Source organism: Ictidomys tridecemlineatus, chromosome 12 (assembly GCF_052094955.1).
Source record: "Ictidomys tridecemlineatus isolate mIctTri1 chromosome 12, mIctTri1.hap1, whole genome shotgun sequence".
Taxonomy (NCBI): domain Eukaryota; kingdom Metazoa; phylum Chordata; class Mammalia; order Rodentia; family Sciuridae; genus Ictidomys; species Ictidomys tridecemlineatus.
In genome coordinates this window covers 46,957,622-47,101,800 of record NC_135488.1, presented here as the reverse complement: position 1 = coordinate 47,101,800, position 144,179 = coordinate 46,957,622, and the positions used below count along the sequence as shown (strand labels likewise).

General features: G+C 41.9%; 1 protein-coding gene across 4 annotated transcripts; it reads left to right on the top strand.

Annotated features, from left to right (window-relative positions):
- The first annotated feature begins 44,972 nt into the window (after positions 1-44,972).
- Positions 44,973-139,668, top strand: Uxs1 (UDP-glucuronate decarboxylase 1). Of its 4 annotated transcripts, XM_005339084.4 has the most exons (15): positions 44,976-45,166; positions 72,900-72,927; positions 74,552-74,600; positions 75,736-75,779; positions 81,950-82,010; positions 95,095-95,275; positions 105,100-105,204; positions 110,012-110,071; positions 112,989-113,110; positions 121,947-122,066; positions 130,517-130,560; positions 133,989-134,049; positions 135,105-135,162; positions 136,258-136,361; positions 138,840-139,668. In XM_005339084.4, exons 1-15 carry the CDS (start codon positions 45,070-45,072, stop codon positions 138,969-138,971), a joined length of 1,266 nt encoding a protein of 421 aa, XP_005339141.1. In that variant the 5' UTR covers positions 44,976-45,069; the 3' UTR covers positions 138,972-139,668. The 4 variants fall into 4 exon arrangements, with proteins under 4 accessions (XP_077885024.1, XP_005339141.1, XP_040126825.1 ...); XM_078028898.1 differs by lacking the exon at positions 136,258-136,361 and having other exon boundaries at positions 44,973-45,166; XM_040270891.2 differs by lacking the exons at positions 72,900-72,927; positions 74,552-74,600; positions 75,736-75,779; positions 81,950-82,010 and having other exon boundaries at positions 45,017-45,166.
- Positions 139,669-144,179: the final 4,511 nt, after the last annotated feature.

Sequence of the window (144,179 nt, the reverse complement as noted above, 5' to 3'; positions counted from 1 at the left end):
CTAATTGCTAGAGATGATGAACATTTTTTCATATATTGTTGATTGATTGTATATCATCTTCTGAGAAGTGTCTGTTCAGGTCCTTGGCGCATTTGTTGATTGGGTTATTTGTTTTTTCATTGTTTAGCTTTTTGAGTTCTTTATATACCTTAGAGATTAGTGCTCTATCTGATGTGTGAGGGGTGAAGATTTGCTCCCAGGATGTAGGCTCTCTGATCACCTCACAGATTGTTTCTTTTGCTGAGAAGAAACTTTTTAGTTTGAAACCATCCCATTTATTGATTCTTGGTTTTAATTCTTGCACTGTAGGAGTCTTATTAAGGAAGTTGGGGCCTAATCCTACATGATGGAGATTAGGGTCTACTTTTTCTTCTATTAGATGCAGAATCTCTGGTTTAGTTCCTAGGTCCTTGATCCATTTTGAGTTAAAGCTTTGTGCATGGTGAGAGATAAGGGTTTAATTTCATTTTGTTGCATATGGATTTCCAGTTTTCCCAGCACCATTTGTTGAAGTTTTTCTCCAATGCATGTTTTTGGCACCATTGTCTAATATAAGATAATTGTAATATTGTGGGTTTGTCTCTGTGTCCTCTAGTGTGTACCATTGATCTACCAGCCTATTTTGGTGCCAATACCATACTGTTACTATTGCTCAGTAGTATAGTTTAAGGTCTGGTATAGTGATACCACCTGCTTCACTCTTCCTGCTAAGGATTGCTTAGCTATTCTGGGTCTCTTATTTTTCCAGATGAATTTTACAATTGCTTTTTTCTATTTCTATGAGGGATGCCATTGGGATTTTGATTGGAATTGCATTAAATCTGTATAGTACTTTTGGTAGTATGGTCATTTTGATAATATTTATTCTGCCTATGCAAGAGCAACCTAGATCTTTCCATCTTCTAAGGTCTTCTTTGATTTCTCTCTTTAGGGTTCTGTAGTTCTCATTGTATAGATCTTTCACCTCTTTCATTAAGTTGATTCCCAAGTATCTTTTGTTGTTGTTGTTATTGTTGTTGAGGATATTGTGAATGGGGTAGTTTTCCTCATTTCCTTCTCAGAGAATTTGTCACTGATGTACAGAAATGCCTTTAATTTATAGGTGTTGATTTTATATCCTGCTACTTTGCTGAATTCATTTACTAGTTCTAGAAGTTTTCTGGTAGAGTTTTTGAGGTCTTCTAGGTATAGAATCATATCTTCAGCAATCCTAATTTAAGTTCTTCCTTTCCTCTATGTATCCCTTTGATTTCTTTCATCTAATTGCTCTGGCCAGTGTTTCAAGAACTATGTTGAATAGAAGTGGTGAAAGAGGGTTTCCCTGTCTTGTTCCAGTTTTTAGAGGGAATGCCTTCAATATTGGCCATTTAGAATGATGCTGGCCTCAGGTTTAGCATAGATAACATTTACAATGTTGAGATATGTTCCTGTTATCCCTAATTTTTCTAGTGTTTTGAACATAAAGGGATGCTGTATTTTGTCAAATGCTTTTTCTGCATCTATTGAGATGATCATATGATTCTTATCTTTAAGTCTATTGATGTGATTGATGAATTACATTTATTGATTTCCATATGTTGAACCAACCTTGCATCCCTAGGATGAATCACACTTGATCATGGTGCACAATCTTTTTGATCTTTCACTGCCTGTGTTTGTTCTCTTAGGTCTTCTTTGAGATCATAGAACATTATCCTGAAACCTTTCTCTGTAATTTTTCTGCTGTAGCTGTCAATTCTTCTAATGATGTGTTGTCTTGATTTGTTTGTGGCACTTCCTTCCCTTGTCTTTTCATGTTGCTCAAGTTTCTTTCTTTCCAGCTCTATGGGACTGGTGTGTTATTGTTTTAACCCTATAGATTTGTGGAGCTCTTGTATGGTTCCAAGGTCTCTCCTTTGTGGGGAAGGACAATGTTAACAGATCCCAATATCAACAATACCTCACCTATGTACAAATCATTGTTATTAAGACATTTATAGTTTAGTCTCAATGTCCAGAAATGTTGGGTTCAATTATTATTTAAAATATAATCAGTAGTTTCATAAATGGTTTACAGTTTATGGCAGCAGACAGTGAACTGGGGGTGGGGCATAGGACGATATGCTAAAGGAGAAAGGTGTGAGGGTATGGGGTTAATATAACTTAGGAAATTTGAAGGAGAACTCTAATGAAGAGGGTTAGTAGCAGGAGAATACACAGGAAGTAATTTAGGGTAGACATGTATGTGGGAGGACAGTAGAGTACACAAAAACAAACACACACATGTAATTAGAAAATTACAGGATGTAAAAAGAGTAAAATTTGGAGGGTGAAAGAAGAAGAAAGAGAAGAAAAAAGAGAAATAAATAGAAAAAAGAGAGAAGAAAATGGAAAAAAGGGGGTGGCTTATGCAATTGCTCTCTATTATATTATTCAGGTGACTCAGTTCTCAAAGTTCTGTTTCATGCAGAGTTCTTGGATTTATATATGTCAGGGTTGTGAGGGCCAGAGGATAGAAGGATAGAGGAGAAAGAAGAAGAAGAAAAAAAGACTTTTAGACTTCTGTTTCCTTCCTGCTTCTCTTCTCTTCCAGTAGTTGGAGTTATCTGTTTTAAGCTTGAGTCTCTGCCTCAGGGTGGTGTAGGTGACCCGGGTGAGAAGACTTGAGCCCCGCCCACTGCCTCCCTCTCCAGCCCGGAGCTACCCCATCCTGGTCTCTCTGTTTTGCTCCAGGCTTTAGACACCTCCCCTCTCTTGCTCATCAGGTCCCAAGTTCAAGACCTCTTGCCCTCAGGCTCCCACCAGGGTGGTGGTGCCCTGGTCCCAATGGCTCCTGTTCAACTGAGAGCTGTTTTTGTGTTGGGTAGTCACTGTGCCGGGTTTTTGCAGCTGGGAAGGCTGGGAGGAGGGGAAGTTGGAAACCAGGTACCTGTTCAGACAGAGATCCGTGCTGATGGGTTTTCCCAGATGGAACCGGTCTGCTTCCAGGGCTGGGGTGTCTGGTGAGGTGGGGGAGCTGGGATGGCCTTGTGCTGTGGCTGTACAGCAGGGGGGTGGCCTGCATGGAGCGGAGCGCAGTCTGGAGTTCTGCAGAGGTGCTGATTAGGTGATTCTGCTCCGGTACCTGAGAGCCACATGTGCACTAGAACTGCGGGCTTTGGGTCTGGAGTCTTACTGGAAAGCAGAGGCATGATTTCTGCATGGATGGCCGCAGCGCCGGTGGTTTCTGGAAAAAGCCGCTGCACAGGGATTCTCTCTTACACTCTGAGATGTTGTATTCCGCCTAGTTGAGGAGACCTTGTGGAGAAGCTGCCTGCCTGCTTTCTTGTTTTCATGCCACAGAGCAGCTAGAAAGAGTACCTCCTCGATTCCACCATCTTGGATCTGTCATGAGGTATGGCCTCGTGACAAATATTGATTGACTTTAGGAACAGAAACTAGACCCCAGGACCACCTTGCAGGTGGTATGTTCTCAGTGAGAAGCATTCTCACAGAGATGCCACAACTCAACTTTAGAATTCTGCAAATCTAAAAATCAAAGTCATCTGTATGTATTGGGAGACAGAGTATGTGGATCTGTTCTATAATCAGACACATACTTAGAGAGATGGTTGGTTAGCAGATAACCCTAAATTACCACAACCTTTCAGTCATCTTCATCTTAAACCAAGAGAGAAGGTTGCAATGTTCAATGTGTTAAAAATCTCAAACTACCAGGATAGACTTGAAGACCAGATTAGTATGTTTTTAAGCCTACAAGATAATCTTTGATCACTTTTTTTCTGAGACTTGCTGGCATAATAGCATAAACAGGGTAGTGAGGTTAAAAAGGAGAGGGCTATAACCCTTATCTGACTTTTAAGTAACAGACAACTACAGAGGCTACTAGTACTTTCCAAAAGAGTATATTGTTCACAGATTGGAAGATTCCATATTAGCTTTTTTGTGATTAAAAATAAGGCACTACATATTTTTCCTTTATTAATCACCTTAAGAGATGTATGTGTAAAGCCAAATGGAAAACACTGTATTAGTAAAATCATAATATTTGTATATGAGCACAGAAACATTAAAGAGGAGGGATTAAAGTGTACTGTATCAGAGTTCTTGTAATTTACCCCAAATAATTACTGTGGTCTGACTGTTTGTGTCCCCCTTGGAATTCACATGCTGAAATTTTAATGCCCACACTAATGGTACTGGGAAGTAGTGCCACGGCCTTTGGTCATGGTGATGAAGCTCTCCTAAATGGGATTAAGACATCAGTTAGAGTAATTGACACAAAAATAGAAAAACAAAAAGCAGTAAAGGTAGAGAAAATCTGAATAGCACTATCAACCACTTTAAGATTCCATATTATTAAAAAGTCACTTCTTCCTCAATTGGTTTACAGGTTCCACACCAACCCAATCAGTCTCCCAGAAGGCTATTTTATAGATACTGATAAGAGGATTCTAAAATTTACAAAGAAAAGCAAAGGAATCAAGATAGCCAAAACAATTTTTGTGGAACAAAAAAGAAATTCAGAGGACTCACATGATTTCAAGATTTACTCCAAAGCTTAAGTAATCAGGACACTGTGGCATTGTTGAAAGGATAGGAAGACAAACCAACGGTTTCATTTTTGCATATGGTTATCCAATTGTTCCAATATGATTTCTCCTTAGAATCACCCTTTTTATCTTTGTCACAAGCCATTTGACTACTTTAATTTCTTTGCCATTGATTGAATGCTCTCGAAAAGACAACCAGGTCAAGTTAGTTGAGTGTGGGTTAGGTCATCATTATCCCTACCCCACTTTCTGCCTACTTGTTCTCCCTGTTACCGAGAAAGGAGTCTTGACGTCCCTATTCATGTTATGGATTTGCCTGTTTTCCTTTCAGTTCTACCAGTTTTTGTTTCATGTATTTTGTAGCTCTATTGTTCAGTATATATGCCTTAGTATTACCAAGTATTCTTGAGAAATTCCAAAGTCCATTTTGTCTGATAATTAGTATAGCTGCCCCAGCATTCTATTGAATATTCACACCATGTATATTTTCAACCTTTTATTTTTAACCCCACTTACCTTTATATTTGAGTGAATCTCTTGTAAGCAGTATAAAACTTCAGACTTGATTTTCCAACCAACTTGATACTCACTGCCTTTTAATTGATATGTTTGCAGCATTCACATTTATTGTGAGTATTGATATGCTTGGATTAAAATTTGTTGTTTCTGGTTGCAAATTGAGCATCTTATTAGTCATTTACTGTTACTATTGTCTTATTATTCATACCTGGTTTTTTTCTTTGAAAATCATTTGTTAGCATTTAATGAACCTTCTTACATGTGGCTTCACATCGCCAAATACAGGCCCACAACATAGACCTTAATCTTTCTTCAGCTCCTGGGCTGAAGAATCAGACCTTCATAATGAGTCTATCTGGGGATTTTTCCTCTCCCCAGGACTTTCTAGTAGTCTGGTTGCACTCCATCAATGATACAAGCAGCTCCCAGTCTCACTTTTGGCAGTATTCACTAAGGTCTGCTCCCTGACCAAAGGCCACAATTTATCAAAGTTTACTGTAGGGCAGAGGCTGTGGTTCCTCTTGAAGTGGTAAGGCCTTATGCCAACTTTCCCAAAGGAACTGGGTGATATTTGCTGAAGTCGATCCTGTGGTGAGGCTCCAGCTCTGCCCTGGTCTCCCAGTGATTCTGGAGCTTGTCCATGCAGCTAAGGTTCATGTGGCCCCACAGGTTTCAAGTCTTCCTTGGTCTGGACAGCATGTTTGTAGCCAAGATGAACAAGCATAACTATTTTTTTAAAAAAACATTAGCGATTTCCCTAGAGCCTATAATCTACATCTTTAATTAATCAGTCTACCCTCAATCATATTCCATGTCTTTGCATGTCATGTGAAGACCTTAACACAATACTTCCCAACTCTTTTGTGCTATTGTTGTCCTATATTTTGCTTCTGTTTTACTCTACACAGCTGATTTTCTTTTAGAGATAGTAAAAGTGAGAAAAAAATATTTTACCTTTATTTATTCCATTTCCTGTATCCTTTATCTTATTGTGTGGATCCAAGTTTCTGTCTGGTATCCCATTTCTTCTTGCTTTAATATTCTTTTTTTAAAAATATTTATTTATTTTAGTTCTCGGCGGCCAAACACAACATCTTTGTTGGTATGTGGTGCTGAGGATCGAACCCGGGCTGCACGCATGCCAAGCAAGCGTGCCACCGCTTGAGCCACATCCCCAGCCCACTTTAATATTCTTACAGTGTAAATCTGCTGACAATGTGTTCTCAATTTTTGCCTGATCGTCTTCATTCTCCTTGATTTCAAAAGATATTTTCTTTTTATGCACTAATCTGGGTTGATACTTGGTTTTTTTTTTCCGTTTAAGCATGTTAAGATGTCTTGTGGCTCCCATAATGTCTAACAAGAAGTTTACTATGTTAACGTATCTTTTTTTCTCTGCTTCTCTTCAGAACCTTTTCTTTGTCTTGTCAGAAATTTAAATATGATGAACCTAGATATATAGGTTTCTTTGATGGATTAATTGTTGGTTTTATTGTTGTGTTGGTTGGTTGGTTCCTGTTTGATTTAGTTTTCTGTTCTATTTATCTTGCTTAGTGTTCTCAGTTTTTGACAATGTGATTGTTTATCAATCATTAATTTTGAAAAATCTCTGTAATTGCTTTTTTATTAAATATTTCTTTGCCCCTTTCTTCCATTTCTCCTCCTGGAATTCCAATAAATACACATGAGACCAGATATTGTCCCACAGCTCTTAGATCCTCTGTCCTGTTCTTTTACTCTGTTTCCCACTTGCACTCCAATCTCTGCAGTTTCTATTTATCTTCAAGTCCTCTGATTCTTTCTTTGGCTGTGTTGAATCTGATGATAATTTTGTGAAAGGTGCTCATCTAAGCAGGTCAAGTCTAAGCATGACTAACAGTCACAACTCGACTATGTCAGCACCTATGGTAGTGGAAGTAGTGGAATAGTCACAACATGACTATTCTGTCACTGCCACTCCCTCCCAGGAGGGGGACTAAGTGGTTTGACCCCCACTACCCAAGGTGTGACCCCCTGCATGTGTATCATCCTTCTATACCCATGACCTCACCCCATAGGGCTTGCAGGAAGGAGAATTAGTAAACTATGTTTATGTACCTGCTGTGAGCTGGGCTATGAATGATGAACTGCCTCAATCTAACCTAAAAAGCCTGTTGTCTACTTCCAGCACCCATGGAGTGGTGGAAGCTCTTCCTAACAAGGAGAGATATATATTTTTCTATCATCTGTCTTCTACCAGAACATAAGCTGGAAAAGGACTTTTATAAAAGTTATGTTTGTGACTTACTCTGTGTAAAGCATCCTACTAAACAACACCAAAGAAGTGACAGATTGAGTGTCTGCCTCAAAGTGCTGTGATTCTGTGGGGAAAAAAGGAAGAACTCAAATCTCAAACCACAGAGACCCAAAGAATCACTCATTATTGTGAATTCCTTAAATGTAATACTATATTTATGTCATCCTCAATATTATCTTTGAATCCAACATAGTTCCTTGTGCATAATGGATACATAATAGTTCCATCAACAGATGTTTGTTAAATGGATGTATACAGTGTTCCCTGTACTTTGACCTTTGGATGAACCATATAAAATCGTACATATTGGGCCATCTTTAATTCTCAAAAACTAATTTTATGTCGCTCAACCTAATATAAGCCCCTAATAATTATTTATATATTCCTTCTTGAAAGAATTTCAGGAAGAGAGTTACAAATGCTGAATTAAAAGGATAAATGTGAGTACTCAAGACTGGAAACTCAAGACCTGATTTTCTTTTTCAATTTACTCCTCAGAAACTTTTTTTGGTCAAAATATCTTTGACTCTTAGATTTCACGTGTGTTCTGAAGGTTGTAGGGGAAAAAGCGACATAAAATACAAACTAGAAAAGTGTATAGAGTCATAAGAAGCCATAAAATGATCCTTTATCTTGACTTCTTCCACAGCCAATGGGGAATTAGTCATCATGATCCGACGGCGATGAGATAAAAATCGCCAGAGCCTGTGGAAGGTAGTCTGCAGTATGTATCAAAATATTAAGCATGCATACAACTGCAGGGTGTATCCTATGAGACGTTTGCCGCAAACACAACACAGAGATAACCTCACAAAGATGTTCACTGAGTGTGACAAATAGAAATCCCAGTGATATTATATACAACTGGAGACATGAAAAATTGTGCTCTCTATGTGTAATAAGAATTGTGATGCATTGCGCTGTCATATATAAATAAAAAGAAAAAAGAAATTCCAGTGATACATTTTCAAAATGCAATATTTAGTCTTAAATGTAAACTTACTTGGGATATAAGAAAAGCAGCTAGAGAGGTCAGCACAGTGGAAAGTCACAAGCAGTTAACAGCAGAGTGTGAAAAGGCACAAGCCCTTGACAAACAGGACATGAAAGGGAAGGAGTCAGCCTGGTGCCCTCACCCCAAGAAGGCTTTCCCACCACAAGAGAAAAAAGAACAACTAAAGGTACACTTCTTCCAATAACCCAGGAAGATGCTCTGAAACCTAGGTGACATTCAGGAACACCATACACCCCATAGCACACAGCCCATGAGGAACTGGGGAGGGACCTTGCACAGGAATAAAATGCTGATCGTAACCACTGTGGGTGTGCCTGCTCACCCAGATACCTGGTCTGGCAAGACTGTCAGTAAAAAGTCTCACTTTTGCTGCACCTCGTGTCTCTTAGTCCATTCTTTGGGTGTGGACAGGTGAGCATGTTTCTCACACTCAAAATATAGAGACAGACTACATGCTTTTCAATGTGGCAACAGATTGTATTACAGCCACATAACAGAACATTATGGGAAGCTAAAAATAGCGAAGGCAATACCTATAATCATGAAAGTATACCCAAGATACACACTGAATGATCTAATTCATATGATTTCTTTTTTTACAGAAAAAATATTTTTAATTTGCTCTAATCAGTTATACATGACAGCAGAATGCTCTCTGATTCATTGTGCACAGATGGAGCACAATTTTTCACTTCTCTGGTTGTACACAAAGTAGGATCACACCTGATTTCTTTAATATTTTATAAGTGAGATATCTGTGTGTTTGTAAATGGAATAATACCCATCGAACTGCTAATAGTGGTTAACTCTGAGGAAGGAAGTTAACAGAACGCAAGTGTGTGTGTGTGTGTGTGTGTGTGTGTGTGTGTGTATGTGAGTGTTAAGTGTGTTTGGGTATAGAAGCAAAAGGATCTGACTTACCCAGGTTCAATGAGGAGAACAGTAGCCATCTTAGGCATCCAGGGTCTAAAGCATTTAAAACAAAATCAGGAGCTTCATGACTTTTGTAAGAGCTGGGGGAGTGGATGCCAGGAGAGCCAAACGTCGAGCCAACAGCAGCAGGTGCTGGAGTTCCCCCACACCCACAATGGTGGCCGTTCCCAGAACAGCTGCAAACTGCTGCATCCATGCAGCTGGAATTTGTAGGAAAATCCTCACCTGCCTCCTCTGACCCCAACGACTTCCCCAAAGCGATGACCTCTGGTAGGCTTTGCCTTCCACATCTGTAAGTTTTCCTCTTTGACTGATTCTCACCTGCGTGGGGAAAGTGTCCCCAATACAGAGAGTGTGAGCGTGAGTGCCAACCCGACCACAAGCGATCTGGGACGGGACCTGTGCGTTTTCACCATATAGATATTGACACGGTGGAGGGAGGGAGCATCTTATCCAGAGTTCATACCATCCCCCATGTTGAAAGCCCACCTGAGGGAAAATGCTTCTAACACAACTACTGAAATCGTGGCCACTGTTCCTGTTAATCAGCACCTTTTATGATTTTTGTTTCGTTAGAACAGAAATGTATTCCAGCAAGTTGGTGGCATCTATTCACATGAATCACTGAAAGGCTGCTGGCATTGTAAATGGCAATGTAAATGCCTACCAGAGTGATTGATGAAGCAAGGGAAGGCAGAACACTTCACCATTTTTATTCAAAGTAAGAAATGCACCAGAGGCTTATCCTCAGGATCATTTACCATATATGTCGTTTTGCAACATACCTCTTTGGGCCACCTAAATTTCATGACCGTGATGTGAATGCATTTATTGCCTACCATGGCCACTTTACCCTTTCTTCATATATATGTTAGTTGTAGACAGACACTATGCCTTTATTTCATTTATTTACTTTTATATGGTGCTGAGGATAGAACCTGGTACCTCACACTTGCTGGGTGAGCACTCTACCACTGAGCTACAGCCCCAGCCCACTTCTCCCTTTCTTTGTAGCAAAACCCCAGGTTTGCTCGCACACTCATTAAATGATGTTTACCCAAGTCAAAGCTGGGAACCCTATATCAGGTATCGGTTTAGGGGTGACCAAATAAGCCTGGAGGGGAAGTGGCTAGGGAGCCTCCTGGAAGAGTTTCCTCATTCAAGTTCATGAAAAGGGTGCCCCTCCTCCCAGCCAGACCTTGTCCTACCTGCATAGGATGCTGCCTGTTTCCAGCTGCTGTCATCTTGAAGCCATGCTGGAAAGCAACCCTAGGACAGAGGTCAGTCTCAGCAGAGCACAGAGAAAGGACATAGACACCCGGTACCTAATAACATCAGGGACTCACTGCTATGCTCCACCCTTTCTCTGGACTTCCAGGGATTGTGACACTCAGTGTTCCTTGCGTTAAGTCACTGATTCTGTGATTACTTGCATCTGAAACCATCTTGCCTGATAACAGCTGCTGTTAATTCAATTCCTTAATTATGGCCCCAGGTGACCTTTGTAATAAAATGTCCTGGTGGAGGGGGGATTGTGCTGCATTAAACCCAGGATCAGCCATTATTCCAGCCCTTCACTTCCATATTCCAATGTCTGTTCCTTTATGAAATAAAGGTGCTAGCCAATATTTCCATTCTGTTATGATGTTCCTGATTTGAATCCTCAATGAAATTAAATGAAAGCTAGTAATAAAATCAGGTTCAGAAGGAGATAGGAGAGGAGAATCAACGAGGTCTGTAAGAAACTGCATAATCACAGTGCACACGTCTATGCTGCAATAAGGTGTCTAAGCTCTGACTGTATCAAACTGAAAAGGATAGTACTGTTTGAAAAGTTGAACATATTTTACTGGGAAAGTACTAAATTTTCCCCTTGTTTTTGTGCTTTCACACTAATAGGCTAGTTTACTAGTTAATATGTGAGAATGTTTTTCATTAAAGAAAAAGACTAAAAAAGATGTCTTAAGGTAAAACCTTTTGGCCACAATGCTGTCCATGATAATTTGCATATAGTAGGTGCTTAGTAAATGCATGAATAAATTAATGAAACCACCAGCTGTCTGATATAGAGCTTTGACAGCGATAAGACAAGACTATTACTTCTCAAGCACCATCACCCATTATTTGGAGATCCAGTTCAAGGCTAGTGACTCACCTTTGACACTTGGTAACTGCACCATCTTGGGGACTGAACATTTCCAACAAGCTCCCATTTCCTGATCTGTACAATGAAGTTAACAGCAAATGCTCTTGCAGAGGGTTATTACGATGATTAAATAAGCTAATGTCTGCTCCCAGCCCCCAATACACACACACACACACACACACACACTGGAAATAACCAGGGTTCTATCCCCAGAGAGCAGGTTCCTTGTGGACTGCAGAAATGTGGCTCTTGTGTCCTCTCTGTTCCCAATGTGCCTCTACCCCTGACAGGAGGAGCTGTCAGTGGTAACCAAGCCAGAGCCCTGCTCCCTAGGGTGCCCACACCTATGCCAAGAGGACGCCCAGCCAGGAAGAGCAACATGAGGGGAGTAACCGGAGCCCTCCCAAGGCAGCATCTGTCTAATGTGACACCAAGGTATTTCCACCTGGGAAGTCAACTTGAACAATTTAAAGGTATTTAGAGACTTACAAGTTAATAACCTACAGATTATCAACCCGACCCTTCAGTCATCTGGAGATCAAAGAGCATTATTTTCAGCTGATCTTCCCTCTCACTGAAATTTTGAAACGTGTTTTCCAGGGCGCCCAACCCCAAAAGACTACAGAGGAAGCCCTAGAGCTGGGGAACATCCAGCGGTTCTCAGAGACACCAGGACACCTGTGAGAAATGCAGATTCTCAAGGGCTGCACATGAGACACTCTAGGGGCTGGGACAGCCGTCTGTCTTTCACAAACCCTCCAGGGGGTCCAATGTGCATCCCTGCTTAAGAACCTCCGTGACCGTAGATGGGCTCCGACTCAAAGAATTAGCTTTTTCTAATATCAAAAAAGACTGAAAAAACAAAGCCATGCATATGTCTGCTGAAATCAATCTGTAAACACCCAAACTCTCTTACAAGGTAACAGAAATAAAACCTTCCTTCTATTCAAACTCCCCTGGGTACAAGTACTTGGGGACTTAGTTTGACAGTGAACCCTCTGCAATGACACCCTAAGCATTTAGGTTAATTGATAATAAGAACAAACATGGATCCTTGTTTATGTCTTAGACTGTATACTTACACCTTCTATTATCTCATTGAATCCTCACAACAACCTAGACTATTAGTACTATTATTATTATCATCTCATAGTTGTAGAACCTTAAAATTACACACTGGCTACATAATAAGCTATTATCTTAGTTCTTTTTTGTTGTTGTTATTGTCATGACAAAATACTTGAGGATGGGTACTTTAAAAAGTAAACAGGTTTATTTAACTCACAATCTGGCAGGCCAAAAACCTGCCAGAGGGTTGTTACGATGATTAAATAAGCTAATGTCTGCTCCCAGCCCCCAATACACACACACACACACACACACACACACACACACACACACACACACTGGAAATAACCAGGGTTCTATGCCCAGAGAGCAGGTTCCTTGTGGACTGCAGGAATGTGGCTCTTGTTTCCTCTCTGTTCCCAATGTGTCCCATCTGTTCAGCCTCTGGTTAAGGCCACCATGGCTACATCACAACCTGGTTTAGAAGCAGAAAGGAAAATGGTCAAGTGCATAAGGAACCAAATGTAGGGCCTGGTCTCACTTTAAAACAACTCCCTCTGGTAAGAACTGCATGGGGTTCCTTGGAAACCGCACTAATCCCTTCCAAAGACATTCATCCAGTGCCCTAACCGCCTTCCACTAGGCCCCACCTCTAAAAGGTTCCCTTATCTGCCACATGGCCACCCTGGGGACCAAGCTCCCAGCACATGAACATTTGGGGACCATACTCCAACCGTAAGCCTCAGCAGCTGGTTTCCAAACCTCCGTCGTCTGGTTTCGGGGCTCCATCCTCTCATCACCACACCCGACAGCTCCCACATTCAGCAGTTACCTGTTGAACACCTACGGCCATGGAGCAGGAGGTGAGAGAAGAGTAGAAACGGGAGGAGCTGCCCTCCCCAAGGAAGAATCAACAACGGAAAGAGGGAAGGGGTGGGAGAGCGGCTCTCGGATGCAAGTGCCACAGCAGAGTGCAAGCACCGTAGAGGACGGGGAAGACTTCCAGAGTGCTCCAGTGACCCAGGAGAAGGAGGACACCGGCCAGGGGGAGAAGAGAGGACAAGTGGGAGTCTGGGGTGGCAGCAGCCGGCAGGCTCCATGTGGGGCCCCCAGCTAGCAAGATGGGCATTGGGTGTGCAGAGCAGAAAACGTGAATGGAAGACACGAAAGCCTCACTCCAAAAGGCTGGAAGGACCCTGAGTTCCCCAGGAAACAGTTTGGAATTCTCTTGGTAGGCCACAGTGGGTCTCTTAAAAGCACCCCAAGTGGGTGAAAGCCCCCTAATTGGTTCCCGTCTCCTAAGAGAGATTCAGGGAGGATTGGACAGGGAGAAGAAGTAATGCTGAAGCAAACCTTCCTTTAAGGGTTCAGCAAAGGAAAAGCCATCAATATTTATATATAAAAGACTATTTGTCCTTCCAAATGAGTGTATCCTCATGAATGAAAGAATGAATGCAAACAATAGTGCCAAGAGTTACAGAAAGGTCAAGGAACGTGAAAACGAAAAGCAGATCTTAGATTTAGAGGTGGAAAAAACAGAGTGTGACTCGTCCCAGTTCCCACCCATTTCTTGGAACAGGCTTGCATGGCTGTGTTTTATAAGCACTAATGACTAGTGCTTATAAAATGCCCAAGTATGATTTGAAAAGCGGAGTACACTCCCTCGACACTTCAGACTCAGGAAAGAAACTGCGGAACACACAGTGCGACAGTCCTTTTATCCCTTTAGGTGCCTTTGTAATAAAAAGACATTTGTCTCATAAAATAGTCTCAAGCTACTGTTCTAAAATTTGTTGTTCAAGTTCAGAATATCTGGCTTGATTAGAAAATAGAGAGAGGATGGATGAACCAAACATTATGACTTCCTGGATGCTCTTTTGGTTGAAAAAATATGTGACTGTGGCAAGATGTGGTAACAGAAGGAAAACGTCTGCTGGAGTCCGGTAGCAGGATGAACACCTGGGCCTCCAGAAGGATTGGAGCCAGGGACAGAAACAGGGTTGAGGAGTTAGCTCCATCTCTTTGAGGCTGGAAGTTCAATCCTGGCTACTCACCCAAGTCCACTGCATTCCCACCCTCTTAAAACTGCCAGCCCTATTTTGGTACTGAATGTCCCAAAGATGGCTCAGAGATCACATCTATTTCCACTTTGAGTGGCTAATAGAGAATATTTAAGAGAATGACTGCTATAACAGAGTATTGCATACAGAGTGTCTCAGAACAACAAAAACAGCCGGGCAGGGTGGTGCACACCTGCAAACACGATGGCTCTGGAGGCTGATGCAGGAGGATTGTGAGTTCAGAGCCAGCCTCAACAAATTATCAAGGCCCTAAGCAACTTCGTTAGACCCTGTCTTTAATAAAACATAAAAAAAGAAAAAGGGCTGGGGACTTTGCTCAGTGGTCAAGCAACCTGGGTTCAATTCTGGGTACCCTCCCCTTCGCCCTCAAAAACCCCCGTAAATTTATTTCTCACAGTTTTAGAGCCTGCAAGTTCCTGATCAAGGTGCCAGCAGGTTAGATATGGTCCGTAGGTGGCCATTTCCTGATTCATGGTTGTCATCTTCTTGCTGGGTCCCTATGGTAGAAGGAGCAGGGAAGGAATACTCTGGGATCTCTTTTATAAGAGGAGCATCATATTCACGAGGGCTCATGCTCGTGACGTAATAATCTCCAAAGGCCTCGTCTAATAACATCACAATGGGGATTAGGTTTCACCATATGTATTTCGGGGGACATAAACGTTTATTCTACGGTAGAGAAAAACCTAGCATTTCTGTAGGGCAGTCACAAATTTAAGAGAGAAAAATCCGGATAGCCCAGCTTGTGTCAGAAGATCAAGTAAGTACACCCTAAAAGCTCTGGCTCAAGAGTTGATCCTGCAAATCCAGTGGCAATAGGTGGGCCCTGCTCAAGGCCCAGGTTAGGCCGATTGCCCCATAATTGTCCACAACAGGTATGTTCCTGACAAGCTGTGTGCATGCCACATCTTACTACAATGAGTCTATTCAAAATGCATTTAAATAACTAACACTTATATAGCAATGCTGAGGTTAAAGATCTATTTCCACACGTTATTCAAGTTCAGGCCCACAATGATCCCCATGAGGCACGTGGTATAATCTCTGTTGTGAAGATGAGAAAACCGAAGCTCTCAGAGGATGGATGGATGAATGACAGATGGTGACAAAAGTAATCCTCCTCAGTAGCAGCAAGCATCACAGGAGCACTAAGTACCAGTTGCTCAAGGAAGGACACAGGCTTTGATGTCAGTGGCTATCTCCATACACATGAAAAGATGAGTAGCAAAACCAGATCCAACATGATGGAACTAAAACAACCAGACAGGAAGTCAGGGCTGCAGGAGATCAAGGAAGGAGAAACTAGGGGCTAAGTCAGGCCATTCCAAGAAGACGGGACTCCAGTAGCCTTTAAATGATATATGAGACATAGATCAACTGCCAGACTCAAGAGAACTACCTTCAGATGAAATCTTGAGCCACATCTCTTGATCCGACCCAGCATGTGAATCATCTCTTTATCCAGCGTTTACATGGTGTATACACTACCAACCTGTTAGTTGCTTAGTAACCATCTTGTTTATCAGATCAGCTGTTACTGTATTGCAGTACCTGTATTCAAATAATCCTTATATAGCAACCTAATGCTGTGTCCCAACGCCTGTCATCTCACTTCATCTCATCATGTAGGCATTGAATCATCTCCCATCATTCCAAGAAGAGGAAGGCTGAGTGTAGGACAATGAGATATTTTGAGGGAGACTACCCTCATACAACTTTTATGACAGTATATTGTTGTCTTTTATTACTCATTGTTATTAATCTCTGCCTAATATATATATATATAAAATATATATATACAATATATATATATTATATATATATATATATATATATATATATATACATACTGAACTTTATCAGCAGCATGCACGTATAAGAAAAAACACATTATATATAAGGGTTTAGGACTCTGTGTAATTTTAGGCATCCTCTTGGGGGGGTCTTACAATGTATTCTCCATGAATGAGGGTGACTAAAGTTTATAATACACACATATACATTTAACATATCTATCGTGAACATATACGTGTAAGACTTTCTATGTTTATGTATTCATACACATACACAAATTTGGGAGAGGACAGAGAGAACATAGAAGTCATCATTTAGTCAAAAAGTCCTTAGTGAATGTGTTTTTCCATATAAGTGAATTTTTTAGCCAACTTAAGTACCAAAATATTTTTAGTTAAAGCCATTTTTCATGGAAATATTTCTAAAATGAGATAATCCCTGTAAAGCACGAAGCACAGACCCTGGCACATGGCACTCAATAAATGTTAATGAAATGTATTATGTAAGTCCCTGCATTAGGAATCAGAGGAAATAGAGTATAATTTAACTTCTCTTGATGGCCCAAGGTCATCATAAACATTAATTATTTAATGGAGCTGTAAGCACAGGAACATCTTGGGAATGACTAGGGATTGTGGGGCTGCTTGTCCCTGCATAAAACAGCCCCAAATGTGAGGCATGGCTAATGCTGGGATGGTAGTCAGCTGAGCTCCTCCCTCCCTGGCTGTCAGTGTGCCTGCCTGGCCATCATTAACTATATGATTACATAACCTCTCTGTATTTCACCCCCAGCTTCCTACCACTAATTGTCTATGAGCTGAGTCTCTGCACCCTGTGGATCTTAGAACTATATTCTGACAAATGCATTCAATTTCTCTAAGCCTTAGTTTCCTATTGTCCAGAAAATCTTGAAGCTTCCAGCTTTAAAATCAATAAGTCTATTAAAGAGTTCAGTAACATTCAAAGTGAAAGCAGGGGTCTCCAGCGATTTGGGGCTTGGGGTTCCATTTGGCGTATTTCTGGTAGTATCCTAAGGAACTGAACATTGATCAACTCCCTGGTAATTAAAAACTTAAAATATTATTAGATTTTCAAAGCAAAGAAAATAGCAGCAAAAATCAGGGCTCTATTAGAGTCATGCTATAGTGATGGTGTTGCTTTATAATAGATCCAGGACTGTTTGCAATCAAATAAGACTTGGGTACATTCTTCTTCTATCAATGGGCCTGGGCCTTCCCCATGAGAAGATAAATTCATGGGGGGATAGGGGGAGCTCAGATGCAGAGGATTTGGAGCAAAAGGGTCCAAGTTCTGATTAACTATATGATTACATAACCTCTCTGTATTTCAGTTTCTCTATTTGTTTTTTTTTATTGGTTGTTCACAACATTACAAAGCTCTTGACATATCATATTTCATACATTAGATTGAAGTGGGTTATGAACTCCCAATTTTACCCCAAATGCAGATTTCTCTATTTGTACATCTGGGACCACAATACTTGCCTCATAGGATTGTTGTAAGGATTAAATACAAGAATATCTATATTAGTTTTCTGGGTCTGCCATAACAAAGTACCACATACTGGGTTACTTAAATATGACATTTATTTTCTTACAGTTCTGGAGGCTGGAAGTCCAAGGTCAACGTATCAGTAGGTTTGGTTTCTCCCGTGGCCCGTCAGCATGCAGAAGGCCATCTGTGCTTGCACTGTCTTTTCTCTGCATGAGCGAGTATCTCCTTGTGTGTCCAAATTCCCCGTTTATTAAAAAAAGACATTAGTCTGATGGAATCAATTCCTGCCCATAATGGACTAATTTTAACTTAATTACCTCTTTATAGGACCTATCTCCTAATATAGTTACTATCTGAGGGATTGGAGATTACAGCTTCAACATATGAATTTGGGGGAAATACCACTTGGCCCTCAACACTACCCATGAAAATACTTTGAACATGCCTTATACATGGGAGATATGGCTGCTGTATACCTGGGGCACAGAGACACCTTGACAAATGTGACGATAATGGATGTGCAGTGGCTCACAGAGAACAAGCCAGGGTGATCTGCCCACCCAAACTGGAAGCACTGAGATGGTCATTTTACACTGGACAGCTGGCCATCCAGCTGTGTCCTTTTAGCAGTGATTTCTTGTGTATCTGCCGTGTGCCAGGCACTGAACGAGGCAATCTGAGGGTTTCAGGGTCTCACCTGGTAGGATCTGCTTCTCCGTAACTGAGTCGGGATATGCAGCAAAGTCCTCCTGTGGCTCATCCTCATCCTAAGCACATGCTATACACCGTGCATGGGGTGCTGGGCGCCTTCATAGACATACGCCTCCACTTAGGGGTGCTCAGGAATAGAGAGAACTAAAGTTACAGAACTAAGAATCAGGTACACACATATCAATGGGAGAGGCTTCTCTTAGAGACTGCTCAAGGTTTAGGGGATGTTGTGGTTTGGATTCGTGGCGTTTCTCAAAAGCTCATTCATGACACAATGAAAGAATGTTGAGAGGTGAAATGATTGTGAGAGTTATAACCTAATGAGTGGACTTAAATGGACTAACTGCAGGCAGGTAGGGTGTAGTTAGAGGAAGCAGGTCACTGGAGGTGTGAGTTGGTGTTTATCTTTGGTCCCTGGTGAGTGGAGCTCTCTTTGCTCCCTGGCCCTGGTGTCCTGAGCTGCCTTCCACCATGATGTTCTGCCTCGCCTTGAGCCCAGAGCTGTGGAGTTGATCAACACAGACCTGAAACCATGAACCAAAATAAACTTTCCCTCCTCTAAGTTGTTCTCATGTTTTGGTTACAGCAATGAAAACTAACACACAGAGATAATTTGAGGTTTTGTTACATAGACTGTCACAGTTCAATCAATGAGGCCAGCGTAAGAGCAATCACAAAGGTTGGAAAGATACAATAAACAAATAAGAATACTTAGAAACTGATTGCTATATTGTGTCTTATTCTGTGAGTCCAAGGGATCCGGAATAAAATATTCACAAAGAAGAGTGTAAGTCTACCTCTAAGGAAGACATAGCCGTGTTCTTCTCCGTAAACGGTAACCCTCTTGCCTCAGACCTAACCCTCGCCTCCGACTGAAATTGCCTTTGTGATTTTTCTACGCAAGAGTAAGATAAGATTAGCCCAAATTTCAACTACTGTTAGGAATACTAAACTCATTGTATCATCTCATACTTGGAACTATATATTTGGTTTCAAGAAATGTTCACGGCACTAGGTAAAATTGAAGTGTTTGTTGACTTCTTACGGGTTTGGTTTATGAATGTGGTCCTTAGACCACCAGAAAAGCATTTCTGCAGTTTCTATGCTCTCATGAAATATGCTTAAGACAGGGTTGTCTACACATCTAACTAGAAGTTTGGGTGCTGATTGGTGGAATTTTTTCACAACAATGCCCACATACCTTAGAGCCTATGGTGTTTATGAGAGGATGTGGGAGGTGCTGATAGTCCATCAAGACATAATGTGGTTGTGTCTGCTGCAGGAACCAGACACAAAGTGGAAGAAACAGAAACTTTCATAAGAGCTTTTAACACTGAATTCCGATTCATTGTTAAAACATGGGAAGACAAGCTAGGTGTGGTGGCACATGCCTATAATCCCCGCAACTCAGGAGACTAAGACAGGAGGATCACAAGTTTGAGGCCGTCCTGGGCAACTTAGAGAGAAACTTTCTCAAAATGAAAATTCAAAAGGACTGGATATGTAGCTTAGTGGTAAAGTGCCGCTGGGTTTAATCCTCAGTATACCCCCCATAGACACACACACACACACACACACACACACACACACACACACACACAGTTCACTAATGAAAGTGCTGGACTTTAGAAAAATCTTAGTAAGTAATAAAAGTCTGATCAATATCTACGGAACTGAACCAAGATGTAACTATATTTTTAACTGGCTAAATTATCTTATGACAACTGGAATATGATATATATATGTAAAGTGTATATATATTTTTTTTTAATTGAAAATCACATACTTCAATACTCCTCTCTAAACGTCCTGATAGATTTATTATTTATTTGGAAGAGTTAGTCTGATAAAATTCCTTATACAAAAATGGATTAAGTTGAAATACATGTTTCAACTTAATTTCTTAAGAGGGTTACCGTTTACAGAGAAGAACACGGCTATGTCTTCATTAGAGGTAGACCTACACTCTTCTTTGTGAATATTTTATTCCGGATCCCTTGGACTCACAGAATAAGACACAATATAGCACATAAACTTAATTAAAAATAATTCTGTATTTTTTCCACTCTTTATAGATAGGTAGATAGTTTGGTTGATTGGTTGGTTGGTTGGTTATTTGGTTAACTCTAAGTAAATCTTCAGAAGTGAACCCAACACTCCCCACTAGGACCCACCCCCCAACACTTCTGCTTTGGGGACAACCTTCAATGCGCATTTTATTGGAGACAAACATTCAAACCATAGCATTCACATAAAAACGTAGCTATTAAATATCAAAACAAAAATCTCATAGAAGACATTTACATTAAATCTAGGGTCAAAGCACCCCTCTGAGCCTCAAAATACAAATGAATAGGGACATAGTATCATCCAGAGCCACAAGACACACTCAGGATTGTCGGCGGCCACGTAGGGGAAAACAGACGGAGGCCAAGTGAACTCCTCCAGGTATTCAGGGACTTCCGTGGTGACTTCCAGACGAGAAGTGTTTTTTGAGTAAACAGTTTTTGATTAAAATGTCTGGAATTATTTGCTTTTGTCCTGGCCCTTTAGCATGCAGGGCTGCTGTTGTTGTTATCTTATAGGAATCCTAGGAAATCAAAGCACCTTCTTCCCTTATGCTTTCAGCCAGATCGTGCCCTACAATTTTTTAAACTCAAAACTCACCTCCCAAGGAAAGCTTTTTATATTTGACCCTTCCAGATTAGTCACTTCCCCAGGATGGCTCAGGATGACCTGCCTCCAGTTCTCATATGCCTCATTCCCACTGAATTAATCTCTTCTTGCCAAGATTTTGTGCTTTTCCAGTTGAACCTGCTCAATAGGCTGAGACATTCCCAAAGAGAAGGTTTTTCCCCCTCCAGGGTCACCCGCTGTGTCTGTGACACATGAATCCAGGTGATGTGTGACACAGCTGAAAGACAATGCAGATGCAGTCTCTGTGTGATTTCTGACTGCCCATCAAAGTGCCACATCGTGATTTAAAACGATGAGACCATCACTAAAGAAAACCAAAGTCTGGCTAATTAATCCTGAGGAGAGTATTGCACTGTGCACAGTAAATTTTCCAACAGCTTTTCTTTTTTGAAATAGAGCTTTCAGCGCTTTTTAATTTCAAAAACAAAATTATTTCTAGGTGAGCCAACATTCTGAGCACATTTTCAGTAGCCCATTCTGAATGTAATTGGTACCTTGGCTACAGGAGAGAGGCGAGCAGGATATTATGCAAACCTGCTTGACCAAGCACATTTTACAAGGCTGTCCTCCCACGTGAAGGGAAATATATAATACTGATTTGCCATTTAGGTACTAATTAAAGTGCCTAGCTAATGAGCCATCTTTTCCAAAAGGCTACAAAGCCTTCTTTCTATCTCAAATAGGTTTCACCTCCCTTCCCAGGAAAGGAAGAGGAGAGTACCAAAGATGTGCCATTCATACTTTTTTTGCAAGTCTTTTGAGTATTCACTCTTAAAATTGTCTGGTGTCACTATGTAGCCATGTAATTAGAGTGCTTAAAAATTAATTGGACGTCTAATAATGAGCAGATTGATAGTAGATCAAGGTGACTATTTAAAAGAAAAGGAGTCTGCCTCTCAATTTGGTGATAACAATGATCTTCAGAGGCAGACTGTGCACGGCGCTGCTGCACATCTGACGGCTGCTTTTGTCTCCACTGATGGAAAGTTAATTACTCAACACACCCAGAGAAATCAGGGTCTTTAATGGCTAATGCAAGCTTCACAAAAATAACAAATTGAAATGGCGATCTGCCTGTATAATGCACTTCCCTGGAGTCAGATGGTCAATAAGTATTTATTGAGCAGCCGCCACTATAATTGGGGTGCACATTAAAAACCAGAATTTATTACCCACTCATCAGAAATCTCACTTTACTGGGGAGGCACTGTTACCAGTTAGATAGACAAATCATAGTTCATGCTTCCCATGACACAAAAGAACACTTTAAGGAAAAACCGCGGGACATTTCTATTTGTTTGGTGCTCTTCACTAACAAATAGTCGCTCAGCACACAGGTCTTTCTTTGTACGTTCCTCTTGCAGTCCTGAAGAAGCTCAAAACTTAACACTTCAAAAATTACAAGTCACGCCACAGAGATCTCCTCCTGAACTGAGTTTTGATCTTTTGCCAGTGAAACCCTCTGTTCTGATGCTATGGTGAAGCCCAGCGAGCTGGGCTGGGGAGGTGTTGATGAGAAAAGCTTCTCTGTGACGTCTGCTGTCACTTTCCAGGTCCCTGAGTCCACCCCTCCAAGTCCCTTTGGCTTATCCATGAAAGCAAACACCACCAGGAAATGGAGGCAAGACCCCAGCACGCTCTCTCATACCACCTAGGGTCATTCACAGAATTGGCCTTCTCCGGCCCAGGATCGCAGGCTCTGTCACCAGCATCTCCTTTATTCCTGTGACGGAGACCACCCCCTGGAGTTCGTGTCGGGCTTGTGCGGGTCTCAGCTACACCACAGGCTCTGGGCTCCAGGCAGTCCTCTGGACATTTGCTCTCTCTCCACTGTCTCCAGGGAAACAGGTTGCTTTCACCATCCACGCCCAGCCCCAGCCCCAGCCCCACAACAATGGATTCATGAGCAGTAGCGGGGAGGAGAGGTCAGGGGTCGCACCCCTGAATATACTCCTCAACACAGTCCCCTCTTCAACAATTTCCCAAAGATAATATAGTGGTCTCTATCCCCAGGCTCTGCATCCACGGATTCAACAGACCACAGGTAAAAGATATTCAGGGGAAAAATTTTATTGGTACTGAACGTACACAGACAATATTTTGTCACAATTTCCTAAATAATAGAGTATAGCAGCTATTTGCATATATTTACATTATATTCGATATTGTAAGTAATCTAGAATTCATTTACTATTCATTTACTCTATACGGATACTGTATATGGGAGGATGTAGATTCTATGAAAATACTACACCTTTTGTTTTTTTAACTGGGAATTGAACCTAAGGACACATTACCACTGAACTACATCCCCAGCTCCTTTTTTTTTTTTTTGAGACAAAGTCTCGCTAAGGTGCTGAATTGGCCTCAAACCTACTCAAACTTACAATCTTCCTGCCCTCATCTCCTGAGTCACAGGGATTACAGGTATGCACAACTATGCCCAGGCTACACTAGTTTTTATAAGGAACGTCCTTGAATTTGGGTGACTACAGAGGTCCTGGAACTCATTCCCCAAGGGTACCAAAGGTCGACCGTATGCTGGTTGTTAATTCATCCTCTTACCAGCTGTCAAGGCCACAGTGAGAAGATGCTAGAGGAAGATGCATAACCCATTAATCTGGTTCATGTGTGGTCAGACAGGAAGGAGCACAGAGAGGCAATTAGTGATCCCCAATCCTCCTCCCATGTCAGTCCCTGATCTTAGATCCAAGACAGGCCTCTCTACTTTCTGTTTTTTCCTCCAATTCTTCCTGCAGACGTCTGCAGGGGTGCCATATGGTAGACACACAGACATCTAACCTATATGTTTATCTTATAAACCTGATCATCTCCCTCTGCTTCTATGAGCAATAACTGACCATTACTCCCAAGTATGAGAATACTACTCAAAGGGCAGCCACAGGCAGGAAGCAGGTGTCCAATTCTCTCTTTCCAAAGGCCAGGGTATATGTGGCCTGATGAATCAAGATTTCTTCTCAAAGCAAAAAACATTTATTGCCACCTGCTAGGAATCAGATCCTTAAGCTCCGTGCTTTCAATATCTGCTCAGTGCTATGGTTGGAATGTGTCCCTCCAAATTCACATGCTGGAGACTTATCTCCGTATTTTAATGGCATTTGGAGGTGTGGGGAGACAATCAGTATGAGCCAAGGTCATGAGCATGGAAGCTGAAATTATGGTATTAGTGATTTTATAAGGAGAAAAACACCTGTACTAGCATTTCTGCTATTTTACCATGTGCTGCCCTCTGCCATGTTATGATGCAGCAAGAAGGCCCTCACAAGATGCTCGTGCCATGCATGCTCTTGGACTTCCTAGTGTCTAGAGCCATAAGACAAATAAACCTCTTTTATTTAGAAATCATCCAGTCTAAGGTATTTTGTTATAGCAACAGAAAATAGTCTAAGATATTTGGAATCTTTTGTTTGTTTTGTAGACAGTTTGGGTATAGAAACTCTCAGGGATGTAAATATAGATTTGATCAAATGTCCATTTCTAATATTCAATTTATTGATTTAGCTACAATATGACTTCTAAAACATATTCACCAACATATGAAGAAATCTTAATTTTTACATTCTTTTGTTTCCTTGGTTTTATATTAACTCTTCATGTGAACATTTGACATAAGTATCTTTATTATTCCTCAACCCAAATATGAGCCTCTAACACATTTTTCTAGAGCGCATCATTTTCAATTCTGTACTAATGTGAGATTATAGCTAATTTTGAATTACTATATTACACTTCCAATGGAAAGATGAGGCCAAATCTAAAGTATTCGTTCCCATAATTAACTGGGATGTTGAGTTTTTCATTCATCTTACATGTGATCTTCATAATTTGAATAATTACTCCTTTCTAAATTGATCTTTTAAAAGTTCCTGTAAAATGGTTTTCAATAGTTACAACTTGAGGACACAATGTCATATTAATTATTAAACTTTTGACAAATGTCTCTCCTTCTTTTTTTTTTTTTTAATGAGTGACTTCTTAGGTAACCTCTACAAGCAACCAAAGCTGACTTTCTTAAGGTTCTTTCAGATAAATTGTTGTTCAAAATAATGTAATTATGATAACATTCCACAGTATGAATTTTGTAATGACTTAATTATAAGGTGGCTCTTTTTAAAAAGTACACTTCAGGGAAGAAAATCACTTTCCTTCCTAAGGGAAATATGGCATAGTGTCTTGTTTAATCATTGCAATAGCAATCAAACTACATTATAGAAGTTAAATTTTATAATTTAATAGAATAAATCCTAGTGATTGCTAGGCACTTAAGAGCTATTTTTGGTCCAAAGAACTAGCATAATATCTAATATTATTGAGCATTTATAATGGACCCAGAACTTTTCTAAGTATTTTACATGTATTAACTCATTTAATCCATAAACTATGATTAAGATAGAGGAAGCTGAGGAACTAGGTAATTTGTTCTGATCTGAAGCCAAGTAGACATCAGACTCCATATTTCTTATTCATAAAGGCTAGACAACTCGTGGGGAGATAAATTTGTTTTTTTCTAATAATGACTAAAATTTCAATGGTTCTTAGCCCTGATTGCACATTATAATCATCAAGTGATCTCTGGGCTCTAACCAAGACCAACTCAATCAGATCTCTAGAGTGTAGTTTTTTTTTGTTGCTGTTGTTTTATTTTTTAATGCCTGCCCCATGGGATTTTGATGGGCTGCCAATCTGAAAATCCTCCCTCTAGAATGATAATTCTCAAGTTAATGCACAAAGGAGTTACTCAGCAGGTTGCACACCCAAATCAAGTAAGTTCCCCTTAATGGACAATTTGAGGGATTTAAGTTATTCTGCCAATATAAAATTTGTCCTAAATCTCTGGCTTTAGAACCCAGCCATGGTATTTGGAAGAGGTTGAGAGCAATGGCTTTGAAATTGGATGTGCTGGATTGTAGCACTGCTTCTTATCAGCTGCCTGACTTTCACAAAAGTGAAAGAACTCACCTCACCCTGCTTATCTGCAAAACTTGGATATTTTCATTATTCTGGCATAATTGAAGGAAAGATCAAATAAAGTCATGTGTAGGTCACAGCATAGCTCCAAAATTGAGCATCTACAATAAATAATTCTAAATAAAATCTTTATAAACCATGATCACCATCATCATTATCAACAACACCATCATCAGTTCCTTTAACTGAAGCAAGTGGAAAAGGCCAGATCAAGGAATAGGGTAACCATCCGAGTGGAAGAGACACCAGGAGGCAATCCCAGGGAGCTGGAGCCATTGGCTATAGGAACAAAATAGGTCACAGCTTCTCTCATGAAATAACCAGGGGGTCTCCATGGTTAAGTTTTCTCTATTACACAAATTGGCTCTTTTGATTTGTGGAGTCATTTTAACCATACCAATAACTGTTTCTTTCTGCTTATTTATTTACTAGTTCTAATCAGTTATACATGACAGTAGAAAGCTCTTTGATTCATTGTACACAAATGGAGCAAAATTTTTCACTTCTCTGGTTGTGCATGAAGTAGAGTCACACCATTTGTGCAATCATACATATACCTAGAATAATGATGTTCTCATTCCACCATTTTTCCTACCTCTTTGCCCCCTCCTCCACTCCCCTTTGTCCCATCCAAAGTTCTTCCACTTATCCCATGCCCCTCCATATGGATTAGCATCCACTTATCAGAGAAAACATTCAGCCCCTGTTTTGGGTTTTTTTTTTTTTGACATTGGCTTATTTCACTTAGCATGATATTCTCCAACTCCATCCATTTACCTGCAAATGCTTTTAATGCTGAGTAATATTCCATTGTGTATATATACCACAGTTTCTTTATCCATTCATCTATTGAAGGACATCTGTGTTGCTTCACAGTTTAGCAATTGTGAATTGTGCTGCTATAAACATTGAAATGGCTGCACTACTATAGTATGCTGTTTTTAAGTCTTTAGGGTATAGAATAGGAGTGGGATAGCTGGGTCAAATGGTGGTCCCATTAAGAGTTTTCTAAGGAATCTCCTGCTGCTTTCCAGATTGGTTGCACCAATTTGCAGTCCCACCAGCAATATATTAGTGTGCCTTTTCCCCCCACATCCTGGCCAACACTTCTTGTTGCTTGTATTCTTGACAATTGACCTTCAGATTGGAGTAAAATGAAATGTTAGAGTAGTTTTGATTTGCATTTCTCTAATTACTAGAGATGTTGAGCATTTTTTCATATATTTGTTGATCGATTGTATTTCTTCTTCTGAGAAGTGTCTGTTCAGCTCCTTAGCCCATTTATTGACTGGGTTGTTTGGGGTTTTGGGTGTTAAGTTTTTTGAGCTTTTTATATATCCTGGAAAAGAGTCCTCTTTCAGATGTGCATGTGGCAAAAATTTGCTCCCAAAATGTAGGCTCTCTCTTCACCTCATTGATTGTTTCTTTTGCTGAGAAGAAGCTTTTTAGTTTGAATCCATCCCATTTATTGATTCTTGATTTTATTTCTTGCACTTTAGGAGTCTTGTTAAGGAAATGGGGGCCTAATCCAACATGATGAAGATTTGGGCCTACTTTTTTCCTCTATTAGGCACAGGGTCTCTGGTCTAATTCCTAAGTCCTTGATCCACTTTGAGAAGAGTTTTGTGCATGGTGAGAGATAGGGGTTTAGTTTCATTTTGCTGCATATGGATTTCCAGTTTTCCCAGCATTTTTTGGGGAAAGCATTTTTTGAAGAGGCTATCTTTTCTCCAATGTGTGTTTTTGGTGCCTTCATCTAGTATGAGATAACTGTATTTATGTGGGTTTGTCTCTGTGTTTTCTATTTTGTAACATTGGACCAAGGACTGTTTCTTACTTGCATTATTTACCACCCAAAAAATTTTTCACTGAATACCTACAATGATCAAGGCAGCATGAGAAATCAGAAATAAAAAGGAAGGTGGCCTCCTGCACACCAATACTGTCTGCTAGGAGAGATAACATATGGATGTAATAATGACAATCAAGCTTCTCTGTGGATGCAACTGGAAGAACTAGAAATAAAACACTGAGAGAATTCAAAGCAGAAAGGCATGACTTTTAGCCAGGGGGTCAGGAACACTTTCATGGAAGAAGTGGCATTTGAGCTAGACATGGTAGATAATGAGGGATTTCGAAGGGGAAAGAAAAGAACAGAGAATTAAACTCAGAGAATCAAGGAAGTCCTTTCTGAGAGGGACTCTTAAGATTATTGGTTCTGTTTGATTAGTGTTGGGTTAATGAGAGAAGTAGTGAGGAAAGGCAGATAAAGCGCCCAGATGTTTCACACTTGGCCTCTTTGCTTTAGATCCACCGCCCATCACTCCCCTCTTCTGTTCAGTAGCACCCACCGCAGCTGTCTGCATTTCCAACTCTAGATCCTGCTGGCCTACAATGAGGTTTGTCCATGGGAGGGGGCCAAGGTGTGAGACCCAAATCAATAAGAAAGAGACACCAGGTGTGTCTACAACCCTCTCGCCACCTGTAGCCACCTCTACCGCATCTCCAGCCCCCAGGAGGCAGGAGCCTGGTCCTCCAGGATCCACCTGTGACGCCAGCCCTGTGCGGTGGTTAGCACTGGCTCCTCTCTTTGTTCCTCCACACAAGGAGCAGTAGTGACTTTCTGCTCTTATCAAGCACTCACCAGCATGACAAGTTCACTATATAAAAGTGCTTGGTATTCTCTGGATTAAACGTTTTCAGTTACTGGGTTCTTTGGACCCTGATAAAGTCAAATGTTTATGTAACAAACAATAAATAAATATCAATAAATCCCCTAAAGTTTTTAAGAACAAGAGTTATATGATGGGAGTCTTGTTTTGGAAAACAAGTCTGTCAGAATGGAAATAGTGGCCAAATCTAAAACCTTCTTTCCGTCCTTTCTATGGCAGGAGTATCTCGGTGTGGCCTCAAATTCTTGTTATTGTTCACATAGGAGACTCATGATTTGTTTCCATCCCCCCAAAATTACAAGATGTGGTTTCTTCAGATGTTGCTTCTGGACCATTTCTCTCCATTCTCCCTTTCTGAAATGCGTTCAGTCATATGTTGGGTCTTCTCATTCTTTATTTCACGTGTTTTACCTTCCATTTCATATTTGACATACATTTGTGACACTTTTTATAATCTCAGCTATAGCTCCCAAATCAAAATCTAATATTATTTTAAATTAGAATCACGTGTGTGTGTACATGTGTATATATATATATATCTTTCCCCAAAACATCTATGTCAGGAAGGAGGCTATCATGACATTGACATCATGTATAACAAAGTTCTCATCTGCCTTTCCAACAGTATTAAGCTAATAACATGTTCCCAGCAATAATTTCCCCTAATTCTTTGAAAGAACTTCTCCCAAAGGAGTGAAATGAAAAAATTTCATTCATTGATGGGGTCTGTTCAATCTCAGCATCACACCCCTGGACTGCAGGAATGGCGCGTAGCCCAGGCCAATCCAATCATGGTTCCTAATCCTATTCGTCACAGTAATTGGTTTATGAATAGGATCAGTTCTTCACTTGGTTAATTTTTCATTTTTTCTAAGTAGAATTAGTGGTTAAAGTTCTCTTTCTTCTTGGGAAAGGGCTGGCAAACTTTTTCTTTAAAGAATCAGGTAGGAAATGCATAGATTTTGCTGGCCAAGGGGCAGAATTGAGAATATGATAAAGATACCTTGAAGAGAGAAAACATATTTCTACACCTTTTTATTCAAAGATCAAAATATAAAAGATGAATACTCTTTTGTAGTACAGGTTTGTTAATGAGACCAATAGAATTGGGGGGAGGATTTTGCTTATTTTGTAATCAAATGATCAACATCAATTGCAAATGTTCATCTACTAATGCTGATTTGTAATAAAATGTTACGTATTTTGTCACTGGAAATGAAAATAAAGTCGGAGAACCTTGGTTCTGAGGCAGGTTCTCAGGCCTCTAACATGACACAGTGCCTGTCTTTGAGGCATTGTCTTCTGAGTTCTGATGGAACTAAGTTTTTTCACACAGACAGGTACAGCAAAATATGGATATAAATCCATGAGCATATGAATTTTCTTAGAATATTCATTGCTTGGGAGGCATTTGTAGAATACCATTGACTTCTTGTATTGAAATGTGCTGTTTAGTACGACATTACATCACAGAGTGATCATTTCCACTGAAGGTCAGGTGGAAACTCCTCATCCACACAGTAAAGAATATTTTGAAATATGGAAATTTCTTTTTCACTTGTATTGAGTTCTGATAAACTCTGTTAGAACTGCACCTTGAATTCACAGAATGTATCTGCTGCAAATTTGTGGGAGAAACAAATATACCCTTTCTCACTTTAAGTATGACAGTGTGAAATGCATGTGAAGGATTCGTTGTTATTGAATGATTTTACCACAGCTTAAGTTTTGTGTGGATGTTTTGTTTTACCTTACAATTTTTGGAAGAGTTCATTAGGAAACATTATCAAGTCTGTGGCAGAAGCTAATTTCCAAAGCTATTCAATGTCTGTTAATAGGTTTAAGTGAAGTTCTTTTTGTTCAGAAATTTAATGTCAGTCCTGAACTCCAAAAATTGCAATCAAATGTTCCCATTGGTAATCCATTGAAGTTGTTGTAGGAACAAATGAGGCAAGGCACCGAAGACAGTAGGAAACAGTTTTATTTGGCTGCAGCCAGGTTCAGAGGGCACAGCTTTTGCTGTAATCGATCAATCCCCTGAACCCCGAGTTCAGGGATTTTCAGAGTTTTATACCCAGCACGTAAGGGGAGGGGCTCAGAAGTTCACAGTCTGCAGAAGTTCACATAAAAGCAGCTTTTTCTTTCACTGTTTTGGGCAAGTTAACCCTTCAAGGACAACACCTGAGAAGGGGGGAGCTTCTTCTCCCCTTTCTTTCCTCCCCATGCCAGCTGTTACCATGGAGCCCATTTGTAACTTATCTTAAAAATGTAGACATCTCTGTGAAGCCCAGCTCAAGGCCAGAGGCCTTGTTTGCACATTTCTAAAAACTAGTATACTGGATATGTTTGTGAAAACTAGTAAGGGGATGTCCAGCACCCGGAGTGCTGGTATCTTCTCGGCCAGTGGCCAAGTAAAACAGGGCAACACGAAAATAGGAAGTTTATCTACATTGGACTCTTTTGCAGAGACTCTTTTGATGACAGTCCTAAATCAGCCATGGTGAAGATTTCTGGAGAAGCCCAATTAACACTGTTCTGTGGAGAAAGGGGGTGCCACTTCAAATTGATGTATGGTGGGGCAAGCAGGTATATTGTAGGGGTGAAGGGAAATTTCCACTCTGCTCTCTGAATGCTTGCTGGGATAAAATGCCAAAGATAGATTAAATAGGAGAAAGACATATAAACTCTTAGCATGGAAAAAGGAAAAGCCAAAGGAGTGGGATTGTTCACAGCTCAATATGACTCAGAAGCTTAAATACCCCATTTTTATAAAGGAGGGGGAGAGTAGGATATGTTAGGTAAAGAGTAAGTGATTTTTAGGGAAATTCAATGACCTGGGGCAAAGTCTTTTTGGTTAACAGAACACACTATGGAACTGAAATAAAGGACGAGGGTATGTGACAAAAGTCTGTCCATCCGTGCCAACAGACTTCAATTTTTCCTCCTATGGTATAAGTTCAGTTAGTGAAAGCTCAGCAAAAGGACAAGAGATAATTGCCTCTTCCCTGGCAGATTCAGACTCTAGGCAGATGTGGACACTCTGCTGGAAACCTCTCCCTGACTGGAAGGGGAGAAATAAAGCCAGAGGACCCTTGGTTCGGAGGCAGGTTCTCGGGCCTCTCAACATGTCACAGTGGCCGTCTTTGAGGCACTGCTTTCTGGGTTCCCATGGAACTCAGCTTCTCCTGACAGAACTCTGGGAACTGGCTGTGGTTAGCCCCACAGGGTCGACCAGGTCCACTTCTTCTAAGAGTAGTTCATGACACAGAACCTACTGTTTTCCACTTGTAACTGCTGAAAAATAATACAGTGAGGAGCCATAGGCTTTAAACACCTTGTACGTTCACACGCTTTGTAAATTTGTTGAAACCAAGTTGTTTTCCTCCTCCACAGATATTTTTTTTTTACCACCGTCAGACTGTCTTAGCAGATTCCGCTTCAGGATGTAGCAAAAGAGTGTTTTTTTTCCAACCCCGCTGACAACATTCTCATGGTTCTTCCATGCAGATGATTTAAAGGGGTTAATTATCCAATTACTTCCACTTTACCACTGTTACAGTGTGGATCTGGAATATCTCCCAAAGATTTGTGTGTTGAAGGCTTGGTCCCCAAGGTAGCCATGTTCAGAAGTGGGGCTTTTAGAAGGTGACGGGATCAGGAGGGGGCTGAGCTGACTAATGGATCAATCCATTCATAATTTGTGGCATTATGGTGGGAGGGCGGGCAGAAACCTTAGGAGGAGGGCCCTAGCTGAAGAGAGTGGATCCTTGGGGATGTGTCCTCGGGAAATAAATATTTTCCCTGGCTCCTTCCTCTCTCTCTGCTTCTTTGCTTCCGTGAGGTGAGCAGCTTTGCTGACACACCCTTCAGACATAACACACTGCTTTACCCATCCCATAGTCCGGAGCCAGCCAACCATGGACTGAAATCTCAGGAACTGTGGACCAAATGTAAATCTTTCCTCCTCTGTTTTTCTCAGGCATTTTGTCACAGTGACAAAAAACTGAATAACACTACTAATGTTCTGCATAAACTACAACAGCTTAAGCAGTATCTGTATCTTTTGATGATTCTTCAAGGATTGGCTCTTGAAGAAAACCACATTTGCCTTGTTTTTAAGTGACTTGCTGTTGTTCCAAACATCCCACTGTGTAGGGAAGCCAATTCTTACCAAAAGACTAAAAATTTTCAGTAAGTTTATCATCTCTGGACATGTCTTTGGATATTGTAATAAGATATGATTTTATTAATTACTGTGGATAAATAACTTAAAAATAAGCCATTTGGAAACTTACTTTGCTGTCTCATTTTCATTTTTGTGAAGAACTTCTGCTTAACATTCTTGTTTTAAATGATTTTTCTAATTTTTTTTCACCTTCCTGGTGAACCGGGAATATTGCTGATTGCTTAATCTAATAATGTCAACCTATGTCGTATTCATTTAGCACAGCTACAGTGTCATTGAATAATGAACAACAATGGTTTGCTCTCTAATCCAATAAAATAATACAAATTTCTTCTATTTCTCAAAAGTGTGACATCCAAAGTCCACTGATCTTTTTACTGTGATATAAAGAATATTCACTGGTAATAGAAAGTAAAATGCCATGGCATTGTGATCTCTGTGGCAACTGAAATACTGTTGAGTTACAATGGTGTCACTGGTATTTGAGTGTGTTCGGCAACAGGGCAAAATGACCAGAGTGTTACATATAGTCTGTCACAACTACTCGTCTCTACCTTTGTAGTACGAAGAAAGGAACCAAATACACAAATGTGGCTATGTTCTCATAAGACAGATGGGCACAGAAGTGTGAAATCTCTCTCTATATAATTTTCATGTCAAAAATATTATTCTCCGTATGATTTTTTAATCACTTAAAATGCAAAACTATTCTTGGATTGTAGGACATACAAGACTAGGAGTCCCACAAACTAGCTTGTTGACTCCTGAATGGTAGTCATGGGACTCCCTGAGACATGTTTCCCTCCTTTGAGGGATAAATACCTCTCTATCTAGCATGAGAGGGAATTATGCCAATGCCCAAAGAGAAGCAGAGATGTGTATCTGAGAGAGGGAGCAGGGATGGGGAGCAGAAGAGGGAGGGAGTGTGGAGGTGGGGAGAGTGATTGTGCTCCCAGTCTAGGTAGGTCTGAGTCCTGACTACCCAGTTTCTATTGTCCTTCCTTGATTTTATTAATTGTCCCGGCACCCTTCTTTCTCAGTGGCAAATCAGGTTGATTTTGTCATTTGCAACTGCAAATTTCCTAAAAAAACAACTGAATTTATCAACTGCCAGTTTCCTGAGACCGTGTTTCTCATATGCTAAGAGGAACTTAGCAGCATCACACCGAGGGCTCCATTATAGAATCGGATGAAAAACTGATTAAAGGCTGAGGAGAGTCTGTGACATTTCTCTTAGCGATGACATCCTTCTTGCACCTACTACTAAATCACAACCGGTATTTTTGCAGTACCTGCTGTTTGTGACAGTCCTTATCAAGTGATGTGACACATTAAAACAAGTATTTCCTTCTTTACCAGCCACGGCAGTTGTCAGCATGCCTTAACAGTGCATTTACTATATGATGTTTTTGTTTCTGAAAACAGGAAAAAAAAAACAAGGAGAGAATTTTTAGGACAGTTCAGAGTTAACTGAACTACTTGTGAAGGAGGTTACTGAAATCAACCAATTCCACTAATTGTTAGAGCTGTCATTGCTCTCAATCCAACATTAATCTCACAGGTTTGAAAAGACACACTTTGCCACTATATATTTATTAAGAGTAGGTTATTCTGAATTAAAACCCCAATAAAGCCAACACAAATGACTGTAATAATGATTAATGTTTATCGAGTGTCCATTAGGCAACAGGGCCTGCACCACTTTACATAAAATATCCCTAGCTCTCTGAAAGTCATGTGTTATTCAACACATCTGCAGATAGATGTAGGCTCTGGGAGGCTAAGTAACTTGTCCAGAGCCATATCAGTTGCAAGCTCAGAGATGGAATCTGCAGTCATCTGACCTCAAGTATTAAACATTGTTCCATTTTCTCCCTGTCTTGCAGTGTGGCTGCTAGCCACCCTTGGTAGGGGAATGCATAGGTCTTTGTTACATGAACATTAGTCTGAATTAGTAAAGAAGTCTAAAATGTTTTCTCATGCCAAAATGACTATGAACATCCTTTTTCATGGCAACAGAAGACACAAAATATGGTGATTTAAAAAATACTTGAATGTGGCAGGCTATCCCCAGTGCAGTTAGGTTTCTCAGCTGTGGCATTAGATGCATTCACATTGTTGTGCACATCACCATCAGAATTTTTTCATCATTCCAAATTGAAATTATATATTCATGAAACACTAATTCTCCATGCACCTTCCCCCAGCTCCCTACAACCACCATTCTACTTTCTGTTGCTATGAACTTGATGTCTGCTTATTGCTCATACATGTAGAATCATACAGTACTTGTCCTTTGGTAACAGGCTTTATTTCACTTCTATATAATGTTTTTAAGGTATCCATGTTGTAGCCTGGGCCAAATTTTTAGGCTGGTTAATATTCATTGTATGTTTATACCACATTTTCTTTACCCATTCAACAGTTGATGGACACTTGGGTAATATCCCTTTATTTATGTTTATAAATTCACTTAGGAATAGCTCTTCTGAAGTTCTTCTTTTCCATTGTACATTTCTCCCCAAGCAAGCTCAGCATTCAGGAATAGCTGCTTTTCACATGGGAAGGAAGAAGGCCCTGAATTTTCTTGACCTGCTATCTCATTGATGCATTTGCTTCCCCTTAAAGCAGTGTATTAAACCAAGCTCATGGGTCTTTACGATGAACCAAACGATAACCATTTTCAGTGAACGTTCTGCCCTGTCTCCTTCCCTACTCTGTTTTATGTCCGTATATTGCTTTGTCCCATCTCCCATTTATGATGGAGATTCCCGACCATCATGGAATCCTGGCTTTGGTTTTTATTTTTAATTTAAAACTAATGGTCATGTTGCATATGAAGTATGCCAATCAAGGAACTGACTTCTGCACATATGTCCAAATGAACGTTGTCCTTTAAAATTATCACCTTCTCAAAATGCCTGTGGATTTGTCTTTCCAGGCATTTTACGTGTTTTGGTAGTTTTGTGGTGATTACCTCTTTCCCTTTTTGACTCAATTCAGTCACATCCTACCTTCTGCTGACTGTCCTTGACTGTTTTTTTGTGTGTTTTTTTGACAGTGAAATGGAAGTAGAGGACAAGAGAAAGGACTCTACTTTGTGTAGGTTTTTGTATGCATCATTGCCTGTCAGGAAGTGCCTAAGTCCGTCAGGACTGTGTAGGGAAACCCCAATCAGAATAAGTCTAACTGTTACAGTTTCATAGTTCCCAATGCATACAGAGAAGTCATTTTCTTTCTATCTTCTCTTTTACCTTCTCACTCCACACCATTCCCACTTCTGGCTGTATATACATACAGCGGTATAGGTTGTGCATTGACAAAAGGCACAATATCATAGAAACATACATAGATATTTACTATGACAATTTCCTGCAGATGGAAGTAGAGTGTATTGAATAGAAGAGCCATTTTTTCTTTCCTATCAAAATGTCATATAAAGCCTTTCAAAAATCCTGCTTCTAAAGATCCTATGTGTGTATGCACTTGCTCCCATATCTTAAGACGTCATAAGTTCTGAGAAGTATGACTTGGTAGTGGCTGATACCTAATCCACAATTAATTAATTAATACACTACTATCTATTTCATAGTGCTCTGAGCAAAGCTCAGATGGGTTTTGTTATTGTTGTTGTTTTGTTTTGTTTTTGCTTTTTGTTGTTATTATGTGTGTGTTGTACTGGGGTTAAGCCCAGGGTGCTTTATCAATAAACTACTTCCCCAACTCTTTTTAACCTTGACTCAGGGTCTTGCTAAGCTGCTGAGAGGCTCACCAAATTGCTAAGTCTAGCCTTGAGCTTGTGATCTTTCTGCCTTTGCCTCCTGAGTCATTAACATTATAGGTATGTGCCACCATGACCATCCCAAGTTGGTTTTGGGGACTCATGTTAACGGGTTTTAACCCTCCTTTGACTATTTTAGTCCATAATACAAGACTGGCCTTAGATTAGCTATGGCCAAAATTTGCCTCCAAAATTCGATGTGAAGACTTTTGATCAAAATTATTTCTTCCGTTGGTAGTTGTCAGCACTTAAAATTCAATGTTATGGTTTGGAAATGAGGTGTCCCCTAAGCTCTGCAGGAATGTTCAGAGGTAGAGGGACTGGATTGTGAGAGCTGTCACCTAATCAGTCCATCCTAGTTTTCGAATGGACTGACTGGTAACTGTAGGTGGAGGCGGTGTGTCGCTGGGGACATGGCCTGGAGAGATTGTTCTTCCTGTGGCCCCAAGCCCCCCACTTCTTGCTCTTTGTTTTCTCCCTCGTGAGTTGAGTACCTTCCCTCCACTGGGTCCTTTTTCCATGATGTGCTGCCTCATCTTGGGCCTAGAGCCATGGAGTTGGCCATCTATGGCCTGAGACTCTAAAACCATGAGCCCCCAATAAATTTTCCTCATCTAAGTTGTTCTTGTTGGGTATTTTTGTCACGGTGAAGCAAAAGCTTACTAAAACATTCATCATAAAATTTCTGGATTAGACAGACCTTTAGATGAAATCAGAAATACCAAAAACAGTCATAGTCCTCCGGTCCTGACCCTCCTTGCCTCAACCATGCAGGCATTACCAACATCACAACACTTTCCCACCATCTATATGATGGAGATTTTCCCACCTCTGAGCTTCAGGTAGCCTCTATGTTTCTAAAGAAAATGGCATGCATTTGAAATTTATTTGTCTACTTTGGATTCTAGTCCAGGAGTCTCATTAAAATGCAAACACTAGAAAGGAAAAGTACCTTTATTGTTCATTGAATAATACCTCCAACTGTCGCCCCAGCATGAAATATGAGAATCCTATTTGATTAATCTTTGCCCCTTTTGATCTCTACAATCAACCAGAACTTCTAGTGTTCTGCTTCTGAAATAACTCTCCAATTTATTTCCATGCCCTTTCCACCATGGCTAGGAGCTTATTCCTGCTCCTGTCCACCTGCCCTGTTGGACCAGCTTTCTATGCCAGGGTCCTGTCCTATCCTGCCTTGCCCTGTCCAACAACTTGCCTGCACAGTGGGAGTTTGGGACCTGTGATTGATAGTCGTACCCCACTATCATAGAAGACCAGACTCTTATCCTGATAAATCTTATGACCCTATTTTAAGGTTGACAAGCAAGGACTTTTTAGGGAGGAAGCTAGATATGCTTAGAAAGACGCTTTAGTTCGAAAGTTAGGTGAGAACAATAAGTTACTTGGGAATGGACTAAACAAGGAGAGACAAACTGACCCACAGAAATAAACAGGAATTTCAGGATTGGGATGGGATGGGAGGTTGGGGGAGGAGCAGAGAAGAAAGGAGAGGAAAGGTCTGTGTGTGTATGTAGGAAGAGGGATGGAAACCTGCACAGATGCCATTCCAAGTGGTGATGTAGCCAAACACTCAGGTGACACTGGTATGCATGTGTACTAGAACTGGACAATCTGGTAAATGGATGGCAGATGGTAGGAGCCAGGTTTCTCACCACTGAAATGAGAAGTTGTGGGTATGCAAGGAGAAGGCCAGAATGATGCCTGTGGCAATAGAACTGTATTAGAAACAGCAGCAAGAATTCCTGTGTATAGATACAAATGGTTACCTATAGAAATATCTATCGAGATGTGTATCGATGTATGTTTGTACACACATAGATATTACTCTGCTCTATTAGCCAACAAGGCCAAGAAGCAATGACACCCCGTAGTGCCAGCACACCTCACTTCAGATCATGGTTGTTAATAGCACTTTCCAGAAAAATGGAACCAGGGATTCTTAGAGAAATGGCTGGTTCCAGGACTGGGGCAGAAAATATATAAGATAAGCTTGGAGTATTTTATAGTACTAAAAAATAAAAGAATACCCAAAAACAAAGAAAAGGAAAAAAGAAAAAAAATCCCACAATGATTAGCAGTTTTTCAAAGGGAAAAGGAGCCAACTGAAAAAACTCCCAATAAGAAAAGCTGAAACAATCTGAACCGAATAATAAATATATTACTATATATTAACTTGAAAGTATAAAATAAATATTCATGAGTTCATATTGACACAAATGACTAATTAATAAAGGGAGAGAAGAACTAAACCCCTGGGCGGTAGAATTCCAAGTAATTTATGCACATTTCTCCCCCATGAGGACAGCATCCCTCCCTACCCTACAGACGTGGGTTGCAGAGTGAGTGTCCCTCCAAAGAGCACAGCAGGGAAGAAGGGAGAGTGACTGCAGTGGAGAAACCTAAACTGGGTCAAGGTCACTTCAAGGGCAACATCAAAATCACAGATCATGTTGATAATGTGAACCCTGGATAGGAAGTGATGAAAATCCCATAAATGCAAGATGTTGATAATAGAGGAAAGAGAGAGCGGGGTATATGGCAACTCTCTGTACCATCTTTTCAATGTTTATGTAAATATAAAATTGTTCTTAAAAATCAATTTTAATGACAGCAACTCGGGAGAAGCCCTGGCCCAAGCCTTCTTTATCAAATTCCCTAGAGGAAGATATATTAGGTCTAGTCAGGAAAATTATTCTAAGTACTTCACATAGAAAAATTAATATAAGGATTTGGTTCCAAAGATGTTCACAGGGTCAACAAAACCAAAAGAAAGAGGAGGTATTAGGGGGAGCAAAACAGAAAGAAGCAATCTCCAGAAACCTAAAGCTGCAAAGGTTTGTGAGCTGGCAGCTCTAATCAACCCAGAAGAGAGGCCTTGATTATGGGGAGTGGATCTCTGAGAGGAAGCTGCCTCCCACGGGGCTGCGAGTCCAGAATCACCCCACCCTTTCTGCAAATGCCAGCAAAGGCCTGCAGCCACTAGCATCAGACAGAAGCATCTCTCTTCTACCCACTGATCTTCCACCAAAGCATCCTGTTGGCAGAACCTAACAGGAAGCCAGAAGACACCGTGTGCACCTCCTGAGCCTCAGCAGAGCTCAGAACATGGTACAAAAGAGCAGGTGGATGCCAAGAGATACTGGTGAATAGTTAGCAAACAAAGTAACCCTTGACAGGTCATGAATGATTCCTAGTTGGTAATTAACACACAAGGTCTTTCAGGATCTTACCTTTTTAACTTTTTTTTTTTTAATACCTTTGCTTCTTGTTCTCTGTTCCTCTACCCAAAGGTGCCCATCATTCCTTATGGAGCCTTTCCTTCCCAGGCTATTTCCTGAGGATGTCTATGCCCAAATATGATACATCCGAATCCTACACATCCTTTCAAATTCAGCTCAAATAGCTCCTGCTCTGCAAAGCTTTCCCTCACTCACTGTTCTCACCTGGAAGCAAACATGTGATATATATTTTTTAAAAGTAAACACTGCCCATTTTCACAGTATGAATACTTTCACAAGAATGTTGCTAACAGCAAGTGCTTGTGAGCCTGTACCACCTGGTCTCTGCATGACAAGTGACATTCTACAGCCTGGAAGCATGTTTCCTTCTTGCAAAGTTCCTTAGCCATTTATTCAGCTCTATCCCAGAGTGAGCACTCAACACATCCCACCATTGAGGGAGATGTAGAAGGGTGTAGGCAGCCAGGGCAAGGTGGCCAGTAAGGAAGTCGGGGGGCAGGGCCAGACCAAAGGAGCATGGAGAGAGTCTTTCAATGAGGTCACCTTCTTGGGTGATGAAAGTGCTTGTGTATACAAGCAGGAGACCCAATCAGACAGATACTTCCATACTGTATTCCTAAGCAGGGGATCCAACAGAAAAACTAGAATAGATACGTGGATAGGAACAGGAGCACCATGGATCAACAATCAGGAGAGGGTAGATCAGGAGAGGAGACAAGGAAAGAAGGAAATTCCAGCGACCAGAAAAAGGCCCCTTCTCTTTAAAGAAGTCTGTGACTGTCACTTTGGCAATATGCCTCTCTCATTGAAAGGTCCTCACACAGGGAAAGCTGTGGCTTAGAGCCCAGCCCTGAAATCCCAGCTACGTGAATGGTAACAAACTAGACACTCACCAGTTGCTTAGAGGCTCAGTTTCTCCACCTAATAAAGGCAGCAGCAAAGTAAATTAAAACAGCCATTAAGAAAAATAGTATGGGGGCTGGGGATGTGGCTCAGGCGGTAGCGCGCTCGCCTGGCATGCGGGCGGCCCGGGTTCGATCCTCAGCACTACATACCAACAAAGATGTTGTGTCCGCCGAAAACTAAAAAGTAATTATTACAATTCTCTCTCTCTCTCTCTCTCTCTCTCTCTCTCTCTCTCTCTCTCTAAAAGAGAAAGAAAGAAAGAAAGAAAGAAAAAGAAAAAAGAAAAATAGTGTGGAGATTCCTCAAAAAATTAAACAGAACTATCACATGATCCAGCAATTCCAATTTTGGTATATGCCCCAAAGGATTAAAAGCAGGGTCTTGAAGAGATATTTATATAAATTTGTCTTCAAGACCCATACTCTTGGCAGTATTATTTGCAGTAGTCAAAAGATAGAAGCAACACAAGTATCCAGTGACACATGAATAGGTAAGGAAATTGTGGTGTTTACATACAATAAAATCTATTATTTCTTTAAAAGAAAGCACACCATTTGGCACAATGTAGATAAACATGGAAGATACTAAGAGTGAAATAAGCCAGGCACAAACGGACAAACACTGCATGATACTCAGTAATCTAAAAAGGTTGAACCCATACCAGTAGAGAGGAAAATTGTGATTACCAGGTGCTGAGGGGTACAGGATTTGGGGGCTGGGAATTCAAAGGATAGAAAATTTCACTAAGACAGGAGGAGTAAATTCAAGAGATCCATTATACAACACAGTGACTCTACTTAGTAACAATATACTGTAAAGTTGAAAATTGTTGAGTAGACTTTACATGTTCTCATTACAAAATTAAGTATGCAGGGTACAAGAGATGTTAATTTGCTTGTTTTAGCCATTCTATATTTCATCCTGTATTCCATGAGTATATGCAATTTTTATTTATTAATTTAAAATTTAATTTAACAAAGAATGCTACTGATGAACCCAGCCTAATTCCATCTTAAGATTGGGATTCATCTCATCACAAAGTCATGAAAAGTTCATTTCTGTTTTACTATAAAATACTAAGATTTCTATTTGGTCTGACCATAATTTGATGTTTTAAAATTTTGTTTGAAATTCCTGCCCATGCTCTGAACTCACCCATGCCTGGCTCTCCTTGACCAGATAACAACCCTCCATAAAACCTTAGCAGTCCCTTATAAATTCTGATATTGGAATCTCAATTTACTCCCTACCTTGAAATGTTAAGCTACGTAGATCATTAACTTTCTATCTACCTTTGTATTTTGCTTGCCAGAAGCCTGATAGCTATAAGTTCCCAAGACACCCCTCTTTGTAACTTTTTGTGCTATAAAAACTTTTTTCCCAGTGAGCTGTCCCTGTTCTCTAGACAGGCTTCCGGTGAGACAGTCACTGGCCAGCTCTCTTGTGTACACAATACAGGCTTGCTTTAATTTGACTTAAAATTGGAGTTGGTGGTCTTTTCTTTGCATGGGTTCAACAGCTACTATCTAAAAAAGGATAGTGGCAACAAAGAAACTCTGTCCCATAGAGAGTCACAAGAATTAAATGTGATAAATTGCAAAAGTTCCGGATGTAATAGTCCCTGGAACATTGTTGAAGTTCAATGAATGTTAGTTTTTCTCTTTTCCTTTGATTTTTAACACTTCAGAAGAAGAGCCATATTATGATTTATTTTTTAATTAGCATGAGTGTGAAGAGCACTGCCTTTTAACTAGTAATTGCTTTAAAATATTGTTGTTAACAGATCCATGGGAAGAATGGAGGGGGTTGACAGCAAGGGCAACGTGGGGGTAGGGATGTGAACCCAGAATCTGTTCCAGAATGTGGAGGGCTAGGATGAGACAGGGAAGCTCAGGGGTATCGATGGGGTGCTGTCTAAAGCCAAGGAGAGCTTGGAGGGTCTCTTTGGCAGCTCTTTCCTCAGGCCTTCTGATCTTACCGGGGCCACACTTACTACTGCTTATGCCTGAACTCTGGCTGAGTTCCTGGGGATACCAACAGTCTTTCAGATGGCAATGACAACAGCAGCTACTTTAGTAGCAGCCCGTAATGGGATTTCCACAGGATTCATCCAAGGAGGCAGAAGTTGGTAATAGTGTCTGACAGCATGAAAAACACTCAACTAGGAAGGTTGGATTTAAAGAGTTTTGTGCAGAAATAAAATGTATTTCAGTTTCTGGTCTACCTGAACTAATACATACCTATAAATTAAACCCCACTTACAAACTATATGCTTAAAATTTGCTAGAACCTTCAGTCTAATTTTTCTGGCAGGACAGGTGTCAACAAAGTCTTTTCTCCCATCTCTGCTCCTTTGTTTTAATATAAAACCCACCAGATCATTGAATGGGAGGTGATCAGGACCACTACCTATTCTAGATACTCCTCTTTTCAAAAACCGTAGATCTAACAAACCCCAGATGTCCAGTGATGAGGAAAGGAAGATTCACAGACAAAAAGTAATTTGTTCCAAAAAGGTCTGCTCTGGGACCTGATCACCCTGGGAGCCAGGCCTCTGGCTCCCATGCCAAGTGTTTCTTCACCTGGCAGCCTCCTTGGACACCTCAGACACAGGGAACTGGGCTTCTTGCAAGGAGGCAGCATGGATAATAGCAGGGTGGTTCTGCCCTCATGGGAATTTGCTCAGCTTCTTTCCTCAATCCAGTGATTCTCAACAGTTCATGGGGAGGGATCCAAAGGGGAAATGTTGCATCAGAATCCCAGAAGGACAGGATTTGTGCTCGGCAGTTTGAATGACGGGCCACATTACTGCTTTGATTTATTGCTAGTTGGGCTATTTATTTTTGTTGGAGTTTTCTAATAAAGTCAAAGGAGGTTATTCAAGGGCTGAGTAGAGCAAAATGGTCCGGAGGTTGCAGGAGGTCAGAGCTGTAGCGGTCATCTGGCAGAAACTTCTCCCTGTGGTCAAAGATTAGCCGCTCCCCATTACCTTGGGAGCTTGGTGCCACACAGGCCTGTGCAACTGTCTTTTCTTCTTTACCACCCAGCTCTCTGTGAATCTGACCATGAACTTCTGATTACAGTGGACCCTTTGACTCACCATGTTTATGGTCCCCCTCACAATAAATGCTTATCAAAGACATGACTTCAGGTCCTCATGAAATCCCTGCAGCACAGCTATTCACCCCATAAGTACACGGAACAGACAAACTCAACAAAAAGGGGGGGATGAAACTCACACGAGGAAATATCTCATTTTCCCCTCTTCCCGATTCATCCTAAATCTATGTGATCAGCATGACTTTTTAATGATCATTTGTTTTTAAAAGAAGGACATCCCGGTTGCAATAACAGAAAATGCGCTGTGGTCTCTGGAGGGAACCTCCTGGAGGGAACCCGTCGTTTCCGCTGCCCTGATCCCAAGTCGAGAAGCTCGCAGAGCAGCCCAGAGAGCCCTTCAGTCCACTTCCCGAGAAGCATTCAAAGAACTTCGAGGACACGCCAAATACGTGTTTCCTTTCCTGTCAACCCTCCAGGGCCCACGGCGTGCCACCCGCTGGGCTGGTTCGCAAACTCGGAGCCCGCGGTCGAGCCTGGAGTCCGGAAGACACACCTTTCTGACTGCGAGCCTTGCACACCTCGGCTCCAGCCTGCCCCGGAGCCGGGAGCAAACACGCCAAGATGCGCATGCGCCGCGCCCTCCCTCAGATACGTTCTTCGAAAACCCGGGCGCGAGCCTCGGCCACTGCGCCTGCGGGGAGAGGAGCCGTAGGGGCGGGGCAGCGGGGGTGGAGCCGGAGGCGGGGGCGGGGCGACGCGTGCGCCGGGGTCCTGCGGACAGGAAACCGGGGCGTGGGGGCGGGGCCGCGCGGGCCGAGGGGGCGGTTCTTCCCCGGCGGCCGCCGCCGCGCATTGTGTAGCAGGCGGCCCCCGCGCGGCAGCGTCCAGGACCCGCGCGGCTCCTGGGGATGGTGAGGAGCCAGGCGCTGGTGCGCCTCGTGTCTGCCGTCAACCGCAGGACCATGAAGCTGCTGCTGGGCGTCGCCTTGCTCGCCTACGTCGCCTGTGAGTACGCGGCGCGGTGGCCTGAGGACCCCATTCATTCCCCGGCTCCGCGGCGGGGACCCGGTGCTGCGGCCCGGCGGCGGGCGGTGTGGGGCCCCGGGTGGCTCTGCATCGGTGTCCCTCCCTGCCCCGGGAGCTATGGCTCTACCCTTTTGCACTTGAGCAGCAGAGCAGCCGGCCAACTTGGGCGCAGACCCCTGGACGCCCAGGCCCAGGCGAGGAGACCCGGAGGCCGAGTGGAAGGGCCTTGGCCCCGGTCTCGGTGACCACGGGCTCCGCGCGGCGGAGATGCCACCGTCCTCCGCCGGCCCCGCGGCCCCGCACTGGGTAGCACGGGGCTCGGCGGCGGCACTGCTGTCCACGTCGCCCTGGGAGCCGGTGAGGGTCCCGGCCGGCGACGCCAGAGGGTGCCGCGCGGGGACACCCTTCGGGACGCCCGCGGCCGCGCTGCGGTGGGGGTTCGTGTAGGATAAAAATACTGTGGCCATTGGCAGAGTCCCCGCTCGACTGTTGGCTCCACAGGAAAATTACTCAGCATTTAACTCCGGGGGAGCCAAGGGTTGCCAGCCCCTGCGACCGCGCCCAGGTGTCCCAGCGCAGAGGCACCGGGTTGCCAGGTGTCCCCCCGCGCGACTTCAGCCTGGCCCAGCAGGGAGCCCCACACGAGAGAGCTGGCGGGGCGTTCCCACAGTTTTGGCTTGTGAGGTTCTGCTTTCCGCCTTCACTCGCATTCTACTGCCTGGAGAGAGGACAGGAGGACCAATTTGCAGACAGGTGGTGGGTCCTCTGCTTAAGAGAAGCAGAAGCTGCTATTTATTTATTTATTTATTTAAAGATCTATTTGGTGGGAAAAATTTGCTGCTATTAATACTTTACCAAGTACTGAAATTTGACTAAAAATAGCTCCCAACGTGAGGTCCGTTTGAATCATAGCATCCAGACAGTTACATAAATGAAAATACTCGCTAACTGGTTGAGTTACTTAGATCTGATTCCCAAGTGACTGGGTACTCCGGAAAATGGCTTCAGCTGATAGGAAGGCAAGTGTGAGACCCATCCTGTCTGCTACAGCCCATCTGCTCCGGGAGGTGGGGTCCGGAAACTCAAGCAGGGCTCCTGGTTGCTAGGAGAAGTTTCAGGGATGGGTATGAGATGTGAGTGGTTTTGCAAGGAAGTAAGAACTAGCCTGAAGTGTGCATGCTCAGTATTGAGAAAGAAATCTGAGACCCAAGAGAAAGAGACCACTTACGATTGAATTATTATTAGTGATACAATAACATGACAATAATAATACCTAAGTTTGTTTAGTGCTTAACTGTATATGCACGGGTATGATTCTTAGGACCATTGTCTCAATTATCTTAACAACCCAAGGAAGTAAGTACTATGATTGTTCCCATTATAGGGGTGAGAAAATTAAGTTCAAGAGAGATTAGGAAATACATGATCACACAAATGCAGACTATGGAGAGCAAAGGTTTGAGCCCTCAAATGACACTGGGGCCATTGGACTGCAGATTTCAATGTTGATTTGGAGGTCAGAGGGGAATATTTTGTGCTTCACTTTTAAAGTTAGACCTGAGAGTTTAGAATTAATAAGTCAGGGAATTTATGGAGCCATAGAAAATTTTTCACCATTCACTTGTTCAGCAAATCTTACCTAGTCTTTATTCTTGTCTCTTGCTGAACTTGGTACCAGGGTACACTAGGGAGTGCAAAAACATCCAGTCTGCCAAGATAACACTGAATCTAGACCCAGTAGCTTAACAGCAATGATCTCATACTTTCTGAGTATGAATCAGAAGAATCAGAAGAATCATCTAGAAGGTGTTGCTTTTTTTTTTATAAATATTTTTTAGTTTAGTTGTCAATGAACCTTTATTTTATTTATATATGGTGCTAAGAATTGAACCCAGTGCCTCACACGTGTTAGGAAAGCACTTTTCCACTGAACTACAAACCCAGCCCTTGTTTTGTGTTTTTTTTTTTTTTTAAACACAGATTGCTGTCTCATATCTAAAGATTCAGATTCAGTAGGCCTAGGATGTGTCCTGAAAATTTTGCATTTTTAATAGTTTCTTTGTGATTCTCTTGCTATGGAATAGGGAACCCCCATTTGCCAAGAAAGAAATGGGCATGAATCAGACAATAATCGAAAGGAAAGTTATATGAAGGAAAATTGCAAACTGATGTGAATGAAGGAAAGGAATGCATGAGAGCTTGTGAAGGGACTCCTGAATGATAGCATTAGGAGTTTTTGACTATGCATCAGAATCACCTAGAGTTTGGTTTTTCTTGTTTTGTTTTTTAAACACAGATTGCTGCCTCCTATGTGAAGTTTAAGGTTCCCTGGGGAATTGAGGTGTGAGCAGACAATGACAAATCTGTAGGTGTTCATGAGAAAGTATAGAAAGTATATGTTCCAGAAGAAACAGTTATGTGCAGAGTCCTGTGGCAGCCAAGAGCAGGGAATATTGTACTAATGCAAAGAAGAGTAGTGTCATTGGAGTGTGGAATTATAGCCCAGTGATGAAGTTTTTGAGGCAGATCAGGGTCAGAGTAGATAGACCTGGAGGCCTCAGTCCAGCTCACGAATTGGGTGGTCATTTTAGCCAGGATTTTAAGACTGGGATGGAGGCAATGTTAATAATGAATGATGATGGTAAATGAGAGCAGCTTTGCCAAGGAAAAATGTTACAGGGCTTCTCTGCTTGATAGTGTTTGAGGATTCTAAAGATGTAGACTGGTTGCAATGACTCCTGTGATTTCTGTGTTTCTCCTTGTTAATTGCTGTCCTATTATGAATAAAATCTCAACTCTGTTTAAAAAAAGAAGAAAAGCGTATACATTCTCCTAATTATACATACCTTCACTGCGAGTCTGCCTTTTAGAAACTTCCTCTCTGTTCCTCAAGCTCAAGTTCTGTGAATCTTTCTCCTTTTAATTCTCTCCCAGCCTTTGTTGCTCACTGTTACCTAGAGTCTCCCTTCTTGCTGTCGTATAACTTCTGCACCAGCTAGTGGGTGAGTGTGTGAGAGAGACCATAGGCCGACTTACATTTCACTTGAATTCTTTTCCATGCACATGTTCTTTTCTCAATGAAATCCCTAATCCTTGAGGGCAGAGATTGAGTCATCTTCATTTCAGCCTGTATAGCATTTAAGGCAGTGCCGTTAATGCATCAGAAGACTTCAGTAACTACAGAATGGATTGAATCAAAATTTATACCAACCTACTAGGAAGCTGCTAGGTGTAGATCCAGCTTAAGTTATCTTTAGGGATTTTTGTTTGTTTATTTTAAACACATATGTAGTTTAAAAAGTCAGATGAATCTCTAGAAGGTTTGCAGTCATATATCCTTGGCAGGCTTTGTTTAGGTTTAACAACCTCCCTGCTCCTGTTTCCGCCTACCCAGAAATAAGCCCTTCGAGTCTACCTAGCTCATTATTTGATTATTTTCATATTTATCATTGTTTTGCTGAATCAGGCTTTCTGATTTTTCAGTCATAGATAAAACATACCTGTGACTTTGTTCTTTGGGAGATGATTGAGATCAAACTTTAGTATTTATGTATGACTATTCACAGTGAAATGCTATTCACAGTGAATCATGGTGTATATTTCTTTTTACTCTCTCTAGAGCTAATTGGCTGTTTTGGCCTTGTTTTCAATATGCTTCACTTTCTGCATACTATAACTGATCAAACTCCACATATTTTTCCAGTTGTCCACGCCTTTGCCCAGGAGGTTTATAATTTTTAAGCATCAGAACATCCCTTCATTGGCACACCTTTTAGAAGGAGCTGATCACTAGCATCAGGAGGTAGATTTTGGCATTTTTTTCTTCCTTTTTTTTTTTTAGTTGTAAAATACCTTTATTTATTTATTTTTATGTGGTGCTGAGATCAAACCCAGTGCCTCACACATACTAGGCAAGCGCTCTACCACTGAGCCATAACCCCACCCAAGGTGGTAAGTTTTGAAGCTTTATGCATGTGTCTTTTCTGCCATCGTACTTGATGGATTGATAATGTAGAATTCCAGAAAAAAAGTCCCTTCAGGATTTTAAGGTATTGTTGCATTACTTTCTGGCTTCTAATACTGTTGAGGATTTTTGAGTCAGTCCTTCTTTTTGGAGATTGTGGGCTCTGTGTGCTCCAGGTAGTCAGGACTCGATACCCATTTCCAGCCTACGGCCCCTGCTTTTGATAGCACTGCCTTCCTCACCCTTCGTGCTCCAGGGCCTCGTGTAGTCGCTATGCCCAGAAGCTGAACACACCTGCCTCACCTCTCCTCTGGGCCCTTCATGGTGCTGTGGATGCAGGTAGCTGATTTTGGTTTTCTTTCCCTCTGGTCTGGTAAATAACAGTATTCAGGTGATGGTACTCAGTTAAGAGAATAGCTTCTCCTTTGCTTCAGTCCACTGAAATAACCTAAAGAATAAATCTTGTGGGCTAGGGTTGTGGCTCAGGGGTAGAGTGCTTGCCTAGCACAAGTGAAGCACTGGGTTTGATCCTCAGCATCATATAAAAAATTAAATAAATAAAGATACTGTGTCCATCTACAACTAAAAAAAAAAAAAAATTTAAAGAATAAATCTTGTTTTCAGCCTCTGAGGGTTCCCTGGCAGCTGATTGCTGCAGCATAACAAAGCCTGCCCTGACTGATACATTCCTAATGTTGAGAAATGTGAAGGTAGGCCTGGGTATATCTTATCTAGCATACTAGACATTTTTGAGCCCTTGCAATTGATAAACACATATTCAGTACTGAGACTATTCTTAAAGTATTTGGTTATTTTCTTCCCTGCCCCCATTTCTTCTTTGGAACTACTTATATTGATTGGCTTTCTGTTGCTGTGACAAAATACCTGAGAAAATCAACTTTCAAGGAGGAAAAGCTTGTTTTGATTCATGGCTTCACTGGCTTCATTCTGTGGTTTGCTTGTCCCTGTGGCTTTGGACCTGTAGTGGTATAGTGTATCATGTGCATGATGGGAAAGGCTCACCTCATTGTGACCAGAAAGCAAAGAGACAGGAAGGGACTGAGGTCCCCATATCTGCTGCAAGGGCATGTCCCAGTAAAGTTACTTACTTCCACTAGATTCTACCTCCTGAGAGTTCTACCACTCCAGTAGTGCCATAGGCTAGTGACCACACCTTTAGCACAAGGGCTTTTGGGGGACTCTCCAGATCTGCAAACTACAGCACTACCATATTCTGATATAGAATTGCTTAGACCAGGTTTTTATTTCTAAGTTTTATTATCTTAAAGTGTAGCTCTACTTTCTTAAATCATCCTCATCTTTGTATTTATTTGTATTCTTCCAGGTTTTTTTAAATTTTATTTTTTGCTATTGTTTATCACTTAGAATCATTCTCTTCTGTTCTCTGAATTTAAAAAAAAAATGTGGTCCTTGCTTCATAGTTGTATTCTCCTAATGATAGTTTTATTTGCTGACTTTTTTCTGAATAGTTTCTCTCCTCCAGGTTGCTTTCTCCCTTCCTGAGTATCCTCAGATTGTCTTTCATGTTTTAAAGGGGGAGGCCCATAGAGATGATGACTGTGAGCTTCGCCATTTCTTGTTGAAGCCTTCCGATCTCAGTGCTGTAGTTCCTCCTGGGGTGTCGTGACCAGACTCTCCCCAGCCTCTGCTGGATGGGGCGGCCTGGCTGTCCACATCCTGAAGCTCAGTGGGGAGAGGACTGCAGGCCTGTGCAGCACCCTCCTTATCCCAATTGGACTGGGGCTCCTGGATCCAGAAAGTGTTGGTCTTCTGTCAGGGCAGGACCTAGACCTGGAAGTTTGTCCTACTTCTTAGATTTATTTGAAAGTCATGCTCCTTGTCTGAGCTGCCTTCTCATCTCATGCAGATGTGTCAGGCTACACCAGTTCTTGCCCCTTTGTGGGTGTGAATTAGCTGTTCCCGTTGCTCACTTGGGTCCTGTCTTCTCCTTTGCCCTTATCCATGTTCTTTCCACCCTCCAGCAACATTTGGGGGCTAGCTTTCCTTCTTCCTGTTCACAGATTTATTCCTTAAACAATAACAAAAAAATTAAAGGAAAAAGAAAGTTGTGACATTCTGTAGAGTTAAGGAGCCATTATCTTTTCACCTTCAGCTCTCGAAAGCTGGACTTGTGACATCCAGTAAAATTCTTGAACTTTTTGGTGTATCATGGGGTTTTTATTGTAATGACATCTTAGTTGGGTATCTTTCTTTCCTGTCACTGTTATTCTGCTGAAAAGAAAAGACATAAAACCCCCAAATCATATAACGTTGTGTTTATGAACACAGATTGCAGACTTCTTTGTGGTTGGGATGTGTGTTACTATATGATTTTGTCCTTTATATATATATATCCCTCACCCACGTGACCAGAGGCCACTGTCACAAATTCACTCAAGAAACATTTCCTGGCTGGTTGCCGTGGAAGATAAGCAGTGAGTGAGACATTGTCATGATGCCAGCAGACTCTAGGGAGAAAATGGCTAAAAACAAACTGCATCAGTGACGTGTCCAGTCTCACCTGAGTGTGAGAATCAGCCTGGGTTTGTTGGTTGCAGGTTCCTGGAACCCTCCTCACACCTCTTCCATAGCAGCCTAGTGGTTGCATGTGAAACTTGGAAATGTTTTGATCCTTCAACATTTGAGTTTGGAAAATTTCATACCTATTTTCTGCCCTTTCTTTATTTTACTTTATTATTTTTTTTTTAGTTGTAGATGTACACGTACGTTTATTTTATTTATTTTTCTGTGGTGCTAAGGATCGAACCCAGTGCCTCATACTTGGTAGGCAAGTGCCGAACAACTGAGCCACAACCCCAGCCCTCTGCCCTTTCTTTTGAAAAAGAATTTAGTGAAAACCCAGACACCCTCCACCTAGATTCACCAGTTGTTTACATTTGCTACATTTGCTTTTTCTCTCTCGCTCTTTTCATATATGTATTTCATGTGTACTTTTTTGGTTGAAATGATTGAAAGTTAGAGTCATAACACTTTAAAGATTTTAACATATGAACCTGAAGAATAAAGGCAGTCTTCATTACCATTATAGCACCCTAAAAATCAACATAAATAATATCATCTAAAATATAGTCCATATTTCCTCCATTTATAGCATAAAAATCTTTTGTAGCCTTTCTGTGTTTTGTTTCATATTTATCATTTCAAATCTAGTGTCCAGTCGAGATTTACATATTGCATTTCATTTGGTTGCTATGTATCTTAAGTTTCTTCAGCTATAATATTATTTTTTTTCCTCCAGAACATTTACTTAAAAAAACAAAAACAAACCCAATTCAGTTGTCCTAAAAATATCCTGCATTCTATATTTATCTGATTGTTTCCTTGTGATTAAATTTGGCTAAATATTTTTAATAATAATGAACATTGCATCATGGGACGTGCAGTGTTGTGGTGTTGTTTTATAAAACTACTGTTCACAGTGCTTAATTTGAGGCCCTGGAGGGGGTGGCCTTCATGTTGCTTCCGTGTGTGTGTGTGTGTGTGTGTGTGTGTGTGTGTGTTTGTGTTTGTGTTTACTGGGAATTGAAGCCGGGGCTCACTACTACTGAGCTATATCCCCAGCCTAGCCCTCTTTTAGTTTGACACAGACTCTTGCTAGGTTGCCCTGGCTGACCTTGAATTTAAGTCCTTCTGCTTCATTGTCCCTAATAGCAGGGATTACAGGTGTGCACCACCACGCCCAGCTACATTGCTTCATTTTAAAGGTCTATTTTCTCAGTACTTAGTCGGCATGGTGATTCTTCAGACTATGTGTGTATCTTCTCCAGTTAGTGCCTTCTACATCCATTGACAGTCCTTGCCTGGACCACTTTTTATATCGGACATTGCAACTGGTGATTTTCAAATCCTTTGACGTTTACTGTCATTCTTCTGGAAAGAACTTTCTTTCCCTCCTTTTCCTCTCACTTTCTATATTAGTTTCTTGTGGTTGCCATGGTTCATCCCAAACCTGGGGCTTTAGAACAAGAGATATTTGTTCTCACCGTTCTAGAGTCAGAGTCCAGTCAAAGCTGGCAGGACTGCATGTACTCCCTGTAAGGCTCTCTATGGCTCCAGGTGATCCTTCCATTGTGCCTACATCACTTCAGTCCCTGTCCCTGTGTAGTTCACATGGCCTCCTCATCCTCCCTCTATGAGATCTTTACAAATTCCAGTAGAAACCAGGCTTGGAATTTTGAATTTGGATCTCTCCTAGGCTATTGATATGCAGTTCCATCCTTTTTTTGTGAGGTTGGGCAGTGGCAGAGAGCCCGGCTCCCAGTCAGCCCCTTAGACTCCTGCAGCATGCAATGTGACTGATTAGCATGTGCCAGAAATAAGTTGGATCAAATGCATTTTCAGTTTATGATCATCTATCATGATGTAACACCACTAGAAGTTGAGGAGCACTTGTAGTTTCAGAATCACTTCATCAATGTCACTGTCAATAACAAACTTAAGAAAATTTAGGATTTCTTTGTCATTCTTTTTGTCCTTAGGCTACATTGCTTTAAGGAGATGCAGTTAGATATTGTGTCCCAAAGTTAACTGAAATGTTCTTTCTATGCCTGATACAAGTTAGGTTCATTTTTGGTTTTTGTTTGAGTTCAGTTTTAGAGTTTGCTTTGTTGTTTCTCATTGTTTAAAATATGTAAACCGTTGGTTCAAAAGTTAATACTCAGATGTCTCTCACTGCAGTCTCTTGCCTCCCTGCTTCTTTTCTTTGTTTTAAACAACCCATATTTTACTTTGCAAATGTAGGCATGAATCTGTATCTGTGCATCTTTTATCCAGAAGAAAATAGTGTGCTGTATAGACAATTTTGCATCTCTTTTTTTTCCTGCTCATTATGTCCTGGAAAGAACTGAGTATGAAGTTGTAGACATCGCCTTCCTTCTTTTCTCACCTGGATCAAAATCCTGTGAGTGTGGACTGAATTTTACTGGACAAGTCTTCTAAGAAAGGACATTCAAGTATTTCCAAACATTTTGCTATGATAAATACTGTTACGGTAGTGACTTCTGCTCAGGCTCCCATCAACCATGTTTAAGATCCTCTTTTTTCCTCCCTCCCCAACCAAATGTGGTGACAAATTTTACATTTTCACATGTGTGAAAAATAGTATCCCTTGTGTTTTGATTTGTGTTTTTCTTACTGTGAATGAACTTAATCATCTTTTTAAATATTTAAGGGTTATTAGTAGATCTTCTTTTCTGAACTGCTCATATTTTTGTCCATTTTTCTTTTGAGTCTTTGGTCTTAATTTTTAAGAACTCTTTACACTGGGGATGTGAAGTGTTCATTGTGATGTCAATTGCAATGATTTTCTTAAGCCTGGTGTGGTCAAATATTAGAAAAAAAAAGTTTGGTCTTGTTGTCTTCTGTATTCATGAAAGGTGCCCATTTTGATCACTCCTATGTTAAAGCAAATGAGGTGCCTTGGCCTGAGGCTCTAGACAGCCCCAGGATGGGGTTGGTCATTACAGTGATTACATGATCAGAAGGTTGGAACATCAGCTTCAATACCAAACTCCAGGGAAGGGTGTGTAGTGCTGAAGACTGAGCTCTTAAAACCTGAACAGTAAGTTTTGAGGAACTTCCGGTTTGGATGAACCTGCTGGAAGATTCATGCCCAGAGAGGGCCTGAAAGCTCTGCACCCTTCCTCCAGCCTCCTCCTGGGCTTCTCTCCCGTCATCCTAGGCATGACATCCATTGAGTTTTCTCCAGAGTTGTAGTCTTTATTTTAAAAACCTAATAATTATAAATAAAGTGTTTTCTTAAATCCTGTGAATTATTCTAGCAAATTTTTGAACCCAAGAATGATGAGAATTCCTGATTTGCATCTGGTTGGTCAGAAGTGCATGAAGCCTGGGACTGGTAGTTGGCCATAGTGGGGGCTGTGCTATGGGATGGAGCCCTTAGCTTGAGCCTGCACTCCCTATGGTTGATATCAGAATTGAATCAGATTGTGGGTGTGGGAAAAGCCCACACATTTGGTAAAAGGAGTGTTCTGTGGTAGAAGCAGGACTTAGGACCTGGAATCTTCATTTTCAACAATTTTCCTATTTCCCCATGTAGTTCGTAAGAACTGGTCAAAGTAAATTGCCAAATACTGTGACAGAAAGGAGATCCTGAACTTTGAAGGAAGGGGATACTCTTGAGGCAGCTGGCATTGAGTGGGCATTTTGTGGCTCAATAGGGATTGGACAATGGAGTTGACAGTGAAGGGGAGTCTAGGGCAGGCAGCAGGATGCAAAGAACAGGAATCCTTGGGGCCTATGAAGTACAATGTGAAGTCTGACTCAATGCTTGATTGAGTGAGGTGAATAAATATTCAGTGAGAATGTAGGTGTGAGAAAGGAAAGTCTGATGAACATACATACCTAAGAATTAGGGCAGGCCAAAATATAATGAATTGTACACTTGGGGGGTGTCCCATTTGACTTGAATATTATGCTTTCCTCTGTACATTGATCTGTTTGAGCTATGCTGGTGACTTTTAGCTCTGGCATATGATGCTGCTGTAGAGGTCAGTGCTGTGGTCTGAAGGTTTTTGTTCCCATCCAGATTCATATGTTCAAATCCTCATCCTCGAGGTGATGGATCAGGAAGATGGGGCATTGCGAGGTGTCAAGTCAAAGTGTGGGGCCCCTAGGAATGGGACTAGTACCCCAAGAGCTCCTTGCTCCTTCTATCCTGTGAGGACCAAGCAAGAAGGTGTCATCTATAGGACACCTGATCTGCTGCTGCCTTGTTTTTGGACTTCCCTCCTCCAGAGCTAGGAGAAATAAACTTCGGTTGTGTATCAGCCACACAGTCTATAGTATTTTGTTACAGAGGCCTAAACCAAGAAGTCGAGAGCATGTCTATTGTGAAGATGCAGGACTTTCATGAAGAGGTGTTCATTCATCGGTGAAGCCAGTTCCCCAGTTCTCCCTGCATATTGAACCCACATGCATGCCTCCTTCAAGTGTCTTTTCTTGCTTTATATATTGCAGATGTGATGATTTGTAGTATCACCTGAGGAAAAAAATGCTCAGGTTTAGCTCTTTTCTGGAAAGGGTGGTTCACTTGTCGTGATTGAGCTGCCCAGTAACTTGGGGTGAGCCATCTGCCTTGCTGGGGCTTCTAGGTTTTCTTAGGCCTTGCAAGCAAGAAAAACTTTTAAAAAATACTATGCAGAACTGAAAGAATTTATGTAAAGACGTGATAGCTCTGACTGACTGCCACATGGGGAAAGAAGACACATGGGTCTTATAAAGTACCCTGTGAGAGGAAGGAACCCCAGGCAGGAAGCACGGGGCAGCCACTGAAGGGGAGTGGTTCTGACAGGGCCCATTCTTTAAAAGGGTGAGGAGTGAAATTAATCTGTCAGTTTCTTTTGACTTCCTGACTAAACTTTATTTAGAGTTGTTCTAACCAAGATAAATAACTGAAGTAAAGCAGCAACAAAAACAAAAAAACATTTGAACTTCTTCAAAGTAGTCTGTTTTCAGAGGGAGTCTAAATGTGCTAAAAAAATGAAAATCATTTTCAGGGTGGTGAAATCTTAGAGTGTTATCCATGGTGTCTTTGAATGTTTTTGTAGCAGTTTCAGAAGTTGGAAACAAAGCATGCTGGTTCTAAGTTGACTACATACTGCAGTACGTAGTGCCTGGCTTTCACTTATTTGTTTAAAGGTATCTACAGGCAGCTGGGTTATATCAGCAGCAGGAGATTAGAGGTGTAATAAATAAAAGAATCTGAATAATCTCATCCAGGGAGCCAGTGGTAGTTCTTGTGGAAATGTTGTGGGATGTGGATAAAGGATCCTCATGGTGGGACTCTCAGCAATTCTCCTAAGGGGACAAATCAGAATCTTTCTTCCTCTTAGTTTCTTTTGCTGTTGTTTAGAATTTGACTAGAATTCATCTTAATTACCTAAAAGACAGAAATTTCTCTCCCTAGTTTTCAGTGCAGTGATACTCCCCCACCCGCTCCAGGCCTTTTCTGTCCTCCTTAGATTGACTTCCCTTGCCTGTGTCCCTAACCCCAACCCCCCCCCCCTTGTAGATCATGAATGCTGCTCTGTCCTTGGGCAGAGGAATGACCTGCTGCAGTCACCTTGATGTCCTGCAGTGAGGAGTTGCAGGGGGTGCCTTCTGCATTTTTTAGTTGGGAAGACTGAGGCACAGCACATTTAAATCCCTGCCCCAGGTCTCAGTCTGACTGCAGTGATTTTGTGATGGCATAGAGGGACCTGAAGGAACCCCAAGGCTGTTCCTATCCCATTTGTTGCATGGATTAGGCTTTTTCTTTTAATTGTGGCAAAATGCACACAATATAAAATTTACAATTTTAATAACTTTTTTAAAACTGGGAATCGAACTCAGGACCTTGCTCATGCTAAGCATGTACTTTATTACTAACCCTATACCCCAGTCTTTATTTTAACCACTTTTTAAATGTATGGTTCCGTAGTGCCAAGTACATTCACACTGTTTTACAACCAATCTCCAGAACTATTTTACCTTCCCCAGCTGGTGGGCTGCTGATACTTCTCTCCCCTAGCCCAGGCAACCATTTTACTTTCTATGAATTCACCACTGTAGGGACCTCATATTAATATTAGTGGAATTATGCATATTTGTTCCTTTTGTGGCTGGCTTATTTCACTTAGCATAATGTCTTCAGAGTTCCTCCATGTTGTGGTATGTATCAGAATTTTCTTCTTAAGGCTAACTAATGTTCCACTGTATGTACATACCGCGTTTCTACTCACTCATCTGACCATGGATTTTTGAGTTACTTCCACCTTTCACTATTGAGAATAATGCTGCATGGGTGCACAAATACCTCTTCAAGACCCTGCTCTCAGTTCTGTTGGGTACAAACTCAGAAGTGGAATTACTGCAGCACATGGTAATTCTGTGTTTAATTTTCTGAATTAACTGTCATACTGTTTTACACAGCACCTGCCCACCTGCCTCCCACCTCCTTTGTATCTCTCTACCCTTATGTGCCCTCCATTCTCTCTCTTACCTGTAACCCACTCACCTCTTCAGTCTCCTCACTCCCCACTCACACCTCTTCTCTTCTCCACTTACCCCCTCACTCTTAGTCTCACTCTGTCCCTTTTTTCTCTCTGATTTGCATTCATACTTGTAGACTCTGCCTTCGCCCTCCCTGCACCCTTTTACTTTCACCAGCAGTCCAAATCCTTGCCAACATGTGTTATCTTTATTTTATTGTGTTATGATAGTAGCCATCCTAATGGGTATGAGGTAGGCATATAAACTTTTCATGAGACATGTCTTGAAAGAAATGTTACTTTGAGGCAGTCCCCAGTGGAGTGCTTACAAGGTGGTGGGGGGGTGGAAGAAATATAGACATCTGTATCCTTGGGTTCAACCAGGCATGGATCGAAGATGTTAAAATGATTATATCTGTACTGAAAATGCACAGGCTTTTTTCTTGTCATTAGTTTCTAAACAAGAATAAATAAATGCTGTTTACCTAGCACTTACATTGTACTAGGTGTGATAAGTTCCAGAGAACGGCAGAATGTGAATAGGTTCTGTGCAAATACTGAGCCAATTTACAAAAGGGACTTGATACTTGGAGATTTTGCTATGGAGGAGGAGTGTCAGTTGGGAACTAATCCCCCGCAGATACCAAGGGGAAACTGGGTTTTGGTGGATCAAGATTGAAGATGTTTCCTGCCTTGTCCTTTTCCTGGTGAGTGGTCCAGTAGCCTCTTGTTCCCTTCTCCCTCCTTCCCTATAGCACTAAGGTGGCTAATGGTGACACGGTGTAGTGGTCACAGGTCTGCCATTTTGTCTGGATTGAAAGCCCAAAACCTCAGTTTCCCCAGTTTAGGTGATGGGAACATTCCTCTGACTGAGCCCTGCTGGTCTTTTAGGCTGCAGTGTACTGTGTCTGCAAGAGCTTCATGCAACTATCCCACGTGCTTATGCCTGGCACTGCCCTGCCATGCCCCACTGTCACTGACTCCCCCAGAGCTCTCCCAAGGCACCTGCCTACCTCCCTCCCACCTCCTTCGTATCTCTTACCCTTATGTGCCCTCCATTCTCTCTGTTACCTGTAACCCACTCACCTCTTCAGTCTCCCCACTCACACCCCCTTCTCTTCTCCACTTACCCCCTTACTCTTAGTCTCACTCTGTCCCTTTTTTCTAACTCTCTGATTTCTACATACTTGTAGACTCTCCCTTCGTCCTCTGAGAACCTGGCGATAGGCAGGCAGGACACATTAGGCTGACCTTCAGGAACAGCATGTCACAAGGTCTGACCATGTGGATGACCACACCACCATGGAGAATAAGCCTAGAGCACCATCTCAGTTGGAGTGCAGAATGCCTGCCAGCAGTCACGCCCATGGTCTCAGGTCATGCCCCTGAGCACTGTGGGTAGAAGGTAGACCTCCTAGATCCCTCCCCTTTTTCTTTCCCTCTCTGCCACTTTTGAATACAAAATGAAAAGGCTGACCTCAACTATCATTAAACATTTTAAAGCTCCATTTTTAAAAATTACAAAATAATGTGCAAATAGGAAACTAAGGTGCTTGCTCAGCGTGGAAAGACTAGATTGAAGTGCAAAGAAGATTTTTAAAATCACAGTAGTCATAATCTGTATATATTAAAATGTCTTTCAACTCCAAAATAGTGCATTTCTTTATTTAGGCAGATCTTTCTCTTTGATACTCAGGAAGGTTTTGTAATTTCTTTCATGTAAGTTTGTACCTTTTTGTGTGATGTTTATTTCCATCAACCTTTTGCATGAGTGTTCTACTTAAAGATTCAGTATCAGTTACTAAGAAAACTTCAGTAGTAGGCAACAAAATTATGTCCCAAGCCATAATCTGTTTTTTAAGCAAATTTCTCCTTCACCTTTTATTCTCATCTTTAATGTATCTACATTTTTCCATCTTATTCAAAAATATAGTGTTATTTTTAAATGAAATGAATACAACTTTACATGTCAGGTCATATGGGCGCATTCTGGCTGTGGTTCCAGGGTAGGTGGTAACCCATTCCTCTCTTAGTGATACAAAGTTGTGATGTGAGGTCTGACTTGACTTTTTCCTCCTGACTGGCACGCCCTGTGCCCCCTCAGAATAGATTCATCAATGGTTATTCTTAGACTTGGCAGTTGTATTCAGGAGAAGCCAGTGGAGGAGGAGAAGGCCGCATTTGCAGTAGGACCTGCGTGGGCAGCAGTTTTCTGCAGGGCTGTCACTGACTTGGCAGCTGGTGCTTGAATGGGTCCCTCTGCACAGGCTTGGCATGCACCCACATGCTGCCCTCTCATTGGGAAGTGAATGCTCAGGGGGACAAGAACAGGGTGCATTTCGGTATGTACCTTGAAAAATGAGGTTTCTGATGCCACTAGAGCTTTGCTGGGGAAGGTGAAGCTCTACTTAACTGTCATGACTCTTCTTGCAGCCCTTCTTGTCTGATGCTGGGTGGGGGAAGCTTCTTCCTTCTTCGCTTTTTCTTTAATGATTCTATTTCCATCAAAAATCTGAAGATATATTCACTTGGTAGCTTCAAGGAGGTCTGTTTCATTTTCTATTGTTTAGAGAAATATTGCTACATTTCCCTAGGTTGACCTTACATCTGGTTTTAAGTAGGAAAAAAAAAAAAAGCAAAAGAAACAATGTGGCAACATTTCTTTTACCACATCAGGCACCTATTGGTAATTTGAGAAGTCTAGGGGAGGGTAGAAAGGAGAGTTCTTAGTTGCTTAACCTGTAGCTCTTTGCAGAATTAGAGTACAGCTTTGCTTTTCTGATTTGAGAAGTGGAACTGGCTGGGTTTTTGTTTGTTTGTTTGTTTTGGGATTTTTTTTAACTCTTTTTTCCTCCCCAGATTTGATGCTGTCCTGTGGTATTCAGATGGAGATTTTTTAAAAAATATTTGTTTATATTTTTCTATAGTGATACCATAAGCTAGAACCTTGAGTGGTGTGTATGAATGAAACTTGTTTATAGACTTATTGTTGTCCTGTGCCATGGCAGAAAAAAACATGATTTTTCTCAGGTAAAGATTTATGGACAGAATGAATCATTCCAGCTCCAAGAATTAGTCATGTAATTGTTATTAATGCATGTTACACAGGAAGCTTGCTTTCTATGGGGTTGTTGCTGCCAAGTACTAAGTTGAGTTGAGTGACTTGGGAACCAGGACACTTAGTGGTTAAGTCATTTACAGTTTGTTTAGACAGCGAGGTGCAAGAGTTATTGAGATTGTGTGTGTGTGTGTGTGTGTGTGTATGTGTGTGTGCGCACGTGGGTGTGCTGGGCATTGGAACCCAAGCCTCCTACTTGCTAGGCAGGTGCTCTCCCACAGAACTGCAACCCCAGGCTTGAAGGAAGTCTTTCAGTGAGAGAGCTACCTCATTCATCTGAATGGTTGCACCGAGTTTAGGTAGGTTTAGGTTATATGGTATCTCCTGTAGATGAAAAGAGGTCTCCACACAGATAAGGCTTTCAGTTGAGAGAGTATTCTTCCTTCAAATTTATTCTTACAGTTTTCCTCAGTGAGGACAGAACTCAGTATTTAGAGCTTTCAAGTTTTACCTTAAAGCCAGCCTGTCTTGAGGTTGTAAGGTCAGTTGTGTTAAAGTTGCTTCCTTATTGCAGTTTCCACTCTCTCTAATGTTTAATGTGCAGAGTAACAGACAGAATGGTTAGAACTGGGACCCTGGCCTCTTTATGAAGGCAAATATGTTCTTTTCCCAGAGTACTCACATCGTTGAGGTTCTCTGGAGGTGAGGAAGGGTGCATCTTTCCTAGATATACGGTCTGTTTTTGGTTCAATGGGGCAGCAGCCATGCCCGGGGTGGGGCATGTCAGCATTTCCCCAGCACTACAGATTTGACTCCCTCCATGCAAAGCGAAGCCTCTGTCTTGAGGGGTGCCAGTGCACTTGGTAGGGAATGCTTTGGGTGGCTTGATTTAGGATGGATCTGAAAAGAGGACTAAAGACCCAGCTCTGTTGTTCCAGTTCTGGTTATGTTTCACTGCTGAACCAACCACTTCTAAATTCCGTGTTTAAAATCTGCTCTGTTGTATTATGCTCATTGGGTCAGAAGCTTGAAGGTGGGGTGGCTCTTTGTGTTTGCAGATGTCTAGATCCTCCATTGGGACGAATCAGCCAGCCAGGACGGAGGATCACCTGTACATGATCTCTTTACTGCCCCAAGAACAGACTTGCTAAGTACTGGCTGTTAGAGTGTCCATCTGGCACCTGGCCACATTTGGTGTGGTCAGACTTTTTCCATGTTGACCGAGGGCACTAAGATAGAGTGTCCCAGCGAATGAGACAGCAACCACAGCTCCTGGCTTTCTATGACAGCTTTGAGAGTCACCATGTCATCTCTGATCTTCCCTGTGGTCCAGGCAGCACAAGCCCACGGGATTCAAAGGGACAACACAGAGACCTCATCCCGTGGAAAGTGTGTCAGCTAATTTTTGAACAGGTTTTGAAAGCACCATGTTTGAGGCTCCTCTGTAAAAAACAAGATGACACTGCAGAGCTTTGTAGGAACACTTGCAGATAGACCAAGTTACAGGTAGGTGAGGCACTGTGGTGCTGTTAAACACCCTCTGGAGAGCTCAAGGGGAACAGTAAACAGTCCCGCAGCACAGTGCACAGCAGCATTGTTCTGGAACGTTGTCTACTGATCTTACTCACTTTAAATGTGCTCAAGGTACCATCTGTTGGTACAGGGTTTCTATTTCTCTAATTAAAGTGTTCTTGCCCTGAGCAGTGGAGGTTAGAGTCAGTATTCGTTCTCCTGAAATGCGAGTGTCTACCATCTGGAATAGCTTTGTTGCCCACCTAAGGATTTTAAGAAGATTAGTATCACTCCACTTTAGTTTGAGCACATGCCGTGTGGCATCAGAGGTTGGGGCTTAGCTTAGAGGACAAGTGTGGAAATGAACAAGGTACTTTTCTTCCATGCAGGTGGGGGCAGCTCTGGAGCCCTCAACAGATCACACAGGACTGGGGATGAGGCCTCACTCATGGAAGGGTGGCATGAGGGTGGGGGGTCCGTGGCTCTCATGCCTTGAGCAAGTCACGGGACATCTGTCGGCCACTGGCTGTGAAATGGCACAAAGCTGTGACACGGCCTTGTAGTTAGACCTCTAGCCCTGTGTGGAGCAGGTGTGTGGTGAGCCTCAGAGATGCTGGCACTGTAGATGCTCGCCTTGGTGTTGTCACCAGATCCCCCAGACGGCAGGTAGCAGTCACTGTCACATTCCCTTCTGGGTTCCAGGCCTCGGTTTCTCTGTGCCTGTTGACACTTTGTGGATCCCTGTAGGGTGCCTCCCGCTGAGCTTGTCTTATTCCAGACCATGATCCCTGCCCTTTCCAACTCTGCCCTCCTGTTCCATCTCCTGACTTCAGAGTCCTCGCCCCTGAGCCTCTGTCCCCTCAGTCCACCTCTTCCCTGGTTTCTGCTGCTCCCAGCTATGCTGAGATACAGGCTGGAGCATCTTACTGGCCTTCATCACACTCTGAACATTTGTGCCTGCTCCTCCTAACTGGAGCCCAGCTTTCTTGGAATAAAATAAAACATGGTGGTGCCCATATTTGGTTCATTAGAGTCTCCAGGGAAGCCGCATGAGAAAATTCTGGCTCATCTTGATGTTGAAGCCTCTCCTACCATTTCCCCTTGTACCCTCTTTCTCCAGGAGCAGGTCCTGAGCCTAGAAGTCCTCCCACCCACCTGTGTGTTTACTCCCCACCACCAACCCCCATGGTCTTCACAGTTCAGTGACCTGCCTCCTCCCTGCTCCTAGGAGTCTGCTGACTGCAGCCATTACTTCTCTGTATTTTATGTAGGTGGCTGATAGCTGTTTTCTCCTCAAGAACACAGAGTCCTATGGACCACAGGCCAGGTCCAACCACTGCTAGTTTTTGTGGGACCTAGGAACTGAGAAAGTTTTAATAATTTTTAAGTGGTTTAAAAAATGTTAAAAAGAATAATATCTCATGGCTCTTGGAAATTACATGAAATTGAAATTTCTGTGTCCTTGATGTGGTCTGGGAACACTGCTATGATTTTCCAAAATTATCAGTGTCTGTGGTCACCCTACAGAGACAGAGTTAAGCAGTTGAGATAGGGATCATGTGTGCTTTTAAAACCTTAAATATTATTATCCAGCCCTTTATTTTAAAAAAGAGTTTGGACTCTTGCTTGGTGCAGCTATTAATCATTTGAGGGAGCTATTTATTCACTCATTCATTCATTTATTCTTTCAGCAAATGTTTAATGAGTATGTATTATGTTCATCTGTCTTGGTGTTCTAGAAAATAGTGCTATATGAAAGTTAGAAGATCGTTGCTACTTTGGAGCTTAATATTTTATTGGGGAAAGGGAATTAGCAATAACTTGAGATCACAGATAAATAGATATACAGGTTGAGCATCCCATCTGAAAATGAGAAATCTGAAATGTGCCAAAATCTTGAACTTTCTTGGTACCAACATGACACTTGGTTATCCTGAACCCACTATTTTTCACTGTATGAATGCTGTGTTGTGTTTTTACTGTCAAGTCTGTAAGTGTAAGAAAACGATTGCTCATCAGCAGCCTGTGTATTTAGACTTAGAAATGATGGAGGTGCCACACAACCCTGTCCTCCCTCTGTGGGTGACTGAAATAGTGGCACCTTAGCTTCCTAAGGATTCAGCGTGCAGAAGTTTTGTTTCATGCACAAACTTATTGAAATGTTGTGTAAAATTACCTTCAGGTTGGTTGCTAAGGTAGATCTGAAACATAAATGAATCTCATGTATAGATTTGAGTCCCATCCCCAAGATTTCCAATTATTTGCACATTCTCTAAGTATTTGCACATATTCCAAAATCTGTACATTTCCAGTCTCAAACATTTATGCAGCCTGTACAGATGTATAGAGAAAGAGCAGGCTGAATGGGGATGGGGTGTGGAGTGGGTGGCCGTGGGGGTGTTCTCACTGATAGAACCCCAGAAGACCTTTTTTGACTAGATAACTTCTGAGTTGAGACCTGGATGAGCCGAGAGACAGGCAGAGGAGGCAGTTGAGAGAAGTACAAATTCCCTGAGGCCGGGTGAGGGGAGCAGGCTCAACAAGTGGGAGTAATTACAAGGGCTGAGCAGCTTGAGCCTGGAAGTGGGCAGTAAGTGAGGTGTTGGAGTGGCTGCTTCCAGATTGCTAGGGATGAGTGTCGCCCAGGGCACTTAAAAACTGGATCTGCCAGAGCCCTCTGCAGAGGTTGGTTCAGTAGGTCTAAGTAAGTACACCCTGGGCAGGGCCTGGTAGACCATGCGAAGCTTTGGTTTTGCTGGTTGAGTTGGAGATCAGATCCCCACTATTCCATTCCAGTCCCATTCTGAGCCAGCATCAGTCTGGAGAGCCTTTAAATGCTGAGGGGCAGCCTGGATTAGGAACCTTGGCTGTCCCACTTCACACATATCTTGGCTCCCAGCAGGGGCTCATTAAATAAATTTCTGCCTTTTTAAGGACACCTGCATTTATGCCTCTTGACCACCCTCTCTGTTACTTTCTATTTGAGGGGAATGCCATCTCTCTCCGTTCATCCAGTAACCTGGCAAGTTCCCCTGCTTCCAGCTGGTGGTGGCTGCTCACCCTTTCACTGAAGGACATTCACAGCATCACACCTCCACACCCCTTCCAAATGTGAAGGAGGCAGGGTTTTCCTCCTGGAGTTTCAGGCACGGAGTTTATTGAATCAGTGGCTTGTGGGTTGTTACAGGGCTGGGGCATGCTGGGAACCCAGGGCAGAGACCTCCCTTTCCCTTCAAACCCTGATTCTTATGATCAGTTCAGAAAGATTTCATTCACGTCACTCAGAGTAAGAAGCATGAGTTTATTGAAGGGATAGAAAAAGAGAAAGGGGACACTCTCCAGGGAGAGAGTGGGTCCTCAGAGAGGAAAGGGACAGTGTGCCTGTCCTGCACTCTGGTTTTATTGGGGATCCCAGAGAAGTTTCCAGAGAGTCCTGCCCAAGTCCACCTCTTGACTTTTGACTGAGGAGGATGACATCAGACTGTCATACAACTTTGGTCACTTTGTCCATGATGACTGGTTCTCATTGGATTCTAAACCATAAATTCTCACAGATTTTATGGTTCGGAGGAATTGTCCTTATCTCCCTGAGTTTTAGAATTTGTTGTATGAAAAGGGAGACAGAAGTTTCCCCCTTCAGGGTGACTTGGGTTCCCCTTATCAACATTATTTTGGGCTTGCATTTCTCTTGGAGATAACAGTAGCTGGCTGAGGAATGTTACGTAACCACTTATGCCAGACACGGCTACAGTAATTGCTCCTTGGAAAAGAGTGCATGTGGGAGGGTGAGCATTGCACATCCCTTTTATAGAATTCTTCTTTTAAGCTCCACATTTGCATCTGTCTGTCCCCTGTCAGGATGAGCGAGGAAGTTAGGAAAGATCATGAAAAGAAGGCAGAGCCTTCACGGACGGAGTCCCTCTGTGGTCTGTGCTGTCTAAAAATCAGTCAGTTGACTTAAGTGCCCAGCATGCTGGTTTATGGGATGGGTTGTTGTGTGAGAACATGCCTCAGCCAGAGCACGGTTTCCCTAAGCCACACTTAGTGTAAAAGTACATAACACTTTCTGGCTTAAAAAATGACCAGAATGCCTAACAAAAACATCCTGAAACATCTCACAGCATTTTTTTAAATAGGTATATTCTATTTTTAAGTTGTTGATGGACCTTTATTTTATTTATTTACTTATAGGTGAGAATCGAACCAGTACCTCATATGTGCCAGGCAAGTGCTCTACCACTGAGCTACAACTCCATCCCCCATCTTTCAGCCTTTTAAAATGGACAGGTGTTAAATGGAAACGGTCACTGTGTCCAGTCCAGCCTTGTGAAGGTTCTTCAACAGGGCAAGGGAAATGGCTTACCCCAGACCTGGATTCCCAGAGAGGAGTCTGAGCCTTCAGTGGCCTTATTCCAGAACTCTGATTCATCCCCATTCTAAAACAAATGTACCTCTTAAAATTTGAAGCTTTTGTGACTTTGAATTGGTGGTTTATAATTTGTTTTGAGTCTTGAACTCATCAGAGGACTTTTGAAAGCTGTGAACGCGTGATTTTGCAACTTTTTCAAAAGTTTTTCTCCCCTTCCTCAAAGTTCCTTTCTGCTCTCCAGTGAGAAGCAGGCACAGCTTTAGAAAAATTTTCAGAAATCCATGTAGACCACAGACTTCAAATTGAGAAATCATGTTCTAAAGGGATTTTTCTCACAATAGCTGATTAATATTTAAGAAACCCAAGTTAGACTAAGAGAGACTACAAAGGTGTTATGTTAGCATTTTAATTTTGTCCTGTGTTGGAAAAGGATGCTCGTTTCTAATTATACATGTAAAGATAACTCAGGTGTTTGCCCCAATGAAATTGTATAAGATTTTCTTGAAGCAAATTTTCCTGGACACCACAAAGTTTATATACAAACATAATAAGAACTGTGAAAACCAGGTTCTTTATTTGTATTTCTGTGGCAAGGGCCTTACCACTAACCTTCAGCCCTGGTGTCAAGAATTGTGAAAATCGATGTGCCTTAATTTGCATGTGTAGTATTTTTTAAATTTATATTAAAATTAAAATCAATTATAATATCTGGAAATCTATGCAAGGAAATTTGGATTTAAGCCCTTTATCAATAACAGTCAGTAATTATCTCTCTTTTTTTAAAGCCACATATTGCTTAATGATGGGGACATGTTCTGAGAAGTGTATCATTAGATGGTTTTTGTCTTTATTTGACCATCATAGCATGTACTTATAGAAATCTGGATGGGGTTACTCAGTCACTCCATGTAACCTTTTGAAGCAGTCAAGAGACTTGGTAAACATGAGATGGATGAGGCTGTTGCCATTGTAAGAAACATACGATAGTAATAAATAAACCAGAAACTTAGTTGTTTGTCACTGTGAAATATGTTCTGTACATAATTGTATGTGCTGTACTTAGATGTGTCTGTCAGTGCAGTAGGTGTGTTAACACCAGCATTACCAAAAAAAGGTCAGGAATGCCTAGAGTACAACATTACAATGGCCTTGATGTCACTGGGCGATAGAACCTTTCAGCTCCATTATAATTTTACAGGACCACCTTTGGTATGTGCTATCTGCCGTTGACCACGGTGTTGCAGTGCAACCCTTGACTGTACTTACTTTTCATGATGTTGACTCCTGGTATTATGTGTCATGGATTCAGTTCATTTCAGCTTAGTTCAGATATTTATATTTATGGAGTATATTTCCTAGCAATTCTCAGCTGTCCCTCTGAGACACTATAAGGTGGGTCAAAATAACTCAAACAGATTGCAAAGTTCTACAAGCAAGATTAATTTTTTACCATGTTTAACTTTTAAAGTCTGTGATGAGCTACTTAAAACCACCAGAGCCAGGCTCTGGAAGTACAGGAAACTGCTGTGTCTTCCCTCAGACCAAGTGCACTGTGTCAGGAGGTTTTGTCCTGCCTGTGTGTGTCTCTCTTCTCTTATCTGTGCTGGGTGCGAGTTCCTTTCTGCCCTCCAGTGAGAAGCAGGCACAGCTTTTGATCATTTAAAAAGAGGTCCAAAACCCTTGACATGAAAATATTGTAAAAACAAATTGGTTATAACACTCTTGAAAGTACACAATAATAAGCAGAAAATAAATATTTGTAAGAAAAGGAACAAAATTCTGTGACATACACAACTAATTTTAGTGCTTGAATGGCATGTGCCTGGTGTTGCAAATGTGAGTGAGAAAATACCTCATCTTGAAGAGGGACCTCCTGCAAACCACCAGTTAGAGCAAATGGAAAGTGGGCAGTGTGGTGACAGGGGCCATGAGTGTCACTACGCAGGAGGTGAGAGTAAGGATGCTTTCCTGAGGTGGAGTGCTCCGAAGAGCTTGGCAGTGCTTGGTGGTGGCTGCTTCTGGCCCAGACATCATCTGCAGAAGAGCCAAGAGGGCTGAGAGTGGCGAGTGGCTTAGGGAGGGCAGAGAGTGGGCTGCTGTGAGGTCTGATGGGGGAGGAGCGGAAGAACAGCCAGGAAGGAGGGAGTACCTCCAGATGGGAGCTGCAGAAACAGATCTAGGCCTTATTCATTTACCATTTATAAAGGTTGGTAAAGCTGGGGCCTCCGTTGCTTCCTGGAGAGTCGGGGCTAAGAGGACCAGTGGGACAGGAAAGAGGGCTCAGGGAATAGGTGTCTGGGAGGGGAGGCAGCTTTTGATTCTCTGAATGGGACTAAGTGGTGATAGGACTGAGGATGTCTGAGAAACCTACATTTTAAACTGATTTGAGCAAAGGTTGAAAGAGCCATAGAATGATTTGAAAAGTCATCAAAAGGTGCCACCCACCCAGAAGGCACATTAAAGAATGATTTTTCCTTGTATACACAGTGCCATAGCATAGCCAGAAAAGGCCTCTCCTAGTCTGTTTGGATAAGGAGCTTAATCCTAAAGCCAGAATGAGTCCATTTATTTGAAATGTACCCATTTATTTAAGAAAAAGTCCCTGTGAGTTGACAACAGGTGCCTCCCCTGTGATCTCTGTGGGCTCTGTCAGGTGGTGACAGTGCCTTGTGCCTGAGGTGAGCACTGACCTAGGTGTTCTCAGGGGTCTAGGAGGAGACAGAACAGGGTAACAGGTGCATGGAGATTAGCAAAAAATCTCTCCCCTCCTTTTTTAAAAGCAAGGCAAATTCCTAAATCCAAGAAGAAACAAACGATTTCTCATGTCAGCATTTAAACTCAGTTTTTTGAGAATCTCTGTTTTCCAGGGTATTTTAACAGTGCAGGTGAGGCTGTGTTAAAGGGTCGGTCGCCAGCCAGTGATGTTGTTGGGAGGTGAGTCCTCATTCCTGGGGGAGGGATGCTTGGTCATTGGGGATATTAGGACCCCACCCCTTTCCTCTCTCCTTGGCTTCCTGTTGGCCATGAGGTGAACAGCTTTGCCAAGTGCTTCCTGCCACGGTGTCCTTCCTTACCACAGGCCCAAAGAAGCAGAGTCAAGCGACCACGGACTGAAACTATGAACCAGAATAAACCTTTTCTCCTCTTAAGTTGTTTATCTCAGGCATTTTATTAGAATAATGGGAAACTTACTAACATACTGAATACATATATTTTCATCATATATATTCATGCTGTCATAAGAGCATTAATATGTGTAGAGGCTCAGAAAATGATACCCCAAAGTATAGTGCTTTGGTATGCTGTGCCAAGTGTTTTGAATACTGGACATTGGAAGGCCTTAGAAGCAGACTTAAAACCAAGATCTCTCTGCCCTCCTATCTCTTGCTTCCACAGAACCAAGTCATAGAAACCAGAATTCCTCTTCTCCAGGACAAGCCATAGAAACTAGAGTCCTTTTTCCCCAAAGTCAGCCATAGAGTCTAAAAATAGTCCTCTCACCTTCCCAGACTTTTCTATCTCAGAACTAGCCACTAAGAGAGTCTCTGATCTACCTTGTCTAATAGTAGGTCATCAGACCTCCATTTCAGAAGGGGTCCTGCTGCATTCCCAGGAAGAAGGAATCCCGCACAGAGGGGCCAAGAAGAATCTGGCCAGACAGGCCTTGCTGGACTCCCTGGCATCATCACTGTTAGCCACACCCTTTGTCCAGTCACATCTTTGCAGAGTTGTTTCTGCTTCCTTCAACTGAAGCATAAAATAGACATTTCCCTTTATGTCTTTGGGTCTCTATTTTGAAGGCTTTCATGTCTTATAAAACTGTGGTTAAATATGCATGTTTTGCTTTTCTCTGTGAACCTGTTATAAGAGTGTTGGCTGAGACCCTGTGATGGGCCGGAAAGGGATCAGCCCCTTCCCCTACACAGGTTACCATATCGTCACATATGCTTACCCTTTCAGGTTGCCTTGAATGACTCTACTGTAATTTGTATAGGAGGTTCCAGTTGTAGGACTTTGGGATTTATTCCTTTTTTTGTGTGGGTAAGTTTATATTTTTGTGAAGATGACTTTCCTGCTTCTATACTTATTTCCTGAAAATAGTACATCATCCAAAAAATACTTTTTTAATGAATAATAAATCTAGTATAGCTTTTTAATTTTCTCCCAGTTCTTCTTTACCACTTGTTTAGTTATTTATTGCTATGTTTTCTATTAATAGTTCCTCCTCTGAAGAAAGATGTGCTTTTATGGAATCAATTGCATTCCCCTCTTGACAATGGGAATTTCTTATTGGGGATGACTTTGAACACTGAATTCTATTCAGTAAACATTTACTAACCCATACTAAGTACCAGAGATGGTAATGTGACAGTGCCTAGGGTTATTAGATACTAGTCTCAAGGCCTTCCCAGATGCAAACACTCCCCATCCCTCTGGCATTTGGATTTGCCCTCTATTCAGCTCCTGCACCTGGAATCATCTAAGAGTACCAGGTACGTTGTAGGCATGCAGTATCTGGTCAGAGACCAAATTGGAATGCATATAAAGTATTAAGACAGGGCTGGGATTGTGGCTCAGTGGTAGAGTGCTCGCCTTGCATGGGCGGGACCCGGGTTCGATCCTCAGCACCACATAAAAATAAAGGCATTGTGTTGTGTCCATCTACACCTAAAAAATAAATATTTTTTTAAAAAAGTATTAAGACAGACCATGTATGTATTCATGGCAAAAAGTGTCTATGAAATAATGTTCTGCTCACTAATTTAAGATGATTTCTTATGGTCTAGTATGGTTCAGTATCCCTTATTTCAAATAATTAGGACCAGCACTGTTTCATATTTGGGATTTTGAGGGATGTTATTTTGGATATTTGCATATACATAATGGAATGGGACCCAGCTCCAAACATGAAATTCATGGTTCCCTAGACATGTAACCTGAAGGTAATTTTATGTAGTATCTCATGATTTTGTGGATAAAACAATATTTCATGGTAATGCAATTTCCCACTTGTGTCATATCAGGGCTCAAAAAGTTATAATTTGTGGACATTTCAGGTTTTGTATTTTCAGATTCAGAATGCTCCTTCGTATTTTATTTATTTTTTAAATTTTATTTATTTATTTATTTATTTAGTTAGTTAGTTCTAGATGGACACAGTATCTTTTTTTGTGTTTTAAAATCGTCCAAGGTCCGGTTTCACTGTTGGGTCTGAAGACATGGGGTGTCTGTAGCCAATGGCAGAGACCTGCAGAGAAGTCATTGAATGAGATGGATTAAGTGCTGAGAAATGTTGGCCACCTAGTGGTGGTCAGCCTCAACTGCAGGCCATTATTTAGCTTCTGTGGTTTGTTTTCCTTAATGTTTAAAGGGAGAGTTTGGATTGAACGCTGGGTTCTCGTTGAGGCACACAGTTCTTTAATTTTTGTGACTGACTCTTCCAGTCATACTGGACAGACTGTCATTCAAAACACATGCACCTTTGAACTCTAAATGCCAAAACTGTGAACCTGGGAGCAGGGATGAATAGGATCGTTTTTTTCTATTTTGCAGGACTCAATTTTTCTGAAAACAAAGTGTACATTTATTGTCTGTATGAGCTTTAGTCCAGATTCTCAGTGGTTAAAAATTAAAATTTTGGGGCTTGGGTTGTGGCTCAGTGGTAGAGTGCTTGCCTAGCACATGTAAAAAAAAAAAAATTAAATTAAAATTTTGTTAGTTGGAATACCAGAATGTTGCAAACTTAAATATTGACTTTTTCTCTCTCTCTCTCACAGCTGTTTGGGGCAACTTTGTTAATATGAGGTAATTGTTTTTAATTACTTGGGCATTGTGGTTGGGTTTTATAGACACATTTTAGTAGTTACCTACATCCTTTTGTTTTCATGGGTTAGTCGAATAATTTTAGTGAAACTGAGTATTTTGCTAATTACACATTTGGGCTGTTTCTTTTCTGCTGTGGATATTTTCAAGGAACACAGCTGATTTGAATGTTACCCAGGGAAATTCCATGTAAACAATGGTCAGCTCCTCTCTTCACCTCTTCACTGGCCCTTCTTCTGTAGGTAATATAGGTGTGACCCTAACTTTTGCACTACTGAAGTATAAACTGTATTTCTGGGTGGCAAGAGCATGGACACAGGGGCAAAGCCTTTGAGAAAGGATTTGTTCCAGGGAAATGATAGTCTTTTGGTCCCAGAGCAAACTACAACTTGTTGTAACCCTTATCCAAAATACTGGGGACCAGAATATTTGGATTTTGAATTTTTTTCATTGGAATACACACACATACACACAGAGAGAGAGAGATTCACACACATATATGTACACGATAGAATAGGATGAAGGCAATGGAAAACTATTCTTTAATTTTAAACCTGATCTTAGTTGTTATTTTTTTGTGTGTGTGACCTATCACATGAAGTTAGGTGTAGAATTTCCCACTTGTGTTATGTTATCTTGTCAGCTCTCAAATAATTTTAGATTTTGGAGTATTTTGGATTTTATGCTTTTAAATCTTCAGATTAGGGATGTTTAGCTGACACTAGATGTGGATGCTGAGACCACCTGTCAATCCCAGGGTTAGGCTTGAGGAACACTCTGACTTGAGTATGCATTATTTGTACCAGTTAACAGAGCAGGAGGGACACTTGCAAAATCCTTTTGTTAATTATCTCTACAAAATTAAAAAATAGCCCTTTTTAAAAAGTCAGCAAAAAAGTAATGAGTATTCACTGTGAAGCAAATTTGGCACCATTAATACAGATTTCCATTTAAAGAAAAATTGCTTCACTTTGTTATTCCATGGTGTTAAGAAATGTAAGAATGACACGTTTGTGTTGGTGAAGCTGGCACCAGAAGGTCAGTCCTGCTGCACAAGGATACAAGGGTAGAAGGTTACTGGGCCCCCAGCAGGCTTTTCATGTGGAGTTGGTTTTGCAAGGTGGGTGGGGCCATGTTGGTCTGATTCCTACCTCTGAGTTGTGTGTTTCCTGACAAAGGCTGCTGTGTGTGGCTAGGTGGGGTGCTCAGATCCCATTTAAAGGAGCTTTGTTTTTACTTGGAGAAATTCCATTTTGTGTTAAATCCCTGAGAAAGCCCTGCAGAAAAGCATATACTCTTATAGACATGGCTTCATGCTTCTAATTTAAAATCCCATGTTGTAATGCAGAGATGGAATTAGTTTGGTTTGATACAAACAACCAGTTGGTTAAAACGGAGAATGTTTGCATGTGTACTTAAGATTTCCTCCTCCTGGTGTCCTACTTTCCCTTGGCACGCCCCCTGTCGGAAGGAGTCGGCACAGATCACTGTGTCAGGGAGGATAGGGCTGCAGCCTTGGGTTTGTTGTGGCAATTTGTGCAGAAACAAATCTTGAAGTCACAAGTTCTTTCAACTGATTTCAGTGTTGTAACTTTCTGCTCAACAGGTCTATCCAGGAAAATGGTGAATTAAAAATTGAAAGCAAGATTGAAGAGGTTGGTTTCTTTTCCAAATTTTCTTTTGTCTTAACAATATATTTGTCAGTTTCACTTCCTTTGCTTATTCTGAGCTCTTTATTTTGGCAGCTTTATGTCATTCAGTGATTTTGAAATTATCTCTCAAACAATCATTCACTTCTTTAAGATACAATGTCTCTGTCACCATTTGCCCATTTTTATAAAGGTCTGGCATATTAAAACAAATTTTGCCCTGAAGGAAAAATACATTTAAGACTTTTATGTGGCTTCAGATGACCCTTTCTTAGAGGAAGGGAAGTGATAACCTGTGAGAGGTGGAGGCAAATGCCAACACCCAGTCCCTGAGCAGATGCTCAGAGGAAAGCTACCCCAAACCAAGTGCAAGGACTTGAGAAATAAAAACAGCATCCATATGCACAGATTGGTGATCACACACCCACCTAGCTGAAGGCAAGCACCCCTACTTGATCATATGCTTTCTAGTTTAAGACAATTGCCTATAACAGGTAAGTAAATAGAGATACTGCTGGACTATTACAGCATGGGCTGTGGAAGGGGCTAGAGAGTTGTCCACTTTGGATTTGAAGCCAGATGCCAGTGTCCTGGGGAAGCCGTTGGAATGCTCTTTTTGCCTGAGCTCCTGGTGGATGGTGACTCGCAGTCTGCGATTTATTTGCAAGAGCTGATAACACAAATATAATCACAAAAACAAAATGTTAGGATTGTGGGGGCCACACTTGGGGGATTCTTTGGTTCCTGAAAAGATGGAAAGTGTTGATCTGCTCGTTTTTATGAACCTGAAACACCTTTCACATTCTTCCTAGTAAGGTAGGTGAGTACAGAGGTCGATTTGCTCAGATGAAGGCCTATGGAGTTAGTGCCAACACAGAGTTTATCTGCTTGATTAAGTTTATCACACTTAATGGCTGGCTTTTGTTACTTCTCAAACCACTCCCTCTGGCATTCTTGATTTATCTTTTGATTCTAGCATTGTGACTCGAGTGGTTTATTTTAATTTCAAACTGGAAGTGAATTTGTAGATGGAATTAAAATCTATTTTGCACTATTTCATGCTTGTATGAATCATCAGAATGGAGTGAGAATAGTGGAAGACTGCTTTTGTTTTAAATCTGATTTTGGTTGATTTTTCTAGATTGTTGAACCACTCAGAGAGAAAATCAGAGATTTGGAGAAAAGGTAAGAGCACTTTTTGTTTTGACTTGAGGAAAATGCTTATATCTTAGTTACATGACAGGAAAGGTCAATATCAAATACAAGTTTTTCTCAGTTGAACTTATATATGAAACTTTTATAATAAGAAAGATGTTAGGCATCCTCAAGAGAAATCTGTTTCCATAAGAACATAAGTTTTTACTTTAAAATCTAAATGCAGGCCTAGGTATACAGCTTACTTGGTAGAGTGCTTGCCTTGCATTACAATGCCCTAGGTTTGATCCCCAGCACCACATACACACACAAAAATTAAATGCAGTTTTTAAACTATTTTTTCCACCTTTTGTCTTTAAGGACCTTTTCTAATGAAAGCCCCAGATACTCTCCATTAAGAAAGATTTATGCCGCAGTCTGGCTGCAGACTAAGGGGGGGGGCGGTGACCGTGAAGGTGAGAATAACTTGTGTGCGTTGATACAGCAGGAGTAGGAGCCGTTTATTGTAGGACAACAGAGCTATTTATACATTTTGCACAGCTTATCTTAATTAGCTGTTCTAGATACATCAGTCAACCAATAAGGAGTCTCCACACTTAATGGCTCGCTTTTGTTACTTCTCAAACTACTCCCTCTGGCATTTTGCCAGGCACCATCCAGACTTGTTTACGAACTCTAACATTCCCCTGGCAAAATACCAGGTGTTATTTTGACTTGTTTACAGACCTTAACAGATTTATATCTATTTAATTCATTTTAAATTTATTTTTCCAGAGGTCTTCCTGATGTGCAACCACAAATACTAAGCTAACAATTCTAAAATCACTTTGCTTTGCATAAACTACAGCAACTTAACTAAATTACAACATAAAGCTTTTTTGGTTTTGCTTCCATTTGAGTGTGATATTCCAGCAGTCAGCACATGAGAAGAAGAAAGGATCTGGGTGTGCTGAAGTCCTTGCTCTAACCCTGTGAATTCCTGGATTCTGTAGATTTATGACAAGTTGAAGCCAAATAAGCTTTCACCTCCTTTGCATTTCTGCAAGGTGGTCAGATGGCTTCTGACATGTGTTCATTAGTCCAACAGTTCCAACCCAAGAGAGCTACCTGGAGAGTGTACATCAAAGCACCGGGTGATCACACTTAAGAAACTGGACACGGAGCCAGTTATTTGTCAGGTTTAGTCATGTATCTGCTTTTGCCACCAGAGTACATCAGGAGATTTGCAGAATTTAGTCCAGGTGAAGTGGCTGGGAGAGAAAGCTTGAATAGTATGGCAAAGATTTCATTTGAATTAGATTTTGGCAAAATATCCTTCTCATCCCTTAATCTTCGGGCTTTCCCTCTTGAATGTGTGAAGCTGTTATGCCTGTGTCCTCTGTCCATCACCGGCATTTCCAGTTGATGAAGTCTTAAGCACTGGTGCTTTTTCCTTGGGTGTACATATGTGAAGGCATTATGTGATAGTTGAGAAATTTTAAAAAGAAAATGGAAAATTAATTAAAGTTATATAATTTTTTTCTTTCCTTGGGATGAGTTGGTGATTCATGTCAGCATCCTATACCAACCTCAGAACAAAAAGGAAGAAGTGAAGAGTAGTTTTTCTTTGGTTTCCATTAAGTGATCAAAGAGAAGTAGGGATCAAGAATTTTCATCAAATGTGTTCATTCATTTTCGTTATTTTCTTCTTATCCTCTTATCCTGAGCAGTCAGGCAAACTATTTTCAACTCTTACTGAGGTAGAGGTGTTTTTTAACAAATTCCCTTAGGAATGTAAAGCAGAATGAATGAATCAGAAGCAGAATGAAGTATGAAACAAATAATTCATCTTTTCTTAGTCCCCAGTTAATTATTTATTATTTGGGCTTTAAATTTTCCTTTCCAAAATTTTGTGCTGAAATTCTATTGCATGTATCAATTTCATTGGATGGGAGCCAGAAATTCTCCCTTCAATAAGTCTGCATAATTTCAAAGTATTTTCTTTTTTCAGTACTGGGGATTGAATCCAGGCATGCTGAACCACTGAGCTACATCCCCAGCCCTTTTTATTTATTTATTTTTAATTTTGAGACAAATTCGCACTAAGTTGTTTAGGGCCTTGCTAAGTTGCTGAGGCTGGCCTCAAACTTTTGATCCTCCTTCCTCAGCCTTCTAAGCTGCTGGGATTACAGGTACACACCACCATGCCTGGCTACTTTGAGAGATTTTAATTGAAGATTTTTTTTTTTAAATAAAATGTAAGAAATATTGCACTAAATTTTTTTTTTGGTTCAAGAAAAAGTCTGTCTACTGGTCTTTTTCTTGAGACAAAAACATTCATTTATTTTTGAGGAAAATAAGCTATTGATAGTTTACAGATAACATCTCTTAAAATCTGAGAATCCATGATTTCTTTTGATATTTTTGTGATGCTTTTTGTGCCTTTGAACCAGAAAAAGAAGTATAAGTCCAAACTCAATCTTAAGGATTTGCCAGTAATATATTCTTGTCACACTGGGAGAACTGTCTCTAATTAGGGACGGAGAGTAAACATTTGCCTCTTGGATCTGCTTTTTGGTTTCTCATCTAAAACGATTTTGTTTTTCAAGTTCGTGAGCAAGTCAAATGATAAAAAAGAAAAAGCCCGAGTTTTGTTTCAGTTGAAAAGCCAAGTGCAGATGTGATTGAAAAGGTTTGTGCTTATTAATGGATTTCTGTCTAGTTTTATTTTTCCTGACTGCAATAAGGATCAAACGGCCACCTCGATACTGGCAGTACATGAATGCTTCTGGAGCCAGGCACTGAGGTGCACGCCTGCAATCCCAGTGACTTAGGAGGCTGAGGATCACAGTTTGACATTACCCTCAGTAACTTAGCAAGGCCCTATCTCAAAATAAAAATTAAAAAGAGCTGTGATATGGTAAGAGCACTCCTGGGTTCAATCCCTAGTACCAAAAAGAATATGTACACTCAGAAAAATGAGAAATTATACCCATTTGATTCAAATGTATGCTATGTCAAGATCATTGTATTGTCATGTGCAACTAATAAAAAAATGAAAAAAAAAAGAATAGGGACTTCATTTAAAAAAAAAAAGAATATATCTAGAAATGTTTTCTTGAAACGCTTGTCACTTCGAGCAGAGTGGCCTCTAAGAAGTAAGGATATTTTTCAAGGTTGAAGTTATATTTATAGAGAGATAGGAGGACAGTGCCATTGCAGAAGCCTGAGTAAGTGGGTTATACATGTTCCTTATCACATTCCCACTTAATGATTTGATTATACATTTGTCCCTTGGTGTCCATAGGGGATTAGTTCCAGGGCCTCCCTGTGGATATTAAAAATCACAGATGCCTTATATAAAATGGTGCAGTATTTGCATAGAACTTACAGAATGCCCTCGTTTATACTTTAAATCCTCTCTAGATAATTTATAATGCCTATTTAGTGTCAGTGGCATGCAAGTAGTTGTTATACTGTATTGTTTAAAGACTAATGACAAAAAAAATAAGCCTATATATGTTCAGTAGATACACTTGTAAAATATTTTTTGATCCATAATTGAATTCATGAATGTTAAACCTGCAGATATGCCTGCACATGCTGTTTGTTTAATTTCATCTCTGTCTCTTTAAATGTTCTTTGAATAGGTAGCTAGTAATGTTAACTGAAATTCCAAGCAGGAGTACTTCTTGCAGGCTGTCCAGTAAGCAGTAAGATCTGAAAATAACACAAAGCACTTCTGATCTGAAATGGCCTAAAACCATTATGAAAGGATTAATTTGGGCAGGTGTAAGAGAAGACCCATCATTTGCTTCATACTTCTGCCTCTTCTTGCCGGCTGGTCTCCCACACTCAAGGATGCAGACCTTGTATGGTTAGGGACCGACCTGTTCCCGTATTTACTGCCGTATCCCCATGCCTAGCATGGGACCAGTGTTCCACTAAGGTTCTAAATTAAAAGATGAGCCAATACACTGGGTGAGATTCTACCCGCTGCCCCGATTCAGGCGCTGCCCCTCTGCTGCCCACTGTCCAGCACTGAGTGCAGCAGATGCTGGGGAGTGCTGAGTTACTGGCTGAGAGAGTGGCCCAGCCATGGGCACCCAGCAGCTGCACCCTGATCATCTCGCCTACAAGAAGGCAGATGTACAGGGGAGGACCCTGACGGCTCTCCCATCCTGTCACTGCTTCTTGTGTGTGATTTCTCCAAGGAAGAAACAAGGATATAAACTGGTCTTTAAGAGTTGAATGACTTGGTACTGTGTTCAAGCTCTGGAACACAGTTGCTGCATACTGAAGAAAACCAAAGCAGGAGACCCAAACTATTTTTTGTTTATTAAATTACAGGTTTCAGCACACAGTGTTGGAAATATATTTTAGTCCATCCTACATACACTAACTGACTGCATGGTGGATAACTGTGCTTCTCCCTCAGATTTTTGAAAAATGAACATAAAAGTTGTATATATTTATGGGGTATTATGTAATGGTACATGTGTGTATTGTGCAGTGTTCATATCTGCTTCACTTTTATTTAAGTACATTTCCTATAAGAAAACACATTTTCTTCCTGGTATAAGTATTATACTGTTTCATTTTAAGCTTTCAAATAGGGACTGTAGTTGTCCTTCCCTTCCTCAGGTTCTGCATCAGATTCAACCAACCAACCATGAACCAAAATATTTCAAGGGAACCGGGTGTGATGGCACACGCCTATAATCACAGCAACTTGGGATCCTGAGGCAGGAGGATTACAGATTCAAAGCCAACATCAACAACTTAGAGAGGCCCTAGAAACTTAAAATAAAAAAGGGCTGGAGATGTGCTCAATGGTAAAAGAAAAAAAAAAAACACCCTTAGGTTCAATCTCCAGTACCAAAAAAAAGAAACCAATAAATATGGGTGTGGGTGGGTGGATGGGTATGTGAGTGAGGGAGCGGAGAGAGAAAGAGAGAGAGAGAGAGAGAGAAAGAAAGAGAAATGTGCCCATACTGTGTACCTGAACGGACTCTTCTTTTTGTTATTTCCTAAACAATGACATGAAATGACTGTTTGCATAGCATTCACATTGTATAAGGCATTGTAAGTAACCTAGAGATGAATTAAGAATATGGGAGGATGTACACAAGTAAAATGCAAAGATTTTACCACTTTATTTTAGAGGCTTGAGCATCCTCAGTCCCGAGGAGAGGTTCTCTCTGCAGTCTTCTGCCACTGGCTTTCACTGAGTGGAATTCTCTGTCCTTCTGCTTCATTTGCCGGGGCGCAGCTCCACCTCATTCTGCTCAGGCTCTTACTCTAAAGTCATGGGGAGGTGGAGAATGAACCTCTGAGCTGGAGGATAGCTCCTGGTGGATTTCTTGCCTAGCAGGTTCTGGCCCAGGTTCTGTCCCCATCACCAGGTGGTGGGGGAGGTAAACTGTCACAGCAGGTAAATACCCAGGCCTGAGGCAGAGCACATTATGGATTCCAGCAGTCTGAGAGCTATGGCCCGGCACAATGCTGCTGCAGGAAAGAGTGCTTTTCCCTGATGCCATGCCACTAAGTGTGGGATGCCAGGGTGCTCTTGCTTAGTGAAGGTGAGGGAGAGTGCATCTGGTGTGAGGGGTGCCCTGGACCACCAGAGCTTTACGTTGCTAGCCCCACATGAGAAACAGAGGAATAGTCATCTGTCTAGCTCCCTCAAGTCCTGCAGTGTGGTCCCAGACCTACGGCAGAAGGACCCTGTCCCCAAGAAGTGTTGATGACAGAAAGGGGCTGCGAGAAGTTAAGACTGCTTGTCACGGAAGCCAGTTTTGTTAATATCTCCTGTTTTCAGCTTGTTTGGCAACCTCCCGCCTGGGGCCTGGCCTCATGCAGCAGCCACCCTCCATCTAGACTCCGATGGACTTCCCCCAGATGCCTCTTGCTCCCATATTTTGTGTTTTTACAGGTCTGGTAGAGGTAGGGCTGCCTCTTCTTTCATGGCTGCTTGCAGCTTCTTAGTTTTCACCTCCCAGGGATAGAAACTTATGTGGTGTCTTTAGCTCGATTCTATCCTGGATCAGGTGAGATATTTCTTTAACTGAAGCTAGCTAGGGCCTCAGGCTCTCCTAATGGTGGTGAAGAGAGTAGGAGCAAATTGCAAGAACTTGAGAATCTGGTGTCTGTTCTGATTGTCAATGGAGAAAATGCAGGAGATATTTGACTTTTCTTTTTAATCTCTTCATATTATACAGCTTTACCCAGAAATACCCACCAGTAAAGTTCTTATCAGAAAAGGATCGAAAAAGAATTTTGGTAAGTTTGCACATCTGATTAATATTTGTAATATCAAGACGCTTTTTTTTAATGGAGAGAGAATTCATATGCCACAAAATCCAACCTTCTCAAGTACCAGTTCAGTGGTTTGTAGATTGTATAGCTGCAACAGCACCACATAAAATTCCACAGTATGTTCATCACTCCAAAAAGAAACCCTGTACCGGTGAGCACGCACTTTTTCTCACCTCTCCCCCAGAGGGCTACTTAGTCTCTGTGGATTTTCCTTTTATAAACATTTCATACAAATGAAGTGATCACATATGTGGTCTTTTGTGACTAGTTTCTTTCACTGATAATAATGGTTCTCAGGCTCATCCATACTGTTTTATGAAGCAGTACTTAGTTCCTTTTTATGGCTGAAGAATATTCCATTTTGTGGATGGACCTCATTTGTTTATCCATGTCTCAATTGTTGGACATTGAGAGTTGTTTCTGCTTGGAGGGTGTTATGAACAATGCTACAACAAAACATCTGTGTGAGTATAGGTTTTTAGTTTTAGGGTATACTTAAGAGTAGAACTACTGAATCACATAATCTTATGTTTAGCTTTTTGAGGAAGTGTGAAACTTCCGGACATTTTCAACTTTTTCTGGTTCAAAGACCACTTTGGTAAATACGGTGATGGCTTCCTTGGCTAATAGTCTTCTTGTTAAACATGAAAACAGGGCTCAGTGGTAGAACACCTCAGCACCACATAAAAATAAATAAGTAAATAAACAAGCAAACACCAATACAAATTTCACCAGTAAAGAAGCCCTATTTTACTATCCTATAGAAAACTGAAGACATTATGCCTTTACACTTTTTTAACTAACAGCTTTATTAAGATATAATTTGCTTTTTAAAGTGGACAATTCCATAATTTTTCATATAATCCCAGAGTTGTGCAACCTTCATGTATCCAACTTAGAACCCCCAGAAACCCTGAAGCCAGCTATATGGTTACTTGTTGTCCCCTCAAGTCCCACCACGCTCAAGCCCTTTCTGTCCTATAGATTTACCAATTCTGGATTTATTATAGATGAAATAATGTCATATTTATCCTTTTGTGACTGGTATCTCTCACTTAGCATAATGTTTTCATGCTTTGTTCATATTGTAGCTTGTCTCAGTATTTTATGTGAATAAAACATGTTATTTATACGTACATATTATAAGTCAAATGGTGATTCTATGTTTAACCTTTTGAGAAACTGCCAGACTGTCAAAACAGCTGCACCATTTCACATTTCCACCAGCAATGTGTGATATTCTGGTTTTTCCACATTGTTGTCTGGTTTTTTGATTGTAGGTGTGAAGTGATTTCTGTTTGTGGTTTGGATTTGCATTTGGGGAGGGGGCATGTACTGGAGATTGAACTCAGGGACATTTAACCACTGAGCCAGATCCCCAGCCCTATTTTTTTTTTAGAGACAGGGTCTCACTGAGTTGTTTAGCTTCTGGCCAATGCTGAGCCTGGCTTTGAATTCTTGATCCTCCTGCCTCAGCCTCCTGAGCCACTGGGATTACAGATGTGCGACACTGCGCCCGGCTGATGCTGGCTTCTTATCATGTGCTCATTGGCCATTTCTTATCTTTGGAGAAATTTATTTTCAGATACTTTTATTTATTTTTTTATTTTTTTAGGTGTAGATAGACACAACACAATGCCTTTATTTTTATGTGGTGCTGAGGATTGAACCCGGGTCCCACCTGTGCTAGGCGAGCACTCTGTCGCTGAGCCTCAATCCCAGCCCCTCTCAGATACTTTTATATTGGATTATTTTCCTTTCTATTATTGACTTATAAGAGTGCATTAGATAATCCAGATATAGATTTTTGATAGAACTTTATGAATTTTTTTGTTTATGTGTGGTGCTGAGAATCGAGCCAGATATAGATTTTTTATCAGGTATTTAATACACAAATTTTCTCCCACTCCATGAACTGTCTTCACTTTCTTGATGGTGTTGTTTAAAGCACCAAAGTTTTTAATGTCAACCAAGTCCATTTTTCTTTTGTTGCTTCTACTTTGGTGTTATATTTAAGTCATTGTTTACCCTAAAGTCATAAAACTTTACTATGTCTTCTACTAAAAGTTTTATAGATTTAGTTCTTAAATTTAGGTTTATATCCTGTTTTGAGTTAATTTCTGAATATGGAGTTACATGAGGTTCCTTCATTCTTTTGCATCTGGCTGCCCAGTTGCCTAACATAGTATGTTGAAAAGATTCATAACTGCCCATCAGATTGTCCTGGCACCCTTGTTGAAAATAGTTGATCATAAATGTAAGTATTTCCTTCTAGAGGCTCATCTCCATAGATTTACTTGGCTGTCCTTTGCCAGTATCACATCGTCTTGATTACCATAGGTTTACAGTAAGTTTTGAAGTCAGGAAGTATGATTCCTTTAACTTCATTCTTTTTCCAAGATAGTTTTGGCTATTTTGCATCTGTATTAGTCATATTTTCATAGCTATGACCAAAACGCCTGACAAGAACAACTTAGAGGAGGAAGACTATATTTTGGCTCACGGTTTCAGAGATTCAGTCCATCATCAGCCAGTTCCATTGCTCTGGCCCATAGTAAGGCAGAACATCATGGCAGAAGGGTGAGGTGGAGGAGCACTGTTCCATTCATGAGGCCAGGAAGGAGATAAAGAAAAAGGAAGGGTCTGTAGAAGATGAACCCTTCGTGGTGTGCCCCCAGGGACCCACCTGCCCCAGCTACAGACCACCTGCCTACAATTTCCACCCAGTTAATCCATTCAAACTCGGAGGCACTAATTAGGTTACAGCTCCCACGATCCAGTCATTTTACCTCAACATTTTTGCATTCACACAGGAGCTTTTGGGGAATATTTTATATCCAAACCATAATGGGATTCCTTGCAATTCCTTATGATTTTAGGATTGGCTTGTCAATTCCTCTAGACAAGTATCCGAGAATTTTTTTAAAAACCACTGAACCTACAGATCATTATGGACAATATTGCCATCTTAATAGTAAGCTTTGTAATTCTTTTTTTTTAATATTTATTTTTGTAGTTAGACACCATACCTTTATTTCACTTATTTATTTGTATGTGGTGCTGAGGATCAAACCCAGGGTCCCGCACGTGCGAAGTGAATGCTCTACCACTGAGCCACAACCCCAGCCCCATAAGCTTTCTAAGTCTTTCCATTGTTTTAGGTCTCCTTTCTTTCAACATTTTATTATTTTTTAAATTTTTGAATACAAGTTCTATACTCCTTTTGTTAAATTTAAAGTGTTTAATTGTTTTTGTTGCTATTTTAGATGGAATTGTTTTATTAGCTTTATTGTATGTGCAAAGTGTATTGAGACCAGTTGATTATTTTGCTGTATCCTGCAATCTTGTTAAATTCATTGGTTGGCTTTAGTAATTTTAATTGGATTTCTTCATGTTTTCTAAATGCAAGATAATGTTACCTGCAATTATAAGTAGATTTATCACTGGAGAATGTTCCAAAGAGAAGGACCTCAGAATTAGTAGGGTTCTTGACAAATGTCACAGAAAAGACTTGAGGATACACCAGGTAGAAGCACAAGCAGAGAATTATTTAGGAAAACAAGGATTACACCCTGGGAGGGCAAGAGAGAGGGTGCAGACTATCTGGCCTTGCGTTGGTCTGAGGTTTTAATATTCATAGAGGGATGGTGGCCAGAGGCTAACCTAGAGGTGAAATTGGTTACATAGCTTCGCCTCAGTTGTGCTGTTCTGTGGAAGGGAAAGGGCTGCTTTGCTCATGCTTGGCATGTTTTCATCAGTGTTTCTTATACGCTGACGGGTGCTTCTTTATTCCAGTGGGATTTATGGGTCTCTTTGAGACTTGGTTTTAATCCCCAAATTTCTGCCTCAGTTTAACTTTTGCCTTTTCAATATGAATATCTTTTATTTCATATCCTTGCCTAATTGCTTTGCCCAGAACTTCCAGTACAATGTTGACTGTGTGTGGAAACAACAGATGTTCTTGCCTTGTTTCTGATCCTGAAGGGTGGGAAACCTTTCAATCTTTCACAGTTAAATATCATGTTAGGTGTGGCTTTTTTGTGGATGCCCTTTGTCAAGTTGAGGAAGTTACCTCCTAATTTGCTCAGTTGACAACCAATATTGCATATGTGAAATAAATCTCAATTGGTTATGGTAAATCTATATTCAAAAGGAAAATTGGTCTGTGACTTCTTTTTTTTTAATAAAGTAATACTGGTCTCAAGATAGATTGGGAAGTATTCCCCTCTTTTATTGATTGATTGATTGATTGATTGATTGATGTGTGTGTGAAGACTTGGTTTTGATTGTTCTTTAGTCGTGTACTGAAATTAACCAAAGAAGCCCTCTGGGCTTGGACTTTCTTAGTAATTTTTTGTGGGTTTTCTTTTCCTTTCATTTATTAATTCAGTCTTAGATTTTCTGTATCTTAAATCAGCCCTTATAACCTTGTATATTTCTAGGAGTTTCTCCATTTTACTTAAGTTGTCTAATTTGTTGGCAAATAGTTGGTCACACTATTGCTTCACTATAATTTATTTCTGAGTTCGGTAATATTTTCCCTTTTCACTTCTGATTTAAATAGTTTGAATATTTTCTCTTTATTCCTTAGTCTAGTTAAAAATTTGCCAATATTATTATTGTTGTTGTTGTTGTTTTTTTAAGGAACTATCTATTGGTTTTCTTGGGTTTTCCTAGTCTGTTTTTATGAATTTATGTTCAAATTTTTCTTTCTTCTGTTGAAGGGTTAGTTTGCTTTTCTTTTTCCAGTATCTTAAGATAGACGTTTAGATTATTGATTTAAGATCCTTCTTTATTCAATATAGGCACATGCAGCTATAAATCTGACTTTAAACACCACTGTAGCTGCATGCCATAAGTTTGGGTATATTCTTCTTCATTGTCATTCATCTCAAAAGTATTTTCCAATTTTTCTTGTGATTTCTTCTTTGATCTCTTCTATTCAGGAGTGTGTTATTTAATTTCTACAAACTTGTGACTATCTCAGCTTTCTGTGTTTTAGTCGACTTTATGTTGCTGTGACCAAAAAAACCTGACCAGAACGAAATAGAGGAGGAAAAGTTTATTTTGACCCACTGTTTCAGAGATTCAGTTAATGGTTGGCCAACTCCAGAGCTGTGGAGGACATGCGATGTAGGACATCTGTGATGTAGGACATCATGGCGGAAGGGTGTGATGGAAGAAAGCAGTACAGAACATAGCAACCAGAGATCTCTGCTCACCAGGGACAAAATATAAACCCCTAATGCACAACCCCAGTGACTTACTTCCTCCAGCCACACTCTATCTGCCCTACCATTACCACCCAGTTAATCCATCAGCGAACTAACCCACTGATTAGGTTGCACCTCTCATAATCTAATCATTTTACCTCTGAAAATTTTTGCATTGTCTCACACCTGAACTTTTGGGAGACACCTCATATCTAAACCATAGCATACTGATAATTTGATTTCATTCTGTTGTAGTCAGAGAACACGCTTGTATGCTTCAAATCCTTTCAAACATATTGATGCTTGTTTTATAGAATGGGATGTGGTCTAACCTGAAGAATATTTCATTTCTCTTAAAAAGAATCTGTGTTATGACAGTGTTGGTTGGAGTATTATGTAGCTGTTTTATGTCTAACTGGTTTATAGTGTTTTCTAAGTCTTCAGTTTCCTTGCTAATCTTCTGCATGGTCCTGTTATAAGCATGGCAGATTGAAGTCTCTAATTATTCTTGTTGAATTCTCTATTTCTTCCTTCAGTTCTTTTCATTTTTTCTTCAATTATTTTGGGTTATTCTTGTTAGGTACATAAATGATTATAAGTGTTATATCTGCCTGATTACCCTTTTGTCATTATAAAAGGCCTCTATTTTAATATTTTAAAGCATATTTATCTGACATTGTTGTAGCCACTTTTTCTGTTTCCTGATTGTATACTATGTTTTAGAACTTTTTGTGTTCAGCTCATTGTCTTTAAATGTGAAGTGTGCCTCATTTAAATATTTATATTATTGGATTTTTTTTTTGCATTCTTATCATCTCCGCCTTTTGGTGGATTGTTTAATCCTTTGACATTTAATGTTATTGAGATAGTTGGATTTATAACTGCCATTTAACTTTTCTATATGCCTCATGCTTCTGTTCATATTCCTCTGTTACTGTTTTCTTTTGCTTTAAATAAATTCTTATATAACACCTGCGTTATCTTAATGATTTTTTTAACTTTTAAAATTAATTTTATTACTGATTCTGTAGTACTTATGTATCTTATATCTAATTCATTTTTACTAATTGAATTTCACTGACATATAGAAAATTTACTCTTATATAGTTCTGTAACACCCTCCCACTCTTGTATTATTGTTACATATATTACTTGTGTCTGCCAGTATTATAAAACCAATACTGTGTTGATGTAATTATCACTTAATGTAATTTAAAGAAGCTGAGAGTAAAGGAGAACCAGGGTAGCTTTATAGAATTGGTTAGGTGAACCTTTTTTGTTACTAAATTCCCCCATTTCTTCCTGAGAATGAATCAACTTTTGGTTTCATTTCTTGCTGCAATATGACAACTTGGCTGTTTGTGCTGCTATTGTCACATGTATTCATATATGTTGTAGGACTAATAGTACAATGGTAAATGTCGTTTTGTTTTATAAACAATTAAGTTTCTTTTTTGTTGCAAAAATATATTCACATTGTTGTATTAATATGATTGCTTTTAAATCAATTAAGAACAAAGATGAAAGATATGCAATTTTATGGTTTGGGATAATTATTTTATTCTCTTATTGGTCCATTTCTTCCCTCTCCTTTTCCTGTGGATTCCCCTTACTTTCTGGGATCATTACCAGATGGTCTTACCTGAAGATCACTTGTTAGTATTTCTTGTGTGTTTGCTAGCAATGATTTCTATCACTTTTTGTTTGCTCTGGCAATGTCATTTTGTTTTTAGAATTGTTTTTGATTATATATAAAATTCTTTACTATCAGTTTTTTTCTCCTTCCCACTTTAAATATGTCGTTTACTGCATTCTCCATTGTTTTTTGCAGTAAGTTAGCTATTAACTACATTGGGAATTCCTTGTGACTTTGATACGTCACTGTCTTTCTTTTGCCGTACTCACTTCTAGGGCTGCTGTAACAATTATTACCAACTCTATGGCTTTGAAAAAAATGAAAATTTAATCTCTCACATTTCTGGAAGTTCAAAGTCTTAAAACAAGGTGGTAGCAAAGCCATACCCTCTCTGAAGGCTATAAAGGAAGAATCCTTCTGTTCCATGACTTTCTCCAGCTTCAGGTAACATTCCTGGGTTTGTGGAGAGGCAGCACTCCAATCTCTGCCTCCATCATCACATAGATCCCTATGTGCCTCTCTTGTGGGGTTAGGATTCCACCCTAATCTCATTTGACCTTATCTGATCACATCTGCAGTTGCCAAATTTTCAACCAATGTTACGTTCTGAAGCCCTCTGAAACAAATGAATTTTGTAGTAAATTTGGTATAACTGCTTTCAAATTTTTGTCTTTATATTTGATTTTCAACACTTTTGGTATGATTTATGTATGTGTAATTATTTTTGTTTGGCTTTATCCTACTTAAAGTTGAGCTTCTTGAATATTTAGACTGATAATGTTCATCAATCAAAGCTCAGGAAATTTCATCAATTATTTCTGTGAATATTTTTATCTGTTCCTGTCTTCCTCCTTTTTTATGTTCCATTTGCATGTATGTTGGTGCACTTAACAGTATCCCCTTTTTGTTTGAAGTTCTATTTAATATCCTTTCTTTTTCTTTCTTTTTTTTTTTAATTTATTCTGTGGGTTACAGAAGTCCTCTCAATCTGTCTTAAATTTGCTGATTCTTTTGGCAATTTTGATCAGCTATTGAATCCCTCTGTTGAATTTTTCTTTTCAGTCTTGTTGCTTTTCAACTCCAGAATTTTCACGTGTTTCATTTTATATCCTCACTTCTTTAAGCATGGTTTCTATTAGTTCTTTACACGTATTTGCAATGGCCACTTTGAAGTCTTTGTTACATCTGACATCTGGGCCCTCTCACAGGCAAGTTTTTTTGCCTGGTGGTTTCTCTGTGTGTGAGTCACACATTCCTGCTTCTTTATCTGTTTGGTAATTTCTTATAAAAATTTGGATATTTTAAGCAGTATATGGTTACATTTCTGGGTGCTATTCCCCTGCTTCTCCACAACTTGTTTTTATTTTTCTTTGCTCTTTTTGTTGAGTGTCTTTGCTGTTCTATTTTAGTGAAGTCTGTTTCGCTATTCAACATCATGATATTTCTGCCTTTTGCTCCTCATGAGACTGTATCCTTGTCCACACCTCCTGGGATGGTGGTGGCTCTAGCAGGTTGTCATTGACAGTCTCTTTCCCTAATTTCTTGATTAAACTGTCTTGTTTGGTATCACACTCAGCTGTTAGGTTCCAGTGATTGCTGACTAGATTGCACTGTTCTTTCAAAAGTGCTCTGTTTAGGAGGGGAGGAGGGATAGTAGAGGATAGGAAAGACAGCCGAATACAACAGACACTAGTATGGCAGTATTTTAAAATGTGGATGTGTAACCGATGTGATTCTGAAACTGTATACGGGGGAAAAATGGGAGTTCATAACCCACTTGAATCAAATGTATGAAATATTATATGTCAAGAGCTATGTAATGTTTTGAACAACAAATAAATAAATAAAACCAAAAAAAAGTGCTCTGTTATAAATTATGCTACTATTTGATTTAATGAAATTCTGACCCCTTTAAAGTGGTAGATTTTTAGACCGGTCTTTGGGGTTTGTTCTGATTACAGAGGACTCTTAAGTATTTCTTTTTCTGGTTCTCTATGTTAAACTAGTTGTCCAAGACTTTGACTTTTTATTCTCAGAGCAACCACTTCTACCTTCATCCTACTAGCCGTATCTCCATTGTTTGTTTGGGTTTTTTTAAACACCCTTATGCTTAAACTTTACCATTTTCTCTTTCAAATAAAGTCAGTTCCTCTGGGGATAACTTTGGCATACTCTATTTTTGTTGACTAACTTTGTCCTCAGGGAGCAATGCCTGAGCCAGAGCTGGGAGTAAAATAACACCTCTACTCTACAATCAGGGTTCTGGGTAGGAGCAGTAGACTTTGATCTTTCCTGCCTCTCTCACCATGAAATTACCAGAGGTGACCAGAATCCACTATTCTTGGCCTTTTCTGTTTGGAACGTGCCAGTGATCTGTCCTGTCTAATGAGATATCATCTCCTTTGATTGGTGCCCAGGTCTGGCATTGTTGTTAAAAACTTATATACCTTTTCCATAATTGTTTAAGCCTTATCACAAAGAAGAGATTTATTTGGAAATATAATTTTCTTTGCTGATTTGCTGAGCAGCCTGAGTTAGAATGCTGACCTTGAACTGGACAATTTTAATTGCCTATTAGCACTCACTAGGACAAAAAGTATAATAAGCACATTGAGATGAGCTCATATATTCCGCGTCATGCAAAGCTGTCGAAGTTCTAATCTATTTCCGTGTGAGAAGTCTTGCGTTTTGCTTTCATTTGAAACACTTCCCTAAGGGATTAAAAAATTACAACTATAACTATTCATCTGTTACATAAATTTTAAGTATTTATGTTAGAAGTTACTTTAAAACAATACAGAATTCTAGTGCATTTTAATCAAGACTAAGGTGCTTCCAAGGATTTTGTATATTATGAAATATTAGAGGAATCATGTAATGTAATATACTATATTTGTGTTTTTGCAAGCTCAGGCTCTCAGCCAGGTATTTTGGATGCAGAGATAATGTTAGGGTGCCACAGAATATCTTCCTTTCAGAAACACTTGCATATGACTATACAGAGTTGCATTAAAAGGGGTTAAGGGGCTGGGGTTGTGGCTCACTGGTAGAGTACTTCCCCCGCGTGTGTGAGGCACTGGGTTTGATTCCCAGCACTGCATGTGAATAAGTGAATAAAACAAAGATTCATCAACAATTAAATATATAAGTATGTGTGTGTATGTGTGTAATTGTGTAATTTTTTAAAAAGGGTTAAGTTTTTTGTTAAAATTTTTTTTGTTTTTTTCTGATTTAAAAACTAGAGAGATATTGTAAAGAGGTACAGAATAAAGTTAAAATGAAATGAAATCTCATCCCATGAGTTAAACAGTAATGGTGTATCAAATTTGAATATAGGATATTTTCCAAGAAAATCCTTTCTCATAATCATTATGCAGGTACATAAGTAAAATGTAAGTGTGTTTCTGTAACGTACCTGAAGATCAGTACTTCCTAAAGAAAAAAGGTCTACTGAGCGTTCCGTGTTGTACACTGAAGATCCAAGGTGCGACTGCCCCATCCCTTGGCGCATGGTGAGGACCTCCTGGTAGATGGTAGCATGGCAGCTGTCTGTGGGGAAGAAGAAATTATAGGAGAGTAGGCAGAGGCCAGGCCTGATCTTTTATGGTGACCCTCTTGTGAGGACTAACTGGAATCCCATGAGAACTACATTAATACATTCCAGGGGCATCCCTGGTGGCCTGAACTTTATCTCTAAAAGTCCCATCTTCCCAGCATCCCCACACAGGGGACAGGTTTCTACCACAGGGACCCTTGGGGGACATAACATATCCAAGCGATAGCAGCAAGGGTGCTATAGGTTAAAAAAAAGAGAAAAGCACAAACTAGACAAATTGACAGGTACTGTAGAAAGCCTGTAACTAGAAGAGTGTAGGTCTATTTTGCCATGCCTTGATCATCTGAGGATCTTAATAAAAAAATCAAACTTCTCTGCATCATCAGTTTCTTATCTCTAAAGCAAAGGGGGTTCAGAAAATGATGCTCTCAGGCTAGTTGAAAACTATTGACAATCAGAGCTTCTTTGTCAACCATTCTGTCTTAAGCCATTTTGTCAGTATCTTCATCAGAACAAATGGAAAGACCTAGTTAGTGGTTAGGAATTGGTTCTCCTTGGAGTCTGCCCAACACTGCCTCCTTGTGTTAGTCAGTTTTAGATCACTGTGACCAAAACACCTGACAGCAACAACTTAAAGAGGAAAAGCTTATTTTGGCCCACAGTTTCAGAGCTCTCAGTCCATGATTGGTCAAGTCCATTTCTCTGGGCCTGAGGGGAGACCACACATTGTGACAGAAAGTCGTGGTAGAAGAAAGTTGCTCAGCTCATGGAAGCCAGGAGGCAGAGAGAGAAAGGAGCTGGAATGAAGATAAAACCCTTCTGGGGAACACCGTGACGTACTTCTTCAGCTAGGTCTTGCCTACCATTCGTCAGTCAGTGGACCAAACTGGCTAAGGGATTCATCTACTAGCAAGGTCAGAGCTATCATGATCCAGTCACTGCCTGAAAGCCCCTCTTCTTAACCATGCTGCATTGGGGATCATGCAGGGGGACCTTCCAGATATAAACCATAATACTCTCCCTTCCTGCCCATCTTCTTTCTTTGCTTGGCTTTACCTTCTCTCGCCTGTGGCTAATATCACATTGTGAGATTTCAGTTGAGCAGGTAAATTCTTGGAAAATAGAAGTTTTACACTATAGACCTAGGAACTTAGGTTTGTAAGTTGAACTTGAAGTAAGGAGGGAACTAGAATCATGATGAAATGGCATCTAGACAGAACATGACAGGAACGTGGCTCAATTGCAAATCTATTTCCCCAGATGGTGGTTTTACTCGTACTTCTCCTATCCCTCTGGGAGAGGAAGCCCTTTTCTCTTTGGTCACCTCCAGTTACACAGTTCAGTTTGAATAAAATCTTCCTATTCATTTTCAAGAACTTTTTTCAAACAAAATTGACATTTGAGATGGTTTCGGGTTTAGGACACATTGTTGCTTAGCTCCTGTCCTGATCCCTCATGGCTGACAATGGCTGACATTTTGCTTTGGGCTGTTAGTTGACACTGTGCAGTGATCATGTTCTCCCTCAGACATTAACCCAACAGGGAAACTTCACTTTTTTCTTTGGTTCTCAAATGGCATCAATTACCTGTTCTCACAAACAGTTTGAAAGATAACATTTTTCTTGACATGCTTAATCCAATTTAAATATAATTCTTTTTTTGTTTTGTTTTTTTTTTGTTTTTTTACATTTTGCTGATTATTTTTTTTAGTTGTAGTATTGGAACCAAATGTACTTGTCCCTATTATCCCTGGGGTATTGGTTCTAGACTCCCTGAGGATAAAGGAATCTTGAGTACTTAAGTCACTTATATAAACAGCTTAGTATTTCAATAGAACCTATTTACATCCTCTGTATACTTTAACTCAACTCTACGTTACTTATCCAAGCCCACAGACTCTTGGGGGACATTCAAGATTCAAACTTATAGCAGTATTCTACATCACCAACTTTCTACAGGAAGCTAGAAGTGATGAGATGAAGTAGCTATATAAATAGTTGTACTGTATTGTTAAGGAATTAATGACAACAACAAAAAGTCTGTAAATGTCTAGTGTGGACATAACCATCACAGGCCTAGCTAGATTTTCAGTCCATGGCCAGTTAGATGGGTGGATGTGGCACCCCAGATATGGAGGGCCAACTGTAAGGGATGTTATTCATCTCATCTGTGGTAAAAACAAGAAACATTTAATGTAAAAAGATTCCTATGAAGACATTTTGAAACATGTAACTGTGATTTTTCTGTATCATTCACTGAGTGGTAATTCAACATTTTATGCTTCTTGGCAATTCACAGTGTCACTTCTTTGTTTTGGAGTGAGTGTAGAGATCCTGCCTTAAAAACTTTTCCCTCCTCTTCCCTCTTTTTTTTTTTTTTTTTTTTTTTTTTTGCTTTTTTAAGTTGTAGTTGAACACAATCACTTCATTTTGTTTATTTTTTATGTGGTGCTGAGGATCGAACCCAGTGCCTCATATGTGTGAGGCCAGCGCTCTGCCAGTGAGCCACAACCCCAGCCCCTCTTCCCTCATCTTAAAGAATTTTAAGTTGGAGTGCACCAAAGATGTGCCCCCATGATGTCAGCCATCACAGTATTCTCCTGTGCCTTTCTCGGGGTGTCTCACACGCTGTGTCCCAATGCAGATCACCGGAGGTGCAGGGTTCGTGGGCTCCCACCTAACTGACAAACTCATGATGGATGGCCATGAGGTGACCGTGGTGGACAACTTCTTCACAGGCAGAAAGAGAAATGTGGAGCACTGGATTGGCCATGAGAACTTCGAGCTGATCAACCATGATGTGGTGGAGCCCCTCTACATAGAAGGTGAGAGGAAACTGCACATGAGCATCATTGACAGTTGGACAGCATCCTCCCCAGAGCAGCCAGACCCCCGTGGGTCTGCCTGGTTTGGCCACGTTGAATGTGGTGTGACATTTTGTTTTTGAAATGGTCTCAGTGTGCACAAGGCACCATCCTTGTTCCTGTGGTAAAGAAGGGTTTTCACATGTGAATGTCTGTCTCCTCTGGTGTTGAACTTCTTGCATTTGGTGAGTAATGTTTGTGTGATGCACATCTGTTGTGGTCTGAGTGCATACGCCCAGGTTCATATGTTGAGATCTAAACCCCAGGTGATGGCATTGGGAGCTGGCCTCTTTGGCAGATGATCAGGTCATGAGCAGGGAGTCCGTGTGCCTGGGATCAGTGTCCTTGTAGAAAAAGCCAGAGAGCTCCCTCAGCCCTTGTACCAAGGGCGGACACAGTGAGCAGCTGCCATCTGTGAACCAGGAAGTGACCGATCTGGGACTGTGAGAGAGAGAGTTCTGTGGATAAGCCACCAGTGTATGGTACCTCGCTATAGCGGACTGAGTAAGCTAAGGTAGCCTCCCTATTGCCTAACAAGTCAAATTCCTGAGCTACTTCATCTCATCACTTCTAGCTTCCTGTAGAAAGTTGGTGATGTAGAATACTGCTATAAGTTTGAATCTTGAATGTCCCCCAAGAGTCTGTGTACTGAAAGCTTGGTCCCTGGGGTGGTGTTATTGGGAGTTGTTAGGGCCTTATGGGGATCCTTAGGATATTGGGGGACATGCCTTTTAAGGGTGTGGTGAGACCCCAACTTTTCTCTTTTCCTTTCCTTCCAGGCTTGTGGTATAATTGATTCTGCTTCACCACAAATTCCTGCCATGATGCGTTCCCTTATCAGAGGCCCAAAATCATGGGGTCACTTGATTTTGAGCTGAAACCTCCAGAACTATGAGCCAAAATAAACCTTTCCCCTTTATAAGTTAGTTGCCTCAGGCCTTTCATTATAATAGCAGAGAGCTGACTAACATAAATATTGAATTAATAATAAAATCTTAGTTATTAGTGTTTAGAGCCCTTTAGTAACTTTGCCATTTTAAAGGGATTATGGTTTGGTCCAATAGTAGGTAATATAGTGACTTCAAAATGATTCATCCACATATTAACCTCCAGAACCTGTGAATATACCCTCTGTGGAAAACTGATACATTAAGGATTTCCTATGAATGTAATGTAGATTACCTGAATAGAGCATACTTCAAATGGCAAGTGTCCTTATAAAAGAATTGGAGAAAACTCAGACTCACAGGGAGAAAAGGAGAAGCTGGTGTGAAGCATGAGAGAGCATAGTTATGCAGCCCCAGGCCAAAGAGCGCGTGGAAGAGGCAGGGAAGGCTTTACCTGGAGCCTTTGGAGGAAGATGGCCTGACCACTGCTTGTTGCCAGACTTCCAATGTCTAGAGCTGTACACAAATACGTTTTAATTTTTGTGGTTCTCTAGTTAAAGCAACCTTAAGAAGCTAATTCAGGGGCCTTAGGTGCACTGTGAAAGGCCTCCTTCCTCTGAAATCCTCTAAGGTATGCTGAGGTGAGCCACCACGAGGTCTTGCTGGAGGGAGCTCTGAGCTCACAGACTTAAGGTATTCTCGTTTGCATCTGATGGCAACCCTGTGAGCTGAATGGCATAAGACTGGACTTGGACTGGAACCTGCCCAAAGCCATGGGGTTATTAGTGGCAGACCCAGAATTCATCCTGGTTCCGTGACTCCAGGGCTTCTACAGTCACCCACACCCCACCCCACTGCATGTAGGGTGCCGCATTCTGCCTTCCCCGGTGTTGCCGCGCTGTGAGATTTCCCATGTCCAGCAAACTGTCTTGAGCAGCCAGTGTCATCACTGAGGAGGACTGCCCCAAAGTTTATTGCATCTTATTCAACATTCTGCAGGGTTTTGTTATAAATACATTTGTTGCTCCTCAGTAAATATCAAAAAGCGAGTTGTTGGGCTGGGGTTGTAGCTCAGTGGCAGAGCGCTTGCCTTGCACATGTGAGGCACTGGGTTCAATCCTCAACACCACATAAAAATAAAATAAAGGCAGGTTGTCCATTTACAACTACCAAAAAAAAAAAAAAAAAGTTGTCCAAATATTTCCATGTCTTCTTCGTTTTGAGGGGTGTCCATCTTACTCTGACACTAGTAGCACTAAGTATTATATGTTAACCATTTGGCTATATTTATCATCTTCCCCCAGTCTGGCTTCTTGGCCTTTTTGTTTCATCAAAACTTTGTAATTTTAATATACTCTCATCTGTTCATTTCCCCTTTGCTATTTTTTCTGTTATGTTGTAACCATTTCAAGATTAGGTGAACGTTTGATCTTTTAAAAATAGCCTTGGTGGGGTTTTTTGGTTGATTGGTTTTTACCTTGTTTTAAACATTTATTTAATTATTGAATCTGCTTTGGTTTGACTTTTGGACTGGGCTTTGGTTTCTGTAGAGTGAACCAAATTTGGGATAACATGGGTCAGACGTTCCACCTTCTGCCCCCGAACTCACTCATGAAGTGCTCAGGGTCAGCTGGGTGTTGATGTGACAGGGCTCTGCCAGGCTCCTTCCAGGAATCACTCAGAGATCCAGCTGGAGACCGCTGTAAAGGGACTCTGGCCAACATTTAAGAACCACCTGTTACAAAATGGAGACTATGGGCTGGGGATGTGGCTCAGGCGGTAGTGCACTCGCCTGGCGTGCGTGCGGCCCGGGTTCGATCCTCAGCACCACATACCAACAAAGATGTTGTGTCCGCCAAGAACTAAAAAATAAATATTAAAAATTCTCTCTCTCAAAAAAAAAAATAGAGACTATGTTGGATTATCAGGGAGGGCAACAGAATAAGGAGAAGAGGCACATATATTCTGTGGAAGAGAGGCCCTGGGGAGTCCCAGCAGAATGGAAACCCTGAGATTTGTGTGGGAGAGGCACAGCACTGAGAGCAACTCTGGGCCGGCAGGCGGACCTCCATCCACAGCCTCGAGGCCTATCCTGAATCACCCTCTGAAGAAAAGAAGACAGCCCCAGGAGAGCAAAGCTGAGAACTGACTGAGGCACACTGTGCTGACCTCTGACCTCAAAGCTGGGTAGTTTTTAAGCCTCTAAATTTGTTGAGACAGTAGTAAAACACAGCCCCAGGGTCTCAGCACTGCACCTGGCCCACAGCTACTGCTCCCCAAAGGATAACTATTTTTCTTATTATTACTCTTTGTGTTCTACTCTTGGCAATAACATTTATAATAGCATGAAGCAGTTGATTAGATAATTTTAGTACTACTGAGAAATGGTAAAACTTTTGTTAGTAAGTATGTGCTTTAACTGAAAGATTTGACCCAAAGCCACTGTAGGCCATTTCCATCACTGCTGCCCATAAATCTAGCCTACAACACATCATACACACACAGGCATGCTCCTGCACTAGTGGGATCCTGATCAATGAGGAATGTTTTGTCCTGTGCTCAGAGTATTAGACCCCTCAGTTGACATGTATCTTGAGGCACAAGACGTTTCCCCCTCGCAGTTGAAGCCCGCTTTTCACTTCCTCCTTCCAAGGTTCCCAGCCTTGGCCCAGGGTGCTTCCACAGGCTTGATGGCTCCCTCCCTGTCCTGCAGCAGCCTCCACACCATCGCCTCTGCTCTCCCCACCTGCTTCATTCAGCAGCAGCTGAGCACGGCTTCTCAAGCTCACAAGGAACACGCTACAAACTGACCACTCTCTGGGTCACAGAACACACCTCAACAAACCTGGAAGAATAGAAGCCAGATAGAGTATACTGTCAAGCCACAGGAAAATTAAACTAGAAATCAATAGCAGAAAGACGGCTGGAAAACCACAAAATACCTGAACGACATACTTGTGTGTGACACTTGGGCCAAAGAAAAAGTCTCAGTAGAGATTAAAAAGTACTTTGACCTAAATAAGAGGATTAGGTTTTTCATTTAGCATTTGATAAAGATTGAGATGGGAGAGAATCTTAAGTGTGTATGTGTGACCTAGCTAATGCAAATAGGTATTCATAATCTCCCTTACAGAGACAGCAGCCTGTTACATACTGCCCTGCACCTCGTTTTCTCCTCATACTGTACCCTGGTGATCTTTTCATAGTCAGCTGCTTAGCATTCTGTTGTGTGGCTATTTTGGATCTCTTGACAAAGATACATTTTTTCCCCTCGATGTTATTTATTAAGCCTCCATTGTGTAAATATACAACAATTTTATTATTTCTTGTGATTGAGTCTTTAGGTTCTTTGCAACTTGGGGCCATCATAAACCATTCTTCAGAGAGCCACCAGTATACACTTGTATGTCCCTTTCATCATTATCTAAATATACCTCGTCGGAGCCTTGTTCAGGCTTCCACTAGATATGTGGAACCTGTGTTTTCCTGAAAAGCTGTTCTGATTTGCTTTTCAACTAACTGCATGAACAGGAACCTTGACCAGCATTCCTGTAGAGAACTGAAAAAGCAATAATGCCCATCGTGTCCTGGGGAGACTGATACCTGGAAATTGCAGTAAGAAAGTTCAGGAAAATAAAAGAATCTGACCTCAGGTAACACTCGCTGCACACATCCTGTATTTGAAGCAGCGTTCTGATCATAGTCTGCTTAGTAAATTCAGTGCCCTCAGTACTGCATGAAGTAGGCAGTAGTTGTACTCGCTGTGCTGGTGAGGAAAGCAAGGTGCAGAGTTCTGTTACCCAGATACTGAACTCCTGTGAAAGGCCATAAGGAGAGGTGTAATCAGAGGGAAAATAGCAGAAATTGGGCTATCAACCCTGGTGTCCACTGAGGAAAGGTATGTGCAGGGAAATAGGGTTTGCCAAGGGGATTCAGTCCATAGTTATGTGCTGGAACACTGGGGCTTCCTCCAGAGCAGCTCAGGACACTGGAAGTCTCCCTTACTGTGGTGGCATCTTGAGGCAAGCGAACCCTCCATATCTTGCCAGTAGCACTGATGGGCAACCCCAGGACTGGGGCTGAGCCAGATGTCTGGCATGTGCAGCCTTTTCACTATGTAAATACTGTTTGACAAGAATCAAGGCAAAATCCCACTCTTCATTTCAGCATAAATGCTGAAAGAAATTTTAGAAGTTCTGCATCCTCTGAAATCCTTTTTTCCCTTATAAATGGGGGGACAAGGGCTAGGGCCATGCTGTGGGATGCCATGTTGCAGAATGACCTCTCCTTGAGCAGTCCAGTCATCCCTCCATACCCAATGGGGACTGGTTCCAGGACCCCTGAGGGTACCAAAATCCACAGATGCTCAGGTCTTTTATATACAGTGGTGTGGTTTTTGCACAGAATATATGCATATCCTTCTATGTGCTTAAATTTCTTTCTAAATGACCTGGAATACCTAATAGAAAGTAAATGTTATGTAAACACTTATTAATACTGTGTTGCTTAGTGAACAGTGATGAGACAAAAAGTCCACACATGTTCAGTACAGACACAGACTTTTGGGGATATTTTTGACTCATGATTGATGGACTCTGTGGGTGTAGTGCCGTGGATATGGAGGCCTGACTGTTTTTCTGCCAGGCCTCTGACTTGAAGTGTAGAAAGAAAATCCTGTAGCAAGTGTATCTTTGTGATAGGATTTCATTATATGCTGAATAATCACAGGCATTCACAGAAAGAGCTAACCCTTTTTAGCTGTTTCATTGTCCATAGTCTTCAGTTTTGAGGTACAAATTCCTTACTGGCACTCCACAGTGCTGTTGAGCATGGTGGGAGAAGTGGACACCAGGTACCATGAAGTTCTGCAGAAGTGGTCAACAGAGGCGTGTGTACGTGCAGTCTGTTTTTATGTGGATTTCCCTCTGTTAGAAGTTAATGCTTGATTTCTCTGAAAAGTGGTTTTGGGTTCTCCCAGGAGTTGTTCTGTTCCTGCTGTGTTCTTTTCTTCCCCGGTATGACCATTAGAAAAGTCCATTTGAAGAATATAGAAAGTTCATTTGTGGCAAAAGACGGGGTTTTGCATCATCAGGATTCATGGGAGGGCCGAGCAGGCTGTGGCTGCCCTCTCACCTGCCTCTTCCCTTCTGGCGGGACTGCTATTGATAATTAATTAGAGCTATTTATTTCTTGAGGCTCCTTTTTTTTCTACCTGAAATCATGGCACATATGACCTGGTAATGAGAAGGGTCATGGCAGGGTCACATGGCAATCACCACATGTCCAACAAATAGGGGGACATCCCTTTCTTTCCCCACTTCAGTGCCTTTCCACTCGAAGCCGGGGTGTTTTTGTTTTTGTTTTTGTTTTGTGGTACTGGGGATTGAACTCGGGCACTCCACCACTGAGCCACATCCCTAGCACTATTTTATTAGACACAGGGTCTCACTGAGCTGCTGAGCGCCTTGCTAAATTGCTGAAGCTGGCTTTGAACTCGAGATCCTCATGCCTCCACCTCTCGAGCTATTGAAATCACAGGTGCACGCCCCCAGCCCCCAGAAGAGGCTTTTGAATGTCGCACTCATTTGTTATCTGCTTTGAGCTGCATGGTTCACATGTTTGGGGGACTCTTTCCCTTGACATTCCAGAGCTGGTTGTATTATGTGGCTTCTCATCCCTGTGTGTTTATCTGTACTCTGAAGTTTCCCTCTTCTCTGCCCTTCATGATTCCTTACCAGATTAATTAAATCAGCAGACTGGTGCAGTGTCCTTTTTAGGACAGGAACTGGAGTTGCTGTCATCAGTGTTACAGGCCAAATACCTCCTCACAGGGAAGAGGAGCTGTAGAGGACTTGGCTTTCCACAGGGCTCTTAGGTTTCTACGTGGGAGGCTGCACCAGTGTTGTACTTAAATAAGATCATGACACAGTTTTAGGGGCATCCTTAACTTTTCAGGAACAGGAGATTGGCGGAACTGTCAAGTGATGGGGTGGGGGGAGAACGGATGGAATACCCTTTTTGAATGAAAAAATTCCAAATTATGGCTTCACTCAGCTAACTCAGAGCACTGTTCCCATGGTACCTGGGCCCAAAGGGCTCTTTGTCCTGCACTGAGGGTTTCCAGGTCCATCTACAGACAGATACCGTTTATGTTCGTCGGCCTGCAGTGGGCTCAGAATCTGTGTCTGCACGTACCAGCAGGCCACCAGGGAGCCTGCCTTCCCTGAGACCAGAGGCATTTTGGTGCTCACTGAGACTGCGCAAGACAAGTGTCGTCCCTTGAAGTAGCCTGAAGCCGTCGTGAGCCAGCCTTATAGCCCCCGGCAGCAAGAGGGGCCTTTCTAATGGGGCTGCGGAGGCTTCCCAGAAACTGATGTCGGAGATAGCCTTGAAGAAGAAGCCTGCCTGGAGCCGTGAGGGAGAGAAAGTACAGGTTGATGGTTCTGTTTGATGTCAAGGAAGTATCCTGGGCTCTTACGGCATTTTGTTTTTAAGATGCAATGTATTTGTTTAATTTTGTGAGTGCGTGTTGTGTGGTGGTGTTGGGATCAAACCCAGAGCCTTGCACGTGGTCGTCGAGTGCTTTGCTGCGGAACTGTCATACCCCAGCCCTGTCAAGGCTTTCTTTCCCCCTCATTTTTAGTGCAGTTTTCTGTCTTTCCCTACAGATGTTGTCCCACAGGAGTAAAGACGGTGCTGAACGACTTGCTCTGTAAGATCACAACCCACACACACTGGCGTACACTCTCTGTGTGAGAGCAGAAAGGCCAGTGGCTTGTGAGGTGTGTAGCAAGATCCAGTTCTTGGCCCACCTCCACGTGCTCTGGGGTCACTCTCAGCTCTGGCTCTGGACGTCTGTTTGACACATTCAGTTTTTAATGACCTGGTCTTGCCCTAGAGTGACAGTGAGTATTGAGGACATGTTTTAGGGAAAGTCTCAGTGCCCATATCTTGGGTTAACCATCTGCCACTTACACCTATAGCCCCAGAATCTTTAAGCACATACACAGGAACTATGCAGTATGTTAGTCACCTTTCTGTTACTGTGACAAATACCTGAGATAATCAACTTATAAAGAAGAAAGGTTTAAAGATTTCTGTCCATATTCAGTTTGCCTTATGGCTTTGGGGTTTGTGGTGAGGCAGCACATGGTAAGCGTACCTGGTGGAACAGAACTTCTCACCCCATACAGGGAAAGCGAAAAGCCGGAGGGGAGGTTCAAGGGCACACCTGCAGTGACCTTAAAACCTCCCACAAGTTCCCACCTCTTACGGTTGCATTTCCTTCCACTAATGCTAAGCCGAGGACATTCCAGATCCAAACTGCACCACACAGGACATGCTGGTCCTCTCTGTAAGCTGGAAGACAAGAGCCCCAGGGTTAAGGAGTTTTATGAGACTCGATTCTAAAATACTTGTTTATTTCCAGTTCATGTAATAGATTTTTTTTTTTTGCTTGCTTTTTATTTTTAGCAACTTATCAGGTTAGAATGATTTGTGGGAGTGAGAATGATAAGATATTCTTGTCATTTGGACACATCCTTTCAATGAATTTGCATATTGGCAGGCACTCAACCATTTTTAAATGTTTTGTGTTTTCTTAGTTCTCTTGAAAAAAAGATTATTGTTTTATCAAGCGTTAGTTCTGTTTTTAAATTAGGTTGATATTTTTTGAACTTTGCTTTAAATACGTGTGTGTGTAAATACACACACACACACACACAATACAAACACACAAAAAAGTTCCAGAGTGTACCCACTTGCGATTCCTATATCAGAGTGTTATCAAAGCATGGCCCCATTGGTAGCTCTGCGAGTATGTTTTGTGTTACTGTAACAATACCTTAGGCAGGATAATGCATACTAAAAAGAGGTTTATTTAGCTAACAGTTCTGAAGGTCCAAAAGTATGGCATTAACAGTAGCACATACAAGGATGAGAGAGAGAAGAGGAAGAAGAAATCACATGCCAGACAGGAAGCAAGAGAGTAGGGAGTGGCCAGGCCCACTCTTTTATAACAGTTCTCTCTCTTGAGTATTAATATAGCCCACAAGAGCTAGAACTCGAGAGATAGCATTAGTTCACATTAATCTCTTCTGCGAACAATCTGTGGAACCCTCTATGAGGCCCCACCTCTTAAGGGATCCACCCCTTCTCGACACTGCCATACTGGGAGCCAAGCCTCCAGCACACCATCAATCTACAGCACTCAGCCAGGGTCAGGTATGGGAGTGAACAGTGGTCCCCTGGTCAGGAGGTGGGCCGGAAACCATGGGGAGGAGCTGGTGTGTCAGGGTAGAGGTATTCCCTGCAAGCCTCTCCTCCAGGATGAACCCATGTGCAAAGGATGATTGGTTGCTGCAGTTGGGCTTTCTGATCCCATCCTCAACTTCTCTGTGAGCGATGGATGTTTCCTTACAGAGCTTAAGAACCACCCTCTTCACCTGTCATCTCAGGGTCTAGCTTTACATGTATAGGATGCAATTTTCTTCCCTAGTTTTGTATTAAATTTGCTCTACAAGCTAAAAACGTTCATTTTAGATATACATGCTTAATTCTGTGTCTAAAAATCAGTCTTCCTTCTGATATCATTACTGTATCTGGGACACAAATCTCAGAAAATTTTCAACTCCGTCATCAGACTTCAGTCAGAGGAGGACAGACTCCACTTACTGGCCTTTCACAGAGATTTTTTCCAGATAACTAGACTTTCTATTTTTGTTCAAAGTTATTCTAATTACAAATGTAAATTAGTTTCTACAAAGAGTAATGTGCTAACAACTAGAATTTCAGTGAAAGATACACTAACACCTTTATTTCACAGTGTAATCAACAGAAGTTTGAAACTTTCTAAAGTGTTTTACTTGGAAATAACATGCTTCCCTTTTTCTCCTTCAGTTGACCAAATATACCATCTGGCGTCCCCAGCTTCCCCTCCAAATTATATGTATAACCCTATCAAGACACTGAAGACCAATACAATTGGGACATTGAACATGTTGGGTAAGTGGTCATTTTCTCATTTTGCTGCCTTTGCTGGGAATATTTTAGGCAATTCCAAGCATAGATACAGTTGTCCTTCCTTGTCTGCAGTGGGTACATTCCAAGACCACCAGAGGATTCCTGAAACACCTTTTCTCTTAACAGAACACTTATGGCTGTAATTTTGCAGTTAGAGATACAACTACAAAAATAGCTCAAAGATTTTTTTTTTTCCTTTTTTGCAATTTTAGCTTATGATTAGTTTTTTCTTACTCAAGGACTATCACCTTTCTCTTAAAGGAAATGCTTTATTGCTTCTCTTTGGCATATCTAAATTTCATTCATCTCTACTCTTAGGCCCTGGGAATATTATTAAATAAGGTAAGAGTTTCTTAAACATAAACACTGCCTTATCAGAACAGTTGGTCATTGAGATGGCCACCGAAATGCTGACAGGTGGGTGGCAAATACAGTGTGGATACACCAGAAAACAGGATGTTTCACATACTGAGCAGAATAGAGTGGCACAGCACAAGAGTTTGTTCTTTATTTAGAGCAGTGCATAGTTGAAAACTAATGAATTGCTTATTTCTGAAATTTCCTATTTAATATTTTCAGATCGAGGTTGACCACAGGTAGCTAAAACCATGAAAAACAAAGCAGGCTATGGGGATCCTCATCATTGGAAGTTAATTAGTTTGACCTTGGTATTTATGTACCTTCTTCATCACCTTGCCCCTGTTACTTGACAGTTTCACAATATGTAGTCTGTATGTCATCAGAATTTGTCATGGGGGACAAATTTCAGCATAACTTTTTTGTGCTGTAATCACTGGTATTTGATGCCTCAGGCTAAATCCCCTGGGAGTGACCACAGGTGACCAGTGTTCCTCTTTCAGTTGGCCAGTGCCTAGGATTAATGGCACATCTTGTCCTGGAAGGCTCTGGTCCCGAGATTTTGTGGAGTGGCCTTGCCCAAAGAGGTGGTTCAGCAGCACTCCTGGTAGATTGGGGCAAGAGGCTGCCCTAGGTGGGTGCTGTGGAAACTGAACTCCTGCTCTAGGCTAACCTTAGGATTCACATTAGAAGTGAAGATGAAAGGGTTGGTGACATTAAAAATGGTCACGTGTATTCACAAACAGCGTGCCTTAGATTATGGCTGTGGGTAATGTGTACTTGTTAACATTTAAAATTAGAGGCATACTTAAGTTTGGTACTTTTTTTTAAGTAGGTGTTTTGATTATTTGCAAAGTGGAAGAAAGGAACCACTTTTTAAAATGTCAAGTGAAAAATGCATATAATTATAAGAACATTTAAAGCAGGTTCTAAAAATGGATTTAGGAAAGACAGTCCTAAATATTAATTTGAGTGGAGCATGGAAACAAAGGTCTACAAGGGCAGCCAGATACTGGATTTTAAGTCTCTAAGGCTGAACATTTTGGAGGATTGTGTTAGGGTACTCAAGAAGAACAGAGTAGGAATATAATTAGATATGTAGAAAGGGTGTTATTCGGGTCTGAGGACACAGGTCAGTGATAAGCACTTGCCCAACATGCACAGGGCCCTGGGTAAATCCCTAGCACGGCAATTTAAAAAATAAAAATAAAAAAGGAAGACCAGGACTTATGATGGATTGGCTCCTGTGATTGTAGAAGACCAGGACTTATGATGGATTGGCTCCTGTGATTGTAGAAGACCAGGACTTATGATGGATTGGCTCCTGTGATTGTAGAAGACCAGGACTTATGATGGATTGGCTCCTGTGATTGTAGAAGACCAGGACTTATGAGGGATTGGCTCCTGTGATTGTAGAAGACCAGGACTTATGAGGGATTGGCTCCTGTGATTGTAGAAGACCAGGACTTATGAGGGATTGGCTCCTGTGATTGTAGAAGACCAGGACTTATGAGGGATTGGCTCCTGTGATTGTAGAAGCTGAGAACTCCCACCTTCCCTCTGCAGGCCGGAGACCCAGGGAAGTGAACAGGGTGGTTCAGAGGCCTGAGAATGGAGAGCTCAGGACAGATCAGTGTTCTGCTTTTTTATTCCATTAGACCCTAAAGGGATTAGATGATGCCCATCTCATTTACTTAATCTATAGGTTAAATGCTAATTTCTTCCAGAAATACCTTCTCAGACACACCCCCCAAAAAATCTTCAACTAGATATTTGTTGGGGTATATCCTTTGACCTATCTAGTTGATACATGAAATTAACCTTCATAGGGGTCAAGTTCTGAGTGAAGTAAGATGATCTATTCTTCTAACCTAGAAAGAACATTTGCCCTCTGTTATTGTCCCCTGCCATGATCACCAGGCAGGAAAGGATGTCTATCTTCCTACTTAGAAACATGGTGTGCTGTACCCAGGTCTTGCCACCACGATCTCCCAGTCACTCTTTTGGCCCCCCAGCCCCTCTATCATACCATAACCAGACACCGTGGAGGAAAAAACCCCTGTGCATATGATATCTGATCTTCCATTTAGGGAATTCAGCTACTATACCCAGGGCACTGTACCTTGTGAGGGGATTTGGATACACTTACCCAGGCTCTTCTGCCAAGGACCTCGGCATCCCATGAGAGGATGCTCTGCAGGCACAGGCATTGTGATGCAGATGAGGAAGGGGAATGTTCCAGGAGAAAGGCCCAACAAGATGCTGTTAGAGTTCAAGGCAAAAGGACTCCTGAGCTAGGGCTTGAGTCAGGAGTAAGGGTGGGTGTGGAAGTATTGCAGGAAGGATGGGGGATCTTCCAGGAAGACATGGACAAAAGTCAAAGGAGACCATCACTAGACTGGGGAGAACTCCACATGGAACTTTGCAGTCTGAACCGAGACATTTTGCACCTGAGACAAGATGCATGTACTTTACCTACACTACAGGGGAGGGCCCTCCCCTCCCTCCACTGCTTCACCCCCTCTCAGGTCCTGTGTTGGCTCCATCTGATGGAACCTCTTTGATCTTTGTCCAGTCTCAGCATAAACACCTTAGCTCCTCTGACCTCACCCTGGACGGTTGCCTCTGTTTCAGAATCTTTAAGCTCAGTTTCTCTTACATCAACACATTGCATATGTGAAGTATATATTTTACCAAAGTTTAGAGAAAACTAAAAGCTAGTTTATTCCCCCGTAGTGGAAATATGAAATAGTACAGTTACTCTAGAGAACAGTTTGATGGGTTTTTTAAAAAAAAAAAAAATGAATAGATGGGCTGAGATTGTGGCTCAGTGGCAGAGCACTTGCCTAGAATGTGTGAGGCACAGGGTTTGATTCTCAGTATCAATAAATAAAATAAAGGTCCATTGACAAATTATATATATAAACTGAATAGAGCAGGAAGGCATAGTGGCACACATGTGTAAGTTCATCTACTCTGGAAGCAAAGGCAAGAGAATCACTCCATTTTTTATTACGAGACCCTGTAGCTCAGTGGTAGAGCACCCCTGGTTTAAAAAAATAAATATGATAAGTAAGTTAGTATGTAGCTGCCATAATACCCAGTAATTGTCATCTTGGGCATTTATCTCTGAGAAATAAAAACTTATGCCACATGAAAAACCTGTAGTAAATGTTCATAGCAGCTTTAGTCATGTCGTGAAAAACTGAATACAACTAAAATGTTCGGTAATGGATAAATGATTAGATTATATACCCATTTTTTTTTTCTAGCAGAGTCCTCAGGACAAAATAGGTAGGAACTGTTGACACATACAATAACTTGGTAGACTTCCAGGGAAATGTGATCAGTGAAGAAATTTAGTTCTAAAAGGTAATATTGTATGATTCCATTTATGTGTCGTATTTGACATGACAAAGTTACAGGAATAGAGAATGGATTTTGGGTTACAGGCGTGGGAAGGAGAGAGGAGGTAAGGTAATGTGGGGGCCCTTGTAGAGATGGAATGTTCTGAGTCAGTTACATCAGTGGAGGACTCTAGCAGTGAGGATGGTCATTGCATCAATGTCACTATGACATTGTGGAATCTGATACTTCCGTGTTGCAAGTTTTTACATTGAAGAAGTATGTGGGCTCTTTCTGTGTTATTTCATACAGCCGAATTGTACAAATATCTCAAAAAGTTAACTTTAAAAATAAAAAGACCTCAGGATCCTTATTGAAGCTGCTACTTCTGTCTCTGCCATAATACTCTGTGGTGATCCACCTTACAGGTTCCGTGGGCCCATGGAGTTGTTAGCCTATGGATACAATCTGATGCAAACCTCACTTTTAACGTTTTTCCTTCCTCCTGCACATTGTGGAGTTGGCAGAATCCATCTCCAAATTCTCACCTTTTTAGCAACTATATTCTCTTATTCTTATATATTCCTGGCTCTCTGCTTTCCTCTAGATCCTCAGATACTCAGACCCCTGGCTCCCTCTCACTTTAGCCTTCAGCCTCCCCACACTGCCCCTGGGTCCTGCCTGCACACCTTGCCTGCTGGCTCCCTCCTGGCAGTACTTCCTGGGCCACAGAGGCCGTTTTGGAGACTAGGTGAAAAGAGCCTGGCCTTCTACCTACCAGGGTGAGGTCAGAAAATATGGGGCAATATTTTAAGCAAAATAATTCCTGAAATCACACCTTAGCAAACCAACAGAGTCTGCATCTGGTCTTCCTTACAACTCTAAGAATCCAACTAATACTGTTTTTCTAAGAATCTATCTGATTTTTCTTACTGCTTTTGTTTGGTCCAAGGCATATGTCATCAGAGTGGATAATTTGTTGGATCATCAGATATCTTTTATATTAAAATATGCTTAAATTAGCCACATAAAGTGTGCCTATCCATGAAAGCAGACAGTTTCTCTGATCATGACTCTCTTTTTGCAGGATTGGCAAAACGCGTGGGCGCCCGTCTGCTCCTGGCCTCCACCTCGGAGGTGTATGGAGGTGAGTGGGTGGAGCCCTCGCCACAGTTGCTTCCACTAAACCTTTGTGCTGTTTGCCTCCTGTCCTGGGTGAAGAAGGAATCAAGCCCAGGATGTCGTTCTGAGAAGGCCTGGCCTGCTCAAGCTTTTCCTGTGTGTGATGGCCCCGGGGCTTTCCATCCCAGCCTCTGGGGTCACCAGGCTTGTCCTCTGAGTGAGATTAACTCTCTTATTGTATATTCTTGGAGGACTGGATCGTGTCACCTGGCCAATAAGACTCCACTGTTTTTGGCTGCACACCAGTGTTTTTTCCATTCTGTTCTTAAAGTATAACAAAATTGCATTCCATGGGGATTGTTTGGCCTGTTCAGCTGGCACATGTTATTCTTCACTGTGAGCAATGTGTGCTTCACATCTGATCCACCAGCAGCCCACAGGTTGGCCTGCCTTACCTGTTATAGAACAGTCTCTGGAAGAACCGTAAGTGGATAGTGCCAGAAAACTCCAGAGCCTGATTTAACAGCTATCGCCTTCATCATCCCTCCCAGGCCCACCAATGCCTGGGAGTTCATGTTGGTGGTAGGAGGAGGATTTTGTTTTCAATCCACCTTGGCTTCTATTCAGCCCAAAACTACCTGGGTGCAAGGTTTGGGAGAACTGTTTAGTCAATGCAGTGGGAGCCAGACCCTGGCTCCCCCCTCATTTTGTATTATTGTTCTGGATGAGAGAAATGAGGAAGCCAAAGGGTAAATTGGAAGATAATTTTTTTAATCTAAGGGAAGCAAATGGGAAAAAAATGCACAGAAATTCTAATTAATGCAGTTATAATCTTTGTAACCCCATGAAAATGTAGCACATCATCATCTTTGAAGTCCTGCCTCATCTATGTTTCTGTCCAAAAAGTGGAGTGACGTGTTTTTCCTTTATCTTCACCCGCCCCATTTATTATCTGCATTTTTGATAAGAGCTGGTGTCCTTTAGTTCTTAAATTAACTTTAGGACGTAATCCTTGCAATTAGTTTGCCAGTTGCTCTACTCTGACATTTGATAAATGAACCACTTAAGTTTTGTGGAGCATTTGCTTAGTCCATTAACCTTGCAAAATATCAATAAAGTGGGAAGCAATTAGAAATCATTTCTGACTAGGCCTTTACTTTTCTAATAACAAAGTGGTTTGTCCCAGTTTTTCTCCAAAGTGAAGTTGTGGAGGGACTTTTTCAGAATCTTGGTGCCTTGGGCATTTCAGCCCAGACCGTGCCAGTGCATGGTTGAATGGGTATGCCCACCCTCTCTTTCTTCTCCTTTGTCAGAAATTTATGACCATCTAATTTGTTGTCTGGCTTGCCCAGCCCTTGTCAAAAATCCCTGGAAAAGGTTCTAGTATCAGTCGTCTGTGAATGTAAGTCTTTGTTTTTCCTCTCTGGGAGTCTTTGCATCAATCTTTTCTACCAATGTGCAGTGAAAGCCCCACCTTTTCTTAAGGGAACAGTAAGCCACAGCCCCAGACAGAGAGACCTTACTCTGTGCTGCGCAGCGGCTTCGTGGGGGCTGCAGGGGTGGTAAGGAATCAGAGGTTTTTGCCAGATGTGTGCATGGACCCTTCCTAGCACTCAAGGCCATCCTGAAGAGCCTGAAGTCAAACTTCAGGAGCAAGATTAACAAGATGTAAATTAGTAACACAGAGTCCCCGTATCTTTTTGTCTAGATTTCTTAACAAAGATTTATAGGTTTTCTACCCTGATTGTACTCAGAGAGTATAAAGTTCTTGATGTACTGGATAAACTAGGTCATAATTCACATTCCAGAAATGTACTTGTACTTAAAAAGGAATTTGTTACTTGGTTTCTTTATATTATCTATTTCTCTGGTAGATCTTAAGGTGTGATTGATTTATACACTAGAGAAACAGGAATTGGGAATTCCATTTGCTGATAGACACTGTATCCCTGTGTTTACCCAACAGAGGGCATCCAGCTTGTCTCATCACGGGTCTTAGATTTATTCTGGTGACAGCAAATGTGAAAGTTGTATGTTCCAGAGATGCTGTTTGTTTGCTCTTTATTGGTACATTATAATTATATATGATAGTGGGATTCGTTATGCCATATTTATACATGCACATAATTTGATCAATCTCCTTCCCCAGTACCTTTTCTTTCCTTTCCTTCCCCTCCTTCCTTCCCCACCCTTCCTGATACTCCACTCTATTGATTTTCTTTCTATTATATATTAGTATATTGTCATTAACACACATACACATGATAGCTTGTGTAACAACTTAAAAGTTAAGGACAATTTATGGAAGAGAAAGGAGATTTGAGAGACTTTGATATTTTATTTTCTTCTTCTAAAATGCTATCAATAGGTCTGGGGCTGTGGCTCAGTAGTTAGAGCGCTCGCCTAGCATGTGCGAGGCCCTGGGTTCAATCCTCAGCACCACATAAAAAGAAATAAATAAATAAAGGTGTTGTGTCCAGCTACAACTAAAAAATAAAATATTTTTTAGAAGAAATAATTAAATAAATAAAATGCTATCATTAGCCAGGCACAGTGGTACATGCCTATAATCCCAGTGTCTTGAGAGACTGGGGCAGGAGGAGCGCAAGGTCAAAGCCAACCTCAGCAACTTAGCAAGGCCCTGAGCAACTTAGTGAGATCCCATCTCGAAAAAGAAGGGAGTAGGGGATGTAGCTCAGTGGTTAAGAACCCCTGGGTTAAATTCCTGATATCAAAAAAAAATTAAATGCTATCAGAACTATATCAGTAGTAAGAATGCCAATTCCAACTTAGGAGAATGGTATATAGAACACTGTTTCCTCCCCTCTTTGATGTTTCTCTCCATTTGAAGATGTTTGTACCTCACAGATGCTCTATTCCTAGTGCAGATGAACTGGTTGAGAAGGAAAGATGAAAACAGTCTCATTTCCCCTGACCTATAGATCCTGAAGTCCACCCTCAAAGTGAGGATTACTGGGGCCACGTGAATCCAATAGGACCTCGGGCCTGCTACGACGAAGGCAAACGTGTCGCAGAGACCATGTGCTACGCCTACATGAAGCAGGTACTTAACCAGGTTCCGGGCTTACGTTCTAGGCACACAGAGCATCAGCATAGCAGAGGTAAAGTGTCATGAAAGCATTGAATGCTGCCGTTGATTATGCCTGGGGCAAGTGGAGGGAAGTCCAGTGGCCCGCTATTACTAATGAGCAGTGTTGTGCACAGATTTTTTCATGTTTCCTTATTTTAAAAATAATTTCCCAGAGATGGATTCTTGGGGTTTGGAATACATTGGAACAGTATGCTTCTCTATTGCCAGTTGCCTACCAGTAGCTCATGAGTGCCTCTTTTTTCCTGAAGCCTCCAAATGGATGGATTGCCTTTCTTTTTTCCTTTTTTAGTTTTTCTTTTGGTTTTCTTAGTAGTAAAAAAATTGATTCACTATTGCTTTAACCTGTACTTCTCTAAGAATTGTTCTTCATATTTGCTATCATTTCCTGCTTTCCCGTTGTTCATTGTTGCTCTCAGTGCTTCTGCCATGGATATCTCGTAATGTCCACATGACGTAGCAGAAGTTGCCCACAGACTGAGAGGCTCTGCTGCTGTGTACTTGGAGACATGGCCCATTGTTCACTCAGTTCTTAACCTCTGACCTGGGGTTCATTGTACCTGCTGTGCAAAGGGGTCCCCACAGGCTCGGGCGACAGCCCAGGCTCTTCCATGCATCTTCAAAGGGAGTATGACCATATTCATGGATCAGCTCTCTCAGATCCTTGGCATAATGTCCTTTATTAAGTGGAACATACAGGGAAATACCTGCAGGCATGGAATGTTGTTCCAGGACAGGTTGTTAAAAGATGCAGTGTCAGTGGGAACAGCATTCTCAGGCCCAGGGTCCAGCCTGCAGGCAAGCCCCGGGCATTGAGAGAGAGGAGAGTGGCATATGGGTGCTCGGTGTTCAGGGAATCTTCCTTATTGCCTATCTGAGGCCCTCTGGGGCTGGGCAGTGTGGACATATGCCACATGGGGACTGTCATGGCCTTTCATTACATGGTGTTGCACAGATGGCGTAGCTGAAGCCAAGAAGAAACACGCTGCCTCTTTTTGTGGCACGAAGGGCTTGTCAGGGTCTCTCTTGCTCCTCATACTTCAATAAAATACCATTAAAAGTTCATTAAAAGAACCTGTGCTGGTTTCAGTATTTAGACCTGTCTGCTTTATTTCTCTACCAGCAGTAGACATAATGCTTTCTAGCCCACTTTGGGCCATTGCCTTCCTTGTATTGTCCATTTATTCTAAGAAATGTTACCAGTTTTAAAAGAATGTGCCTTTGTCATTTCTGAGCCCAGAACATCTAGACCCCAAAATTTAAGGTGTTTTAAATATGTAGAACAACCTGTGTCCCTATAAAAACTGGCTAGGGTATGAAGGCACATAAATGCATTTAATCTAGTAATATGTTTCAGGAATAATATGTTCTCGGCTTTTTTTCTTTTGCTTTCAGCCTTACAGCTGTGGTGGAGAAGGGGTATGAGGAATTGAACCCAGGTTACTCTACCACTGGCTATATCCCTAGGCCTTTTTATTTATTGTTTTGAAACAAAATCTCTCAAAGTTGCCCAGGTTGGCCTCTCATTTGTGATTCTCCTGCCTCAGCCTCCCAAGTCTTATAGGTGTGTGCCATTGTGCCCAGTGTTTGGTTGTATTTTTTACTTAGTGAATTTTATGTAAGTAAAACTGGTAGGTAGATGGGAAATGTTAAACTTTTAGTTTTTATTAAATAATTAATAAAATGACCTTAAACATTCAGTGAGTGTGTACACATGATAATGATAGAATTTAATAACAATGGAGCCAGCATTTGTTGAGCACGGTCTATATGCTGAAGCCCTGTTCTTGGCACCTGGACGCTAGCTGATTCTGCATGTTACACACCACTGAAGCATGGATCCATGTATGTCATGTATGCAGGAAGGTGGCTTCTAGATAGATCTGAGCTGTCAGCATTTCAGTTTATGCTTGCACCATCTCAGTTTAGTGGCACGAATGGCATTGCCCTGAAAACTGTAGAGGGATGTACCTGTTAAAGCTCCCCATGTGGATAGCTGGTCCCTCACCTCTGTGGCTGAGCATCCCTGACGTACTCTGTCAGGTGTCCCACACGGCCAGGGATGTCCTTGTAAAGAACCTCTCTTGCTCGTTTGGCACAGTGGCTCCTCTGTGCATTTACCAGGCACATACTCACCCGCAGGAGGTGCCACAGACAATCGTGGGATGTATGCAAGAGCCATGCCCCCAGCCAGCCTCCTAGTGCAATTCCTACGAGGGAGCAAAGCCTCCGTTACCTCCTGGCACCTTCTGAGAAGGAGATGGTGGGAGTTGTCCTCGTGGCTGACAAGTAGCCTGTAGTTTGTCAGTGCTCCTCCCTGTGCTTAGCATGTCTGGCCAAGGTGCACATCTGCCCGGGGGAGTGCTGCCGTCTGTGTCATTCTAGAGATAATACTGAGGAAAGCCTGCCCCTGGTGACAGTTTCTTGTGAGCGGGTGTAATGCAGCTGCCTGTCCCTAGAACCCCTCACCTGTTCCCTGGGGGGCCATTAAGCCACAGAATGACCATGTGCCTTGCCCTGGGTGGGCCAGAATCCTGACCAGTTGTGGTAGCTGCAAAGCAGAAAGGTAGAGGTTGTAGCTTTGAGAAGGGACAACATGGCCAAGAGTAGAAGTCACTGTGATGTCACCTGAATTCTGACAAGCCTGTGAAAAGGGCCTATGGTAAACTCCCAGTCCCCTGCCCCCATTTTTCCCCCCGGTTAGAGGAGCTGGTATTGAGGATTGAACCCAGGAGTGCTCTATTGCTGAGCTACATCTCCAGCCCTGGTTTTATATTTTGAAACAGGGTTTCACTGACTTACTGAGGCCAGCCTTGCATTTGAGATTCTCCTGCCTCAGCCTCCTGAGTAATTGGGATTATTGGCCTATTCTGTCATCTCCTGTCTTCATTTTTGGGTTACGAATGTTTTGCTCCCTCTTTCTGAATCAGTGCCAAGTAGGAAGAACAGTGAGACACGTTTCTGTTCCTGCGGTGGCAGGAGGCTTTGCAAGGTGTAGAAACATAAGAAATCAAGGATAAACCAGAAGGAAGTTTTCTTCCTCATAATACCATAATAGTACTCATAATCCCATCTAGAAACAAATTTAAAAATGGAAAGTAAATGAACCAAAAACTATCATGTGAACAGTGAAAAGGCTGTAAAACATTCAAGGCACAAAGACCCATCTTTAGCTTGGGATGTCATGTTAGCATCCGGCTGAGGTGGGTGGGAGCACCTGCTGCCCCTACTGGGTTGGCCACTGGGTGTGTCCTAGTCTGGGGCAAGTTACTGTCCTCCTTCAGGCCCTGACTCCAGAGTGACATATTTTCTGGGGCGATGACTGCTGCTTCTTATTTTCTTCATTTCAGCATATGTACTCCTGTGGGTCCTACATACTGAGCCCACTGCTCTGCAAGGTGCCATGATATTGTACCCATCTGAATGTGCCACTTTCTAGAAGTGACATTATTCAATGATGCCCTTCATACCTGCAAGGTGGTGCTAAGGAGCAGGGAACCAGGGCTAGAATAGCAGCCATGCACTTGGCCTCTGTTAGTGCTGAGTCTGTTTCATCTTCCCTCATTTCCCACAGCCTTCTTTGAGGTGGGTGGTTAATTCATTTTACAGAGGGGAGGGGGTCCCAAGACTTGTCTCCAGCTCTCTGGACCGTAAGTAGGACTCAAGTCCTTGGCAGACCCCCTGCAGGGGGTGCCCCTTCCCCTGTCTGGCTGTCCTGTCCGGTTGCTGCTGATCAGAAAGCATTGCTGAGCAGGAAGGCAGCTCCTGGCTCAAGGGCACGAAGGCCCAGAGCCGTGTGCACAGTGTGTGGCCCTGCCCAGAGGCATTGCTTTGGAATGGCCTCTCCTTCCTCTGCAGTAGAGGAAGCCACAGTTGTCAGTTCACAGTTCTAAATGGGCAGCCTTTTGAGATAAAAAGATTTAGGAAAGACTTTTAATATTTTAGTTGTGAGGACTTATGCTCTCTACAGACAAGTGGGGATAAAAAGATCAGAAATGATAAAAAGATCGGAAATGAAGAGCCAGGTGGAATGGTGTACCCTTCACGCATTTTTATTTCATTATTTTAATAACTTAAATTTTTTATATATAAGGACATATCCCCTCTTTGGTGTAAATTATCATTTTTTCAAGATGCTTTATGGTATGTAGCTGTGTCTTACTCTAAACCTAATACATAAAGACTGAAAATATATAAACAAGTGAATAGAGGTATGGATGATCTCTTTATAAACTTTCCCCATTTCTAGAGGATTCACATCTGAGTTTCTTTCAATGAATGAAATATCCTCTAACGTATTCAAAATAAAGTTTGATTTCCCAGAAAAATCTTTTGTACATCCCTTACAGAAAGAGAGGCCTCTTTGAGTTTCTTTTGGAATGGAATGAAGTGGAAATTGGGGTGAAAGGGCATAGCATCCTCCATGAATAATTTAAACTTGTCAGGAATTAAATTGCACCTTCTGCATGCTTGACGTCCCAGTGGTTTACAAATATGAGGCCTTACCCTGTAAGCTGTGGTCAGGGTTTAGTGTACATTTGAGCTCATTGCCCCTTGTGAGTCTGCCTTGGAGATCATGGTCCACCCACCAGCTGCACTGGGTCTGCAAAACAGGCCACCATTCATAAAATCATAGATCGGCACAGCAAAAAGAAATCACCTAGTTCAGTGGCCTTCAGGGTGTCTTTGTTTTATTTTTGACCTCGGATACTTTATTTTTAAAAAAAAAATCAACAAGTTGGTATGTACATTATGCTTATTGGGAAAAGAAATCAACCAGATCAAGTCCAGTGTCCCTCAGTAAGCCTCACACTCTAAGCTTCCCTGCCCGAAATCAGCCTTGTTTCCTGGCCCTGCAACTTGCCACTAGGTGCCTGCCCTCCGTATTCTGCTGTCCTGTCTAGACTTTGGATGGTGGAATTTGCTCTTGCCTGCCCTTGCAGTGCTCGCCTACTGCATAGTGGATGTTAATAACCTTCTGGTTGTTAATGTAGTACCCCTTATCCTTGGGGCTCAAGGGCAAATGGCCGTCCCTCCTCATCTGTGGGTTCATTCTCCAGAGATTCAACCAATCACAAATTGAAAATATTTGGGGGGGAAATTGTACCTGTACAGACTTTTTTCTTGTCATTATTCCCTACACAGTATAGGGTAAGGGATACTAATATTGCATTTACATTGTACTAGTTATTGTTAGTAATCTAGAGATGCGTTAAATTATATAAGAGACTGTGCCTAGGTTGTTAGCTCATACTGCACCATCGCATCCTCAGATTTTGGTGTCTAAGGGATCCTGGAACCAATCCTCTGCAGATACCAAGACACATTAGTACTGGGTTTTAAACCATGATGGAGAGATAGATAATAGCAAGGACGTGTTTTCAAAGCAGTTTCGCCTTCTCTTTTAATCTCTGTGACATGGGCAGAGTGGATATATTTCAAAGATTAGGCTCTTCAGCCTTAGAAAATGAAATGACTTCCCCAGGAATGTACAGCTAGTGAGTGCCAGGGTGAGAGTGCAGGATTGCTGTCACGCCCCCATGTGCTCACATGTGCCATGTGCATTCAGATCGTTCTCCCCATGTGGATTTCTATACATCACCTTCTTCTAAGTTTCTGTTCATTTTATATTGACCTAACTCAAACTCCCAGGAGTTGCTCTTGTCATTCTTGATGCTTGGAGTCAGATGTAAATGATTCACAGTTCACCACAGGGGTAGAGCCACAGAGCACAAAGTGACACACAGCTGTGACTAAGAACAAATTGGCAGTTTTGTGAAATCCCATCATGAGGATGGGGGATGGTGTCCAGAGGACTGTGCATGTTGAACGGGGGTTTCCTCTGTGTCAAGGCAAAGGTCTGCCGATGCTGTCTGGAAAGAGACAGGTCAGTACACACAATCCAGAAGACACCAAAATCCAAAAAGGGAACAAGTCTTAACTGGAGCCAGCCTTGGGTTCATCTATTTTACTTAAGGAGCTTAGACTTAAATATAGCAAATCTAATAAGATAAGGTGTAAGTATGCCTGAGAGCCCAAGTTCATGGAAATTGCTGTGTTCACTCCTAAAACTTGGGAAATAGATGAGGCTGCTGCAGGCAGAGGTTGTAGCCAGGGGACTCCAGCAACTACATGGGCCCACAGGGGCCCCTGGGAAATCTGCAGCTCATCCCGTTTAACTTGCTGTCATGTGTTGCCTCACATCTACAGTTCCAAATGGAGAAACCAGAACGGCAAGCTTGTTTATGTGACCAAGCAATGTCTACAAACTCAGCTCTTAATGAGGCCATGTTCTGGAACGTTGTTCCTGAGGGAAGGGAACAACAAGAGGATAAAAGCATTTGATTTGTTACAAACTTGGCAGAGCACATTAAGCTTTCTTTGGACAGGCACACTGGTTTATAAATTTACTTAGATTTTCCAGTCTTTTTCCTAGAATAAAGCCATATTCACCCACTTATGTTTTTCCCCCCCCTCTTCTTTCCTCATCTTAACAGTTAAATGCAAGTTTTAGTTCTTTTCTTTTGAAAACAATATCTCTGGCTCTACTTTTTCTACTCCTTACATATATTACACCCATTATCCATGGGGGAAATGTTCCAAGACCCCCCATTAGATACCTGAAATCATGAATTATGCTGCACCCTATAATTTAATGTATTACCATCTTAACTAAGCACTTACCATGCACTGTGGCTATAACTTTTGCAGTTTGAGGTCCAACAGCAAAGCTAACATAAATTTCTCTTTTCTTTCTTCACAATTTCACAGGTAGCTAAGATTCATTCTTACTATAAATGTTAGCAGCCTCAGCATGTGATTTTTTTTTTCTTCAAGTGTAGAACTTTCATTTTTTTATTTAAAGGACACATTTTACAACTCTTCTTTTGCTTATTGCAGTTGCCAGCATACTACTCTCAGGCTTTGAGAGAGAGAGTGTGTGTATGTGTGTATAATTTTAGTTGTAGGTGAACGCAATACCTTTATTTTGTTTTTATGTGGTGCTGAGGATCAAACCCAGTGCTTCACGCACACTAGGCGAGCACTCTACCACTGAGCCACAACCCCAGCCCCTCAAGAATATTATTAAAGTAAAATAAAGGTTACTTGAACCCTAGCATGTGATATCTCAACAGTTGATTTGATAACAGGGGCAGCTAAGTGACTAATGAGGAAATAGAATATACCACACGGATACTCTGCACAAGGAGATGATTCACATTCTGGATAGGACATAGTGAGATCATGAGAAATTTCATCATGCTACTCAGAATAACATACAATTTAAAACATGAATTGTTTATTTCTGGAATTTTCAATTTTATTTTTCTGGAAGACTTAGGCAACTGAAACCACAGAATGTGAAACAATGGATAAGGCGGGTGACTGTATGCTCTAGTTAGTTCACTAGAGAAAAGTGTTGATTTATTCCTGAGAATAAGAATTCACATCTTGGTCTTGAGAATCTGAGTATCTCACCTAAGAGCATTGTAGATCAGCACTATGGTGATTTCTGGAAGCTGGCTTTGTGACAGATCTGTGTATCCCAACCCTCTTCATATCAAAGCACATGTGGAAAGCTCCTGTGTTGGTCCAGTATGCTGGGAAGATAGATGAAGATTCTGTGGGCAGAGGCAGTGACTGGATATCTCATGTGGGCCCTGGAGACTCTGCAGTTCATCCTGTTTAACCTGCTCTGCATATGGATACATTTTGTGTTAAATAAGCCCCATTAACTAAGAGTCTGTTAGATTCTCAGCCCATGTCAGATCTGAGGTGGTAGAATTAGAAATGAAAAGATTTGATCAACTGTAGTGACAGCAGTAGCAACTAAAATATACCATCGTTACTTCTGGCCCTGTGCTAAGGGTGTACAGGGACTTATTCCAGTCTTATAGAACCTCTGGGAAGTAAATCCTGTTTCTTTCCCAGTTTTACTGTGAATGGGAAAAGGTGAGTGGGAGGCCTGGCAAGAAGCAGTGAGGCTGGAAGAGCCCCAGCTGGTCACACCTCCTACCAGCCCTCAGACTCCCAGAATGTGCATGTCCATAGCATAACTAGTCACACACTGTGAAAGACCACTAACAGGTTATTATAAGGACATTTAACCTTTTCATCCATGGCAAAGCACTCTGCAAAATTTTATAATTAAACAGGTTCATTTGGGAAAGGCTTTGGTAGTTGACAAAATAACACCTTCCTGAAGACATATTTGAAAATAAGCTTTTCTGGATTGTATAAGTCATTCATGTTTTGTGTAATGGTGAAGTTTTTAATAAAATGTGTAGAAGAAAATGAACAGGCATGAAAATGAATAGTAGAGAAAAACATGTTAAACAGTGTTAGGACGTGTCTTTCCAGGCCATCAGCTGAGCCTTTATGGAGCACCAAGTTGTATTTTAAGTTTTGTCTAGAACAGAGATTGAGTTGCAAGGCAACTCTTTAAAAATTTTTATTTCCGACTTTCTCCAAGATAAAGTACTTTCTGGTTGTTGTTTTTTTCTTACCAGCTGTCAAATTTTCATTGACTTTTATATCTCTAATGTCTGATAAACCTGCACAATATATTATATGATCCCATTTGGAAAATAGATGTTTACCAGAGAAAAATTTATCTGAACACATTCCCCTTGTGCTGTCTCATAGATTCTCTACCAGAATGTGGGTGGTAGTTGCCTTTTGTTGGAGAGACCTCGTACCCTTGTCATAGGTGAACCTCTGTAGGTCACTGGAAATGTACATATAAACTAGGAAGGGAAGAACACCTCACTTCCTCTTCTCTCTGTTCCAGGAAGGCGTGGAAGTGCGAGTAGCAAGAATCTTCAACACCTTCGGCCCACGCATGCACATGAATGATGGGCGGGTGGTCAGCAACTTCATCCTGCAGGCACTCCAAGGGGAACCACTCACGGTAGGTGCTGGCCTCATAGGCCCAGGGGCATTTGCAACCCAGATCAGGAATCAGCCTAAAGTGCTGAGGACAAATGGGTCTTGATTCAGGGAAGAGCATGTCCAGCATTGCCATTTAGGATTCATTTATCTCTCTGCTGTGCTTAGTGAAGGGAAAGGAAGGAAAATAGGCAGTACCTAGATAAGGGACACAGTGTGAGGCCCTTCCATTTCAGTGTCTCCACACTGCCGACATCTTTGCTTCACCTTCCTATGCCAACAGGCCTGTTTATCCCTGTCATTTTTTTACCTAGGGCTATTACCAGAGTTGTAGCTGAACTCAGTGACCTTCAGGAGGCCAGGAAGCACCCACAGGTCAGGGTAGGAAGAAAGTGAGCCGCGTCTTGGTCAGTCTGGGAACTCACCTTGAAAGGCTGACCGGTGCCCAGCTTCCTCCTCCCTGCAGGCTCCTGGAGCTCAGTGGAGCCAGTGGACTAGGGTCAGTGGTTCCAGTGAGCTTTGAGGGTGAGAATGCTGACCCTTGTGGCCCCGGGTGCCACCTGTGGGTGTTGGAGGGCTTGCTCATTCCTCGTCCATCTCCCCCTTACCTACCTAGGGAGGATCACCTGGCTTCTCTTAAGTTCGGTTGGGTTTCTTGGCTTTGCTGACACCTCTTGGCTCTCCTCCTCCCTCTTCGGTCTTTCCCACCCTCTTTTTGGTCGACCCTCTTGATCTCTTTGCTCTTCACATCTAGAGTCTTCTAGAGTCCTTTTCAGCTTAAAGTTTGGGAACCCAAAGGAGATAAGTATCCTATTCCTCAGAAAATTCTGAAGGTGGGTTCCTTACTGATTATATTCCAGGGGAAAAAATTATAACTATGTATACGCTCCTCAATTTACACTGGCACTACATCCTGATAAACCCATTATAAGTTGGAGATTATATGTGACCACCACAGGTCCAGGTGCTCCTCCACTCAAGAGGGAGTGTGTACAGGTGAGTCCATTATAAAGTAACACCATCACTAGTCGGGGACTGTCTGTATGTACTTATGTTTCTACCCATTCCCAGTCAATCCAGCAATAAAACTGGCTTATTTTTCTGTGGTCTTTATACCTGTTAACTCATTTCATGTTCACAATAGATCTCTGAGCTCCAGGTGACCTTAGTACCCTTTATTACACCTATTTTCCAGGTAAAGAGACTGAAGCACAGAGGTTAAAGTGCCCAGGCTTCCTTGGCCAAATGGTTACTCCCTGTTTTCGAACCCAGTAACCCTTCTGAATCCCTCTTCATGTTTTGTCTTTGTATGTGTTAACTACTCCATGGCCAATGTAGAACAAAAGGCTTAGCCTGTTACAACGTAGAATGGCTCCCACGGGCAGGTGCATCACGTAGGTGACTTTTGCTGAAAACATTTCAAGGCAGAGGTGAGTCCAGACTTCAGCTCTAGGTTCCAGTGGTCTGAGCCAACTCTCTTCTCCTCCTCCTCTTGTAAGTGGCATCTCAGTGCCCCAAGATGAAGGTGCCATGTTCACACACGTCTCTTCTTCCCACACCACACATGGGACCCAGTAGCCTATCCTTAGCCTGGCCCTGGGTAGCCCCAGAGGTCAGCCCTCATCTACACTGCCAACATTCCATCCGGATGTATTGTTCTCCATGTTCAGCGTGTTATTGGCTCAGCAGTGAGCTGGGGGGTGGGGTGGGGGTGGATTGGGGGAGGGTACCTTGGATGGAGCCCAGGACCTTGTGCATGCTAGGCAAGTGCTCTGACACTGAACTCTACCCCCATTCCCAGAGCAAACCTTTTAAAGAGATGTCAGAAACTCAAGTGACTTTCACCTCACAGCAGGTGTAGTCCACAGTCCTCTTTCCTCAAAGCGCCTTGCTCTGCACTCCAGGTTGAGTGCACAGCTCCTCAGTCTTACACATCCTAGGAGTGTGTTTCTTCTGCCTGTTCCACCTATTTGCTGTCGCTTTAGGGAAGCCTTCTGGAATGCTTTTTCTACATAATGACACCATTTTGGTTTCTAGTAACTGTTGTTTCATTGCACTTGTCTCCAACTGCAGTATAAATTTTCCAGCCCCTCCTCCCTGTCAGTACAGTGTTACTCCTTTGAAACCAGTAATTCTGTTTAATTCGCAGCCGTGTCCCTGGCCTGGCACTTAGGCCAGCATGAGATCAATATTGGTCAAATTAATACTTGGTTTTATAGTGACTGCTTTCTGTTATGAGTGAAAGTGGTTCAGTGACCTTTTTTGGAAGCCAGCCAATGTAATTGTTACTAGTAGGCCAAACTTACTGTGTCACTCCATGTTCCTTTCCTGCTGCACAGTCTCTGTATTAGCAGATTTAGCCAACTTTGGATGGAAAATGTTGGGAAAAAATTGTGTCTGTGTTAAATATGTGCAGACAATTTTTCCTGTTATTGTTCCCTAAACAGTATAGTATCACAACAATTTATAAGGCTTTAACATTGTCTTAGGTTCTAGAGTTAATCCAGGGGTGATTTAAAGGACATGGGAGGTTGTGTGTTGGTACCACACTATTTTATATAAGGGACTTGAGCATCCGTGCATTTGGCTCTCTGTGAAGTGTCCTGGGACTGGTCCCCACAGATACCAAGGGGTGACTGTGCCACAGGATCCCCTCCCCCCTTCTGCTCTGTTGAGAATTCTACCTCTTAGGGACAGCCCTCGAGCCTTTTTAGCCTCTGTGCTCAATAGCCCTTCCTTATACCAGATCAGAGCCACCTTTTTGGCATGGTAAACTATTAACAGTCTTCCCAGGAGCAACTTCCTGATTTATGGCCTCCTTGGCGGCAACCTGGGCCCCAGTGTTAGGTGGGGAGCCGGCCCCTGGCTGGCCCCACAAGTGCACACGTTGTCGGCAGAGAGTGATGATTCATGTGTCGTCTTCAGGTCCGGCAGGCTTCTGGGCCAGAGGCAGGAAGGGAAAGGTGGCTGGTGCCATGGTGAGGGCCATTAATCCAAAGTACCCCGGCTCCTGTCTCTTCTAGACGCCTGCTGGGGGCAGAGGCAGGAGTCCTGAGAGGCCTTTCAGAAGGGAGCTTGTGTTCCTTTGTCACACACAGTTCTGTTTCTCATGAAGAATCTGTCTTCTCTGTACAATTGAGGTGTCATTTATGGCTCTTGTAGAGGACTCTGTGGAAGTTGTCTGAGGACACACTCAACTTTTTCAACTTAGGCTCTTCTTTTTTTTTGAATATTTTTTTCAGTTGTAGATGACACAATACCTTTATTTTATTTTTATGTGGTGCTGAGGATCGAACCCAGCACCCTCCACATGCAAGGCGAGCACTCCACCACTGAGCTACAACCCCAGCCCTATTTATTTATTTTTCTGTGGTGCTAAGGACTGAATCCAGTGCCTCCCACATACCCTCAGCTGCTCTTGAGAAGGCTTCACTGAGGAGAGGAAATAAGGAGATAATCTGTGTCCCCTTGTTGCCATGGTTCCAACAAGTCTTTGTAAGACAGAAGACATCCTCAGGTTGACGCACCAGCTCAGTCCTTCCCCTTCCCCTTGCTGAGCTGGCTTAATGCAAGCACTTGTCTTCCAGGCACCCCAAGCAGCCCTCTTTGCCTTGGGGCGCGCCCGAGGGTCTTACTGGCAGTCACGTCAGATGCCTGCCATGAGAATGAAGTGAGGGCACAGACTAGTACAGGGAACATTAAAGCTGCATTTTAAGTCACATAGACGTTCAGAAGATACGTTGTCCAGTCTAGGTATAGAAAATAAGTGAGGGGCTCGGGATGTGGCTCAAGTGGTATCGCACTCACCTAGCAGGCGTGAGGCACTGGGTTTGATCCTCAGCACCACATAAAAATAAAGATATTGTGTCCATCTAAAACTAAAAAATAAATATTAAAAAAAGAAAGAAAAAAGAAAATAAATGAGTATGGTTCAGGTTTAAGTTTATTTTTGAAGAGGCTTTGGCTCACAATTCAATTAAAGCATACACACAGTTGGATTTCTGTTTTTCCATTGATTTATTTCAGTTTACATTAAAATGAATTAACCCAGGTCATCCCAGATGCAGCAGAATTGGGGTCTGAATCGAGTTCTATTTCAATTTAAAAGGCTTAATGTTTTTCCAGAGGACAATTTTAGACAGGTGTATTTCTAAGACCCAATTCAGAGTTGGTGTGGTAATTCCCCTTACTGATGCTGTAGTGTTTTGAGGGCTCCTGACATGGGACCTTCATTCATAAAGTGCAGCCATAGGATCTAGTAAAGAAACGTTTCTTCAGTGCAGCTTGTTGAGTTTATTCACAACTGTGATGGTAGATAGGGGAACATGGCAATGGGATTTTGTATCCATGGAGACAGGTTGAGCTCAGCTCCAAGTACACCATGGGCAAGTGGGAATTTGTAGCAGGGAACGGTTTGGGGATTGGTAGGTGGAAAATTAATAAGAGGAAGCCCTGGGGGTCAGGGGAATTCTGGCTAAACCAGTCTCATACGATTCTTGCTGAAGACAGGCCAGAGTGGGCAGACCTCTCCTGAGGGAAAATGGCGGATGAGGAACCTGATCAGATGTGGAAGGCAGTCAGATGTGGAGGTGGGGTTCTAGCTAAACTGACTGAGCTGGGCTCTTGTTAAAACTAGGTCTTAGAAAAAGTGGACAGACAGACCTAGGAGAGGTTTTGGAGCCTGACTAGAGTTGGGTTTAGCAGAGAATCTTTTGGTATCTTGAGCTTGTAAGGCACAGCGGTAGACAACAGTGGCATGTGGCCAGCGGACAGTTCTCTCTCACCTGGCCCCTCCCTTCTTGGGGACTCCTAAGACACCATGCTCCTCTGAGCTACACACAGCCCTTAGTCCCTCAGGTACCAGGAGTGGCACTGACTCTTTCCTTGTCTCCCAGTTCCATGAAACGAAGTCGGAAGACTGAGTCACCCACTCACTGTGCACAGAGGCCTTGGCTGTGCAGATGCTCCCTAATGGCACCAGACCCCTGTGTTACTCATATGCTGGCCTTTGCTTTGCACCCACTTTGTGCCAGATCAGTAAGAAAGATAGGGCCTCTGCCCTTGCAGACGAATAGACCAGAAGTGTCAGTGAGGCCAGGGAGCTGGGCGTGTCAGTCGGGAGCCGGGATCTGCCTCCAAGAGTCCCACTCGTTTTTCCTCACGTCCCTGTACTGAGGTCTGCTGCTGCTGTTTCTCAGTCTTGTCAGCCTTTTCTTACTGGGGAGCCATCTACCCTAGAACAGAACCTAAATAGAGCTGAAACTGATGGTATCAGCAAGTGCAAATGTGTATTAAGATAAGGAGGACAACCTTTAAACCTGCTTTAAAAAACGTGACATTCGGGAACATTGAGGCCTTCTTTTCTTCCCTACCTGTTCCTCGCCCTTTTCCCACCTGCTCAAATCTGATGGGATGAGCTCTGGAACGCAGGACTGGGGGAGGTTGCTGGGGCTGGGGCTGTCTGCAGAGCTGCTGACTTTCTCCTGTGTGAGAGAAAACCATATGGTGGGAGGTCAGGCCAAATTGATGGGGAGGGGTAGTGGGGTATGAGAGTCAGGCTTGCAAGCAGATAGAAACTCTGGTGACTTGTTGTTCTCTGTGACTATAAGATTAGGAAACCTCTCAAAGAGCCTTCTGTTTTAGTCTCTTCATTCTCAGTAATGGTACAGGTTGAGTATCCTCAGTCTAAAAATCCAGAACTTTTTGAGTGCCAGCACGGCACTGCAGATGGAAAGGTCAACATCTGATCTTGTGCACTAGGTCACCATCAAAAGACAGACACACTAAAAGTGTCACATAAAATTACCTTTAGGCTCTGTGTCTAAGATGTATATGAAAAGTGAATGAATTTTGTGTTTAGACTTGGGTCCTATCCCTAAGATGTCTTATGATGTATATGCAGATGTTCTAAAATCTGAAAAAATTGAAACCTGAAACAGGTGTGTTCCCATGTATTTCAAATAAAGAAAACTCAACCTTTGTAAACTACAGAATTCACAGGTTATTGTTTAGCAAGTATTCATCCTGCATTTGCACTATGCCAAGCATTGTGAGCCCACAGTTGGGGGAAACTGGCATGTGGAGTAGACATTCCTGGGGAATGAGCTTAGATGAATCTTGCCGAGAGTGGCATCAGAGCTGGTCTGCCAGATGGGAAGCAGACAACTCATAGCTAGCAGGGCAAAGAACGTGAGACATGGCATAGTGGTGTAGAAATGCATCGTGGAAAGAGAACCTGTGTACTGTGTGTTTGTGTTGTAGATTTCCCCACTTGTAAAATGGAATAATAAAGTAATTACCTCATAGGGTTGGCATGAGGATGAAAGGAAAGAATGGCCCTATAGTCTTAGCTGATGCCAGACATATAGTAAGTGTACAGTATGTTAGCCACTGCTATTGTTTTTGTGCAATACAGTGGCATATGTGTAAAGGCCATGGGATTGTGTATTTGCTATTTGCATTTTTCTTTTTTTGGTTTTCCTTGTTCAGTAAGTAAAAATCAACACAAAAATTATCTCTGTAACAATCTAGACACATTTCCATTATAATTGAATTTTTGTTTGTTTGTTTGTGAGACTGGGAATCTTGTGAGTAAACCCATAGTTTAGATACATCAATTTACAAAGATTCATGTCCTTCTGTTGCTTCTTCCTTAGCCATCATTAATGTTAAATTAAAGCACATGCACAAAGTAAAACTATCTAGTGTCTCTTAAAATTTCCTTTTCTTTTTTTTTTTTTAAAGAGAGGGGGGAGAGAGAGAGAGAGAGAATTTTTAATATTTATTTATTTTTTAGTTCTCGGCGGACACAACATCTCTGTTGTTATGTGGTGCTGAGGATTGAACCCGGGCCGCACGCATGCCAGGCGAGCGCGCTACCGCTTGAGCCACATCCCCAGCCCAAAATTTCCTTTTCTTAACAGTTCCAGCATGTTTAGGAGTACAAAATTTTAGTCAGACTTTGGAAATCTCTCCAAAAGACATTCCCAGAGTAGAAACTGAAACCCATCATATAGGGTGCAGTGACTGAGTATAAGACACGCATTTCACTACCAGCCCACCACTAACATCACAGTGAGGCAGCCTGAGGCACTGCAACACACTGAACTTCAATTTCACATCTCCAAAAGAGGAATGGTTGCAACTTTTCCAAGAAAGGGGGCAAGGATTATAGGCTTAAAACAAGAGGGATTGTTACTCAATACCTAGTCCAAACTCCCATTCAATTCCTATATCCCCTATATCCCCTCCTTGACAAGTAGGTTTCCATAGATCTGCTCAGAGTTTACATTTCATTGACAGGGACTTTGCTACTATGGTACTTAGAGTATTCAAAACATAAAACAACGAAAACTTGCTCAGTTGAGATATCCCACTCCTTCTGCCTTGCTGCTTTCTTGTACATGAAAGGCAGCAGGGCAAAGTGTATGATTGAATTTTTATGGTCATCATAGTCCTCTGCTCAGTTAGAGCAGGGGTTCTCCAAGCATGGTCCCAGGCCCAGGAGTGTCACCATCACTTGCAGAATTATTAGAATTTCTAATCTGGCTCTCCTCCAGATCTTCTGGGTCAAAAACTCGGGGATATAGTCCAGAAACCCATGTTTTAATAATCTCTCCTGGCAGGGGTTGGTGCATACTAAGTGGTTTTAAGCCTTGGCTGCACATTGGCATCATTTTAGGACCTTAAAAAGTAATGATGCACGGTCCCACCCAGAGTTGTTAAATCTGTCTGCCAGTGGTGCTTAAGCTTTGTTAATTGCAGAAGGCTACCAGGGGACACTACTGTGTAGCCAAGACTGAGAACCCTTGATACGGAGACGCCAAGTGAGATAGGAGGAGCCCATGGCCTTATGGGCAACCTTCTAACCACCTTCCACCATGCTTGGTTTCCATAGGAGCCTCCTGTACTTATTAATTGATTCTAAGTTCAGGAGAAAAGAGGCGGATTAATAAGATGGCACTTTGGTCTCGCGTCCATTCCCCTGGGTGGCTCTCTTGACTTTGGAATCACGTGGGGAGCTAAGTATGGACATACTGAAAGATGCCTGCCTCACCTCAGAGTCTGTGGACCTGGGCAGCAGAGGAGTAGCAGCTGTTCTGATAGACAGCCAGAGTGAAGAACCCCAATGGAGCCCATTTTATTCTTTGGGTTTGCGTCTGTTACTCAGGTGGACTCTGGGATCACAGTCCCCAGAAACTCATGAGACCCTGGGAAGTAGGTTCCTTCAGATCCCATAATTTGAGGAAAAACTTTCTACACATAAACATGCATGCATTAATTATTTCTGCTGCCTTCTCACCATTGGGCATAATTGAAGTACAAAATGTGAGTGTGGCTCAAGACTCTGAACAGTGTCACTGTCCGCCTTTGGGGATCCGTTTTGAGGTTGTTCCCAGAATTCCAAGGATCCCCATTTTCCAGTGCCATTGCGGTTTTCCTCAGGAGTCTTAACTGTTGCTTTCCTTCTAGGTGTATGGATCTGGATCTCAAACAAGGGCATTCCAGTATGTCAGGTATGGCTCTTAGCACTGATTTGAAAGAGGGGGAATGCAGAGTGGACAATTCTGTATCTATTCTATGTGCTAACTACTTCAATGACCCTGTATATATTGATTAAATTTAATTTTAAAATCATGATGGGAAAACTTTTGCCATTCTCTGTTGAAGATTGACTTTCCTCTTCATGCTATAGCTGCTCAGCTGATCTTTTACTGCCACCTAGTGTTGTGTAGGTGAAGTTGCCCAGTGCTGGGTGTGGCTTACATGACTTGGCTGCAGGCTTAGTTAAGAGAGGGCGTTACTGGGCATGGTGGCACATGTCTGTAATCCCAGCAACTTGAGAGGCTGAGGCAGGAGGATCACAAGTTCACAGCCAGGCTTCACAACTTAGCAGGGATCTAAGCAACATAGCAAGACCCTGTCTCAAAATAAAAAATAGAAAGAGCTGGGAATATAGCTCAGTGATTAACCCTCCCTGTGTTCTGTACCTGATACCAAAAAAAAAAGAGAGGGGACCTTATTCGCTCAACTGCAGATTCCAAAATCTGGCTCATTTTAAACATACCTTTCTAAGGTGGAGGTGGGGATCTTCATTAAAGATATGTGGTAAATAGTGTCCTAACTTCAAATTTTATGGTGAAACTAAATGCAGATAGAAGTAATTTTTTAATAGCTTCACGTGATAGCTTTTTTTTGGGGGGGGGGGCCAGTCCTTATAATCTAGGTTTTTGTTGGTCAGTTCAGTTGGTGACTAACTGTAGAAAGTGGTGTGGATTCTGAGTTACTGTGTTAAGCCATTAATAGTCCAAAGAATCATTCACCATTGTATAGCTATTATAATTTTTGTAAAAGTTTCTGGTATCCTGAATCATTGTAAAACCCTGTTCTATATTTGGACACCATGTATTTTTGCTGTTTAATGCAAATACCCCAGAATGCCTGTCAATCCAAAAATACTGTTCCTGGTGCCATGGGGCACTAGAGTGGAGAGGGGCTGGCTGTGGGGTCCAGGTCTGGGCGGCCCCATCCCAGCCAGCACAAGCACATCAGTCCATGTGCAGTTTAATGGGAAATGGAGCTGCCCCTCCTTCAGGACTGTTCCATTTCAAAGCACTTAACTCGGGAGGAAATTATCTGGGTACATTTCTGTAGCGGGACCATATCAGACTCCTGTGTATCGAGTATCATCTTTTCACAGTGGTACATCTTCATCCCATCCTCCTTTGCCACCCCCAGTCATGCACTCTCCTGGGGAGGTCTTGATGTTTTTAGTTATAGAAACTCATCTTGGACGACCTAATCAGTGGCCCCAAACTTCCCCAGTGCCCACCCACACCAGATGGAGTGTAATAAAGAGGAGACCAGTTAGCACTCGTGCTTCTTACTGGCCACGTGACTTCAACATTCATTTAAGTGGCTTCAGATGTTCTCTTTTTTGAAGAGGGTAGTGATTCAAATACTGTAATAATCAGTGCTCGTACTGCGTACTCTCCCACTCGGCTCTGACACTCTTCCGTCACACACATGGCGATCTCCCTGCCATCTTAGAGGGTTGGTTTTCCTAGAAATGTGGGTGCAAAGCATCTTAGAAAACCCTCTCCATAATACTGCAGTGTCATCTCGGGTTAGTGTTGTCCCAGATGACAAGGTTTTGGGAACTTTGCCACACTTGGGGACAGAATTCCCAGCATACACAGTGTAGTTATTCAAGTGCCAGCCGAGATCATTAACTTGCCAAAGTTTTGCTATTTTTAACAAGTTACTTTTTAAAAAGTGAGATATTTTACTTCATGGTAAAAACTGTACATCTGAATCCATAGTTAGCTGTACTAAATTTAACTGTTCCCAAATCTACAGTTGGTGCAACAATATCGCAGGAATTCAGTCTAGGTGGTCATCTACATTGACATTTGGCATGACTATGTCTGATAGTTTCATGATCAACTTATATCCTCATTCACATAACAAAGGCATGTATATTTTTTTAAAAAGTCACTTTGTCAAAATGACACTTTTAAAGAGCTTCAGGTTAAATGAGTGTGATCTATGCGATTTTGACCTTAAAAGTTGCCAGCTTGTTATATAAAAGGTGCATGGCCCTCCCTCCCCCTTCTCCCAATGAGGAACTTAGTATGATTCCCCAACCCCAGTTTCAATATTAAAACCTATTGTAGATGCTACTGAATGGCAGCTTTTAATGTCTCTTTACAAATATGCACAGATGGAAGCCATAAGAGAATGAATTGCCATGTAATGATCACTGCCATAGTGATGAAGTGACTTTTTGCCAGTTTCTCCAAAAAGAAAAATCATCCAAGGTCAACAGTGATTTGCATTTGCACTTGATCTGTGAGAATAGAATGTTAAGCATATTCATACAAAATACCCATTTGTTGAAAATGAAAAAAAAAACAGAAATAACTTTTACTAAATATCTCTCACATACACACACACACACAAAAAATCCCCCAAACAAAAGGAAAGAAAAAAAAAAGATCTGGGGTTTTCTTTTGGGAGTTGATCATGACCCATAGTGACCTGCTTCTTGCTGGTAATAATGGAGGAAGCGGAGGGACAGGTTTTAAAACAGACTTGGTTTGAACCACCAGGATGGAACTTTAAAAGTCTTCTTAGAAACATAGCTAATGAATGGCATTAAAGAAAGTGCTTGTGTTTAGCAGTGAGGTGTCATTTTTACGAAGTAACTTTTTTTTAACAGAGCCACACTTTAAAGCTTCTGAAAATAAGAACCAAACCTTGGTAAGCGAAAATTTGCTTACTTATCTTCACCTTCATGGCCCAATCACAGTTCATTTGAAACATCCAGATGCCCTGACAGTTTCATATGAGATGTTTTGGGAGGGGGCAGGTTGAAGGTTGTGGGGGGACGGGTAGAAAACAATGTTCCAGTTGATTCCAATTCTCAGCATTGTTTGGCTTTATCTGTGATTTGCCAGTATGGGGAGACATACTGGAGTTCATTCATTTTGGTGTATCTTCTCTTATAAAGTAACCATATGCTTTCATATAGGTTAACAAATGTGAGTTCACATTAAACATAGGCTTCCATTGAAAACTGCAGATTCCATTTTTTTGGAGGGGTGCCTATTTTAACGTGTTTTTGGTTTTGAATTGTTAAGAGGGTTTCAGAAATACACAAATGTGGCAAACTTGGCCCCATCACCCAGCTACCATCACGTTTTAACCACCCCTATCTGCCCCCTGAGAGCAAATCCCAGATGCCATAGATGTCATTCCATTCATGAATGTGCTAATGTTGTAAACACCATCTTAATTTGCAGGATTTCCTTTTAGCATTGTTTTCCATTTGGGTTTTGTTTTCTGAGAGGTGGTAAATTTTCTTCTGGGAGGGCTCATGCGTGCCACTCAGCGCTGTGCACCTTGGCAGGCAGCACCTGACCCAGCTCCCCTTCTTTTCCAGTGATCTGGTGAATGGCCTGGTGGCTCTCATGAACAGCAACGTCAGCAGCCCTGTCAACCTGGTGAGTACTGCTGTGCTAGTGCTATGCTGGAGACGGACGTGATTCAGATTTTAGGAAGACAGGTTTCCTTAACATTCTTGTGCAAAGACCTGGGTCATCCACACCCCTTTATTTTTATTACACGCTGTTTAAAAAGACCCAGGTACCATGTTCCTTCTTTCCTGTTTTGTTTTGTTTTGTTTTGTTTTGTTGGAGGGTCGTTTAGAAATGCCCACCTCATTTTAGAAACCTGTCTTTCAAAAATCTGAATCACATGTCTACCAGAAAGCCCAAGAAACACAGAGCCACTTTCTCCAAAATTCCCATTGCTCTGTTTTCCAGTTCAGCCTTTCTTTATCCTCATAAGTAGGCCCAAGTCCCTTCCTGCCCCTTTTACCATCTGGTTTCAGACCAGCCTGAGAAATGGGAAATGAGGGGTATTGGGGTTATATAGTTACCAGCCTTTACTGTGGGGATAGAATAAGAGTACAAGACTGGGGAGGGAAGTGGGAGCACCTATTAAAATGTGTGATGGAAAGAAGAAAAGGGGAAAATGGTTTTCCTGGAAGCCCCCCCAAAATAAATTCCCTTTACAAACTAGCAGACTGCTTTTCCGGCTTGTCCAGAACCCTTGTCTGTGAGTGCATCCATTTCTGTTACTGTTTTCCCCACAGGTTTGCGAGTCCTTTACCATCGCAGTTGTTTAACATAGTTACACCCAGGGGGAATATATTGGCTTCATAGTAAGTGGCACCAAACATTTAGGAATGTTAGGTAAAAAAGCGTCTGCCCTAGAAAGTCAACCAGTGGACGTGCAGCCTCATTAGATACCCTTTACTGTTCTTGTGCGTGGACATTCTGGAGGATGCCAGTAAAGGTGGGTGCAGTTAGCACTTGGCAAGGTTGAGCAATTGTTGTCATAGCAAGTTGAAGTTATTCAGGGTGGCAAGCAAGGCTGGCACCTTGTGGGATGTGGTGAGCCACCAGACATTTCTGAAAATATGGGTGACTTGGAGGAGTTGGAGTGGGGGTCACTGCTTCATTACGCTCATAACCAGAAACCATTTCTTCCTTAGGGGAACCCAGAAGAACACACAATCCTAGAATTTGCTCAGTTAATTAAAAACCTTGTTGGTAAGTAGAAAAAACCACTTCTTAAGTGACGTTTTCTGTGCTTACCCTATCCATTAATAACACCTTGACTAGAAAAATGGATAATTAATATAAACCAATTGAATTGGATCAAAGCAGAACTTTTTATCAAGAGCACCTACTTGTTTTCTAATTCTTGAAGTAATAGAGAAAGGAGGTGGGGTTGGTTTTATTCAGTTTTAATTGGAGATCTACATGGAGTTAGGAGCAAGAGATTGGTTTTCAGTGTTCTGCATGAGATTGTGTTAGGTTGTCCTACATGGTTGATAGTTTGAGAGACTCAGATCCACAGCCTGAGGAGCCACCGGATCTCCCCATTGTTGCTGCGTGTGGCCGGGCATCACACCACACCACCCACACTGGCTTAAGTCAACCACCATTTCATTTGCTCGAGATTCTACACTGGGGCCAGCCTCCACTAGGGATTACTTCTGAAGGTCTGGCGGATGGTCACTATTGTGGTTTTACTCTTCCGGTCCCTGGGGTCTAGGCCACCTCAGATGCTGGACCAAGGCATTTCTGTCCTCCATGTCATCCCTCCAGCAAGGTAGCTGGACATCTTATGTGTCAGCTTGGGACGTGCTGTGGCCAGAGCATCAGTGACCAGGTCTTGGTGAGCCATAGACCTGGTACTGGCCATGGTGATCCCCCCATCATTCTGCTGGTTAAGGTGAAAGCACCTAATTCCAGGGGAGGGTGCAGACGCCCCAGTGTGGCCCTCAGAGTTGGCCCCACCCCACAGTTGTGGTTTTCATGAACCTGGGGGTCATCCCCAGGGAATGTGTCTGCATTTGTGACCCGTGTGGGTGGTCTTCCTTGAGCCAGGCCCTCGCTGTCCTGGGAGGGAACTTGGGCACCAAGCTCTTTGGATCCAGAAGGAAGCCTCGGCGGCGTGTCAGCTCGGCCACACCTATGCCCTAGATTCCCAAGGACCGCCCCCTGTGCAGCTGGGTGACTAGCAGGAGCTATGTTCACATGGCCTGCACCCCTGTTTACAGTTAGGGTTCACTCAGAGGCGGGTGATAGAAGAGCGCCTTAGTGGACTGGGTTCTCTCTTGCCTTATCTTTTCAACTCAGGGAGTGGCAGTGAGATACAGTTTCTCTCTGAAGCCCAAGATGACCCACAGAAAAGAAAACCAGACATCAAGAAAGCCAAGCTGATGCTGGGCTGGGAGCCCGTGGTGAGTGTGGGGGGACGTGGCTCCAGAGGGCTTCTCTCTTCTGGGGTCCTAGTCCTCACAGGTGGGTGGCCCCCGGGAGTGAGGTGGGCTCTACCTCCACGCAGACGGAGGGTTTCTCCAGGCCGTTAAATGGTGTCGTGTGCTCCTTCGTAGCTGGGGACGAGGCTTGGGCCTGGTGGGCTTTGTTCTCAATCATGAAGACCATGTTCCGGAGCACAGTGGCAGTGTGGTCAGCCTCTTGAAGATCCCTGCTTGTCCCATGCAGCATGGGCAGGGTTATAGTGTGAAGAGGAGCGAGCCGGTCTGTGTCAGCCCCGTGCCATCATAGTGCTCTGAGTCACAGCCTTCTTTGGCCTGTAAGATGCTGTCAAGTGGGGCTGGCCCCCTCCCTCACCTGCACATTGGAATCATTTTAGGAGTTTAAAAAATAGTGATGCAGGGCTGGGATGTAGCTCAGTGTGGAGTGCTTAACTAGCATATGTGGGGCACTGGGTTTGATTCTCAGCACCCCATACAAATAAATAAAATAAAGGCCATTGACAACTAAAAAAAATATTTTTAAAAATTAATGATGCATGGTCCCGGCTGCCTTCTGCTCCTTCCCACTGCCGATGATTGGGTTTGCCAATGAATGCCCTCCCCCAGAGCTGGGCGCAGCTACTCATTCTTGTCTTGTAAGTCTCTGTCCTTCAGAGAACACCTTTTGAGAGGACTGGCCACGCACTCTCTGCTGTGTCTGACCATTCACCTTTTGCTTAATGCACATGTGCCAGTGGAGCAGGGGCAGGACACATGGCCTCGTGCACAGGAGCAGTCCCAGCAGCTGTCACAGCCAGACACACATTCTGTGCTGGGTAAAGGTAGGGCCATCCTAGGTATGGCCCAGCAGGTGAGGCTTCCTCGCCATCAGGCAAAGTCAGAGACAGATGCAGCTCAGACCTCATTTTACCTTTTAAAAATGCATGTCCTAGTGAACTGAATAAATAGAATCCTAGAATGTTAAGCCCTGAAGGGACGTGAGAGTTCAGTGTGACCCTTATCCTGTCATGTCTACATCTAAGTTGTCTGTTGAAGGCCATAGAAATTTGACGAATGAAAAAAAAACTTGAAACTAAATAAAAATTGACTTAACAAAACCTGATAATCCCAGCTGGGCATAACAAGTCACATCAAGCATGCCAGGTCTTTGTTTTTGAAGGAATTTGCCATTAGTCTAGTAGAACCTATATTTTAAGGAAAAATTTTATTTTAAGTTACGACACTACATTTGAAAATGTCGCATTGTGTGAGGTGTGTACAGTCAGTATTTTTACTTATCTGTAGTTTAGATGTACAATATTCTGACTCTTCAAATATGAGTTTATCATTAGCTTCTGTTCTTTGTAGTAGTTTTGTTTCAGAAGAAATTTTGAGTGAGTCTGACCTAAGGGAACATCTCCAACTTAATTTAGATATTAGACATCTCCAGCTTAATTGTCCTCGTGGGGTGGGGGGCAACTGGTAGAGGTATAGTAGCCCTTCTAGGGTGAGGTGGTATCTCCTTGTGGTTTTGATTTGCATTTCCCTAATGATTAGTGATGAACATTTTTTTGTGTGTACCTGTTCTCCATTTCTATATTTTGTTTTGAAAATGTCTGTTTAGATCTATGACCCATCTTTTAGATTTTTCTTTTTTAAAAAATTTTTTGAGTTCCTTGTGTATTCTTGTATCCTTGTCAGAGGTTGTAGTTTGCCAGTGTAGTCCTTCATTCTGCATTATTGTCTTCACTCTTTTGATTGTTTCCTTTGCTGTCTGGTGAAATCCTATTTGTCTATTTTGTGCTTTTGTTTCCTGTGCTTTTAGAATCTCAGCCAGGCCTGTGGTATAATGCGCACCCAGCAAATGGCTCACATTTTAAAATGTGATAAGTTTTGATATATTTAGCCACTTGTGAAACCATCACTACAAATTAAGGTTGCTTTACATGATGTGGTGTTGTCATGGTTCCTCTCAGATTGGCAAGTCAGAGTGGGTACAAGTGGACCATCTGCCAGAAAGTGCAAAGGATCAACGTCACATGGGAGGATGTGGGTCAGTCTGTGGGTCAATGCAGATGGTCTTCTCAAAGCATTCTCCCTCCACTCCATTGTAGATTTCTTCTGAACAAATGGACTGTGTACATTATTTTTAAAACAGTTGTTGTGACTAATTCACACTGGAAGAGATATCACGCCAGCAAGAGGTGGTTCTGGGTCTTATGGGGGTTGGATCTTACTGTGCATCAGCAGAGTATCACATGTTCAGTTGCACAGTGCACTCTGGCTTTGGAGGGACCTTTGCTTTTCCAGGGTGGGTCTGATGGCTTCCATGACCAGTGAATGGTTTTGTGAGTGTCCTAGCCAGCCACACATCGGCATTTCTGAGACAGTCTGCTGCTGTTATTCTCAACCAAGTCCTTCTGTGAATGTGACCTCCTCTCTCACTTTCTCTGTCAACAGGTCCCATTGGAAGAAGGTTTAAATAAAGCGATTCACTACTTCCGTAAAGAACTGGAGTACCAGGCAAATAATCAGTACATCCCCAAACCAAAGCCTGCCAGAATAAAAAAGGGCCGGACGCGCCACCACTGAGCCCTCGCTCTTAGGACACGAGACTCCCTGTTTTACACTTGAGGAGATGTATTTTTTGGTTTTTTTAAAAAAAGACTTAAACAGGTGTCATGAAGAACAAACTGGAATTTCATTCTGAAGCTTGCTTTAAAGACGTGGACGTGCCTACAAGCTCCCCTCGAAACCTGCAGACTTTGCTTGCACTTTTTGAATCTGTCTTTTTGTAAAATAGCCTAGATGCATCTCTGCATATTTTCAAGTTTTTTATCTTGCTGTAAGAGCGTATGTTGTGACTGTCGTTGACAGTTTTATTTACTGGTTTCTTTGTGAAGCTGAAAAGGAACATTAAATAAGATGAAAAAATCCTAATTTTATTTATAAAGTAAATAAAATGAGATGTTATACTATGCATAAAGAAAACAAAAACCTAGCAGTATTGTCAGGTGGGTGGTGCACTGGCATTTATTTTTGGACAGATAAAAGAATTCTGTTTCAGAGCTTTATGTTTCTTTTTTAATACAGAATTTTTCCACAGTCTAGTTTTTAGTTGCAAACTTGACTTTGAGATATCTTCTGTTGGTTATCATGATCAAGGATATTTGAAATCACTACTGTGTTGTGCTGCATATTTGGGGGTGGGGGGACAAAATTAAGGTATTCTTGGTAATTGTGGTTAAATTGCTATTTTAATAAAATATTGAAATTCATCAGTCATAAACTTTCAGTTTCTAAAGATTGCTTTCTGATTTGCCTAAAACATTGGATTGCTAAAAAAGATATTGGAGAACTTGACTTAGAAGACGATTCTGAAAACATTCAGGTTTATATAATATATGATTTGATTTGTAGATAGTAAAAGCATTTCTGTGCTGTTTGGGCTGAATCTATGTGTGTAATAGAGATTGTGTGTCCCTTATCTTGGGACCAGAAGTGATTCAAATTTCAAGAGTTTTTTGAATTTGTGAATGTTTACATAGACTTTATTTGTTACATTCTTAATCCCCAAAAGCAATCAAATTCTCCAAAGTTTGCCAGGCACAGTGGTGCACACCTGTAATCCTAGTGGATCTGGAGACTGAGACAGGAAACTCACAAGTTCAAAGCCATCCTCAGCAATAAGAGAGGCACTAGCAACTTAGTGAGACTCTGTCTCTAAATAAAATACAAAATGGGGCTGGGGATGTGGCTCAGTGGTCAAGTACCCCTAAGTTAAATCTTCAGTACCAAAAAGAAAAAAAAAAAGAAATTCTCCAAAATCTGAAACTTTAAGCATCATGTTAGCACTCAAAGATTTTCAGATTTGGGACTTTTAGGTTAGGGACACTCAGCCTGTATTAGCTGTGTGAAATCTCAGATCTCGCCTAGTGTTAGAATTGTTTTTGTGTCCTCTGGCAGACCAGATGTAGCAAAAGAATTGCCATTTGTCTTAGGTAGAGAGATTTGCAAACTGGGATCATTGAGTGAACACTTTGAGAGCTTTTGTTTTTATTCAGAACTCTTTCAGTCCTAATGTTAGGATTTAGTATATCCTCTTAAAATCAATGGAAGAACCAGACAGTAAGTTAAAGCAATACATCTTCCAAGTAGGCTGGGGATGTGGCTCAGTGGTAAAGCACCCCGTGGTTCAACCCCTTGTACCAAAATACCAAGGGAGAGAGAGAGAGAAATAAGGCAAAATTCAGGCTAAGATCTTAACCCTGCAAACGCAGCTGGTAGAGAAACGTGCTGACTTCAGGGCTATGAGGATTCACCTCACCAAGACTCAGTCAGCAAATGCTCTCCAAACCTGTCACCCTCAGGGCTGGGTGAGGTCCGCGGTAGAGCACTTGCCTAGCATGTGCAAGGCCCTGGGTTCAATGCCCAGTGCGGCAACAAAAAGGATTTCAAAACCCCATGTGATCCTCAGGTCCAGGGAGAGCAGTCAGAGCAGCTGTCTGCCCCTGAGACTGGGCCTGGGAGGACTCACTGGGAGGATGCCTGGGGGCTCATCAAGGGTCCAGGGAATTGCCACCAGTGTGGCCAAGGTCCCTCCTTGATGGAAAACTGAAACCTGTGAGCCATGTTTTCTGTGACTCTCAGGAATCCCTTCCACACCTCTGTCCTTAAAACAGGGAAGAGTAATAATGTCACTCAGTCCCTTTGTACTGCTGGGACCACAGTGGTCTTTAGAGGAGATCTCATGGCTGCCCTGGGTCACCCCTGCTTCACATCCCCTTGGTGACCAGTGGTCTCTTCCCACCTGAATGCTGTCCAGACCCAACTCCTGGGGGCAAGCCTTCCCCTCCACCCTCCACCAGTGCTCACCAGCTGCCCTGGGGCACAGGAGGCTGTGACCCAGGCTTGGGGAGGGCTTCCCCCTTAGCCAGAGCCATCCTGACATCCCCAGGCTGCAGCCCCAGCCTGGAAGTGGCTGCCTGGAACAGAGCAGGAGGTTGCTCCCTGTGGCCCCTCTGGTCCCTCTCTTCCTCCTGTTGAAGAAGCATGTGAGGAATGGCTTGTCCTTAACCCTGTGCAGAAGCTTCCAAAGAAACCGCTTCAAAGCCCTGGAGCAGGGGAGGGGGTTGAAAGGTTTGGAGATGGAGCCATCTGAGAAGAAATGGAAGAACTTCAGAGAGTGGACAACAGGAGTTCCAAGCCTCTGTCGATGGAGTTTCTAGCAAAACAGGATGTTGGTTGCAGGAGCCAGATGCAAGCCAGGCTCAGATGACCCCATGGAGTACCATCAGGCGACCAATGGCCACTTCAAAACTGTATCGTAAAAGAGCTTCCAGTCCTGAAGCGCAAACTATGCCAGGGGCCTCCAGGCTAAGTGACAGAAGCAGGCACACAATGACACATGGCCTGTGACCTCACTCATGGAGAGTATAATACAGTTGTACCATAGAAGTAGAAAACATTATTGTGACCAATATTTTCATAATGATGATTATTATGATGGCCTTTCATGTTGGTTGTGATAATTGACAGCTGTCATTTTACAAATAATGTTGATCAAATGCTCCCTCTGGGCCATGCTCTAGGCCAGCCACTCTACCTGCCTTGCCTACCTGATCCTCACAGTGTCCCCAAGAAGCCAACACAACAAACCAGAAAGCACAATGTCCCTGGTAGCAAGTGCAGGACCTAAGTCTTGAACCCAGACTACAGAGACCAACCAAATCAAATGAAATATTTACTGGAATACTGGTAGAAATCTAGGAGAAGAGGCTGTGGCCTAGAAATGGGGAGGGTTGGCTTCAATCCTCAAAACCCAAAGCTGTCAAGATGGTTCAATTGACCATCCACATTAGAAACTACTCTCCAAAGAAATATGCTCCAAACATTGTCAAAACAGAGGGACCGATTGGGAGGAAATGGCAACCCAGGAGAACAGGAGGCACGAGGAGAAACACAGATGAGCACTATGCACGGGAGGAGGTCACTGGAACACAGCTGGCAAGAAGATGAACACAGGCTCAAATGATGTGTTTTATTTATTTATTTATTACAAAAATTAAGGATGTTGATAATATGTGCTGGGAGGGGATAGGAAGATAAGCTTTTTTCATACACTTTGGAGGCACATTTAACATTATCCATGAAATTTAAAAAATGCACGATGCTATGCTCCCTACAACACAGAAATTCAGGTCTTGGGACGTGCCCTGGGAAGCTCCCAGAAGGAAGTTCATTTCAATGCTGTGTTAAATTATAAGACATGTACAATGCAATGGCCATTGGCAGGAAGTCTGTGGCCACAGTGAATAAGGAGGCAGGTGCTGACTGCAAGTTCTTAGGACCTGTGGGTGGAAAGAAGACCCTGGACCACATGTTTCAGCTGTGGGACACAGACACAGCCCTGAACATAGGTTGGTCCAGCGGCAACTGTGTATCTCTCCAGATCCACACAGTGTGGAAAGCACAGCCATCACTTGGCTTTAGGGACAGTAGCTGAGGTGATTTTCTTTTCTGAGAGATAGGGGACCACGGGTGACTCCCTCACAAACAGATGACCAGAGCCACCTCTGGGGAGAGTCTGGGCCAGGAGGTGATGGGAGAAGAGGAATTCGATCATCTGTTTCCATTTTTCTGTGATTTGGTTCAAGTGGTAAAGCGGTGCTATTTATTGATTAATGGATCAAATAGGTTCATCATTGTTTTAGAGTACAATTAGGTGCCTTCAAACTTTAGACTACATGGGCACATTTGAGAACGGTTCCAGCCATTCTCTCATCCTTTGGGTCATTCCCCTCCTATGTCCTGTGAGACATTTTCTATGTGAGGCTTTAAGAAGTTGAAGAAGAGAATATTCTGTAAAGAAAACCTTATGATCTGTGCATTATAAAATTGAATGGGTTCATTCAGAAATCAGAAATTCTATTGAAAGATATTTGCATGAGGCAAATAAAACCTATTTTTAGGCATCCTGGTGAAGACAAGGTTTTATCTTCATGTCTCATGTCTGTGTTTTTCTTTTTATTTGTTAGAATGGCATTCATAGGTTGGCAGACCATTCTATCAGATGTGTACCTAGATGCCATTTAAATTACCTACTTTTACATGGTAGACATTTTGTACATGAACACTGCCTGTCTGCAACTTTTTTTAAAACAGGACTGGGCTCAGGAGCCCAAATACCAATGTTAGCTGGAACATGTTCTCCAGTTTGGCCTATCTGTCAGTATTCCCTGAGGTCACCTGTTCCATGAGCTTCGTTACTCCTGCTCCCTCACCAGCTTTCATAGAAACCACATGCTGTCTATGAGTCAGAGACACCAATCTCACAACATAGCATTCTTTGAGTATCCAAAGTCCCACTTTTTACTTCGCCATGCCTGACATTGTCGGTAATATTTATCAGCAAATGTGAGATTTTCAAAGATCCAATTCTATGTGCTCCTTTCTCAAAGAGCCTTAGGCAGGGCTATAGCATACATAAATATGAAGTAAAGGCCTAGTTTTTAAAATGTCATCCATTGAATAGTTGACACATGTCTGAGATATTTTTTATTTTAATATTTATTATTTAATAGGGAATTCCAACAGCTTCATGATAGTGAAATGAGAAGTCTTGCATCCATTTTATTCTTTGTGATGATTTTTATGAGTAAGGATAAGATACTTCCTTGTTCCAATGAAGATGTTGCCCACTTCTGTGAATGGATGCACCGTGTCACCCACTACTTGCATATCTGCATGTTGTGCTTGACATTAACGTACTTGGCAGGTGGCAGAGAGTCAATACTGAAG

What these genes read in the sequence shown, in the direction of transcription:
- Uxs1 (XM_005339084.4), top strand. Translation starts at nt 45,070, where the DNA reads ATGGTGAGGAGCCAGGCGCTGGTGCGCCTCGTGTCTGCCGTCAACCGC. An exon ending in TGGGACATTGAACATGTTGG is followed by an intron (nt 105,205 to 110,011) that starts GTAAGTGGTCAT and finishes CTCTTTTTGCAG; the next exon opens with GATTGGCAAAACGCGTGGGC. An exon ending in AGGGCATTCCAGTATGTCAG is followed by an intron (nt 130,561 to 133,988) that starts GTATGGCTCTTA and finishes CTTCTTTTCCAG; the next exon opens with TGATCTGGTGAATGGCCTGG.